This window comes from Xyrauchen texanus, chromosome 44, assembly GCF_025860055.1.
Source record: "Xyrauchen texanus isolate HMW12.3.18 chromosome 44, RBS_HiC_50CHRs, whole genome shotgun sequence".
NCBI classification, from domain to species: domain Eukaryota; kingdom Metazoa; phylum Chordata; class Actinopteri; order Cypriniformes; family Catostomidae; genus Xyrauchen; species Xyrauchen texanus.
The window spans coordinates 4,681,121-4,825,299 of NC_068319.1; the positions used below are offsets into that span (position 1 = coordinate 4,681,121).

Genomic DNA, 144,179 nt, shown 5'->3' on the forward strand with positions numbered 1-144,179 from the left:
AAGATATAAATAACCATCTTTAGACAAATTTTTTTGTGAAACATCATATGTGCCAAAGACGTGTGCACTGTACTGTATATATATATATATATATATATATATATATATATATATATATAAAAATAATCTGCCAATTATTAGTTTTTGGCCTTTTCCACCACCTTAGTTATCGGTATCGGCAAAATCCACTATCGGTCGACTTCTATTTGTCACTGTAATACAGTAAAAAATTATTAGGTTACAGTAATGAGAATTATCATTAAAAATCATGGAAATAGTAAAAGCAAAAAACTCTGAAAATAATGTCACAATGCAAGTGAAATATGACCGGGATATTTTCTGGACAGGTTTTGTGAGAATGAACCTTTCACATCAAATGGTTTAGTTTCAATAGATGCTATGGCAGCCAATTTGTGCACATCAAAAATCATTTGAGAAATCAATTAATTAATTGAGACGGAGATAAAACAATTATGCAAACAAATATGAAATGTCTAAACATGTGGATAAACAGAAAACATCACTTTTTTATCAATGTGTTATTTAACAATTAAATAAAAATGCAATTCTCAATCACTTTGTAATCACTTATTAAAAATGTCTATTTCCATCATTTTAATGACGTCTCAAGTAATTGCATCATCATTTATCAGCAGTTCTTTTTTGTTGTGATTTTCTTCTGCTAAAGGAATATTTCATTTTAAATGTATCAATGATTTTATCTAATCTAAAATTAATTTTATTAAACAGCCAATTACCCAAATGATTATCAAGTGGCAGCCATGAGCCTCCATACTATAAACATACAGTAATGACATACCTAGGAGCTGGACTTCAACGGCAGTGAGCTCTTTCTTCAGCAGCTGGTTTTCCTGTTTTAAGCGGATGGCTTCTTCTCTCTGACTGTTATTCTCAATGGTTTTCTCCTGAAGCTCAGCTGCAAAAACAGAAACACGCCTGTTATCATTTCTTTATTCTATTTATCTAGTAAAGCTTTATAGAAAGCATTTAGTAAAATCTTTCAAATGAGACATCACATGATAGGATTTCCAATCATGATGTTAAAAAATGTATTGCAAACCTCTGAGTTGTGTATTCTCATGTCGGCTCTCTCTGAAATGGTGCTTGTGTTCCTCTGTATCTCGCAGAGTTTTGCTCTCACGTGTTCGCAGTTCTTCTAGCGATTTCTCAAGTTCACAAAGTCGACCAGACAGCTCTAAAATGTGATTGGTGGCCTCAATCACATCTTTGTCCTGATAGATATACAAATATACAATTACATGCATGTGTAGGTGATGGTAAAATATCAATTAAAATGATATAGGAGAAAGGACATGTCTGTAAACATGTATGTGTTTTGGTACTCCACTACCTTCAGTCTTAGCATTGAGCTGAGCTCCTCCTCTCGTACCTGCAGCTGCCCCACCTGTGTTGACAGCCTCATGACGGTGGAGTTCAGACTCTGATTCTTCTCCTACGTATGAACATAAATGATTATTAACATGCAATTACTCATAAAGAGGCTACAGAATAGACATGGTAGAAATGGTAGAAGATTAAATGAAAAATTGGCAGATTAATATTAATTAACATTGACTTGACCTCCAGTTCCTGCTGATATCTGGTGGTGTTCAACTCTCTCTGGCTCAGCTCGTGCAGCTGTCGTTGAGTGCAGTTGAGTTCTATGTGAATGTCTTTCTCTTTCACTTCCATGACCTTCGTCCGCTTTCTGAGAGCTCTGATCACATCATTACGCTTCTGCAGCTCATCTGGAGACAAATGATTCATTCTCAACTTCATCATGTTTCAGTATATAAACACATTAAAGGGATCCAATTTCATTTAATCTTTTAAAAATAAAAGAGTTTGTTGTACAATATTGACATGCTTTAAAATGTTCAAAGTCAAATTCTCTTTCCAATTTATTAATGGCAGATTAATGCACACTTGTGGCCTGAGAAAATTTTTTATTTTGTTAATGGGCATAATTATAGATCACTATCTCTGATGGAAAATTGTATTGAAATAAAGGAATATTCAATACTAGTTACACTTAATCAACAGCATTTGTGGCATTAGCTACCACAAAAAAATTATTGACATCACTTGTTTATTTAAAAATACAATTTATGTTACAGTAAGGCACTTACAATGGAAGTCAATGGGCCCAGTCCGTAAACATTAACATTATCACAGCCACAAGATATTTACATTTACATTTATGCATTTGGCAGATGCTTTTATCCAAAGTGACTTACAGTGCACTTATTACAGGGACAATCCCCCCGGAGCAACCTGGAGTTAAGTGTCTTGCTCAAGGACACAATGGTGGTGGCCGTGGGGATCAAACCAACAACCTTCTGATTAACAGATTACCAGTAATGTGGTTTAGACCACTACACCACCACCACTCCAGATATAATGAGTTTTTTTGTCATGTTAAGTTATTTTAAAGAAATTCTTTCCACAAACACTGGCAATTAAGATTAATTTGGATTTAACCCAGAATATTGCTTTAACCTCCCATATGAAGAAGTGAATTTTAGTGATTTCTGAAGCTTCTACATTCTAGAGGACGACAGATAGTTGATTTTGCCGATACGATATCTAAGGTGGTGGAAAAGGCCGGTAACCGATTATTTGGGCGATTGTTTTTTTTATTTACTGTATTTTTTAACCGTAGTCTTTCCTTGCTATGACAGGTACAGACATAGGAGCAACAAGAGTCCAAAATTAGTCAAATTCCAGGTGACGTTTATTTTTCAACCAAAATCCCAATAATAACCAGAAAGAAATTGAAGATTATAACGCAGGACTTTTAATTATAAACAATCCCGAAAAACACACCAAGGACACTGTTACAATGCAGATATCAATATCAATACAGATATTTAAGTATTTGTCAAATTAAGCCTTTTATAGCCTCCATGTATATTCATCAAATGAAGGTTTTTGTTTATATATATATATATATATATATATATATATATATATATCACCAGATGAGGTTTAATGAGGAATAACTTCAATTTAGAAAACTTGATTATCTAATCAAAATGTGCAATGAATTGAGGATAAAAATATGGATGAATATTGTCAATGATGAAAGATTTAGATAAAAAAAAATAAAGAAGGGATTTGCTGTATTTCACATCTAAAGCAACTATTGGCACCGATTAATCTGTACTATATCGGTCTACCTCTACTACAGTCTGATACATTTTCAGAGAGAGGTTAGAATATTGATTTGATAAACTAAATTATGTTTTTGGAAGACACCTTGACTAATATTATCAGTGAACTTTTAAAAGTGTAGAATATTGCCCCTTTAATAATAACAGAACTTCAGGAACACCCATAAGCTATAGTTTCAGACTCAGTCTTACCCTCCAGTCGGGCACATCTCTGTTCCAGGATCAGCACTCTCTGTCGGTCTTGTTCCCAGGACAGCAGCTGTCTGTGATGGGCTGCAGCCATGCTGTTGAGCTCTTGGTCACGGTCCTTCAGTTCTGCTATCAGAAGCTGCAGTTCCACACGCTGCCTATGGATGGTGCTGCTCTCCAGTCCACTAGCTGATGTCTATATGAGAAAGTATTTTAATATGAAGAAAAAAATACACACTTCTTCTTTAAGGAAATAAAAATAATCTGAATAAAAAATTCTAAAAGCTTTTTACATTGTTAAAAGGCACACCCACATTAATCTACTACGATACTGAGTAAGTAACTAATTTGGCAGAAATGTGGTTTACCATGGTACATTTTTATAAGGGACACTACATTGAGGTGGCAAACAATAATATCAATGTTACAAAATGAATATAGCCCTATTTCAAATAACTATAGACCAATCTCAAAATGATCTTTCACCTAAAACTTATAGAGGAAGCAGTAGCCAAACAAATGTTGGAGGTAGTGAAGGATATCAATATTTTTGAGAAATTTCAGTCAGATTTTAGAGAAAATCACACAGAAACTGCTCTTCTTTGGGAGACCAATGATTTATTGATGGCGGAGGATGCTGGAGAGTGTGCCATTTTAGTGTTGCTTGATTTAACTACAGCATCTGATCCAGTTGATAATTCAGTATTAATTGATACATTAAAGAGATTGGTGGAAATATCTGGGGTGGATTTACATTGGTTTATTTCCTACTTGACGAATAGGAAATATGTAATGTCTATTGGAGATAAGATGTCCTCCTCTTCACAAATAAATTGTGGTGTCCCGCAAGGATCCCTGTTAGGGCCAATATGGTTTTCACTATATATGCTACTGCTTAGTTCGTGATTTGAAAATAATATTTTAAATATTTTCATTGCTATCCAGATGACCTACAGTTATATTTATCATTGAATCCCAATGATCTGTCTAGTATAAATGTTCTTCAAGGGTGTACAGCAGATATAAAAGAAATTGGATGTAATTTCCTTCTGTTCAATACTGATAAAACAGAGGATGTTATAATCGGTCATGGTTTAAAAACAAATCAGATTGAGTCAGCACTTAATCAGGTTGTCCAGTACATTCAGCAGGTGATGAGACATTTGGGTGTCTATTTTGATACAAATTTAAATTTGTTCAGTCTAGTTTTTATCAGTTATGGGACATTTCCAAGGTGAGAAATGTCTTGCGTATTAGGGACACAGAGAAGCTTATTCATGCTTTTATTTTGTCTCGCCTAGATTATTGTAGTTAGGGTTGTGCCGATGGACGATATCATCGTCCATCGTGATGGCTGACCAACATCACGATGTCGAGCCACCATCGTGATGCCACGCCCCCTTTTGCGAGTCTTGCTAGTGTGACTCACTAATCCAAGTCTCTTCTATAGTTAACCTAAAAACTTTGCAGGGATTGTTCTGTAAATTAAATTGAGAATATAACTAATGCATATATGCTATTTTAAATACTGTAGTATATGCCAGAGACGTGACGTGTTAGTCTGTGAAAATACCGTGTCAGGCAGGCTGCACAAATACTGATCTTGACATTGTTAGCTTCTTGTCTTTTTTTTTACATGTCTTACACTGTACATTTAGATTAAAATATTTTATGTTGTAGGCTACAAGAAAATAGCCTTTATTAATTAATTATTAGTAGTTGTAGTGTCTCAGAAAATCTTGCTCATTGTCACATAGCTCTTGTATACACTGAAGCGGCAGTAAGATAAACCCAGACCAGCGAACGTCAAATCACTTTTGTCTGGTTAATACTTTTAAAGAAACATTTCCTTAGCCATAAATCCATAATGTCAAATCAAATGAAAGAAACAAGGTGAATATGAATAACACACATTTATTAAAACATAGAAGAACAACAAATGAAACGGGAACAACACTCAGACCGAAACTCGGCATTAACATTTCACTTATAATTAGCAGCACAATTAACTTCAGCACAGGCTACAAAATAAATTATGTTATTGAAATATTGTAAAGTGGTCATATGAACTACACAAATGAACGTTTAAAAAATAATATGCAAAATCGAATAGCTCCAGAACGGATGGCTAAAAATGCGTAAAGAAGTCTAATATCTTTCACCATAGACCATGTTTAAATTTCGATGTTTCTGGCCAGAAATACCAACATATTAACTTAATCTGGTTTTAATAAGCTGCGGATTGGAGTAACTACACTACCCGCTGTGCTAAAGACAAATTATAGTTTTTAAGTGGAAAATAGTATTTATGTAAAGAGATATATTAAAATAAAAAGTTCACAACTCTTAAGTGAAAGCTAAAAAAAAAAAAATGCTTCACGTGTCGTGCAACCTACTGATAAAGTGCCGAGTCATTAGTTGGGTTAGTAAAATAACGAAATTATAATTTTTCATATCATTTTTGAAAATTATATGAAATTATATTAAACCGCCCCCCACCCCCACCCCCACCCCCACCGACGATATCATCGTCCATCGCGATGTTTTACTGTCAACATCGTCAACAGCCAATTTAGGGGACATCGCCCAACCCTAATTGTAATGCCCTGTTTTCAACTTTAAATCAACGTATTTTAACACAGTTACAATCAGTACAAAATGCTGCAGCTATACTTTTAACACAAGCTAGGTCTTTTAATCACATTACTCCAGTTTTAGCTCCTTTCCATAGGTAACCAATTCATTTTAGTATTGATTTTAAGATTGTATTAATTACATATAAAGCATTACATCATGGGTTGGTGTCAGATTATTTAGCAGCTACTTTTAAGATCTTATGAACAGATTGACCTCTTAGATCTTCTTGTCATGGACTATTTGCTGTTCCAAAATCCAGATGCAAAACTAAAGGTGATAGTGTTTGTAGTGAAAGCCCCACGATTATGGAATAGCCTGCCCTGGGATATTATTTTATTATTATTTATTATACTTTACTTTTATTGCTAAGTGAAAATGTTGGGTTTTACTGCGTGTGTTTTTTTGCTATTAGCCATATATTCTCTTTAGTCTAACATGGAAACTTTAAATTCAAGAAAAGTGGAAATTCTAATGCAATAAATCAGTTTAAATTTATATAATCTGTTACCTGTAAATCTTGTGATAAGGAGGAGGGCATTGTTTTTGAGAGGTCTCGAAGACTCAGGGCTGCTGGTTTTGTTGTGTTTCCATCTCTGAGCTTGGATGAAGAAACATCTGTGGTCTCATCAGCAGCAAAAATGTTCTGATGGATTGATTATCAGAATCAAAATCTTTCTTAATTCCACATTGTCCAGTAAGAATTTACTTTGATTACATTCAACTGCTCAACATGAAAACGTTAAACACAGATAAAATAAATACAGTGTAATTTGCTGGTACATATATTACAATATGCAATGTACAATGTGCAATAACGTACAGTAAGAAAAAAAAGAATTGAATTGAAGGCATTCCCATGCATGCTAGACACCTCTTGGCTGCTTTTCCTGCACTATCCAATCTAACTCATATATTGAATAATTTACATATCTTAAATGACAGATACGCCTTTAGATAAACATGTTTTAAAGTTGCACTATGTAATTATTTCCTCATAAAAAAAATGTGTTAACTATCACTTTGAAACATATTTATAAAATCCAGAACACTCCAGTCATATTAGTAACCTTATAAAAGCTGTTTTATTCTACATGGTGAGGGTCCCCTCATGGGGGCTGCCATGTTAGAATCACATGACCAGCCGAATATTATTGCTCTGTAACTGAAATATATTGTGTTTGAATGATGCTGCATCCACACTCTAGGTTCAAGTCCAAGATGACAACATATTCAAAAACAAATATTGAGTGCCACTTTAAGATGATTAAAAAAACACTAATGTATTCAAGTACGGCCAAACCTTTAACCAACAATGTACATAAATACATCAACCAACCTTTTTCACAGGAGTACTGTGCCAGGGGTCCCCTGTATATCCTGAAAAATCATTAAATTCATCATTGATCATGATTTTCTTAACTTGATAACATTTTATTGACACATCTAATATGAAAGACTTTTTGCAAAGCGTACATTACCTCTTGAAATCGAGAGGTTTCCACTCATTTTAAAGTTTCTTCTATCTTGTTCTCCCTCCATCACATCTCACATTGGACAAACTCTAATAATAACACTAACAAATAATGTCTTAACTGCGTTGCAAGACTTCATATTACATCGAAGTTCACTTCAAATAATCAAAAAGACAATATCTACATCATCCCCGCGCACAATATTCCTGCTGTCAGGCTTGTTGTTATTGTAGAATGATCATGGCACACATTTAGTTTGTTTTTAAAATTCCAACAGAATTTAAGCGTAAATAACACCTTCAGGATAAGAAATTATAAAACTAATATAATCTCGAACCCCTACATTCGTCATAAAAATCCCGAATAGTTAATACAAATGCACAAAAATAAATAATAAAGAAGTGAGCGATTATTCTCTGAATTTTAAAACGGGCATGTTTTGCTGAACGTTGAGCGGGGCGGTCCGTTAAAATGCCTGATTTAAAGTATACACTCCAAAATAATTGAGCAAATATCAGTTTTATTAATTTATCCCAAAACACTTTATTTGGAACATTTATGAACATATTTAGACTATCTATCCAATATTATGTGAATATATTTTATTTCGAAGTTTGCAAACCAGCAGGCACACATTTACTCCACCGTTGTTGCGGCGTCAGAGAAGCGCTGTCAGGACCCCAAATCAGACAGTGAAGGTGTGCTGAGCAATAGTGAAACTCTTTCTCACTTAAAACAACATCCACACGAGTTTAAGTAATAATGATCAAGGTTTTGCTTAAAAGCAAATTATACTGAGATCATATCGACGGGGTATGTATTAGTTTGAGCGCCTGCTTGCTTTAGAAGCGCTGTGATTAGCGGTGATGGCTAATGAATGGTGCGGTGGCGGCATGACTCAAGTCTAGTAAACATTGTCAGTGCTCTTAAAATGTTTAAAAAGTATACATGATCGCATATATATTTGTGTAAGTCTTGATCAGACCCATTGAATCTGGTCTAGACAAACCAGCCAACAGTCTAAGGTTTTTCCTGGCACTGGCTATTTTACATATGAATTAAGCACTTAGAAGTCATCTTTTTGTAATTTTAGGTGACAGTGTAATATGATTTGAGAATGTGATTAAAATTATTCAAGATTTTTTATTAGTAGGCTGTTAAATATTACAGGAGTGACATGAAAGTTTCAGCTGTCAAATGGGCCTGTTTGTTATTAAAATGATTGATTGATTGGTTTTGCACCAACATTGCTTTGTTTTTATAATGTAAAGGACCATCGTTGTCTGATGCACCATGTCTGATGCATTAAAAAAAATGTATATGGAGTATAAACATCTTCATATAGACCACAAGGTCTATATGAAGACATAATGTTTCTTTAGAATTGCAGGATTGCTGTCTTTGGAAGCTAAACTTTTTTTGCTCAGGAGTATGTGATGTATTTATTTTGTTTTCCATGTGAATGTTTTTTCTGTATTTAGGCAAATGTTTGTGCCAGTGACTGTGCACTTTTTTTTTTTAGTAACATCTGGTCCATTTATGAAAACGTTTAACTCAGTGAAATAGAATTGGGGCAAAGAAGCTGTCAATCTAAAATAACAGATCAGAGTATATTATGTAAAAATATCATGATCATTGCTCATGTACTTAATAAAAATTATTCTATAGATTCCTGTAATATGGCTACTACTGAGAATGCAGAATCGGGTTCACCAGAAAATAAAGTGGATCGGGGCATCCCAGATGCCAAGTACCCGCTGAAGGTGCTCTACTGTGGAGGTTTGGGCATTTTATAATATAATAATATAATTGTTTCATCTAATCTGGGTAATACATTGAAAATAGCAAATAGCTTTTCTTCATGAACTGCAATAAGATATTATCATAATAATAAATTTTATATAAATATATTTTTTTGATAAATATTGAGAGGCATCTAGAATGTTTAGATAAACATAACTAATTGCGGGATCACATATATGAGCATAGGTAGTTTTCTGTGTACACACATTATGTAACAAGCAGATTGAAATTTGCAGTGTAGAGAATTTTACTTGATTTTGTACTTAGAAAAAAATGTTTTATCACTGAAGACCTGTTTGTGTCTTATTTTACTTTCAGTGTGTTCCTTGCCAGTAGAGGTAAATATGCATTCCAGTACATTTCCCATATTGACTGATTCTAGACTTTATAGCTTTATTTTGTAAAGCAAAAGGTTGCATATGTGATTTGATAACTATGTGTACATTGATAGATCTGAATTAATTAAATGTTTCTGTATTGCTCTAGTACTGTGAGTACATGCCTGAGCCAGCCAAATGTAAACAGTGGCTTGAGAAGAACTTTCCTGATGTGTTTGCTAAACTGACTCTTGGTAAGTTTACTTATCGAGATAATAATCAAGATAGTTCACCCAAAAATGGAAATTCTCTCATCATTTATTTACCCTCATGACATCCCAGATGTGACTGACTATATTTCTTCAGCAGAACACAAACAAAGCGTTTGTAAAAAATATTTAAGCTCGGTAGATCCGTAAAATGCAAGTCAACATGGTCCAACACTCGGAAGCTCCAAAAAAACAACAAATGCAGCATAAAAGTTATCCATACGACTCCAGTGGTTTAATCCATGTCCTTAGAAGTGATATGGTAGGTGTGGGTGAGTATTTAAGTCCTTTTTTACTATCAGATTTTCACTTCCTCATTCTATTTTTGCTTTGGACTATTCGCATTCATCATGTATATCACCACCTACTGGGCAGGAAGGATAATTTATAGTAAAAAGGACTTAAATATTTATCTGTTTTTCCACCCACATCTATCATATCGCTTCTGAAGACACAAATTAAACTTATGGATTACTTTTATGTTGCATTTATATAATTGTTTGGAGCTTCGCAGTTTTGGACTCTGTTGACTTGCATTGTAAGGACCAACAGAGCTGAGATATTCTTCTAAAAATCTTTATTTGTGTTCTGCTGAAGAAAGTAAGTCATACACATCTGGGATGGCATGAGGGTGAGTAAATGAAGAGAGAATTGCACATTTTGGGTGAACTATCCCTTTAAGTTGGTTATTTTCTTTATCAACCTCTTTTTAATTACCCCTTCTACTAACCCCTTTTTACAAATTTATCAAATAAAGTTACAAAATTGCCCGATCTTTTTTTGTTCATGCTAAAATTGTTGAAAAGATAAATGTTTTGATTTCTGTAGGAATGTTTGATCTTTGATATCGAAGTCTTCAGACAAAGACTAACCTTAGTCAACACCTGTATAACATGCACCTTTTACCAGTTTTTGTGTGATAATATGAAAATGACTGAAATCAGCACTGTTGTGTAGGTACAGCACCCAAACGGGAAACAGGAGGGGGAGGTGGAGGAGGAGTTGAGCTGCCCCCTGCAGGAGAGGAAGAGGAGAAGAAGAAACAGAAGAGAGGTGACAATCTAGCTGTCTTAATTACATGCATTAAAAAAATGACAATTCTGCCTTCTCTTTCCACAGTGTTATTAATTAAAAGTCATAAAAATACAACATTTTTAATTTAGCGAAGCATGCTTTTTTTTTTCAACGTTCTTGATTATTAATATAATAACAACTGGCTTCATTTATCTGAGTTATATTGAGTCTGTCTGTGTATTAAATCATTAAGAGGATATTTTGTCCTTGCAGGTGGAAGAGGTCAGATCAAACAGAAAAAGAAGACCGTCCCTCAGAAAGTTACGATAGCAAAAATCCCAAGAGCTAAAAAGAAATACGTCACAAGGGTGTGTGGCATGGCCACTTTCGGTAAGCCTGATTTAAGTTCTAGGAGTCTATTTTTGATTTATGTTCTGTATTTCCTCCCTGCGTTAACATTATAATTTGTTCCCCCATCAGATATAGATCTAAAAGAGGCTCAAAGGTTCTTTGCCCAGAAATTCTCCTGCGGTGCGTCAGTGTCAGCAGAGGATGAAATCATCATTCAGGGAGATTTTACAGATGACATCATCGATGTTATCCAGGAGAAGTGGCCTGAGGTAAACAAACATGCCATTTTACCATAGTTAAAGAGTGCAGTTAGGATAGGACTAGGGCTGTCACGATTATGAAATTAATAGTCTCTTTTAGGGCTTTCACAATTAATTCTCATATTTTTTTTAAGGTGCCTGTGTGCTTCATACACCTTAAGAAGTCATTCAATCATTTTATCACTCAGAAATAGAGTAAGCATGCATCTCCTCCAATGTGTCATTGAATGAACCTGCTTTGGCCAGAAACAGTTGCCAGTACACGATCATTAAATTAAAGTGAAACTGGAGCGCCTTGCGTTTACTATCTTTTTGCTGGAGTTTAGCACAAGCCTAGCGTTTGAGAAGCGCTTTACGTGGTTTTCCGGACAGGAGCTGCTCTCGTTGACACCCGCGGTGCGGCTCAGTGACGATCAGAGTTTAAATGAATGACACACAAACACGCCGTTCATGGCATTTATATATAAGCTTAAATTTCCCTTGTTTGGGCATTTAAATGTGACTGGAATTTGAAGTGCACAAAAAGGCCTAGATAGGACAGTACTTTATTATGATTATTATTTATTATTGTTAGACATGATACAGTAGGCTTTTGAATAGCCACTTTTGAATTCATTGTAAAATGTAAATATAATGCAATTAGCCCAAATATTGCTGCTTTAATGTTGCTCACAGGAATTATTTTCAGGAATTATGTTATCTATCTCCACAGGTGGATGACGACAGCATCGAGGATCTTGGAGAGGTCAAAAAGTGAAGCCCAATATGCACTTTTACTGAAACGGATGCGATGTGACACAGCAAACCTGGCCAGATGTACACATCGACCTACAGCCCTTTTATATCTATTTTATTTACTGTATAGGATTCTGTGGACATGGCTAAATCCTTGGGGTTTTTCAGTTCTTGATAGCTGCTTTCTCTTTTGGTTGCCAAAGGTCTGGAATGATGTGACTCCTTAAAGCATTTCACACATGCATACAATAGACTAATAAAGTTTCGGTCTCATTCGCTTGTTGGTTGTGCAATATTTCTTTCATTGAATCCTTCAATGCCTTCCCCAAATTCTCAGTAGCCTACTGGAGTGTGAAAAATTTCAATCTAATTACTGTAATGCAAAAGAAAGATCGGTTTAATGTTAATGTAATGTTTGCTGATTGTAATAGAAAAAAAAACCCCATTGTGTTTGGATTGGATTTCTATTAGCGGTCGACCGATATATCGGTTTTGCCGATTAATCCGTGCCGATAGGTACTTTTAAAACTTGGTATTGGCAGAAACGTGCGCTGAGTTCACGGTAGATCAATTATTTTGATTTTTATAGACAATGTCCCTAGAGAGAAGGAAAAAAGTCATTTTTGAATGATCTACTGATGATGAATTACGTCTCATATATGTTGCTTGCGTTATAGTGTTTATATTGCAATATGTTATATTTGATTGTAAGTGTGTATTTTATTTCCCTTGTGTTTGTATGAGCAGCTGGGATCACAGGCATTTAAAAATAGGAGACCCCACTTAATTGTGCTCATTTATAATTAACAACCACATGTAATAAACCAAATCTGAGGGGTTTTTTTTCTTTCTGGGTTGTTATTGGGATTCTGGTTGCATAAACTGCATCTGGGATTTCATTCAGTTTGGACTCTTGTCACAGTAAGAAACACTTAAGAACATTTTCTTACAAAGAAAACCGATTTTTAAAACTATCGGAGGATTTATCGGTTTTCTGCTTTTTTCCACCAACTTAGTTATCGGTATCTGTAAAATCCAATAACGGTCGACCTCTAATTACCATTACTGTATAATAATAATAATAATAATAATTTTTGTTACATTAGGGTGTATAGTGAGAACTTGGGAGGACATTTTGCTTACTGGTAATATCATGAAAATGATGTCACAGTGCATAAAATCATAATGGTCCAAAAAAAAAAAATGTATATAATTTCTTATCTTTTTTTTTTCTTGATATTGCATAAAAATATGACTCGGGCCAGGGTCAGAAATTAAGGAGGGCTTGGGGCAAAAATGCTGCTGAACTTCAAAATGTGGGAGAAAAAAAAATCCCCTTGTAACAAAATTATTTTTTTTATCTGTAACATCTGATATAGTTCCCAATATTCTATTTTATCCCTATAGTTATACATATTATGACAGAGTTTATGTTGATTAAATCTTAGGATAAGAGGTAGGGCTGCAAAATTAATCAAATAAATCATCAAGATTATAATTACAGCTGCCACAATTAACTAATCGTTATAAGTGTCAATAGCAGTCCATGTAGGTCTACTCATGTTGCCTACAAATTTTCCATTTAATTTTCTATTTGACATATTTTTGCAGTGGTTGATCATTTTAACCAATCAGAGACATGTCTATTGCCTGTTTGTGTACAATTTATAAAAAATTAAAGGTACATTCAGTCATTTTTTTCTTCTTTAAAAAGGTTTAACTCCTTAAGACATGAATTGTTATTTTGCAATATATGTAGGAAATCATGATCACTCACATTAAAATGAACTGCAGTCATATCAGTAACCTTATAAAAGCTGTTTTATTCTACATGGAGAGGGTCCGCACATGGGAGCGGCCATGTTAGAATCACATGACCAGCCGAATACTACTCGCTTAATCTTATTAACCATCCTGTTATGGGACACTTTCACTCATGGATTAAAATAATCATGGCTGACTGTAAATACAAATGATCTAAAATGGCATCTGTAACTGAAAACTATTGATTTGAAATGATGCTTCATCCAAGCCACTAGGTGTCAGTGTCCGAGAGGTGTCAAGTCCAAGATTACACAAAGACAAAAGTACTGAGTGCACCTTTACATAACTTCTATAGAGGCCCAATGTAAAACGTTGACGTTAAGGTAACTAGTCTTGATTTACTTATGTATAAAACAGCAATAAAGTCATTCAGGAAGACAGTTTTCGGCTTGTTTTGGATGTGTAGCCAGCATAAAGAATACAGCATGCAGTTGATCCACCACAAATAAGTATTTTAATGTAAATTCTATTCTTCTAAATTAATCGCAATTACAATATCAAGGGAAATAATCAACAATTATACAATTATTTTTGTCATAATCGTGCAGCCATACTAAGACATTCTCAATCTTGAGATTAGGGTTAGGGTCAGTAAATTGACGTTTTTGACATAAATGGACGAGACACAGTTTGTTAAAAATGGTTAGAAACACAATATGCCCTAATAAAGCTGAAACATGAAATCCAGGGGCAAATATTGGCCCTTAATGTAAAAGTTAACTTCTGACTCTGACCCAGACGTCTGTTGGTGAGATTCACCTGAACTAAACATGCAAAATCATGCTAATGGAAACAAAAGGCTTTTAGTTAATTGTATTATTGGCTTGTGAAAAGTGAAAAGTATCTTGTGTGTAATAATTTTTAATGGGGCTGTTTGAGAGTCCTAAGTTAAATTAAGAAGGTATTCCGGAGATAATTTCCCAACCACACCTGGGTTTGTGTTGTCCATATATGCTTACAGCTACTGTACATTATTTGCATGTGAGCAAAAATTAAGTCCACTCTTGGGAGAATCTTGCAATATGCAAAGATCTGAAATCATCCAAGTCTTGCTTAGTTTACTGCTTCATCAATATCATGGACAACTTCACAAAGTGCTGCACTTTCAATGCACCCATTTTGGACCAAGTCCTACTGTTCACGATATTCCTTTTTGGCCTAATGGGAAACTTCCTCACCCTCTGGATGTTTTTCTTCCATATGGACAGCTGGAAGCCCAACTCTATTTACCATGCTAACCTGGCTGAGGAAGACCCGGTGGTCCTTTTCTGCCTACCGTTCAGGGCTGACTACTACCGTAGGGGCAAGGGTGGGGTCTATGGAGATGCTTTTTGACACATTTTACTATTACTCTTGGCCGTTAACAGGGCTGCGGGCATTTTCTTCCCAACTGCCATCACCGTGGACCATTACTTGAAGATCGTACACCCCCTCAACTGCATCAACCGAACTGGTCTGCGATACGTCCTCTGGGTCTCTCCTGGTCTATGGGGTCTTATCATAGCCATGACCATCTACTCACTAATAGACTAACATTTCTTTCAAAACAACCACATGCAGTGTGAGTTTTAATATTTCATGGGGCACAGTTTACTGTCAGACTGGCACAATGCATTCTACGTAATCCAGTTCTTTGTGCCAACAGGCATTGTTATATATTGCACTTGTATTACGTGGGAGTTGAAGAATAAGACTGTGGACACTCAGGGTAAAATCAGAATCAGAATCAGAATCAGAAAAAGCTTTATTGCCAAGTACATTTTTTACGCATACAAGGAATTTGTTGTGGTGTTGTAGGTGCGTTCACACAATCTCTAAATATATGAACAAGAATTAAAATATAAGCAATATAAATATAAATATGTCCACGCAGTATCAATTAAAAATAAGTATAAAATAAAAGAGAACAGAGTAGTGCAGTGCAATGTAGAGCCAGAGGTGGAGTGTGGAGAGTGTCAGGGTGGGTACCGGGCATTGTTGATAAGGCAAATGGCGGATGGGAAAAAACTGTTCTTGTGGCGTGAGGTTTTTGTCCTGATGGACCTCAGCCTTCTGCCGGAGGGGAGTGATTCAAAGAGATTGTGGCCAGGGTGGGGGAGATCAGCCACAATCTTTCCAGCACGCTTCAGGGTCCTGGAGTCGTACAGGTCCTGGAGCGGCGGCAGATTGCAGCCAATCACCTTCTCTGCAGACCGGATGACACGCTGCAGTCTACCCTTGTCCTTGGCAGTAGTAGCAGCGTACCAGATAGTGATGGAGGAAGTGAGGATGGACTCGATGATGGCTGTGTAGAAGTGCACCATCATTGACTTTGGCAGGTTGAATTTCTTCAGCTGCCGCAGGAAGTACATCCTCTGTTGTGCTTTCTTGATGAGGGCGCTGATGTTCAGCTCCCACTTGAGGTCCTGGAAGATGACTCCACAGTGTCAATTGTGGAGTCGCAGAGGGTGATGGGGGCAGGTGCAGGTGGGGCTGAGTTCTTCCTGAAGTCCACAACCATCTCCACTGTCTTTAGAGCATTGAGCTCTAGGTTGATTTGGTTGCACCAGGTCACCAGGTGGTCAAACTCCCACCTGTAGGCGGACTCGTCACCATCAGAGATGAGTCCGATGAGGGAGGTGTCGTCCGCAAACTTCAGAAGCTTGACGGATGGTGACTGGAGGTGCAACTGTTAGTGTACAGGGAGAAGAGCAGAGGAGAAAGAAGGCAGCCCTGGGGGGATCCAGTGCTGATGGTCTGTGAGTCGGAGACGTGTTTCCCCAGCCTCACATGCTGCTTCCTGTCAGACAGGAAGTCAATGATCCACCTGCAGGTGGAGTCAGGCACACTTAGCTGGGAGAGCTTCTCCTGGAGCAGAGCCGGAATGATGGTGTTAAAGGCAGAGCTGAAATCGACAAACAGAATCCTGGCGTAGGTTCCTGTGGAGTCCAGGTGCTGGAGGATGTAGTGAAGGGCCAAGTTGACTGCATCGTCTACAGACCTGCTCTGTATGCAAACTCCAGGGGGTCCAGGAGGGGGTCGGTGATGACTTTGAGGTGAGAAAGCACAAGATGCTCAAAGGACTTCATCACCACAGAGGTCAGGGCAATGGGTCTGAAGTCGTTAAGTCCTGTGGTCCTTGACTTCTTGGGAACAGGGATGATAGTTGAAGACTTGAAGCAGGCTGGCACCTGACATGTCTCCAGTGAGGTGTTGAAAATGTCTGTGAACACTGGAGACAGCTGATCAGCGCAGTGCTTCAAGCTGGATGGGGTTCTGTCTCCTGAAGAGTTTGTTGATGTCCCTCTAATGGATGGAAAGAGTCATCACTGGGGTGGGTGGGGGGGTGGAGGGGGTACCTTTAAGGTGGGCATTGGTGGGGTGCCCAGGCCCCTGCTGGGGTGGGGAGGTGCTGGTGATGCACTGTGGCTGGAGCTGTTGGGAGGTGTCATGGGGGATGGTTTCAGGACTGTCCCTTTGTCTTTCAAAGCGGCAGTAGAACTCGTTCAGGTCGTTGGCTAGGCGTCGGTCGTTGATGGCCTGGGGGGATTTAGGCCATCCAGTTTGTCTTAGCAGTGGCATTGGTTTCATTGTTTCTTCCCCAGTAATGTCTCATGAATTGCTTTGTGAATTGCTTTGCGGGTCCTGAAGGCCTAAATGTGGCTTTTTACACTACATTTACATTTATGCATTTGGCAGACGCTTTTATCCAAAGCGACTTACAGAGCCCTTATTACAGGGACAACCTGGAGCAACCTGGAGTTAAGTGCCTTGCTCAAGGACACAATGGTGGTGGCTGTGGGGCTCGAACCAGCAACCTTCTGATTACCAGATTACCAGTTATGTGCTTAGACCACTACACCACCACACTACCATTTGCTTACTTCAACAGTGTGCTAAACCCCCTTGTTTTGTGGGAGGCTGTGGCTCAGTTGCGGGTCGGCCACTAATCGCAGGGTCGGTGGTTCGAATCCCGGCCCACATGACTCCACATGCCGAAGTGTCCTTGGGCAAGACACTGAACCCCAAGTTGCTCCCAATGGCAGGCTAGCACCTTACATAGCAGCTCTGCTGCCATTGGTGTATGAATGTGTGTGTATGGGTGAATGAGATGCAGTGTAAATTGTTTTGAGTACCGTTAAGGTTTAATGTTTTAAGTATCTTTCTAGAAGAGACAATGTATTTTAATAGCTGTTACTGCATATTTGTACTGCATGTTAATACATTAGGATTTTTTATAAATTAAAATAAGTAAATGTACCTTCACCTTTATTTATCAAATACTATGTATTAAGTGTTAAATGTATTTAGCTATATAGCAGTCTTTTTTTGTGTCTGTTTTTACTTTTTCTAATTTATTATAAATTATTTTACAATTTATGTATTTAAAAATGTGCATTTATTAGGCTAAATATATTTTATTGTTCTTATTTTTTAACAGAATATTATTTTATACATGTTATTTATTAAACCTATTCTATGTATTTAGTATTAAATATATTTAACAATAGCAGTCTTTTTTGAGACTGTTTATACTTTTTCTAATTTATTATACATTATTTTCCAATTTATTTATTTTCACATTTACAGTTATTAGGTTAAATATATTTAATTGTTCTTATTTTTTACGTAATATAATTTTTAAACACAGTATTTATTAAACCTATTCTATGTATTTAATATAAAATATATTTAGTATAAAAATATTCAGCTAGCAGTATTTGTTTAGTGCCATTGATTGCTTTTTCTCATTTATTACGCATTCTTTTTTTAATCTAATTTAGGCTATTTTAAAATGTATTTTATATATATATATTTTTTTTTTTTTTTTTTTTTAAGTTTGAGAAAATATATATTGGCAATAATATTGAGCTTATTGGCAAATAACGTGTGACGAATTAGGCCTATCATAAAAATATATAACTTTTACAAGATTCCGATTATTATTCCACACCAATGACATACAGTGAAGGCGAGATAATCGCAAAGACAAAAGAACAAAAGAGAGAATCCAGTCTAGCAGGACTCGCTCGTTAGTTTGCCGTGTATTTGGCGCAGGCGCGCTCCCGGCTCAGCGTTCACTGTAAATGAGTGTGTGCGCGCATTGTGTATGCGAGTGTGAGCTGCCGGCGACGAGCTTAAAAATATAATCGAGCGGCGGGAATGTCTGGCAGGTCAGTGCGCGCGGAGACCCGGAGCAGAGCCAAAGATGACATCAAACGGGTTATGGCCGCTGTCGAGAAAGTACGAAAATGGTAAGATCGCAGAAAAAAAGCCCCGTGTTTGTTCTACCAGAGAGAAAAAAAAAAGCCGCTTGTGGGGGGAGGAGAGACACAGAACAAACGAGAAGGACAGAGAGAGAAATTATAAAGGGTCATTTTTGAGCGCGATATCCAAGTGAACGACGCGCGCGCAGCAGACACCAAACGCAAAAAAAATTTTTATATATTATTTTGGAAATGATTAAAAGGGTTTCTGGGGATTAAGTGGGTTGAACCGAGGAGCCATTACGTTGCAGTCACGCGAAGCCATTTTTCGTTGCAGTTTGGCGCAATGCAATGTGTGATATCGGAGTGATCAAGAGATGAAATGTTAGAACAAGACTCACATGTGCGCGCGCGAGAGTCTCTGTAACATTGAGAAGTTTAAATGCAGCGCGTGAGTGTCTTTACATCAAAATAAAGCTGAACACATGGAGCGCTGTGGGTGCTGCTGGGATAGGACAGGGAACTGGGCGATTGCACGCCTGAAATTTCATTAACGACATTAAACACAATAGTTTAAAGGATTTGTGCCTGGCAAGCACAAAAAAAAAAGTTATTTTTGTAATTGCAATAATTTTAATGAGTAAATACATATTTTGGCTTTTTTCTTTCTTTGGTACAGCACACATACAAACACTGACAAATAAGGTTGTCCGAGGTGATACAAATTCTAGTTTTAAAAAACGTGTGAAGTTGGTAGAAATGTAATCTTTTTGTCCATGTTGATTTAATACATTTTTGAAAACCGCTTTCTACAAATTACAGTTGAAGTCATTAAAAAAAATGATTAACCACTCCACAGATTTAATATTAGCAAACTATAGTTTTGGCAAATATAGTTTTTAGGACATCTACTTTTCGCATGACAAGTATTTTTTACAAGAATTGTTTACAGACAGATTGTTTCACTTTTAATTGACTATATCACAAATCCAGTGGGTCAGAAGTTTACATACACTTGTTAACAGTGCCTTTAAGCAGCTTGGAAAAATCCTTGTGACAACAAGCCTTTAGACAATTAGCTTCTGATAGGAGGTGTACATGTGGATGAATTTTAAGGCTTACCTTCAAACTCAGTGCCTTTTTGCTTGACATCATGGAAAACTCAAAATAAATCAGCCAAGCACTCAGAAAAAAAATCGTGGACCTCCACAAGTCTGGTTCATCCTTGTATGCAATTTCCAAATGCCTGAAGGTACCACGTTCATCTGTACAAACAATAGTACGCAAGTATAAACACCATGGGACCACACAGCCATCATACCGCTCAGGAAGGAGATGCATTCTGTCTTAGAGATGAACGTAGTTTGGTGTGAAAAGTGCAGATCAATCCCAGAACAACAGAAAAGGACCTTGTGAAGATGCTGGAGGAAACAGGTTGACAAGTATCTATATCCACAGTGAAACAAGTCCTATATTGACATAACCTGAAAGGCTTCTCAGCAAGGAAGAAGCCACTGCTCCAAAACCACCATATAAAGCCCGACTACAGTTTGCAAGTGCACATGGGGGACAAAGATCTTACTTTCTGGAGAAATGTCCTTTGGTCTAATGAAACAAAAATTTAACTGTTTGGCCATAATGACCATCGTTATGTTTGGAGGGAAAAGGGTGAGGCTTACAAGCCAAAGTACACCATCCTAACTGTGAAGCATGGGGGTGTCAACATCATGTTGTGGGGGTGCTTTGCTGCAGGGGGGGACTGGTGCACTTCACAAAATAAATGGCATCACGAGGAAGGAAAATTGTGTGGATATATTGAAGCAACATCTCAAGACATCAGCCAGGAAGTTAAAGCTCGGTCATAAATGGGTCTTCCAAATGGACAATGACCCCAAGCATACCTCCAAAGTTGTGTTAAAATGGCTTAAGGACAACAAAGTCAAGGTATTGGAGTGGCCATCACAAAGCCCTGACCTCAATCCGATATAAAATTTGTTGGCAGAACTGAAAAAGTGTGTGTGAGGAAGGAGGCCTATAAACCTGACTCAGTTACACCAGTTCTGTCTGGTGAAATGGGACAAAACTTCAGCAACTTATGGTGAGAAGCTTGTGGAGGGCAACCCAAAACAATTGACCCAAGTTAAACAATTTACAGGCAATGCTACCAAATACTAACAAAGTGTATGTAAACTTCTGACCCACTGGGAATGTGATGAAAGAAATAAAAGCTGAAAGAATTTATTCTCTCTGCTATTATTCTGACATTTCACATTCTTAAAATAAAGTAGTGATCCTAACTGACCTAAAACAAAATGTCAATAAAAAGGTATTAAAATACTTTCCTTGCACCTGAAGTACATGAGTTTACACAACTTATAAATTTATAAAAATATATGTTCATGGTACATGTATATAAATATATTACAAAGATAATTATTTTTGTGTCAAGAATATTACATTTCTCAGGGTTACTCCGTTGAGCTAAATAAAATGTGCCTTTATAGTGAAAAGGTCAATTACTTTTTCACAGCCTTGTTATATTTTTTTTACTTTAAGCACCTATATATGACTTTGAACTCAGTAATTTGAAAAAAATTAATCATAGAAGAGGTTATATTCGAATAACTTAAAAAATGAGCATCACGTCATTGAACCTAATTAAATATATTTCCTCATTATTTAAATCATTCCCTTTGGATAATAGGTTATTTTGCATTATATGCCCATTGCCCATTTATTTTAGCATATATTATGATTTTTCTTTTCATAATTGAGCTGCCCTTGCAAAAAATGTCTCATGTGATTTAACTATATTGTTAAATTCAATACATTTAATAAATATGTTAGATCCATTTCCTTTGAGAAAATATGTGTTACACCTGTAAGATGTAGACAACAGTGAATGTGACAACATTTTAAGTACTTCGGTTTCTACTTAGCTCATTGTTTTCATTTTTCACAGGGAGAAAAAATGGGTGACGGTTGGAGACACTTCACTGCGAATCTTCAAATGGGTTCCAGTGACTGAACCAAAGTCAGACAATGTTAGTTTTACAAGTTTGTACCACTGTGCAGTGCTTCATTGATTTTGTACAAGGTGTAGATCATTGATATTTTGTCTGGACTCTTTTTTTTCTTCTTTTTTTGCTGTACAGAATAATAAAAAGAAGAAGGGCAGAGAGGAGAAATATGGATCAGAGGCCACGACTCCAGAGAACAGCTCCTCTCCTGGAATGATGGACATGAACGGTCATTCATTTAGTGTTTTTTTTTTTTTTACTTGAAATTTTAGTCTACAATCGTGATCGGAAAAGGGTGTTTATAACTCAACTGTGCCATACACACTCTTAAATGTTATCTGTATTTATTTTTCTTAGATGAGAACAGCAATCAGAGCTCCATAGCTGACTCCTCTCCGGTGAAGATGGAGAACAGCTGTAGCACGAGCCCGACACCAGATGTCACTGCTGCCTCTAACAGTGATGGAAACGAGTGCAAGACAGAACAGACGCCATCCGCTGATAAAGGTAACAAAGAAAAAACATGAACAGATCACATCCTTTTACAAATATACCATAGTTCAACTACATAAACCACATTTTAACCTTGATATTTATAGTGAAACCATAGTGATAATACAGGAAAACAAAAATTATAATTTTGTGGTTATTATTGTTTACTATACAAATACCATAGTTTAATTATACTGTAGTAAAACCAAGGCTTTACTATAGTACCATGACAGTTCCATGTTGTTTTTTTTGTTGTTTTTGGCAAAACTCATGGTTTTGCTGTGGCAATATTTTTCAGATTGAAGTAACCATAGTGTTTGGCGTATATCGTGGTTTTACTATGGTAATATCGTAGATTGAAGTGACCATAGTTTTTGGCAGAAACCATGGTTTTACTATGGTAATATTGTAGATATACACTCACCTAAAGGATTATTAGGAACACCTGTTCAATTTCTCATTAATGCAATTATCTAATCAACCAATCACATGGCAGTTGCTTCAATGCATTTAGGGGTGTGGTCCTGGTCAAGACAATCTCCTGAACTCCAAACTGAATGTCAGAGTGGGAAAGAAAGGTGATTTAAGCAATTTTGAGCGTGGCATGGTTGTTGGTGCCAGACGGGCCGGTCTGAGTATTTCACAATCTGCTCAGTTACTGGGATTTTCATGCACAACCATTTCTAGGGTTTACAAAGAATGGTGTGAAAAGGGAAAAATATCCAGTATGCGGCAGTCCTGTGGGCTGAAAATGCCTTGTTGATGCTAGAGGTCAGAGGAGAATGGGCCGACTGATTCAAGCTGATAGAAGAGCAACTTTGCCTGAAATAACCACTCGCTACAACCGAGGTATACAGCAAAGCATTTGTGAAGCCACAACACGCACAACCTTGAGGCGGATGGGCTATAACAGCAGAAGACCCCACCGGGTACCACTCATCTCCACTACAAATAGGAAAAAGAGGCTACAATTTGCAAGAGCTCACCAAAATTGGACAGTTGAAGACTGGAAAAATGTTGCCTGGTCTGATGAGTCTCGATTTCTGTTGAGACATTCAGATGGTAGAGTCAGAATTTGGCGTAAACAGAATGAGAACATGGATCCATCATGCCTTGTTACCACTGTGCAGGCTGGTGGTGGTGGTGTAATGGTGTGGGGGATGTTTTCTTGGCACACTTTAGGCCCCTTAGTGCCAATTGGGCATCGTTTAAATGCCACGGCCTACCTGAGCATTGTTTCTGACCATGTCCATCCCTTTATGGCCACCATGTACCCATCCTCTGATGGCTACTTCCAGCAGGATAATGCACCATGTCACAAAGCTCGAATCATTTCAAATTGGTTTCTTGAACATGACAATGAGTTCACTGTACTAAAATGGCCCCCACAGTCACCAGATCTCAACCCAATAGAGCATCTTTGGGATGTGGTGGAACGGGAGCTTTGTGCCCTGGATGTGCATCCCACAAATCTCCATCAACTGCAAGATGCTATCCTATCAATATGGGCCAACATTTCTAAAGAATGCTTTCAGCACCTTGTTGAATCAATGCCACGTAGAATTAAGGCAGTTCTGAAGGCGAAAGGGGGTCAAACACAGTATTAGTATGGTGTTCCTAATAATCCTTTAGGTGAGGGACCATAGTTTTTGGCAGAAATCATGGATTTACTATGGTAATACTGTAGAACGTGGTAACCATCATTTTTGTGGGAAATTGGGGTTTTACTATGGTAAAATTGTCATTGAAGTAACCTTAATTTTTGGCCGAAATCATTGTTTTACTATGATAATATTGTAGATTGAAGTAACCTTAGTTCCCTTTAGATTCTGTTCACTCGATATTGCTGTAAGCAGTATGGGGAAATACTTTCCTCCACAACCTAGTTGAAACACTTGTACAATGATGCCAATCTTCTGATTGGCAATGGTTATTTGAGCTCTGCCCCTTTAGGTGCACAATCGGCCTATATAAGCAAGGGTTATTGTACAAGGGTTTCAACTAGGTTGTCGAGGAAAGTATTTCCCCATACTGCTTACAGCAATGTCTTGTTCCCTTCATCTCATATGTAGTAGGTTATATTGTAGTAACCATGGTTTTAATACAATGTACTGTAGCCATATAGTAACCATGATTTTACTATAGATTAACCATGGTTAATCTTGTGGTTACTATGATTGTACTACAATAATCATGGTATTGTAGTAAAACCATAACCAAAAAAACTATTTTTTTTTTATTACCATAATTTTCATTTTCCTGTATCACTATGGTTGCACTACAAATATCAAGGTAAAAATATGGTTACTGTAGTAAAACCATGGTCAATTTCTTTTGAGGAAATGCTAAACTAATTCAGAAAAACAAAAATCCTTCCTTTTTCTTTAAGGGGCTCTGTAGAAATGTAATGAGATTGAATTGGACGACTCATAGTTGTATTTTGATTTGATAGGCAATTGTAACTCCACCCCTTTAGAGACCTCAACAAGCAAAAAAGATACTCGGTCATCAGGGGAGAAGGAATCTCCATCAGACGCCTCTAAAAACACTCAGGTAAAATGTTGCAAAATACACTCACGGCTACACAACTGGTCAAAACGTTTAACACGCATGACTGAATTTATGCTCCTCATGAACACCTTTTTATTTACTTATTCATTTTAATGGGTGAGTTGGACCCGATAGTGAAGGAAAAGTACAGATTTCACTGATTACTTAATTTAGTTTGATTAACTCTTTGTGTGTTTTCTTAGGAAAGTGAAGATGGCTCCCCACCCACAAAGAAAAGCAAAGTGGAATCACCTTCTCAGGACTAACTGACTAGTTTGATCCCACACATTTTAAACAAGTCACTGTCACAAACCAATAAGGAAAAGCATCCCTACTCACCAAACGATTCTTGTTCACACACCGTTCGCCAAGTAGAACATAACTTCTTCATCCTGTTCTCCATCTTCCCACCTTTGGAATTCAGCAAACGCTGACCTGATCAATAGAGATGTTCGGCTTCCGTCTGTTAAATTCCTGTACGATATACACCGTTAGTTTAAAAGTAATGTGGGTGAATGCACTGTATAAGTCAAGATAAGAGATGGATTTGCTGCTTTAGTCCTTATTTTATTTATTTAATGACTCAACTACTTTTAGAAAATCGCAGAGGTTGTTGTACTGTTATAGTGAGGGGTTTGGTCTGCTACATGGATTATCTACTGGACTGTGTGCCTTCTGGCTCCATGATGTGTCTTTTATAACTTTGTTTTCCAAGTTGTCTTAGTTCAAACTCTTTCCGTGTCTCCCAAAATGGCGCAGTACTCGGACAAGAAATGGTTACCATGAAACTGAAAACATATTTTTTACTTTAAGAGGAGAAAACTTTTGAAAGAGTTTGTTACATGTCAAAATAATTGAAAATATACCTCATTTCCAGAACAGCTGAGCTGGAATTTAATTCATGACTGATGAAAGAAAAATCCAATTCGTTGAACACAATCTGGTAGTTTTTATGATGTCATTTTAAACAAATGCATTGTGGGTTCATGTCTGTTGTAGCAGTGTCAAAGGAACTTATTAGGGGGAAAAAATACATTTGGACCATGTTTTCTTGATTTTATCTTGTACAGTTGATTAATTTGGTTTTATTTATTCCATCATTAGTGCTTGTTTTTAGCATGTTTCATTTGTTTTAATAAAAAATTAATAACACATTGAAGGCTATTGTTGTATTTATTAATGTTTTTTTAGCCTGTTTTCTATTTAGTTTAATGTTTGGATTCATTTTCAGGGATATAATAGTAGTTATGAAGTTTAATACATGTAATGTTATCCATTAAAATGTGGTATTCTGAATTTGAATGGATAAAATTACATTTTAAGAATGACTGAGCAGGCACGTTGAACAACTGGTGACCACTTTTTGGCTAAAAACTTTGAACTATACATTCAGATGCCATCTTTACACTGAAAAATAAGTCAATGAATACAAGTGTTTTACTGGTTTTATGATGTAATAATAATGGTTTGTGGTGTTCCTTGACTACCAGTTACCAAAACATTGTTGGAATAAACATTCAGAAAACAAGTTGTTCAACATTTCTATTGAGTTCATGTGAATATACAGTACATGAAAACAGTACAATAGTTAAAGATGGTCACAATATTTTGGTAAAAACACCACATATTTGCAGTTAGTGCAATTAAATTGATTTTATCAAAAGGGGAATATGAATATTATACATATTTATGTGCACCATTTCAGTGCAGGTCACAAATTCAAACACTTGCCGTTCATTAGGTTGCTAAATAAACTTTGTCGTATATTATTACATCAATAATAAGAGATTTTATATTATGTTGTGCTTTAAAGTTGTGCAATTAGTAAAAGTCTGTTCACACAAAGTCCGATATGATGACACAATTCAAATCTAAAATATATATAAAAAAAAAAAAAAAAATCAGAATTTTCTTTATTTTCTAAAAAAGTCTGGAAACCTGAAAAAATGGTTTGCATACCAACAAATTAAATAAATGGACCTAGAAAAAAGGCCACAACCACACTAATAGAAATGCATTTGCATCCACTGAAATGGAACATTTTTAAAATGCTCTCAATAATTTGTTGTACAATATTGTTACAAAATTAAAACGGATTAGCATGGATGTGACCTTAAAGGGACAGTACCATTTGACTTTCTTTTCCATACAAAAAAGCGAAATCACCATTAACTTTCATTGTATAGAAAAAAGATGCAATGAAAATGAATGGTGACTGAGGCTACCTCAAATGGTGCAACTTCCTCTTTAAAATCTTGCTGTGCATATTTTTCATGCCGAAAATTTGGACTTGGAGTGAACAGGCCTGTAATTTACCAGAAATAACATAAAAATTCACAAAAAGCCATTCATATTACAATATCATGATAACATGTTCAATATTTAACAGTAAGAAGTATAACTTAGTTCCCAAGAATGGCAGTTAAACTTGTGTGCTGTATGTATTTAAAGTGAAAAGTGCAATATGTTAGTAGGGGTTAGCTTAATATTTATTTGGTGCACTGGTTTTACTGTTCTTTTAAACAGTAAAAGTATGTTATGAGTTCTTAAAGGGTTAGTTCACCCAAAAATTCAAACTATCCCATAATTCACTCACCCTCAAGCCATTCTAGGTGTATATGACTTTCTTCTTTCAGCCAAACACAATCAGAGTTATATTTAAAAATATCCTCGCTCTTCCAAACTTTATAATGGGAGTGAATGGTACCTTAGATTTTGAAGCCCAAACATGAGCATCCATCCATCAAAAAAGTAATTCATACGGCTAAACGGGGTTAATAAAGGCGTTCTGAAGCAAAGCGATGCGTTTTTGTTTGAAAAATATCCATATTTATAACTTTATAAACTATAATCACTGGCTTCCGGTAACGGCCCTCCGCGCGTTCTCGAGACAAGTTCCGGCGTATGACGTAAGCGTAGCGTAAGCTCCGGTGAGAGTGACGAACGCAGAAGCTCAGAGGATAGAGCAAAACAAAATGCTGGTCACGAATTAGAAGACAACAACGAGGATTTTTATAGAAAAATATCGGAGGATTTCGATATAAGAGCAGAGGAGAATTAGTTTTTTGCCCAGCCTTATTTGTTTTGAATCCGGAACTCGACTCTCTTGTGAATGCGTGGACGGCTGTTACTGGAAGCCAGTGATTATAGTTTATAAAGTTATAAATATGAATATTTTTCAAACAAAAATGCATCGCTTCGATTCAGAAGGCCTTTATTAACCCCCTGGTGCCGTATGGATTAAGTTTATGATGGATGGATGTGCTTTTTGGGCTTCAAAATCTAAGGTACCATTCACTCCCATTATAAAGCTTGGAAGAGCGAGGATATTTTTTAATATAACTTTGATTGTGTTTGGCTGAAAGAAGAAAGTCATATACACCTAGAATGGCTTGAGGGTGAGTGAATTATGGGATAATTTTCATTTTTGGGTGAACTAACCCAAATTTAAATTTAAATATCACAGTTTAATGTGAATAGAAAACCATAAGTAAGCCATTCACAGGTTGACTTCCCAAAGATTGTAAACACTGTGTCAATGTTCGGAATAGCATACTTCCATACTAATATGTCTGCAGTATATGTACTTTTTGTTAACTGGACACCAATCACTGAATTAAATATGCCTATAATGAGGTCACAAATATTGCCTTCATTCATTAACATTAAAGGGAATGTAAAAGAGGTTTGAATGTATATACGCAGTATACAAAAATAGCAAAATATCTGGTTGAAAGCGATCTGTGCATTGCCTGATCTCAGGTGGAGATTTGAGGGGACGTTCAGAAGGTTTGGTCATCGTTGCAAGAATCTGTCCAGTGACCGAACGCCTCGCAGATGTCGCAGTACGGTCGCTCATCTCCACGGCTGCCATGATAGGTAGTGTGAGGAGGGGAATCTGGCGACTGCATCTGCGTGGGACAGTCCTCTGTGTCGTGCAGGTCAAAGCAGTCGCAGATGTCGCAGAAGACACGCGGCGGTGCTTTCTTCTTCTTTTTCCCCTCACTGAGAGTTCAGCGACAAGGAAAAATATATATTTTATTGATTGTATATTTAAACATAAGTAGCAATTAGTAGAATAGGTACTTCTTACAAGCTAAGAAGCCGTTCAGTGAACCCATTCTTGCTAAAAAATAAAATGCATAAAACTAAAAAAAAATTTAACTTCTTTTATATTGACAAAGCGTCTCGAAAAAGTGGCACTCCAGCGCGAGGTGCTTCAAAAACAGTGTGATGCGACACAACGGTCAAAGACGTCCGTCTAGCACATGTTGACATTGAAATCTAATCTTTTTTCACTTTACCAAGACTTTAGCGAAAGGGGAACAGAAAATATTTTTATTTAAAATTTGTACGCAAGTAGCTACATATCAAAGCTAAGAAGCTAACACCAAATTCATTCTTGCACAAAAAAGGTAGATGCAGTGCAACTAAGATAACAGAACGCAAAAAAAGTTGAAATTCATTAAACTTGACACGGTCTCTAAAAAACGTGGCATTAAAAAAAGTGGCCAATTTCATGTCTTGTCGCTTTATTATGGCTGGTAAGAACAAAAATCCAGATTATTGGAAAAGAGATGCCATTTATCATTTGTTTGCATCAAGTCTAGTTAGACTAAACTTTAAGGTTCAAAACAATCTACGCAAGTACGGTACCACAAACGCAAGCTTGATTTTGCAATCGAGAACACAATTCACAAGCGTGCCTGTGCAAAGATCAGCCAGACTGATCAGAAGGTCAAGATATTAAAGCTGAATTGGACTCACCCGTCATTCTCACAATTTCCGTTGAACTCTGTCAACGCCATTTTCTTCAGTTTCACCTTCAGTTCTTCATTCTTCTTCTGGAGATCCACAATAACCGAGTTCAGGAAGTTGATCTGATCCATTTAAAAAACAGTGGCGTATTTTAGACATTTACACACAACATATCCCATAACCATTAACCAATACAGAATAGATGAGTTGTACCTGTCCCTCTGCAAACACTTTCTCTTCTCGAAGTTGGTCAATAGCAGCATCCCCTGAAGTGGAGACACACAAACAAATAAGTTACATTTTGCACTACATGTGACAGGAAGATTTTAGTGTCAAGCAATTGATCTGTCCTCATGGAACTTGAAATACTGCATTGAAAGTTTATATTGTGAAAATGACCGTCTGACTGCACATTACCCAGCTTATTACATGTTATGTTAATGGAATTAGGTGAGAAGAAAGAGACAGCTGAATTCAACTTTTGGTTTGCGCTAGAGTTCTGCTGGTGTATATATATTGGTGAAAATGACCATTTGACAGCTCGTTATACCACCTCTTACACAACTACTTGTCAAATAAATAATAAATGCCCATGAAATATTGACATAAGTTAAAATTATGTTATTATGGGAGAAGAAAGAGATATCAGAGTCTCCAGAAACAGCTGAATTACACCTCTGGCTTTTAGTCAGAGTTCTGTTGGTGTATATTTTGGTGAAAATGACCGTCTGATAGGGCTGAGCGATATGGCTAAAGAAATTATACCTCGATATTTTTCAGCCTATTGAAAAATATTTATCTCTCTAATTATGTATTTGTTCTGAAATGGCTCAAAGTTCTGAAATGGCTTTTTTTTTTTTTTTTTAATCAGAGGAACCATCATTTCATCCAAACCATTCAAGCTATTGTAGCAAAGTAGATTCAATTTATTAAAAGTATTAAATAAAAATCTATTAAAAATAATAAAGTAACGTTTCCTCAAGGGACACGAGGGAGAATGTGATCTAATATTTGTCAGTGATATGCAAATTTATATTTTATATTCAATGAGACATAGTAGCTTAATAAAAAGCATTATTTACCTTGATATATTTTTTTATTAAAAATGTTCAGTGAATGAAGAAGGTAGAGCTTTTATTTTGACAGTCACTTTCACCTGGAGCTTTTATTTTGACAGTCACGTTCACTTGGAGCTTTTATTTTGACACGTCACTTTGACCTGGAGCTTTTATTTTGACACGTCACTTTGACCTGGAGCTTTTATTTTGACACGTCACTTTGACCTGGAGCTTTTATTTTGACAGTCACTTTGACCTGGCGCTTTTATTTTGACAGTCACTTTGACCTGGCGCTTTTATATTGACACACCACTTTCACTTGGAGCTTTTATTTTGACACGTCACTTTGACCTGGTGCTTTTATTTTGACACGTCACTTTCACCTGGAGCTTTTATTTTGACACGTCACTTTCACCTGGTGCTTTTATTTTGACACGTCACTTTCACCTGGAGCTTTTAATTTGACACATCACTTTCACCTGGAGCTTTTATTTTGACACGTCACTTTGACCTGGAGCTTTTATTTTGACACGTCACTTTGACCTGGAGCTTTTATTTTGACACGTCACTTCCACCTGGAGCTTTTATTTTGACAGTCACGTTCACTTGGAGCTTTTATTTTGACACGTCACTTTGACCTGGAGCTTTTATTTTGACACGTCACTTTGACCTGGAGCTTTTATTTTGACACGTCACTTTGACCTGGAGCTTTTATTTTGACACGTCACTTCCACCTGGAGCTTTTATTTTGACATCACTTTGACCTGAAGCTTTTATTTTGACAGTCACTTTGACCTGGCGCTTTTATTTTGACAGTCACTTTGACCTGGCGCTTTTATATTGACACACCACTTTCACTTGGAGCTTTTATTTTGACACGTCACTTTGACCTGGTGCTTTTATTTTGACACGTCACTTTCACCTGGAGCTTTTATTTTGACACGTCACTTTCACCTGGTGCTTTTATTTTGACACGTCACTTTCACCTGGAGCTTTTAATTTGACACGTCACTTTCACCTGGAGCTTTTATTTTGACACGTCACTTTGACCTGGAGCTTTTATTTTGACACGTCACTTTGACCTGGAGCTTTTATTTTGACACGTCACTTTCACTTGGAGCTTTTATTTTGACACGTCACTTTCACTTGGAGCTTTTATTTTGACACGTCACTTTGACCTGGAGCTTTTATTTTGACACGTCACTTTCACTTGGAGCTTTTATTTTGACACGTCACTTTCACTTGGAGCTTTTATTTTGACACGTCACTTTGACCTGGAGCTTTTATTTTGACACGTCACTTTCACTTAGAACTTTTATTTTGACACGTCACTTTGACCTGGAGCTTTTATTTTGACATCACTTTCACCTGGAGCTTTTATTTTGACATCACTTTCACCTGGAGCTTTTATTTTGACACCACTTTCACCTGGAGCTTTTATTTTGACACGTCACTTTGACATGCCACTTTCACTTGGAGCTTTTATTTTGACACGTCACTTTCACAAAGTTTCTATATATCGCCCAGCCCTACTGTCTGACTGCTCATTACCCTGCTTATTACACAACTACTTGCCATATAAATAAATAAATGGCCATAAAATAGTAATCTGAGATTAAATTATTTTATTCAGAGTGATATGATACAAGTAGTTAAGATGATAACTGTCGCAATACCTGATTGACCGTGGTCCTTGTTCAGACATATCAGACTGCTGGAGGCACGATTGCCCATTTAGGACCGGGTTTTCCAGAGAACCGTGTGAGCACGGTAAAACGCGCTGACTGACCTGACATAACTCCGTCTCCATTCCCCATCTGCCGTCCCTCCAGATTCTGCTCCAGGCTGTTCACTCGGCTCTGCAGCAGAGCTTTGTCCCTCTCCAGAGACTTCACAGCCGATTGGAGCGTTTTGGCCATGGCATTCTCTCCACGCAAAACGGCGATCTGGTGATCACAACAACCTGTCTTTATATCATTAATAATCATTTATTCATGCCTAGATATGCCTAAAAACTAGGATAAAGGAATGACAAATTACTTTATAGGTCTTTATAGAGTCCTAAGCCTAAATTTCATTAAGTATTTTAGTTTAACAAAAACACTGGATACAATTTAACATGAAACTAATCTACAAACAGCATTTAATTGTACATAGAATTTACTTAATTCAAAATCCACAGCGGCCAAAACATGCTTTGAAAAAAATTATCCAGTGGTTTAGTTAGACTTATGAAACCCATCAGTCAAAGCTCTTACCTCATTTCGTAGTCTCTCGAGCTCTTTGTCTTTATCAGACATCAGTGCATTGGAGTTCACCCTGTGAGAACAGACAACCCTGTTTAAAAGCTTACTACGACCATTGTTGGATTTATAGTCCAACAAAGCCATATGCACTCTGAGAACATGCGTTAACACCATCTTCCAATGGTGCTCCAAAGATTAAACGCTTATGGAAAAACATGAAATAGCATTGAATGAGACAGTGAACTATTTTAAGGGAGAGGAACATATGAGTACCATCCTATGAGCTCATTTATCATAAAACTAAACAGCAATCCTCACTTCTAGATGTGCTAATCTTGGTACATCATAAAACATGTTTAACTGATGCCTGAAGAACATGTATAGACAAATACATTTCCCTGCGGATAAAATCCCATTTGAAGCTTCCAGCTTGCATGTGTCCTCAAACATAGCTCTTTTTAGAGTCACTACTAATATTGAGCTGCTCTTAATCTCTGATGACAGACAATACTGATGTAAAATACTGAGTCCTGATGCTTTCTATGCAGTAAAAGAAATAGGACTCCCCACAGAAACAAACTGTACATTTGATCTTTTCATAATGCAACAATCTTTCCAGATTTTACTTAGTGGAAATAAAAGAATATCAAGCATGCGCTATTCATTACATTTGGTTGAATGAAATTGAAGTATTGTTCCAGGTTCAATCCAAATAATTTAGATTTTTCAACTCTGGTCACGACCATGTAAAGCCGGTAAACTCTCTCATTTTTGCACAATATGATGTAACATGACATAACTATCCCAAAATACTGTAACATGGAGCGGACTGAAAATGAAAGGCAGTACCAAGGAAGTACAACTATGATGTATTAATATCAATTTAGGGGGCCTGGGTTGCTCAGCGAGTATTGACACTGACTACCATCTCTAGAGTCGCGAGTTTGAATCCAGGGTGTGCTGAGTGACTCCAGCCAGGTCTCCTAAGCAACCAAATTGGCCCGGTTGCTAGGGAGGGTAGAGTCACATGGGGTAACCTGCTGGTGGTCACGATTAGTGGTTCTCGCTCTCAATGGGGCATGTGGTGAATTGTGCGTGGATCGCGGAGAGTAGCATGAGCCTCCACATGCCGTGAGTCTCCGCGGTGTCATGCACAACGAGTCACGTGATAAGATGCGCGGATTGACGGTCTCAGAAGCGAAGGCAACTGAGACTTGTCCTCCACCACCCGGATTGAAGTGAGCAACCGTGCCACCACGAGGACATAATAAGTAGTGGATATTGGGCATTCCAAATTGGGAGAAAAGGGGAAATAAATAAATACAAATATTTTACAATTTAAATAATATATCAGTTCGTTTCATATTGCGGTAATGAGAATATCATAAAACCATCTTTTTTGCATTATGGTAAGGATAATTGTGCGGTAACTGCCATGTTACATATTGTCACAATGTAAAAGACCTTAATGGTACTTAAAATAGCTATCATTCATAATTTTTTGTATTTTTTTCCTTTTGATTTTGGAGTAAAGTGGGACCAGGACATTTTCTTCACAGGTTTGTCAATTTATGTTTTTAATCTTCCAGAATGCCCTGTCCCATAGATTTCCATTATAAGTGCATTACTGTAAATCTGGTTGAAAACGCCAATCAGAAATCAACTGTAATTTGAATCTCCTCATAAGTATATGAAGATCTTTCTAGATTGTAGTCAGTGGAAGTTAAAAAATGTATTAATCTTGTTAGTGTTATTTAGAGAATTAAGTAAAAAAACAAACAAAAAAAAGCATCAGAGATATGTTATAGCTACTTACCTCTCTGTAATCTCCAGCTGGCTGGTGAGTGTCTCGTCCTTAAGATGATAAAAATAAAAACATTAATCCTACATTAGTCTTAATCCTTCAAACCATTAGTAAATGTCACAGAATGTCACATTTTAGAAGATCTGTCAGAAAAACAAGCAGATCTAACACAGCTGTAAGCAGGACACAGAAAAATAAACACCTTCTGCTGCGTGTGGACGTCCTGCCGACAGACATCCAGGTCCTGAGCCAATGTCCCTTTATCATCCTGAAGCGACACCTGCCTCTGAGACTTCTGACTGGCTGCCAGCTGTAGCTCTTTACTGCAGAGAGAGAGAAAGAGACACTGAGTTCGGAATTGCATACTGCCCTTACTATTTATGCCATAAACAGACATGGCAGAAGTTGTAGGAGTAGTATGGATAGTATGCCATTCCAAACTGACCGGGAGATATCATGAGCTGTGCTCAAGACATTATAGTGCTGATGCATCGCAGATGACCTGAGTTCGAGGTCCTTTCCTGATCCCATTCCCACTCTTCTCCCCCTCTCATTTCCTGTCACCTCTCTACTTACCCTATCCCATTAAATCATGGACGATCACAATGTACTATTTATTAGGCAATTAAAACCATATAAACCTATTTTGATAAGACATTTGACAATTGTACTGTATTAAAATGGCTGATTTGATGATGCAGTATAAATCATCCAAATATATATATATGTCGTTTCAATAACCAACATATAATTTGTATGATAAAAGCAACATCTGACAAAAAAAAAAAAGTATGTCATGAGTATTTCATTACTAAAAGCACCAAAACAATCATAAGCAAGAAAGGTCAGCGTCACCTTCCTCATGTGTAACGAATGAGCCAATCTGTTTTTACCCAGAGTGCATTATGATGCAGGAATAAATCAAATCACACATGCTCAAAAGCAGCAGCCAGTGTCAGGCCATAGTCGGAACACAAGCGGAAACTCAAGCTGAAGTCTCCGTATAACAGATCGCAACCAACAAATGTGGCATCGTAAAACTAAGACATTAAAAATGAAGATGCAATATTAAATAAAGCATAACATGATCAATTTAAAGAAACAAAAAGACCATAGCATCTTTAAAATGATGGCATTATACAACGATACATATTTATGAGCATCAGAAGATCAGCAGAGCGTAGAGTTTATGAAAGGAGCTCTGTGGGATCTCACATGGAGGGGAGAACATTAGACAGGCGGAGAACAGCAGTTGAAGCTGGAGAGACGCGGTTACATAAAACTCCCTGGAGGAGAGATTTTCACTTCTGAAGCTTTCTGCTCTGAGTATCTCCAGCTCAAGAGTTCCAGAGAGGCTTCACGCAGATACCTCCTCGCATCACTGGAGACGTCTAGAGGTCGACAGATAGTAGATTTTGCTGATACCGATAACTAAGGTACTGGGAAAGGCTGATAACAAATTTGTATGAATAAAATATCAGATGCAGTATAAATCATCCAAATAATTTTTTTTCAAATAATTGGTGCATAATGCCAATTATTTTAAATATAAGCCCAAAACACACCGGGGACTCTTATTTTGAAATTACAGTGACTTGGCCCAGTTACAATGCTCTATATTAAGTACTAAGTAAATTAGGCAAATGAGATTTAATGAGGAACAAGGTTTAATATTATTCACAAGATATAAAAGGGCATGTTTCAATATAGTCGCATTTTTTATTTTTTTTTGCATGCCCTCGCTTCAATTTAGAACACTTTTCTTCTTCATTATCTAATAAAAATAACAAAATATGAACTGACGTGAGGATACTACTATGGATGACTGTTATGCCAGCCATAGAGGAACTTGAATTAATAAAAAAATAAATAAAAAAAGACTAGACTAAAACAAATATGTGTTGCAGAGTTTCGTTTCAGAATAAAAAGTAAACGCAAATGAGAAAAACAATGTGGAGTAGATAAAATAAATAATAAATAAAACAATTGTATTGATAAAATGCACTCCCATATTGTGATATATATATCATAATCGGCCAATTTTGACAATATTGCACGATACATTTTTGCTTAAGTTGCCCACCCATAGTTGCGAATGCCATTTATTTGAAGGGGGGGGGTCATTATCAGAAAACGCTTTCGATCATGCCAAATTGGTCCATATTAGATAACTGCTAGGCCACAACACTTTTTCCTTCTGTTTTATGGCTATGTGCAAGACTCATATTTGTGATGCCTAAACAAGTTTTTGACCAAGTGTGCTGACCAACAGGCCACAACAGCATATGTCTATTCTTACACAGAAATCTAAGCATTAATGAGCATCTAAACTTGTGATGTTTTCTCTGCTCATACTCTCACAGATCAAGTTTAATCACCACAATGATGAAATCATGGTATTCAACCAACTAATCAAGTCAAGATCCTTTAATAGGCATGAAACGTAATTTAATGAGATGCAGTTAAATCACTTTAAATGGTGTTTAATCACTGCAGCTGTGGGCCATTGGGTCATTTTTACTGTTCATTCTCTACTATTAATAACGATAAAAGGCCTGCATAAATATGAAAAAACCAAAAACTGTTTAGTCAATAAACAGAAAATGCTTTGGTTGACGTCAAAAGTACATGAGGACGGTTACTCACGTTTCTTTGCGAAGGCTTCCGATGTGCTGCATTTCTGAACTCAACTGTTCCTGATACTTCGAGTTCTGCTGCTTCAGGGCTTCAAGCTGGTGAAGGGGATGAAAACAAATAAAACAAAAGACAAAAGGATGGGGTAAAGAAGAAAAAGAGAGGGATTTTAGGAAAAACATCTTAAAATGGGCAAAGCATGTTCAAGTGTTTGCTTCTACAGCCACTCAGAGAGCAAAACATTGAGTCGTCCTGTTGATATACAAAGTGTTCCACATTGACAATTTATTTAACTTCCCTCTAGTTTGACAGATCAATAAATGACCTCATGTGCGTAGGGTGGCTAAATCTAGCTTCCAAATGAACCTGGAAATGAACAGAGAGTTTTAGGATTTCACAAGGTATAAAGAAAGAAATGTTAGAACATAAAATAAAGAAGAACGGCTTCAGATTCTGTAATAATTCTAGGACACTAATTAAACAAGCAAATTTGTGACATTAACCATTTGATGCTTCCATTGATGGTACTCTTTTAGGCATTGAAGTGAAATCAGGCATTTAAACAAAAAAAAGAAAAGGAAAAAAAAATTATGAGGTTCCCTCGCAATAGTTTGTGTTCCCTCGCAATAGTTTGGGTTCTCTCGCAACAGTTTGGGTTCTCTGCCAACAGTTTGGGTTCTCTGCCAACAGTTTGGGTTCTCTCGCAACAGTTTGGGTTCCCTTGAAACAGTTTGGGTTCCCTCGCAACAGTTTGGGTTCCCTCGCAACAGTTTGGGTTCTCTGCCAACAGTTTGGATTCTCTCTCAATAGTTTGGGTTCTCTGCCAACAGTTTGGATTCTCTCGCAATAGTTTGGGTTCTCTGCCAACAGTTTGGATTCTCTCGCAACAGTTTGGGTTCCCTCGCAACAGTTTGGGTTCCCTCGCAACAGTTTGGGTTCCCTCGCAACAGTTTGGGTTCTCTCGCAACAGTTTGGGTTCTCTCGCAACAGTTTGGGTTCTCTCGCAACAGTTTGGGTTCTCTCGCAACAGTTTGGGTTCCCTCGCAACAGTTTGGGTTCCCTCGCAACAGTTTGCGTTCCCTCGCAACAGTTTGGGTTCCCTCGCAACAGTTTGGGTTCCCTCGCAATACGTTTGCGTTCCCTAGCAATACGTTTGCGTTCCCTCTCAATAGTTACCGTTCCTTCGCAACAGTTTCCGTTCCTCGCAACAGTTTGGGTTCCCTCGCAACAGTTTGCTTTCCCTCGCAACAGTTTCCGTTCCCTCGCAACAGTTTCCGTTCCCTCGCAACAGTTTGCGTTCCCTCGCAACAGTTTGCGTTCCCTCGCAATAGTTTCTGTTCCCTCGCAATACGTTTGCGTTCCCTCGCAATAGTTTGTTCCCTCGCAATACGTTTTGCGTTCCCTCGCAATAAATTGACCATGGTTTTACTACAGTAACCATATTTTACCCATTACAGTTTTAGTGAAACCATAGTGATAATACAGGAAAATGAAAACTATGGTCATAAAAATAATAATTTTGTAGTTATTATAGTTTTATTATACAAATACCATAGTTTAACAATGGTTTTACTATATTACTATTGTAATAGATAGATAGATAGCAGTTTTTTGTTCAAATACAATTTTTTTATTTTCATTACCATAGTTTTTGTTTTTATATATTATTACTATGGTTTTACTATATCAAGGTTACAATATGGTTACTATAGTAAAACCATGGTAAATGTATTGTGAGGAAACACAAACTATTGCGAAGGAACACAAAACTATTACAGAAAAACAATTCTAACCCTGTCCTCTAAGAGGCTCCATTCCAAAACCAACCAAAATACCTTGCATAACCCCCCCAAAAAATGTATACATGACAAACATCTTATCAAATATATATTTTATGTGATTTTTGTCATGTAACGCATGTAATGATCTGTATTCTCAATAAGAAATGTTTAATTTGGCTTTCATGTTTTTTTTTTTCATAATACACATCATACCCTATCACATAGTACAATCAAAAAGAGTTTGTGCTCTCGTTTAAGTCAGAGTAAAAAGTAACATAAAACAGATTTAGGATAAATGTATGCATGCATACAAATATTTAGAAATATTGCATGTCAAACATTCAACCGTCACATCTGGCAAAGTCAGACTGATCTCCCTGGAGACCCATAATTCAATCCATCAAGCTGGTGTTGGCCCACTTTAACCAACTAGTCTTCATCAGACACAAGCGTTAATTACACTCTACAGCACAAATGCCTACAACTGGCCAAGCGGTTAATTAATTTAATCTAAATGTCAAGAAAAAACATCAATGTTTTATTATGAACCAGCAGAGATTTGCCAGCACACATCTCTCTGAGGGAAACTGTGTTTACATTGAGAAAGCCTGAGAGAATCCATGATGCTGGGGGAATGATGTCATCAATGATATCATCAAACAACTGTTTCATACAGAAACACCGAGGTGAAAGCATTCTTCACCCCATTTTCGTGGCTTAAAGTCTCTGTTACTTACAGAAATACCATGCAAAATATGCACACAAAAAAAACAATTGCAAAAAAAATCTATATGATGCTACACATTCAAAGTAAACACAAAATATCAGGCTTTTCATCACAGCCTAGTATAAACCTAAAACATAAGGATGGACCAGAGTTAAAAGTTTGACGCTATTGACAGCCTATAATTATTTTTATGACCGATAAGCAATATGATGACCAATCAGGTTTAAGGCAAAAATGGCATCAAAGTTCAATTTAATGTCTTAATAAACCTTAATAAAAAAAAATCAATACGGTTTGCCTTTGACGGTTGTTTTTGTCTGGATTTGATTAGATTCGGAGTTCACAAGCTCTTGCTTTGATTTGATTTCGGTATTTGATTCTGTTCTGATTCATTTGGGTCCATTTCAATAATAATGTCCATTTTGCCTAAAAATTCTCTCTCATCTAATGCTTTTAATTACACAGGAAATCTTCTAACTTTGTACATTAGGAAATAATAATTAAAAAAATTAACAACAGCACCAAAACTATGCAGTTCAATTGCTATTTACTTAACAGATATAATAAATCAACAAAACAAAAACTGAAGTAAACTTAAAAGTAAATATAAAAGGTCAATCTTGGGATGGAATATCAGCTTTTAGTGTAAAAACAATAACAGTAAAAGGCAAAACAGTATTACACTAAAGCTAAATCTATCAATTTAAATGCTTCAAGTGAAATCAGGCATTACAACATTACAATCTACAGTACAATCTTGAAAAAACAAAACCATAATATTGGCCAATACTACAGCATAGAGATAATTACCTGAAAGCAAGGAGTATAAACACTGCTTGTGTAGTTTTGATGGAGTGCTGTCACATCCATGCTGCTGTGTCCTTCCTGTTCTTTCCAAACAAATGTGTCCTATCAATAATACAGCCCCTTCGGCCCCCAGCAGACAGAGCGATGCTCACAGAGCGTGCACAAGCAGCCAATCCTGAACACGCTCACGTTTGCGCAAAAACACACTCTGAACAGCTTAACACAGGGCAGCTTTATTATGTAAGGATGACAAGCCCCGCCCCTCTCAGACCCACCCGCTTCTGTCCCCGCCTACCACCTTCTGCTATTCTCCATCATAAGTCCATTCTCATCCTCAATGTTCATTCATCCTTATAAGCTAACAGATGTGTCTCTCTCTGTCTCTGTGGTGTGAGGATCCGTGTTTGTCTCTTTGATGACATCAGCTAGAGTGGAAACCCTTTGAGCAAAGCCTTGCATATTTTTCTAATTTCTTGAAATTTGTTTGTAAAGCTGCAGTGAAGAATGTGTTAGAGACTTAATAGAGAGTGTGTGAGAGAAAAAAGCTTTTTGTATTTAAGCTGACCTAAATTAATTATTTTTTAAAAACCTTGGTACAAATGTCTATTTGTAAGAGGTTGCAAAAGGGTTGTTGTAACAGTTTTTTTTTTTTTTTTTACCCAAAAAACAGGAATAGTTCACACAAAAATGCTAATTCTGTCAACATTTACACACCCTCATGTCATAACAAACCCAACTGACTTGCTTTTTCTTGTTCATGCTGCCCTTTCCCATACAGTGAAAGTGAATGGGGACTGAGAATTTAATTAAAAGTAGTTTTTCACAGAAAATCGTCAAACATTCAAGAACCAGTGGGAGTCACTGATGTAAAAATATGGTACAAATATGAAATATGAGCTAAAATGGATTTCAGAAAACAATTACTTAGATGTAATTTTTCTCCACACAAAAGGTTATCATATGGCTTCTAAAGACTTGGAATAGAGCACATATGGACTATTTTTATGGTACTAACTAGGGTTGGGGGCCGTGCATTCTTCTGCCGCTGTAGACAGGACGCTGTGCTAAAATACTTGGCAAATGACAGTATATCTTGTGACCATTCAGCTGCAACAGCAGCACAAAACATTGAGCACGACCGGTGTAGTCTAATTCCCAAGCAAATAACTCTTATGACTCGATTCTTTTGAATCTACAGCACGAAACATACAGTGCGACCAGTTGAGTCCGATTCCTGAGCAAATAAATGTAAGCGCAGCGTAGATCTAGCGGGAAGTACATCAGCTGTACATCATCTGACCATTAGCTGGGTAATTCCTAGCCAATCACATGTCAGCCATTGTTTTATATGTCTGCTCACAATCGATCACATTGCTGTTTCAGTGTGCTAACACGGCAACCTCCACCACCCCACCACCACCAGTTGAGTCCCGCCCTGCACAGGGGTAGGCTCCTCGCCCCTGCCTCCGGCAGGATATAGCGGTTCAGAGTACAACTTCTTCAAACCAGCAGACGGGGCCTACGCCAAAGAAAGACATTACATTTCTGTTTTATATTCATCAAATAATTGTCATCTTAAATTTCACTCAAGTCTGCGAGTCTTCCTGATAGAACTCTTATTCACACTAGCGACAACGAGGCTGTGAGTGATAGACTTACAGTCTCTTCAATGGGCTGTACAGCAGTTTGAAGTGTTTTTGGATCGTTCCGAGGAAAACATTGATTAAATATCTGTCCAAGAACATTCAGAAGACAAAGAACTTTAGACAACATGAGTTGTGGAAAATCTGGTGAAATCTAGGAGCTTTATAAAGTCTATCCCTCACAGTCTCGTTGTCATTCCCATTAAAAATCAAAGATGGCCCTAGCGTGAATAAGGTCTATAACTCTTATAATTCTACAGCATTTAACAAACAGTGACGACTCCAGAACAAATGTCTCATGAGTCAGTTCTTTTGAATCAACATTTATTCATTTAGCAGATGCTTTTATCCAACAGATAATGACGACTCCCGACGAATGACTCATGAGTTGGTTCTTTTGAATTTACAGTGTAAAACATAAAGCACAACCAGATTAGGCTGATTAGAAAGAATGACTCTTATGAGCCAGTTCTTTTGAAACTAAAACAGCGCTACCTTATAAACGAATTACTCTAATCAGCCAATTCTTTTTAGTTCATGAAAAACAGTGAACCTAAAGTCATTAATTTCGTCACGTCCAGTTCGAAATGAACCAAGAATAGTCAGGCTCGTGAGATTTAAATAAGAGAAATGACTGGAAAGTTGTTAATGTGACAACGTGTAGATAACGATACACATTATGACAGCTTTTACAATCAAAGTCAATTAAAAAGTCTGTGTATACACTTTCTGCAAGAATCGGTTTTGTTAAAACATGAAATAATCTCATCATTTGGTCTCATCACAACAGACTGCTTACAGCAATAAATCCCAATAAGAAATGCAAATGGAATTCCAGAGTTTAAAAAGACAATAGCAAACCAAAATAATCCTTGTTTTATAAATGAATTTGTATTAACTGTGTGCAGATGGTTAATAGAGCAAGCTTGGCAGGGTTTATCCATCCTAATTACCTCAAATCAAGACCATCAGGTTATTGTTTCTATAAAAAAACAGCAACAGCAAAGCCTAAACCAACAACACCATCTCGACCATTACAGGTGAAACTCTGTCCTAAAAGATAAATGACTAAAGACGCCCGGATTCGCTCGAGAACCAATGACATCAGAGGTGCGGAAACTCTTTTACATAGACCTGCAGTATGTGAAAAGTACAAACCCAGGGGGCAAAGTCTCCTCTGATGAGCACTGGCCATTTGTGTGATTACGTAAGGCCATGTATGAGCACACAGAACATGTTTGCATGAAGCCTGCAGGCGGTCAGCTGTAGTGGATTCATGCATTAATTATCAGTTGTTTTTATTTTACTGTTGTATAGTGAGAAATCTATTATTGCCACTTTAACTACACATGCAGAACTGTTTACAACCCAAAGCTAAACTAAACAGTTTGAATCATAACAGGCGGTTTCATACAACCAAACACAATGTTATATTATGAACTTACCTTTAGCATTTTTCATAACTTTTTTGCAATTTGCAATTATATATTTTACTGTATTGAAAGTGAGGAATTTGTTGGAGGACAGTGAAATCAAATTGTGCTTTATGACAATCATAATTTCACTTTGACAAATATTTGCAATCTCTCAGCAAGCAGATGTTACCCATGAAACAATATATGACAATCAAATTACATCATAAAAAGATTCCAAAGTATCAAGCAGTGATATTAATCATGATGTATCTTTGGCTAGCTTTTTAACCCTTTAAGATCTGAAGGTGTTTTTAAAGATTTCCTGTTTCAGTGGTATACAAAAAAGGCTTATAACTGGACAAAAAAAAAGGGTTTAGTATCATTGTAAAGAAAACTTTTCACATTTTTCATTATATAGATTATGATACATTCTGAGACTCTCAGCATAAGAAACTGCAGAGAAATCACCCACAAATGAGCAATAAATGTCCTTTTTATCTTATTTTTGCTGATTTCACATTATATATCTCTGAAAATATGTGGTGGCTCTGAAAAACTGGACTTGTACCCTGTTTTGCTCCCAATCATGTCAACTGTATCTGAGGAAAAATTCTGTGTTGATATGACAAAGCTATCAAAAGTTATAGCATTACAAACTTATTTATCATAGTGTCCAAAAACGTCTCGTGTGTCCAAAAGCCTCTCCAAACAAATAAAACATTATAACTGTACATAAGAACTAATTACACATGCAAACACAACAATGACTGAAGGTTTGCATAGAATGCACACATGAGTTTAGTAATGAGATTTCACAGAATCAGTGTCTTTTGACTCAACGAGTCTGCATCGAGTCGTGGCGCCATCTCCTGGTGGCCATTTGTAATTTTGTGCTTCATGTGGATTATCTAATGATCTGTGCATCTGATTACATTGTGTGTGTGTGTGTTCGTGTGAAAGATAATCACCTCCTCTAAGGAATGGTCTGTGATATTTTTCGTGAAGTTATAAGTGAAAATGTGGCATATAAATAACACCAACATAATTGTCAAAGAAATATATTTAGCTATTACTGTCTGTGAGTAAAACTTATATTCTACTCCATAGCTATTTGATGAGATTTCCATTTTTACTGACTGCAATAATATGTACAGTGCAATTATTTTTATAAATTATCAAAATGGATCACTTCTGATTTGTCTGGAAATGTCAAAGCATTTGTTCAGTTTTGGTCATAATGCCTGCATGCATTGGAAAGTAGCGCTTCTAAGCTTTCAAACGATACCTATTTTGTGTTGGTCAAGGCCGAGCTTAAAGGGTTAAAGATATATTCCAATGTCTATGGCTGGACCACTATGGCTTATGGTTGATATTGCCATCTGTGGCATGCTGTTGATTACCGCTGACAATAATTATGACCTGTCACTCATTTTGTATAAATGAATAGTAAACACATTTGCATTAATACATTTACAATAGAAGTCTATATGGGGCACCATTTGGGATGGTTCAAAAGCAGAAATGTAAAGTTTGTATTTTCTTTAAAGCACTTATATTAATACTTCAATAAAAGATGTTGCTTATTTGAGGTGTAAAGATGCATAAATCAGGTTGAGGAGGGACAACTTTCAAGGTGGAGGAACACGTTTCTGTTTATGAGTCCAAATTATTGTCTGTGGTAATGCACATCATGCCAGAGATCTGGTACATATACAATAATAATCTTACTTTAATTGCATCAAAGAGAAAAGCTATCGTGTTTGTCATAACATACGAGACATAAATCATGTTTACCTCCTCCTGCAACTCCTTGTTTCTCTGTGTCAGTTGCTCCAGCTTCTCTGCAGACTGTGAATTCTGTGTGTGTGAAAAAACCTTGTTTTACACTCTTGCTTTCTGACCAATAAACATCAATCTAAAACACATTGTGATTTATCAGTTGGTTCAATGACGAGGCTAATTATTCTGAAATTTGTCTGGCTTTTGGAAATTATCAGCATCAATTGATATCCATGACTGTGGACAATTTAAAAAAGTTTTAGCTCAATCTTATGTCACTTGTTACATGTTTCTTGTTAAATTACATAATTGTAACTATTTATCAGTATTTACATCGATTTGTTGAGCACGTTCTAAAACCAGTACTGTCTCTTTAAATAAAACGGCATTTCTTTTAGAGCGTCTGTGAATGAGCGCATGTTAACGAGAGACTCTTTATCTCATTTGTGACTTGCATGTCTAGAATTATTTTAGTTGTTTTTGATCAACAACTGACTGTAGGGGGACCTGGGTAGCTTGTAAGTCCTGAGTTTGAATCCAGAACATTCTAAGTGACTACAATCAGGTCTCCTAAGCAACCAAATTGGCCCTGTTGCTAGGGAGGGTAGAGTCACATGGGGTAACCTCCTCGTGGTCACTATAATGTGGCTCGCTCTCAGTGGGGCGCATGTTGAGTTGTGCGTGGAGGCCGCGGAGTATAGTGTGAAGCCTCCACACACGCTACGTCTCCGCGATAACGCGCTCAACAAGCCATGTGATAAGATGTGCGGATTGACAGTCTCAAACGTGGAAGCAACTGAGATTCGTCCTCCACCACCCGGATTGAGGCGAGTCACTACGCCACCACGAGGACTTAGAGCGCATTGGGAATTGGCCATTCCAAATAGGGAGAAAAGGTGAGAAAATTAAAAAACTGACTGTAGAGAACAGAAAGGGTATTAAGCAACATTATTCAATGACAAATGGGTCTTGAGCATCTCGTCTTTGGACACACATTACTCTCAACACACTGTAAAAGGATCTTGCTGTTGAATACTACACCACTATACTACACATTTACTGGTGAGTGAAATCTAAACATTTACCAGCAAGTTTCCAAATATATTCACTTTAGTCGCATAGCACGAAATTTGGTTGCAAATGCAAGTGACTTCCTCTCATTGTTGTAGAGGGTTGCGCATAGAGTAAAAGATCGACCTTGGGATTTAAAATGAAGATCACGATGCATCAAAAAAATCAATATTTTTACCCACTCCTACTTAAAATGTAAATGAATGTATAATAGAACATGCATAACTTAAATCATGTGACTGGTCACCATTTCTTTCACGATTTTAATAAACCTTTTGCCTAGTTAAGTGCTGGTATTGATACAGATTTCCAGATTCGATTACATTAAGATTCAATTCAATTCTAATTGGATTCTGATTCATTTCTGCACACTTCAGCTATAAAGTCCATTTTGCATACATATGAAAGCAAATTTGACGATTCTCAACACCAATTTCAATACCACAACAAAAAAATTTACTAACTTGAGTAAACATTGTTTCAAGTTCTCAAGTAATTGAGCGCATTTACATGAACGTTCTTACACCGTTTATGCAGCCGACAACGTGTGTGCTCATGTAAACGCATTAAAAGGCTTTGCTTTATTGGTGTAAGGTCGACACGTGTAGATTTTTGCCCATTACCTCAAATTTTCGTTGCATGTAAACATCTTTACCAGCATTCTTACCAGCTTATCCAATGTGCGTATGTGTTGTGTGTATGCCTCTTCATGGTTTGATGTCAAAAGCAGAAAATTACTTATTTCAAATCTCATGTAAATGTGCTTTTCTTTTCTAATAAGCAGATTTTTGGGAGTATCAGTGTATTGGTGTGCATGTAAACAACCTCATTATTCAAGATAAGTAAACAGTCAGTAATACAATAAGAACAAAAAAATTAATTACAAGCAATACAGCGAATAAAAACAATAGAACAAAGATATAAATGAAGAAAACCATGCTCAAAGCTTTTATAGCAGTATCAAGTAGAGGTAGAACGATATATATATATATCAGTTATATATATATATATATACACAACTGTAAATATATCAGTTTTACTGCTTAATCGATGCCGATAGTTGCTTTTTGAAGCTATCGGTTATCAACAAAAATCAATACCGATAGTTTTTTTATTCCTCTGAGTTCCTTTGATAATTATGTTTCTTAAATTGAAGCAAGGGCATGCAAAGAAAAATACATAAGTGTCTACAACATATTGTGAATAATAATTATAATAAAAATATATAGGCCATATAAACTTAATTTGATAAATATTAAATATAGAGCATTGTGACGGAGCCAAGTCTTCGTTCATTTCAAAATAAGAATCTCTGGTGTGTTTTATTGTTAAAAGTCACATGTTATATGCCAAATAGTATTTTTGTTTCTGATTATTCAAGGATTTTGGTTGAAAAATGAACTACATCTGGGATTTTATTCATTTTGGACTCTGGCCTCTATGTCTGTGCTTGTTAACCTTCTCTCTATATATCCGGATCAGCTTTTGAAAAACACTTTGGTCAACCACTACACAGAATATATGCTTGCAGTGGCTTCTGGGCTGATTTTCTACAAGGGAAAGAATCAGTCACCTGCATTTGGTCCTTGTAGGCCTGCAGTTCCACATGCTGCCGTTCCAGTTCGCCGTTCCTCTCTGCTGTTCTACTCAACTTCTCTTTCAACTCCTTTATTTGAAGCTCTCTCTCCTCACCCTCCAACTGATCCTGCTTCTGTCGGGCAGCTACCTCCCTCTCCAGGTCCTCCTTCTCTCTGGAAACCGTATTCAGCTTTTCTCTGTCCATTTTCTTGTTTTTCTCCATCTCTGCCGTCACATACAGAGAGGAGGGAAGGTAATAAAGCAGCTCATGCAGCAATATTTGTGCTAATATGATCATTTTACCCCAAAAAGGAAGTCACTGAAATTGAGTTACTGAGCGTGCAAAATTGTCCCGTTGTGAATGATGGCACTGCTAGCAATGGCTGTTTTATCTCATGAGCATGCAAAAATCATTCTGTTTGCTCTGGTCCACACGGTCAGGGATGCAAATATACAATGGATCAGATGTTCAATGGTAGTTACTTGAGCATATAAATGCATCTGATGAGTCATACTTTTAGTTACCTTGCATGGCTAGATTTGTTTTCTTATATTCCTCTGATACACTGTCAAACTTCTGTTTCTAAAGTAAAAAACACAAAGAAAATATTATATTAACATATACATTAGTGAAACAATTCTATTGATGTAACTCCATTGAACTGTAAATAATTCAATAATGTATAAAGCAGTTTTCAGATCACCATATTGGCTGGAGTCTAGAAACTAAAAATCAGGAAGGCATATACATGCCCCAAGAATCAAAAACCTTTTCATGAATAGGGAACTAGGGCTGTCAACAGACTGTCAAAAAGTCAGTTCTCAAATATTAAGTAAATGCTTCAATAGACACGTCTACGTTAACTTGGTATTGCACAGTAGCCTGTACCGGTGCCATAGTACAACCACAGACTCAAGCTTCATAATACCAGTGGTACTACAGTGTTTTTCATTAAATACAGTTGTATGTAAGTACTTAATGCTTAGTTAATGCTGATAGAGAGCAAGGCACAGTCAAGACAGAACCGCCTCTGGGGGTCGTTCACTCTGAACAAAACTGCTTTTTTTCTACACAATCATGCGCTAAACGGACATCTTTGACCGTTGCAACATGTCTCGCTGTTTTTTCAGCATCTTGTGCAGTAACGATGCATCTTCATCTTGCATGCATCCAAAATTCAAATTCTTATTTTAGCATTCAAATGTGCATTTTTATCTTTAATAAAATCTAACTGATATTAGATTTCAAATTTGACAGCATTATAGGGAACGTTATTGTGTCTCAGTAGTTTTTTATAAGCATAAGAGGCACAAATCCCATGTGAGAGACATTAAGAGATGGTATATTGTATAAACTATTTTCTAACATAAAAATCACATAGCAAATATATATTTTTTTTAACTTCTACATTCCTTAAAATTGTGATACCCAAGAAGTATAATCATTTGGACGCTTTCTACAGCATGGCTAAAAGACAAGTAAATAATCTTATTCCATTTTCCCAATTTTAACACAGATTGTAGCATTGACTGCATTCATCAAGCTCGACTATTCAACCTTGTTACCCAAATACTAACTGTAAGAAAAATTTATTAATTTATGGGAAATAAGTTTATCAATACCAACAAATCAACATTTGATCCCAAACTTGCTAGCCCCAATGGATTAATTTAATTAAATGAGGTTGTTTTTGGTATAATAAGTCATTTTTAACTTTATATTTGCTTGTGACTCCAGACAGGTCTAATAAGCAACCAAATTGGCCTGGTTGCTAGGGAGGGTAGAGTCACACGGGGTAACATGGTGAGATGTGCGTAGATGCCGCGGTGGACTGCGTGGGCCTCCACACGTGCTATGTCTCCATGGTAACACGCTCAATGAGTCACGTGATAAGATGCGCAGGTTGACGGTCTCAGACGTGGAGGCAGCTGAGATTCGTCCTCCACCAACCGGATTGAGGTGAGTCACTATGCCACCATGAGGATTTAGAGCAAATTGGGAATTTTACATTCCAAATTGGGAGAAAAAAATAAATAAATTATATTAGCTTTTTTATGTTTACAAACTACATATCAGGGGTTTAAATTGTATTCAGTCATCAAAATTTGGTTACACTTTCAGGCCCTACTTTGTACCCTATTTGTGCTTTCTTGGCATTACAGTGTGAAATAAAACCACGCTTTCTCAGGCTAGTAAATGAGCAGTGTTGAGTACCAGGTCTTCAAGCTGTTGTTGGAAAGAGGACTTCTCCTGCTCAGAAGAGGTGAGTTTCTGCTGGAACAGAAGAACCTCTTTTTGTTTGCTCTCCAGCTCAAAGTTCAGCTCCTTGATCTATAAGAAAACACAGAACACAATTACAAATTTCAGGATTAATCATAATAATGCCTATTGTGTAATTATCTCCTAATGTAATGAAATATGCATGAAATATAAGGTAACACAAAATGCTCTATGACTGGAGGGGGATGAACCGACCTTCTTATCTTGTAATGGAGGTGAGGATGATCCGGTGCTCTCGGCTCGTAGAGTTCTGAGCTGAAGCTGCAGATCAGCCACTTCTCTTTCAAGCTCCATGATCCTGGAGCGCTCGGATACCGTAGCGACCTACAGCGGGACACAAAACGGCAAAAAGTGTTCAATGTGACCGGACAAGATGTTCACAGATACACACTCTAGGGCATTACACATAAAAACATCTACTGCTTTCTCCTTAATTTGTTTAATTTCATCACTAAGCATGCTTATGTTTCATTACTTGGGTCAGCTTATGTCTTCTTCAAACGAAATATCTGAAAGAAATGGAAGCAATGAAGAGACTTGCAAACTTTAAAGGGATAGTTCTCCCAAGAATGTAAGTTCTCTCATCATTTACTCACCCTCATGCCATCCCAGATGTGTATGAATTTCTTTCTTCTGCAGAACACAAACAAAGATTTTTAGAAGAATATTTCAGCTCTGTAGTTTCATACAATGCAAGTGAATAGTGGTCAGAACTTTGAAGCTTCACAAATCACAAAGGCAGCATAAAAGTAATCCATGACTCCAGTGGTTTAATCTATGTCTTCTGAAGTGATATGATAGGTGTGGGTGAGAAACAGACCAATATTTATGTCTTCGTTTACTATGAATCTCCACTTTCACTTTTGCATTCTTTCACACTTTGAAAGTGAAATTAGAAATGTATGGTAAAAAAGGACTTTAGTCTTGATCTGTTTCTCACCCATACCTTTCATATCGCTTCTGAAAATATGGATTATACCACTGGAGTCACACTGATTAATTTTATGCTGCCTTTTGGAGCTCCAAAGTTCTGGCCACTATTCACTTTCATTGTATGGACCTACAGAGTTGAGATATTCTTCTAAAAAACTTTTTTGGTGTCCTGCAGAAGAAAGAAAGAAAGTCATACACATCTGAGATGGCATGAGGGTGAGTAAATGATGAGAGAACCTCTTGTGTTCCCTCCATTTCGCCTTAATTTATAACATAAATTTGCTCATTATAAATCATATTATCAGCATAACAATTTGAGAGACAAATTGAAAAAAGCTTCAGGCTTTCGGACCCCAGTGTATGCGAAAACCTTTTGGTATGCCAAAGGTTTCTTGAGCATTCCTCATTTTTCTAGAGGCGCTTACAAAAAGAACCCAAAAGAAAAACTTCAGACCTACCTCAATCCATAACAGAATAAAAAAATTACTTCCCCAAAACAAGTAAAACCTCTTCCACTCATGGGAAACTGTCAATAACCCCAAGAGACATTCAGACCCTCATCTGACAGATTGATTTACCCTAGTGTCCTCTAACTGTCTCTGGAGTTTATCTGCTTTGGTCTTTTCAAACAGAAGACTCTGTTCAAGCTCCTTAATGTGGGCATGCTCCAGTTTGTTCTGCGTCTGTTAGTAGACAGAAGAGGAAAAAGAAGAGAACACCAACAGCGCGGTCACGTGCAAGCCAAAAGCCAAGTACCGAGAGCTTCATGCAGTTCCTGACATCATTCTCCTCTCTGAATAAGGACAAAGACAGCAGTGAAACAGAGGCAGAGCATCCCAAAGATGGAAAATCCCAAAAAACAACAACAGCACAAAGACATGAAATGAATGCGATTGGCTAAAAGAGCAGGCCAATGAAACAGACATGGAGGGTGTTGATAATGAAAGAATGAACGAGTGAAGATGACCAAAGAAAGAGTAAATGAATGAACCAATAGGAGAAAGATGTGAATGAAGTGTAAAAGAATCTCTAAGAACATGTTAATGAAACGAATGCTTCAATAGATCAACTTTAGGAAGAAGTGTTGCATTGATTCGTGTACAGTTTGTAAGAAGGAAAAATAACTGAATACATCTAAGAAGTGTCAGAACTAGTCAGTGAAAATCAGGTCCCGGTTGCAAGAAATCCCGTAGTGAAAACAGACTTCCAAAAATAACTAGGGGTTTTCTTAACTTTAGGTGTTTCTTGAAACCGGGCCCAATTCCTCAGTTCATAAGACTAAGAAACAACATTGTATATAAATCAATCTAAGAAAGATATAAACAATTATAAATAGAGATCAGGGGCCGTATGTATAAAGCAGTTTGCTCTTATTTCTAGAATTAAGAATAAGTGTTCATATACCAAACCTGGGGTTCGCTAGTTCGAATCCCAGGGTGTGCTGAGTAATTCCAGCCAGGTCTCCTAAGCAACCAAATTGTCCCGGTTGCTAGGGATGGTTGAATCACATGGGGTAACCTCCTCGTGGTCACTATAATGTGTTCTCGCTCTAGGTGGGGCGCGTGGTGAGTTGAGCGTGGATGCATTGGTAGAAGGCGTGAAGTCTCCGTGGTGACGCGCCACGCAGGTTGTGCAGGTTGACGGTCTCAGACGCGGAGGCAACTGGGATTCGTCCTCCGCAAACCCGGATTGAGGCAAATCACTACGTGACCACGAGGACTTAAAAAAACAAAAAGCACATTGGGAATTGGGCATTCCAAATTGTTCCAAAAGTGTTCATATGTGATAATAATTGGTCCAAGCTCCTAAATTGTTTAAGGGCACTGGAGATGTATCCTAACAGCAGCATGAAAATGTTTTGTGGCGATTAGAGGTCGACCAATAGCGGATTTTGGCGATACCGATAACTAAGACTCTTATGTTGGAATGATGGAGACTTAGCTCCATTAAAATGCTGTATATGCAAGTACATACCAAATTAAGCTTTTTAAAGTCTATATAACACACTATATAACTAACAAAATATGCACTGAAGTGAGAATAAATATATGAATGAATATTGTCAATGATGAAATCTTTAGATACAGCAAATCCCCATGAGGTGTTAGTGATCATTTTGTTTTATCTCTTAGAGGCCGCTGTTATAACGTAGAACTAAGCCGTTCTAACTGTAGAATCCTCCAGCGCTGACCACAGGGGAACAGAGAGGAATTTAAATAAAACAAATATATAGGCAGAAGACAAAATTTAATTATCGTACCGATTAATCGTAAATACGATATATCAGTCTACCTCTAGGGGAGGTAACACACTCTCCAACAACAAAGGATGTGTTGGACTTGGGCAAATGCAATTCGTGGTTGACCCAACAAGTGAAATGCATTGACATTTATTGAATTGCATCACAGTTTTTCAATTCATGATTACACTGAACTCATTGTGGATGTACAGCAATATTAAGCATTTGAAAAATGTAATGCGCTTTATGCATCATAAAAAAAAAAATGTGTTTCTATGGAAAAAATACATTTGAAAAATGGTACAGAGCTGCATCTACAAAACGAGCCCAACAAAAGCACTTGACATAAACGTTTTATAGAAGCGCATAGTTTCGTGTCATTTTGGGCGGCTGCTTGCAATTTTTCACACTCACTATTCAAACAAAACTTTGGACTAATTGCATAAAATTGGTCTAATTTTTGAGAAGCCCCCAAATACATAAAAAAGACACTTATTCATAAACTATGATCTTATGATAAAGTAAAAAAATTTAAGCATGTAATTCTGTGTCTGTTCACAATATCGCACATTCAAAAGTCTTATTTTATTCCACTATACGGCAGCAAGTATTAGAAAATAATTTTTCCTCAATCACCTTCCTTCACAAAATGCAGATCAAAATGTAAGTGGCGCTCTAACGCATTTTACCCTTCACAGATGTGCTTGTCCATAGACATTAAGTCAAATTTTTAGTTCATGTACAACCCTCATTTTTTAATTGAATATTTTGGCCTCTGAGTGGACTAGAAGCTTAGTCTATTCTCTCATTTGCAAAGATGTATAACATTTTATCATCAATAGTCGAAAACCTATTTTCCCGATGACTTGTTTAGCATGCTTTTCCTGCTGGATGGCATATTTTGTTCTGGACATCTAAGATATAACACTGGATTATTCAGCCAAGCAAGCTCACAGACAAGTATAAATGGCTCATTTTTTAGAAAACTGCCTAAGGCAAGAGCATATAGATTTGAATTTCATATTAGCAAACTATAGTTTTGGCAAGTCGTTCAAGACATCTACTTTGTGCATGACATGAGTAATTTTTCCAACAATTGTTTACAGACAGATTGTTTCACTCTTAATTGATTATATCACAATTCCAGTGGGTCAGAAGTTTACATACACTAAATGAACTGTGCCTTTAAGCAGCTTCGAAAATTCTTTCAGGCCTTATTTTGTTATTTTATGTAACATAAATGCAAACGTGATCTCTGAAAAGTTCAGATTCAAAGCTTTATAGCCTGACTAATGTTTTCGGAGACTTGAACACTGTAAAGTGTACAAAGTGTAAACTTTTTTGCGATATTGCCCCCCTTCACCTTTGGACGTCCATAGAGTTTAAGGGGTTAAAAGTTTCCTTCTGCTGCTTAATGAGCTTGAGAGATGTTGAATTACTAATATTTAACTGATTTATTCTTACCTGTAAATATTATAAACTCAAAGCCATGCTAGTTTCCATTTCCAATTTGCAATAAAACTTGTACTAAAAGCAAGTTAACTGTTGTCATTTCATAAAGACCTACTTCACGAATAGAGAACGTGTCAAACAAACAGAGCGCAAAGTACAGAGAAAACGATCGCGATCGTTTTGACAATAACACAGATTTCAAAGAAAGAATGAGATGGACTAATATGGTCGTGAAATTTGGGGAAATGCGATTCGTTGTTTAGCCAACAAGAGATATCTATCGACATTTTCATTTAGTTGCATTCATTTAATTTATACATTGGAACTCATTGTGGATGCACAGCAACATTTGATGCATAAATTGCATGTATAAGCTTTCAGAGGGTTGCAACAACAGATCAAATCTAAATATCACTAAAATGATAAAAAAATCAATGATGAAAATCATCTCCAATGACTTTCATAATGACTAGTTGGATATCTGTGCTTTGGCACGGAGAACCTCCGTCAGTGACATCACTTTACTGTAGAGAGAACGTGTTTCTATGGGAAAAAAAGACATTTAAAAGATTGTACAGAGCTACTTCTGAAAAGAGCCCGATCTAAGCCCGACCCAAGCACTTATAAAACGTTTTATAGAAGATCAGTTTTGTGTGGGTTGTTGGGTGCTTTGGGAGATTACTTCTGCTGCTTAATGTGCTTGAGAGATGCTTTTCCCCAGCACATAACATACATTGATTCTTGATGGTGGCAAAGAGGAGAGCGGGTCTGGGCCGCGTTGACACACGCCCGGCCCCTAATCAGGCTAATTAAGCCGACGGGAGGGATAAAGGCCGCCGGAGGTGGCGGTTATGGAGAGAGAGAGCTACAGGCAGCTGCCCTGTATGTGTTTGTTTTATGTTTTAATTTATCATTAAATTATTATTTATATTGTCAAGATGGTTTTCAGCTCCTCCTTTCCCTTTTACCCTGTTACACTGACTTAAAATATTGATTTGATAAAATGGTGTTTATATGTTAAACGTCAAATTTATCTCTAAATTAAACCTTGTTTAACTGAAATCTTACATGTAATGCAAGTAATAATTTAAGAACATTAACTATAATGGGATTATAGCAAAGCGTTCGTTTTATCATTTATCTTAATGATTTCAATAGTACTTCTGCATTATTTTGCTTTGATAATTTGAGAAAAATATGCAATTTATATTGCAATATTGTTGCTTTTTGCAGGAAGTGCATAGAGAACATTTATACATTTATATTTTTTGTAGCTTCAATTTGCGTATTTATTGGATTTATTGCGTATATATACACATACAGTACAGTGCACACGTCTTAGGCACATAAGATGTTTCACAAACAAATGTGTCTTGGGATGGTTATTTATATCTTCAGCTTTAGTGTGTGAATAGGAAACATAAATGTAAGAGTCCCAAACTTTACTTTTGTAAATAGAAAAGATTAGAATATAACAACATGGAGCCCTGCAACAGATGTCATGCCCCCCCCCAAAAAAAACCCCCACTGAACATCGTCAGTCTGAGATTACATACAGAGACATAAGCAATTGAGACAGGCTGAATATATAGAAGAACTGTGTTGAATTCTCCAAGAAGCTTTAAAATCCTGTCTGCCAACATCCAAGAAAAACTGTGTCCAGGTGAACATAGGAGAATTGGTGCTGTTTTAAAGGCAAAGGTGGTCACACCAAATATTGATTTTGCTTTTTTGTTTACTGGACTTTGTATGACGTTAAGTGATAAATGAAACTATTTATGTCATTGTTTTTGAAGACATCCTCACTATGCAACATTTTTCACATGCCTAAAACTTTTGCACTGTACTCTATATATACTCTGGCGGCCAAAGGTTTGGAATAATGTTCAGATTTTGCTGTTTCTGAAGGAAATTGGTACTTTAATTCACCAAAGTGTCATTCAACTGATCACACAGTATAGTCAGGACTTTACTGATGTAAAAAACAACACCATCACTATTTGAAAAAAAGCCATTTTTTATCAAATCTAGACAGCAGCATCACTCCAACACCTTATCCTTGAGTAATCTTGCTAAATTGATCATTTGATACTAGAAAATCACTTGCCATTATATCAAACATGGCTGAAAGCTATTTGGTTCATTAAATGAAGCTTAACATTGTCTTAGTTTTTGAGTTGCCACAGTGTGCAATAGACATATCTTATGTTAATAAGATATTATTATTAGGCCAAGGATAATATTAGGTCAAAAATGGCAAAAAAATAAACCGCTTTCTCTAGAAACTCATCAGTCCAGTCAAATATTGTTTTGAGGAATGAAGGTGATACAATGCTTGAAATTGCCAAACAACTGAAGATTTCACACAAAGGTGTCACTACAGTCTTCAAAGACAAGGAACAACTGTCTCTAACAAGGACAGAAAGAGATGTGGAAGACCAGATGTGCAACTGAACAAGAGGATAAGTACATCAGAGTCTCTAGTTTGATGTTTCAGTTTCATGTACAGCAGTAAAGAGAAGACTCAGGAGGCCTTATGGGAAGAATTGCAAAGAAAATGACACTTTTGAAACAGAAATACAAAAAGAAAAGGTTTGAGTGGGCAAAGGAACAGACATTGGACAACAGATAATTGGAAAAGAGTGTTATTATGGATCTTAACCCCATTGAGCTTTTGTGGTATAAGCTAGACTATAATGTGCATGAGAAGAACCCAACAAGACGAAATGTCACCCGAGTATCTGGACAAACTGACCGCTAGAATAACAAAGATCTGCAAAGCTGTCATTGCTGCACATGGAGGATATTTTGATGAGAACTCTTTGAAGTAATTTAATTTCATTCAAATTGTAATAGTAATTTTTCACATTATTAATGTCCTGATTATACATTGTGATCAGTTGAATGCCACTTTGGTGAATAAATGTAACAAATTCTTTCCATAAGATCAAAATCTGTACATCATTCAAAACTTTTGGCAGCCAGTGTATGTTTCAAAATTCCCTGATATTTCAAGGTTATCCGTGTCCGTAGGAACCTCTTTAACCTTTTTATTTTTCAGATATCTACAGCGTTTATGAAAATTACAAAGTATAAAAGCCAATCATTATTTGTGCATTAATGCACAAACTGTTCTGCATAAAGACTATGACTACATAGGTCCACTAATATCCGATTTCTCTTGGTGTAAATGTATGTGGTTGGATAATTTTACCTCTAGGTCACCTTTGGTAATGCAAGCTTCTTCCACACGAAACTGCAGGTCCTCCACTTTTCTGTATGACACATTAGAGATATTGTTTTAGCTATTTTAATGTTTCAAAACACGCAAACAGTTTAGAGAGTGCAATACAAGCTCTCAAATGTTTAATCTTACAAATTAATCGCTTGAATTCAAACCATTCATTTTACTAATGCTGTAATCAAGCAAATTGTTAAGCTAACATGTACATTTGTCTTATTATCAGGATTACCTTTTTTCCTCTTCTAGTTGATTCATCAGCTCCACTTTGTCTCTGTCTGCAGTCTCAACAAGTCTGCGCAACTGGTCCAACTTAGCTTCCATCTCGTGAGAATACTTGGAGAAAAAAAATCAACATAAAAATTGCATTTGCACAGGAATTAACTTAATTCCGAGATATAAAGAATAATCATGTTCACTTGAATTTTTATGTCCACACTAGTACGTATTCGGTTGAAAATGCATCAAACATTTATGCCTCTAATCCACACTGACATTTTCTTCCACTGAAAATGGAGCCTTTTGAAAACATTCTCTAGTACCAAATGCATTGAAAAACAAAGACATTGGGAAACTGAAAATGGCTTTTATCTATTGGGATTTGATTGGATTGTAAAATGAAGGGAGCAGTGAAGCATGTTACATTATTTTACTTTTACAATAGTGCATTGATGAATTGTGCACAGTAAGACCATGGACATTTATTAAGAAAACAACTATGTTGATTTCAAACCACACAGTTGAGGCACATTTGCTCAATGCAAACTGCAATATTTGTGTGTTGTCTTGGAAGTTTTTGAAAAGCAGGGGCTTCTGACCTGTTCTTGGCCCTGTCTGAGCAGAACCAGCTCCTGCTGCACCTCTCCAGCATGGCTGGTGGCTCGGGCCACCTCCGTCCTCTCCAAATCTCGCTCAGCTAGGAGCTGCTCAATGTGCTGCTGTTTCTCCTTTAAGGCCTCTTGCAGGGCCGTGGTCCCTGAGATCTTCCGTGCGTAACGTGCAGACGTCTCTGTGAGCTGAGAGATAATTTACAGGTATTATGTCAAACAGTAGTCAAATTCTTGGAGAAAACGGGATGCTGTGAATTGGATGTTACCAGGCCTGCACGGCTGGGTTGGCCCCCGACTGAGGAGGCGACGGAGCTGAGGGAGCTGACGGAAGAGGCGCTGTGACTGTTCTTTAGCGTTGATCTGCGCCTTGATATTTTGGATTTGGCTGCCGTGGTGGATGGGAAACCAATGCGAGTCACTTTATGCGTTGGAGCAAATAGTCCGTACTTTGGGAGACACTGAAAATACCTATTGGAGAGTGAAACATTGCATTGTGAGGGGGGGCATGGAAGACCTTAGATCTCAAATCTCATTCCCTTCACCACATTCAAATCTGGCACATATCTCTAAATTATTGCTTCTGAAGACATGGAATACAGCACATGATTCATATGGACTACTTTTATATGCTTTTTGAAGCTTGACAGTATTATTTACATTTATGTATTTGGCAGAGGCTTTTATCCAAAGCGACTTACAGTGCCTTATTACAGGGACAATCCCCCCGGAGCAACCTGGAGTTAAGTGCCTTGCTCAAGGACACAATGGTGGTGGCTGTGGGGATCGAACCTACAAACCTTATGCTTATCAGTTCAGTGCTTTAGCCCACTACGCCACCACCACTCCACATTATCCATCGTACAATCCTTCAATATATACATATACTGTATAGAGGCTGTTTATCATTATATTTCAATTTGGATATATAAAACAGGGTGTTTTCTAGTTTATTTGCGTTTATTAAGTATAAATGTATGTTCTCGCCCTATTTTTAACCCTCACAAAAAATAACCATGGTCTTATCTTACAATATATTACTGTAGTAACCATGGCTGTAGTAACCACGGTTAATTTAGTTGTTACTATGGTTTTACTACAAATACATTGGTTAAACTATGGTTACTGTAGACAAACCATGGTTAGGCTTTTTTCATATCAATCATATTATTTAATATAGACATTTTTTGTATCATTTTGTTTAGTATACAGCTTTCACTGTGGCTCTTTTTTAAATTTTGGCTTGTCATGTGTTCAACCGATACAATTTTCAATGGAAATTATTTATTTATTGTTACAAAAGTGAAAAAGCTTTTGTACCTCTTTGTACATTTTTTTAGCGTTCCTAAGTAAAACAGTGATCTGATGACAAAATAAGGTAAGTTGTCAAATACCGGTATCGTTATCGGCTTATAGTTTGTTGTTGAATCGGTATCGGACAAATATTTTCATATCGGTGCATCCCAAGAATTTCTCCCTAATTAAATATATCAGCTACGGGTGGGTGGGTGATATGGCCAAAATCTTTTATCACGATAGGAGTCATTTTATATCACGATAACGATATATATCACGATAGAGTAAATGTTTTTGAAAAATCAATAAAAATGTATTAAAATATTAAATAAATTTAATAATCAAGTCAGTGAATTAAATACTTTCAAATACTTCCTCTTCTATAATTTTCTCTTTATTTGGACCTTGACAATAGTTCAAATAAAAAAAGAAAAATGTAGAAAAATCATTCTTACCATAAAGCACATTATGCCAAATTTCATTGGATTTTCTTTAACATATGCATTATTTTACATATGCAAATTTCATAAACAAAATTATGACAGAATTAACAGAACAACGTAATTTGCTTTATGACATTTTTTGGTCCCGCTTTATATTAGGTGTCTTTAACTAATTTTTACTTAAGTATTTAAAAACATTTAGTTTTACGTGTTGTTGCATTGTATTGCATCATTTGTTGTTGCATCCATGTGTAATTATGACATAACATGGCCTTACCTCACGCCAGCCACTGCCCCATCATTCTTGCCAAGTGGCTCATCCAGTTCAACTCCACACCATTCCCCTTTCGCAAAGTCTGTTTCACCCAGAAACCGCACAACACCTGCCTTGGTCCCACCCACCTGATGAATAATAAAAAAAATAATAAAAAATAAAAAAGTAGAATAAACATTTAATAATCACAACCTTTATGTACAAACAGACCAATGATGGGCATTACCAGCACACGATCACCCATCTTAAGTTCCCGTTGTAGCTTCTTGGCCGAATCTGTCTCAGACAGATTAGAGGCAGACTCGCTGGCAGTTCTAGTCAAGTTTGAGGACTTGGTGGTTGCAGTTGCATTGGTGGTTTGAGTGTCCGAACGGCATCTTTGGCAGGAGAAGCCTGATTGGCCGAGGTCTGGCTGGCGGGTGTAATTGCACCATTGGACTTATGCTCTGCCACCGGACTGCGGAATAGTTTGGATGGCCGAGTGAATATGCCACGCATGTCCTCGCACTGAAAGTAGCGGATCCCAGACACAGATCCGTCATTTTTCCCAATGGGTTCATCTAGAACTATGCCCGCCCATTGACCCGGAGCAAACTGTGTCCCACCAATGAACTGCACGCAGCCTTGTTTATTTCCACTGACCCAAACTCGTTCACCAACAGAGAAGTCTGATGCTGCATCTTGGGCACTATTGGAGGTCGGGGAGGTTACAGCTTTGGGGCCAGCTGCGGTCATGAAACATATAAGTATTTAAATCACCCCTGAATCAATGTGTGCCATATGTAACATACTGTACAGGTGGAGATCAGTAACTCACCTGCAGTGGGTGAGGTCTTGGTAGCCCCTGTCGATGGTTTACCAATCTTAGTGGGTGGTTTGATACCACTTGGCTTCCCCGTACTCATTTTCCCTGGTTTATGCACTTAAATGTGCTGTTCCTGCAGGGCATGAAAACAAATTTAATTGGATTGAATTTTCTGACAGGTAAGGACAAATATGTTACATTTCATTATAACTATTGTTATTTATGACATTTGAATCAGTTCCAACTTTAGGACAACAAACTATCAAATGCCTTATGTAAATGTACTGTATGAAGGCTACGAAAATATTCTAAATCCAACAAACTAAACATTAGTGTCACGGTCCTGTCACAATGTCAGTCAGAGTTTTGGTCTGACAGGGCCATGGCATTATCTGCCCATGTCTGTCTTTGTGTGAGAGCGCAGTTTCGGTTATATTCCCAGCCGCACGCTCTTCAGTTGGTTGTGTTTCATGTCTGGAGAGTGATGTCTGGGTCATGAATTCTGTGTAGGGACCCAGATATTCATACTCCTTGTCTGTCTGTTATTGACGTGGGTTCATTGCGCATGTGTCATCTTGGCTGCGTGCAATCGTGCTGATAATCTATGTCCGTCTTTGTGTCTGTCTCTCGCATACGCATGTTTCGCTTGCTGTCTTCATGTTTGTGCTGAGGTTTGGTCACTTCAGTAAGGTGTCGGATGTGTGTGGCCAAACTCTCACAAAAGTGTCTCCTCTCATCTTGTTTGTTGATTGGCATAAGTGTAAATTGCCTCATTGTCTTGGCAATGTGCGCTCATACCAATCGGATGTTTTACCTTTCGGTATCGCCGAAAGGCCCAGGCCCAGTTCGTCTTGTTTTCTAGTTGCTTTTGTCAATCCTGTTCCCCAGCCTGGCTTGGTTTGGTCCCAGTCGCTGCCAGCGCTCCCGGCCACGGAGCCACAAGGGCTGTTACCCCGTCAATTCCGGTGTCAACGACCACGGAGGTTGTTCACCTCTCGCTGCCTGAACTCACAGCCATGAAGGCTATTCCCCCATCAAAGCCAGTGCCCATGACCACGGAGGTCATTCCCCTTCACTGCCTATACTCACAGCTACGAAGACTGTTTCCCCGTCATTCCAGTGCCCATGACCACAGAGGTCACTCCCCCATCACTGTCTGAGCTCACAGCCAATGAGAAGACTCCCCTGTCACTGCAAGTACTCACGACCAAGGAGACTGTTACCCTGTCACTGCTGGTGCTCACAGCAACAGATGCTGCCCCCCTGCCTCTGCCAATGTCCGAGCCTTCCAAGGCTTTGCCCCCTGAGCCACTCCCTCCTGAACCCTGTCCTGCAGCCGCTGTACAGTTCCATGCCCCCATCCAGCGGCCAAAATCCAGTCTCACCTCCCAGGCTTCCTGACCCTGCCCTGTGGCTGCCTCCCAGGCCTCCAGACCCTGTCCCTGTCCCTGTGGCCACCTCCCAGGCCTCCAGACCCTGTCCCTGCCCTGTGGCCGTCTCCCAGGTCTCCAGACCTTACCTCTGCAACCCTGTGAAAGCTGGTGGAGGATCGGTGATGATCTAGGGGTGCTTCAGCAAGGCTGGCCTCAGGCAGATTTGTCTTTGTGAAGGACACATGAATCAAGCCACGTACTAGGTTATCCTGGAAGTAAACAAGCCATCAAACAAAGCCGAGCTGCTTAAATTTTTGCATCAGGAGTGGCATAAAGTCACCCAACAGCAATGTGCATGAAAGCGGTGATTGAAAATCAGGGTTATTCCACCAACTATTGATTTCTGAACTCTTCCAAATTTTAAACATTAGCATTTTGTTGTTTAAAAAAATTATATGAACTTCTTTGCATTATACGAGGTCTGAAAACACTGCATCTTTATTTATTTATTTTGACCAATAGTCAATAAATGCTCTAAATGACAAAACTTTTATTTGGAATTTGGGAGAAATGTTGTCAGTACTTTATAGAATCAAACAAAAATGTTCATTTTACTCAAACACATACCTATAAATAGTCATTCCAGAGAAACTAATTATAAATAATTTTGCAGTAGTCTCTTGTTCAAGAGCTGTACACACTGAACGAGTACATGACACTCGGTACAGCTCAACACGTGAATTAAGCTGTACTTACACACTAAGGCCCGTCGATATAATCAGCTTCGTCAAAGGATTTCGACTTGACTGTTTGTATTACAATATGTACTATTTTAGCGAGCTGACGACAACTAGCCAATCCCATATATAAAAAAACATCTTTTGTGATTATATCTCATTGCTATAAGTGAATATGATATCATATCCGTCCAAATAAACATCAAATAGCCTGTTTTGAGTGATAAATTGAGTATTGTTGTGTTTACATGCGGCTGTAACTTCACATCATAACAAACGTTCTGCTAGTCGACATTAGCCGGAGAGGCTAAATCCTCAAAACACATCACAAATTAGATAAATGTAATGATCTTTAGAGGGAACAAAATTATCACATTTTCTTACCTGAATTTTTATAATCTCAAGCATTCCTCCGTGATTAGGGAAATGAAGGGATTAAGTGTTTGTCTGGATGAGCTCACAGGGAAGATGATGTTGTCGGGTGAGGCAATTCAACACAAAGCAGCCCACAAACACTTTTAAGACAGTGATATTTAACAGGGTAGCTAAATAATTTGTTTAATCTGGTGACATATGATGTGTGTCGAGCTGGCATTTAAGATAGTGGGGGGAAATAACTGTTTTTGGTACAATGCATAAGAGACTTTTGTTATATAATACAGAATAAACATCAAAACACTTGTTTGTTTTTGACAAATAACAATATCTAGTTGGATATATGCGTAAAACACAAATAAATACATAGCTATTGAGGTTTAGTTCTGTAGTGTACTTTAAAGTATAATGTGTGCGTGGGTGGGGGTGGGGTGGGGGTGAACAACACTGCACTGGAATGTCTGAATTGACTATTTGAGAATGAATGCGACCTGAAGGTGTCAGTGGACTTTGGCGGCCACTAGTGGTCAGACCTGGAAAGTGACGGGAATTAGCCATATTAAAAGATTATCAAGTACTCATTAATATGAGAAATCTGAGCTAGCTATTTAATTTGTGCCTTATTATTTCTGCTTATTATTTCTGAATTATAAAGATATTTAAACTGCCAAAACTCTTTAAATATATAAATAACAAAACTGTCAATGAGAATGGCCTGTTGAATTGCGATCATTTCAGGTGCATATGCACAAATCCCATCATACTCTCGGGAAGCATCGAAATGTTCTTCATACATAAAGCTGTGCAATTGTGTGCAACATCTGCACGGCTGTCTACTGGTGGTGCATCATCGGTGCATGCTCTACTCAGCATGCATTTGACATGGACTGCCCTATTCCAATGTCAATAACATTGTGATATCTGCAATATTGCATTGAGCCCAGTTGCAAGAAAGCAAGATAGCTACTGCAGTATGCATCACATGGATGTTGCAGTCTGAACGCAGCGCTGGTGTTACATACTAAATTACATGCATCTGTGTGTCTGCGACAATGTTCCTCACGCCCACAAATACGGGCTTCTGAAATGTACGGGAATACATGTCAGGAAACAAAACGATTCAACAAAGGATTTGAGTCACTTCTAAAACCGCTAACCAAGGTAAGACGCACACACTTCGTATTCTGTTTGTTATCATTCAGTCTCGATTTGAATTAAAACAAAAATGATTATAAGCCTGATATATAGTAAGTGTGTTGTTTTCGATGTAATACGTTTTATTGTATGATTTTAGTCATAGATGAATCAGATTGATGTGCAGATGTGGACTTGTGGATGGAGTATGTTTTTACATTCCAGTTGCCATTGTGTGTCCTGTGTTTTGCATCCTATTTACGCTTCAAATGATTCCTGTGATGTCTAATGCAATATATGTTCGTAGATTAAACACCGGTTTCAACGTTATAACAATTTCCATATTTATTCCACATCAATCCAGATTTATAAATATGATATATGGTATTAAGTGTGATGTTACCTCCTTGACAACAACTAAGTCATTTTCTGTTTTATCTTATTCATGTAAGATTCATAAATGTTTTTTGTAATTGTATTACATTTATATTCTTGTAATTGATTCAAATGTTTGTTTATTCAATGTAAACATTTTATGTAACTAAATATTATACTTTTTAAGGTTTTTATTTCTTACGTATGTACGTATGTATAAATGAAAATAATAATACAAATTTAAATAAAATCTAATAAATATACATATATTTTTGTTGTTGCAGTTTTCAATTTTATTTTGTATTATTTGCTTTATAAAAGCCATCTAGACTGGCCCTCAGTCGAGACACACACACGCACACACACACACACACACACACACACACACACACACACACACGTTTGCTTACGCTTACACTTAAGCAACATTTTTAACTACTCCACAGATTTCATATTAGCAATCTATAGTTTTTGCAAGTCGTTTAGGACATCTACTTTCTGCACGACATGAGTAATTTTTCCAACAATTGTTTACAGACCGATTGTTTCACTTTTTATTGAGTATATCACAATTCCAGTTGGTCAGAAGTTTACATACACTAAGTTAACTGTGCCTTTAAGCAGCTTGCAAAATTCCAGAAAATGATGTCAAGCCTTTAGCCAATTAGCTTCTGATAGGAGGTGTACTGAATTATGGTTGTATTTTAAGGCCTACCTTCAAACTCAGTGCCTCTTTGCTTGACATCATGGGAAAATCAAAAGAAATCAGCCAAGACCTCTTTATTTGTGGACCTCCTCAAGTCTGGTTCATCCTTGTAAGCAATTTCCAAATGTGTGAAGGTACCACATTCATCTGTACAAACAATAGTACGCAAGTATAAACCCCATGGGACCACACAACCATCATACCACTCAGGACGGAGACCCATTCTGTGATTAACTTAGTTTGGGGCGAAAAGTGCATCAGTCTCAGAACAACAGCAAATGACCTTGTGAAGATACTGGAGGAAGCAGGTAGACGAGTATCTATATCCACAGTAAAACGAGTCCTATATCGACATAACCTGAAAGGCTGCTCAGCAAGGAAGAAGTCACTGCTCCAAAACCACCATAAAAAAGCCAGACTACAATTTGCAAGTGCACATGGGTGACAAAGATTTTACTTTTTGGAGAAATGCCCTCTCGTCTAATGAAACAAAAATTTGATTGTTTGGCCATAATGACCATCGTTATGTTTGGAGGAAAAAGGGTGAGGCTTGCAAGCTGAAGAACACCATCCCAACCATGAAGCTTGGGGGGTGGCAGAATCATGTAGTGAGGGTGTTTTGCTGCAGGGAGGGACTGGTGCACTTCACAAAACATGAAGGAAAATGATGTTGATATATTGAAGCAACATCTCAAGACATCAGCCAGGAAGTTAAAGTACGGTCGTAAATGGGTCTTCCAAATGGACAATGACCCCAAGCGTACCTCCAAAGTTGTGTTAAAATGGCTTAAGGACTTAAAGTCAAGGTATTGGAGTGGCCATCACAAAGCCCTGACCTCAATCAAATAGAAAATTTGTGGGCAGAACTGAAAAAGCATGTGCGAGAAAGGAGGCCTAAAACCCTGATTCGGTTACACCAGTTCTGTCTGGAGGAATGGGACAAAATTCCAGCAACTTATTCTGAGAAGCTTGTGACCCAAGTTAAACACTTTAAAGGCAATGCCACCAAATACTAACAAAGTGTATGTAAACTTCTGACCCACTGGGAATATGATGAAAGAATTAAAGCTGAAATAAATAATTATCTCTATTATTATTCTGACATTTCACATTCTTAAAATAAAGTAGTGATCCTAACAGACAGGGAGTGTTTTCGAGATTAAATGTCAGGAATTGTGAAAAGTGGAGTTTAAATATATTTGGCTATGGTGTATATAAACTTCTGACTTCAACTGTCTAATATATATATATATAGAGTTATGCTCAAAAGTTTGCATACCCTTGGATAATTTGTAATACAAGTACCATGTTTAAAGAAAACATGAGTGAGCAGACAAAACACATTTCTTATGGGATTCATATTAAACTGTAGGTTATAACAGAATGGCACAATCATAAAACAAAACATGGCAACAAAGAAAAAAATTAAATATACATAAGTCTGCATACCCTTAGTCCTTAATACTGTGTATTGCCACCTTTAGCATCAATGACAGCATGCAGTCTTTTGTAATAGTTGTCTATGAGGCCCCAAAATCTTGCAGGTGGTATAGCTGCCCATTCCTCTTGGCAAAATGCCTCCACGTTTGAGATCTCCCCAGAGTGGCTCAATGATATTAAGATCAGGAGACTGTGATGGCCACTCCAGATCCTTCACCTTTTTCTGCTTTAACCACTGGAGGGTCAACTTGGCCTTGTGCTTAGGGTCATTGTTGAGCTGGAATGTCAGAGAGCGTCCCATGCGCAGCTTTCATGCAGAAGAATGCAAATTGTCTTCCAGTATTTTCTGATAACATGCTGCTTTCATCTTGCCATAAATTTCCACAAGATTCCCGTGCCTTTAGAGCTCAAAGCCCTAAAACATCAGTGAGCCACCAACATGTTTCACAGTGGGGATGGTATTCTTTTCACTATAGGCCTTGTTGACCCCTCTCCAAACATAGCGCTTATGGTTCTGACCATAAAACTCTATTTTGGTCTCGTCACTCCAAATTACAGTGTGCCAGAAGCTGCGAGGCATTTCAAGGTGTTGTCAGGCATATTGTAACCAGGCTTTTTTGTGGGATTGGTGCAGTAAAGGCTTCTTTCTGGCAACTCGACCATGCAGCTCATTTTTGTTTTAAGTATCGTCGTATTGTGCGCCTTGAAACAACCACTCTGTCTTTTTCCAGAGCAGCCTGTATTTCTCCTGAGGTTACCTGTGGGTTTTTCCTTTGTATCCCGAACCATTCTTCTCGCAGTTGTGGCTGAAATCTTTCTTGGTCTACTTGACCTTGGCTTGGTATCAAGAGATCCCTGAATTTTCCACTGCATAATAAGTGATTGAACAGTACTTACTGCCATTTTCAAGGCTTTGAATATCTTTTTATCTCCATTTCCATCTTTATAATGTTCCATTACCATGTTACGCAGGTCTTTTGAGAGCTCAGTATCTAGCCTGCTCAGTGCATCCATGTAAGAGCTAACAAACTCATTGACTATTTATACACAGACACGAATTGCAATTTAAAAAGCCACAGGTGTGGGAAATTAACCTTTAATTGCCATTTAAACCTGTGTGCGCCACCTGGTGCGTCTGTAACAAGACCAAACATTCAAGGGTATGTAAACTTTTGATCAGAGACATTTGGGTGATTTCTGTTATCATTATGATTTAAAAAGGAGCAAAACAACTGTGTGATAATAAATGGCTTTATATGATCACTATCCTTAAATATATATATATATATATATATATATATATATATTGTTTTTGCATGATTAGTAATATTTTCATTATCAATGCCAAAATTTCACAATTTCTGCCAAGGTATGCAAACATTTGAGCACAACTGTATACGTACGTACACACATATACACTCACCTAAAGGATTATTAGGAACACCTGTTCAATTTCTCATTAATGCAATTATCTAATCAACCAATCACATGGCAGTTGCTTCAATGCATTTAGGGGTGTGGTCCTGGTCAAGACAATCTCCTGAACTCCAAACTGAATGTCAGAATGGGAAAGAAAGGTGATTTAAGCAATTTTGAGCGTGGCATGGTTGTTGGTGCCAGACGGGTCGGTCTGAGTATTTCACAATCTGCTCAGTTACTGGGATTTTCACGCACAACCATTTCTAGGGTTTACAAAGAATGGTGTGAAAAGGGAAAAACATCCAGTATGCGGCAGTCCTGTGGGCTGAAAATGCCTTGTTGATGCTAGAGGTCAGAGGAGAATGGGCCGACTGATTCAAGCTGATAGAAGAGCAACTTTGCCTGAAATAACCACTCGTTACAACCGAGGTATGCAGCAAAGCATTTGTGAAGCCACAACACGCACAACCTTGAGGCGGATGGGCTACAACAGCAGAAGACCCCACCGGGTACCACTCATCTCCACTACAAATAGGAAAAAGAGGCTACAATTTGCAAGAGCTCACCAAAATTGGACAGTTGAAGACTGGAAAAATGTTGCCTGGTCTGATGAGTCTCGATTTCTGTTGAGACATTCAGATGGTAGAGTCAGAATTTGGCGTAAACAGAATGAGAACATGGATCCATCATGCCTTGTTACCACTGTGCAGGCTGGTGGTGGTGGTGTAATGGTGTGGGGGATGTTTTCTTGGCACACTTTAGGCCCCTTAGTGCCAATTGGGTATCGTTTAAATGCCACGGCCTACCTGAGCATTGTTTCTGACCATGTCCATCCCTTTATGGCCACCATGTACCCATCCTCTGATGGCTACTTCCAACAGGATAATGCACAATGTCACAAAGCTCGAATCATTTCAAATTGGTTTCTTGAACATGACAATGAGTTCACTGTACTAAAATGGCCCCCACAGTCACCAGATCTCAACCCAATAGAGCATCTTTGGGATGTAGTGGAACGGGAGCTTCGTGCCCTGGATGTGCATCCCACAAATCTCCATCAACTGCAAGATGCTATCCTATCAATATGGGCCAACATTTCTAAAGAATGCTTTCAGCACCTTGTTGAATCAATGCCACGTAGCATTAAGGCAGTTCTGAAGGCGAAAGGGGGGTCAAACACAGTATTAGTACGGTGTTCCTAATAATCCTTTAGGTGAGTGTGTATATATATATATATAAATACACACACACACAATCTTTATTATTTTCTATTATTTTTTTTAGCTCTAGTGAAGGCCAGTCCAGATGGCTTTCATGTCCAGACTGTCTCGGTCGAGGAGTAATTCTAGGTCTCCAAGCAGAAGGGACACAGAGAAGGGATGTCCTGTACTAACTGTTGCTGAACTCGAGCGTCTGCTGTACACTGGAAAAACAGCCTGTAATCACGCAGATGAAGTATGGCCAAGACTCTACATAGGGGACCAGTGAGTAGCCCATATCTGTGGTTTGGACCATGTATGCTGAACAAGAGTCTAGTTTTATGTATAATACCTTATCCAAACATCATAATCCAACACATTGCTAAATGTGTCAAAATCAGCAACAATAGTGTAAATATATGTGACATATTCCCTGTTTTTTGTCTTGACTTTTATGCTGAAATTCTTGTTTAGTTCCTGTTTCCTGTTTATTCCTCTGTAGTTTAATTTTATGATTGGTTTTCCCCTGATTGTTTCCACAGGTGCTCCTCGTTCCCTTGTTAGCCATCTGTGTATTTAAGCCCTTGTTTTATCCATTTCCTTTGTTAGTCTTTGCATGTTTTGTTTGATGCCCTGTGCTTGGTTCCCTGTGTTTTGGTTTTCTTTATATTCTGAGTTTTTTTTTTCTGTTTATAAAGCTTTATTTAGATCCTCATTCCTCCTGGCTCGTCACAATAACACTGCAAAACTGTCAAACAATGGAATCATATTAATTATTCATACCCTAATGCATGCTGGGTACCCCAACACCCTGAGAAACTAGTTGTATTTCAATACAATCAATACAAAATGCAATCCAGTTACTGATTAAAAATATATAAAACAGGTTGTTTCTGTCGGGGCCTGGGTCGCTCACCGAGTACTGACGCTGACTACCACCCCTGGAGTCGCAAGTTTGAATCCAGGGTGTACTGAGTGACTCCAGTCAGGTCTCCTAAGCAACCAAATTGGCCCAGTTGCTAGGGAGGGTAGAGTCACATGGGGTAACCTCCTTGTGGTTCTTGCTCTCAATGGGGTACGTGGTAAGTTGTGTGTGGATCGCGGAGAGTAGCACGAGTCTCCACATGCTAGGAGTCTCTGCGGTGTCATGCACAATGAGCCGCGTGATTGACGGTCTCAGAAGCGGAGGCAACTGAGACTTGTTCTCCGTCACCCGGATTGAGGTGAGTAACAGTGCCACCACAAGGACCTACTAAGTAGTGGGTATTGGGCATTCTAAATTGGGCTAAATATATTAATGATCTGGTTGTGTATATATAATGGTTGTAATGGAACTGTTAACAAAATGAACATAAGAGTGAGCTGTCCAGGGAGTACAACCTGAAATATATATGTGTCACACTACCACCAAAGTAACTTTAGAAGCTCCTCTTATATTCAAACCATATCTATATTTTATCATCTAAACTTGAAATACTCCTTTCAGAGAAATCGCCTCTAACCGCAAAGAGCTTGTAAAGCTCAGGATCACGCACATCCTGAACTGTGCACAGAGCAAATGGAGAGGAGGTGCAGAGAATTATGTTGGCATGAACATCACATATCATGGCATTGAAGCACACGACTCGCCCTCTTTTGACATGAGTGTCAACTTCTACCCAGCGGCCGAGTTCATACATAGAGCACTCAGCACGGGAGGTCAGTTCATATGGAGGATCCTGTGGTTTCTGTAAACATTTCAAAGCTCGACTACTAAAACAAAATATATAAAGCTTCTACTATATAACAGTTCTAAATTGAACAAAACTTTTGTTTACATCCGGGTGCTATAGGAGAACCTTTTTAAGTTCCACAAAGAACTTTTTATTTAGAAAACTATGTGCTTTAAAGAAAATGTAAGAATGTATATCAGGCATTATGTCCCAGGGGTTGATTTTTTATTAAGAATAACAGATTTCAACTTATTTATTTTTGTTATATGAAGGCCACAGTAAAAGTGACTTGGAAAATTCTTGCCAGACTTTCACTAGTTATTTTTGGTACTTTTGGTACCATCGCAAGACAAAGGAGACATTTTATATTAAGTTTCACTTTCTAAATGTCTACAGTGCTAAAACAGTAATTTCATGTGAATATTTTGACAGTGTCTTTTATTTTTTAGGAACGGTGCTTGTGCACTGTGCAGTTGGTGTGAGCCGATCTGCCACACTTGTGCTGGCCTACCTCATGATCCGCCAGAAAATGACTTTAGTGGAGGCCATCAAGACTGTGAAGGATCACAGAGGCGTCACTCCAAACCGTGGTTTCCTACGGCAGCTTAGCGGTCTGGACAGTGTACTGCGCACCAGCCGCAATGCAACATAAAGCCACCAGTAGCGCTAGAAGAACTTTTCTCCAACATTCCTGGCAGGGGCGGTGCCAGAAGGGTGGCACGGGGTGGGAGTTGCCACCCTAAAAATGAGCTTTGCCACCCCAACTCGGACCAACGAAAATTACTGGTTGCTACCACTTACTCGACTCTGGCCACCCCTTTTCCACCCCTGGCAAAAAATCCTGGACATGCCCCTGGTTCTTGGCCCAGGCCTTGGCCTAATGCGTGTCGAATGCTGGAGTGTATCTTCACATACAGTGTTCTTCTATGGTCAGTAGAAATGCCTTATTACATCAGGACCTCTACAAAAGTGCATAATGCCTTATTCACATCTGTTCACGTTACCTCTTAAATGTTACTGTAGCTTCTTTTTTTTTACAATGTTGTTCTGAGTTGACCACCACAAAGAAGTGAATCGCACATTTTGTTGAACAGAACAGGAGTACCTTTTAAGAAGGGTAATTTGGAGAAGTGATCTCATTATTAATGCCAGGTGTGGCAATAGCATGGTACAATGATTGTATCAGATGATACCATGGTACTGCAATTCATGAACCATGGTATTTAGACAGTACTCTAAAGTAGTACCACCAATTTTGGTACTTTTTTGTAAGTGTCAGTAGATGATTAGGGTTTGATGGGGATTTTAAAAAATAACAAACATTGGAAACAAGTAATGGAATAAAATAATTTACGTTAATGGTACATAAAGACCTATTCACACCAAGCCAGAATGTTCAGTGCTTTTGAATGGGAACAATGGACTACTATGGTGCTATTCACATCGGGTCTGTCAAATTGTCTGCTGAAAATTGTAAGGATTTTTATTTTTTGAAGAGCAGTCCATTTGTTTTTTCTTCGGACTGTGAAGAAAACCGACTGACCAATGAGATAAGTGCTTTAAGTAACATGTCCCGACCTGCTGCAGCTACAAAATCCAACGTGTTGGTGGTGCCCACACACCAAAAGTTACTTAAGGTAGTTCTTTCGCTTTTTTCTTCTCTGCCTCTTCTGTGAAAGAATGCTGTTGCATCACCTAGTGTACTGGAATAAAATGTTTGAGAGGGAATTTCCTTTTTTTATATAGTCAGAGAAAAAAGTTGTCTCGGTCCTGGTGTGAATAGACCTTTCGTTGGTAGTTTGTCTCTCAAATTTGTCTTGGATTTGGTGTAAAAGGGATAGTTCACCCAAAATAGAAAATTCTCTCATCATTCACTCACCCTCATGCCATCTCAGATGAATATGACTTACTTTCTTCTGCAGAACACAAACAAAGATTTTTTGAAGATGATGTCAGTTCTGTAGGTCCAAACAATGCAAGTGAATGGTGGCCAGAACTTATCAAATTAATACGTACAACTTCTGTGGTTTAATCCATGTCTTCAGAAGCTATATGATAGGTGTGGGTGAGAAACAGATCAATATTTCAGTCCTTTTTACCTATAAATTCTCCTCCCTGTCCAGTAGGTTGCGATATGCACAAAGAATGTGAATCGCCAAAAACAAAAGAATGTGAAAGTGGAGATTTATTGGTTGTTGGTTATTGTATTTAGTTTCCCGTGTCTTTGCCCCCCGCTAGTCTCGTCTAGTTTTGCTCTCCTCTTGTTTACCCCTTAGCTTGCCAGCCCCCCTTGTTCCCCTGTCTTTACCTCTCGCTTGTCTTGCTTGTATATTGATTCCCCGGCTTCGACCTCACGCTCCCTTTGACTACTCTCTCCCGGATTTGCCCCCTTGTTTATATCTTGATTCCCCGGCTTTTGACCTAACGCTCACCCTGACCATTCTTCTCTGGACTTGCCCTTGTTTTGTACTGTTGCCTGCTTTTATTTTAATAAAGCAGTTTTTACACCGACATTGTGACTGTCTCAACTTGTATTCGCTACATTTATAATAAAATAGGATTTAAATATTGATCTGTTTCTCACCCACACCTATCATATAATTTCTGAAGACATGGATTAAACCACTGGATTCAGATTGATTACTTTTATGCTGCCTTTATGTGCATTTTGGAACTTGAAAGTTCTGGTCACCCTTCACTTGGATTGTATGGACCAACATCGTTGAGATATTCTAATAAAAATCTGTTGTGTTCAGCAAAACAAAGAAAGTCATACAGATTAGGGATGGCTTGTGGGAGAGTACATGATGAGATGATTGAGGATTGAGTGAACTATCCCTTTAATAGGCATTAAACTGCCACTTAGTAATGCCCTAGCAACCAGCTAGAAACCCTAGCAACATCTTAGCAACTTCCCAGAACAATTTAGCATTGTGGCAGTGTTTTGTACAGCCACTGACTACTCACGCTTTCTTACGAAAATGTAAAAATCGACTTGTTTTTTAGATTTCCCCAGAGTAGAAAGCTTTTTCCTCTCTAACATTGGAGCAGTGTTAGTGATAATCTTTGACATGATTATAAAGTATAACATTTTGCATTTAAATGTTTGTGTGTTGGGCGTTTTTCTATTAAGATAATGTAGCTGTGCTCATACAACACAGTAAAGAGAACATTTGATGTTAGGGACAAAATATACTCTATGCAAGTATGTGAATGTAGACATTTCTAGAGCCGAAAGCTTGATTTCATGCTCACATTCTCACCGTTGCCACAAGTGGTGCTATCGACATTATTCACGCTAGCGCCATCTTTGATTTTTAACGGGAATGACAACGAAGCTGTGAGGGATAGACTTACCATCTCTTAAGTGGCACAAACGGTAAAAAGCTCCTAGATTTCATCTGATTTTACACAACTTATGTTGTCGGGAGTTATGATATTTGGACAGATATTTAATCAATGTTTTGTCCGCGGAACGATCCGAAAACATTTTAAACTGCAGAAGAGACCTTAAGTATATCTTTCACAGCCTCATTGTCATTGCCATTAAATATCAAAGATGGCGCTAGCGTGAATAAGGTCTAGTAGACATTAGCATTAACTTCTTCTATCATATGGTCAGTTTTCTCTTTCAGGTCATCTACTGTCATAGTGGAGAAACAGATCATTTTGAGAAGTATTAAAATGGTAGTAATAAAAGGATTGAAAAATATATATTTTTAAGAATATCTTGTAGCTAGCTAATTAAATAACGTACGCCTATCCATTTTAATGACAGACATTTGAAGGTAACTACACTCAGATGTTTGCTACCACCACAGTAAGGCAATAACTCACGTTATGTATGTTTAAAGGGACGGTGCACTAACCAAACTTTACCAAACATTCGCATCTACGTTTGCATACTTGCGTAAAGTATGTTTTTGGCTTAAACTCTCTGACCTGAACTCCAGTGTACATGAAACTATATGCAAAATGCAGTCAGTGTTGTCAGCACATTTATCTGTTTGGTTTATCCTTGACATGTGTGCTTTACTTTGTCTATATGACTAATATATATATATATATATATATATATATATATATATATATATATATATATATATATATAGGTTTTATGTGAAATATTATACGTCACAAATTACAGGTTGTTTTGTATGGTATTGTATTATATGGTAGCTACTTAGTAAGTACATAAAAAGTGAAACCTTGTATACTTACAAATCCTTTGAATCCTCAAGTGCAGTTTAATGTAACAATCTGTAGCTGTATTAATTACAAGTGTACACATATTATTGTCATTTCTGTACATTTGTATTGGGGACAGATATTTATTGTGTTTATGTATCTATTGTCACTCTTTATCATAAAATATAACTACTCTGCCACAGCTTAGACTTAAGCTAACTACTGCCAGAACTGCAAATCCCTTCCACAATATGTGGAACTAAACTACACTTGTGTCTTACAAATATTGATCGCTCAGACTTCTGTGGCACTGGACCAAATTTCTGAGTTATGTCAGAAAGTAGCCAATGACAAAACGGTGTGTTATGTTTTTATTTGATTAAAAATGCACACAAAATCTAATAAATACTTCTTAATTTCACAAGAAGCTTCTTTTGTGCTAAATCTGAAAAGCATTTAGTGTTTGAGGGTCTGATATTACTGTCTGTGGCAAAACCTTTATCAAGGAATTACATGTATTCAGGGTTGGGGAGTACCGGAATACATGTAATGGGATTACGTATTTTAAATACTAAATATTAATAACTGTATTCCACTGCAATTACAGTTTAAATCGTTGGTAATCATAATAGAGTGACATTCTATTCATGTGGAAAACATTTATCTATATAAATAATGCAACCTGAGGAGCTTATGAACAGTGGTGAAACACTTATTATTTGTTTCATTCATACGAGTGCTTTCACACTGTTTTAAGTAAAACGGTGCTTAAAAACCCCCAGTTTGAAACGCTTTGACAGATGAAACATAAATCTAATAAATACACGATTTCACGCCTTGTCCATGTTTTTTATGCGATTAGGATATTTAACTGCATGCTAACCAATGTAGCATTTAACATTGAAAAGAAAGCTAGAAGTAATATATTTTCTGCCTTATTCTACGAACAGAATCCACATACAATCAGAAAAGGATTTGGTTGTGTACAGTCTGTGGGGTTTTGAAGTTTGTAGCACCAAAAATAGTTAAAATAAAAAAATTAAGAGCATAATAATTTTTGTCTAGTAAAACCTTTGATATTATGGCAAAGATGTACTGCAAAAAAAAAAATATTCTTAATGAGAATTTAAATATTATTTTCCAGTAAATATATGTAAAAATCATTAAAACAATATAAATGAGTAACAAAAATGCATAAGTTTTTACATTTTTTTTTATCCCCTTTTTTATCCCAATTTGGAATGCTCAATTCCCACTACTAAGTAGGTCCTCTCAGTGGCGCAGTTACTCACCTCAATCCAGGTGGTGGAGGACAAGTCTCAGCTGCCTCCTCTTCTGAGACCGTCAATCCGCGCATCTTATCATGTGGCTGATTGTGCATGATACTGCAGAGACTCACAGCATGTGGAGACTGATGCAACTTTCCACGATCCACACACAACTCACCACATTGAGAGCGAGAACCACTAATCACGACCACAAGGAGGTTACCCCATGTGACTCTCCCCTCCCTAGCAACTGGGCCAATTTGGTTGCTTAGGAGACCCAGCTGGAGTCACTCAGCATGCCCTGTATTTGACCTCGCGACTCCAGGGGTGACAGTCAGCGTCAATACTCGCTGAGCAACCCAGGCCCCCACAACTGCATTAGATATTTCTGTTTTTTTTTTTTCTTCAGAGAATGTATTTTTACAGTGAAGTGTATTATCTTACTTTATTTACTTGTAGTCAAAACAAGTTAAAAAATCTGGCAATGCTGAAGAAGTAATCCAAAGTATTTAGATTATGTTACTGACCTTGAGTAATCTAATGGAATATGTTACAAATGACATTTTACAGCATGTAACCTGTAGCGGATTACTTTTTTTGTTTTTTAAGTAAACTTCCCAACCTTGCATGTATTGTTAAGACATAGATGTGTAAAATAGTTGAATTTTACAGCAATACAGTTTTTGCCAACTTCAACCTGAACAACAAAAACAACTTTGGACTTTACTATAAACATGAAAAGGACCCATATATGTATAGGTGATTTAATTTGGCACTTAAAGACAAAAATGTCTAAAATCACTTCAATTTTGCATATCATTGCATGCATTTACATGAAGTTATAACAGTGTTTCTGTTGTGTGACCATTATTTTTGCTATTTGCACCTGCAAACACACCAAGGAATGTCGACTCTAAGTATTAGTGACGTTTTTGATTTCTGAGGCCACATTATCTGAATGTAGCACTGTGGTGTCAAAGTCCACTTCATCACAGCCTCGTTTGTCAGGTAGAGCTGAGTATTTATAGCCAGTGAATTGTTAGTACTGTTTATGAATATGGAGGTTGGCGAGGGAATATTGAGGGCTAAAATTGGCACTTTTAACAATTAGGGACTCAATTATGAATGTGTTGTTTAAAAACAATTGTAGATGAATATTTAGAATTATACAATATTTATACACTTTATAAAGTGAATAATAAAAAAAAAAACATTTACATTTTTTTTTTATGAATTATTTATTCAAATGTGGTTAAATATAGCAAGACACGTAGAGGCCTATACATTTGTTTTTCTAAATTAAAAGATATAATCTATAGAACTGATGAAACAATCTTCTAAACAAGTTTCTGTAAAAACATTTCTTCAACAAAGTTCTTTTTACCTGGGTGGGGGTTTGGTAATAAGTCTATTGTATTTAAGTCTATTTGATGTTACGTTTACATACATTAGAAAGTGTGGCTAAACAACAGCTTAGCGGGGGAATCAAAAAGAGCACAGCAAGGTAATATTTGATTGTTCAGATAGTTGTAAATAATAGTGCAGTGCATTTATTAGGCTGTTGTTAGGGCAGTGGTGGCTCAGTGGTTAAGGCTCAGGGTTACTGACCAGAAGGTTGGGGGTTCAAGCCCCAGCACCACTAAGATTGCCACTGTTGGGCCCTTGAGCAAGGCCCTTAACTCCAGGTTGCTCTGGGGGGATTGTACCTGTAATAAGTGCACTGTAAGTTGCTTTGGATAAAAGCATCTGCCAAATGCATAAATGTATTTAAACGTTTTATTTTGTACTGATTTTATGACCTTTTTCAAAAATATTTTATGCAAGATATGGAACAAAGAGAAGCGTTATTGAATACATCACCTCAGATTCATTAGAAGGATAATGTTAGCAGTACTGGTTGTTCTCTATAAACACACCTGACATCAGTCAATATTAAAAAAAATGTTTTATTTAATTCAGCATGATTGATTTATTTGTCTGCACTGAATAGGAACGCTGTATTAGTTTGTCTCAAATCTTTTTCAATACATTCACTTTGGCTGAAATGGTCAGACACTGGAATTCTGTTTAATGCCAGACTTGTTAGCAGCAGGGTGTGAACAAATAACCATCTGAGTCAGCAAAACCAGTGGTCAGGATACAATGGCACGCGTGGTATTGCCCCACATTTTTTGTCTAAACATGCCCTTCATTTTAAAATTACTTAGATTCAGGAAACCTGTTAAATGCAGTTACTGCATGTAAAAAACAAACAAACCAAAAAAAGTAAAAACCTATAATACATTACAAAAAAAATATATAGTCTATTTTAATGCATATTTACACATTGAAAGCTTGGATTGGATAACACTGAAAATAAATTAAATATGTATATAAGTAAAAAAAAAATAAAAAAAAAAACACAATAGGACAACCTGAAATCTTGGTGATAGTTGTGGGTGTGTTTACATGTTTCACTGAACAGACCTTTTTCACTCTCCGTGTTTTGGAACACTGAAGTAAACGTTTGCAGTTTAAACTTCCACAGCGGTGAATGGGAGATCACAGCTAATATTATTTTCACTTACCTATTTGCTCCAACACCAAAAGAAAAACAATTCACTATTACGTTTGAATTACTTTCCAAAAGAGTACAAACATAGAGAGCGGTGGATTAAAACGATTAGATTAAGACGATCTCTCAACAGCTGTAATCGAAACCCCCTCGCAGCTGTGGTAATTCGTTTTTTAAAACTAATTCAAGGGTAATATAACACAAAGCATAATGTTTTAAATGTATACTCAATATATAAAAAAATATATAATATAAAATTGCGCGATTTACGCTGATAAATAAAGCGGAAACGCGTCATCACAGTCTGTGAAAAAGGTCTATTATCAGTGGACCGTCTGATGATGTCGGCCCCGCCCCTTGATGTGTGGGCGGGGCTTATCGAAATCTCTAATGCTTTGAAAATATTTGCTATTGTCTGTCTGTGGTCCCTTCATTTTATCTCCATGATCAAGACGGGATTTTATTAACATTTTACTTATATACGTTGTCGATATAAGTCATAGGTTAACAGTCGGTGATTTTAAGTAATTGGAAAGTTGTGCTGTGAGTGATATTGATCGAGTCATATTGTGATAAAAAGAAGTAACACCTTTTAGTGAATGATCATTTTTGCACGTGAACTGCCAGAATTCCGTTAATCAGCGACTCATTGCTGCAACAAACACTTTGAAAATACGTTTCGGTGGAAAACAAAACCAAACGAAGCATTATTTAGACGCAATAACAAATAAATAATCTGATCATGAATAATAAACTCTGAGCCTATCAACAAGCCGTTGACAATGGTGAGATTATCTAATTTAATCGTTGTTTCATTCTGAATATTTGTGTTTTTATCTTTCAGATATCTCATTATGTTTCTTTATTGTTTTATATTTATTATTTTTATTATTGTTCGAAAGAAATGTTATCTGCTCTGTGTTGGAAAAATTACTAATTAATTACTGACTGCTAATTACATCTTCTACAGTGTAATTATATTTCTGTACTAATTAATCATTGCATTACTTACTTCTAATTACTCTCTAAAACCCTCATCAACCTCGACCAGATGAAAAACACAAGGATAGACATGACATTTTTCTTTTAATTCTTTCAAATAAATCATTATTAATGAATTGGCCAAATATATATTGTTTTATATAGAATCATTCTATAGTCTATACAGTATTTAACACAATTACATCAGAAGTAACTCATTAAGTTACTGGGAAAATAAGAGCAATCCCTTGCTTTACTATTTTTAAATGAAAAAGTAATTTGATTACAGTAATTCATTACTTAGTAATGCATTACACCCCAACACTCTCTGCTCTTAAAGTTTATATTTTCTTCGGGAGTTAACTCAGAGTTTCCAATGAGTTTGTAAAAGTGCGTTTTGTAAAACTAGGTTAACCTCATTAAAAATAATCACTTGAATCATCCATACACTGTAATAAAATGGCCGTAATTTCAACAGAAAAATTAAAAAATATGCGACAGTAAAAAAAACAACTTCATTTTATACTGAAATATTGTACAAAAATATTCAATTTGATGGTAAACAATATTTTAACACATTTATAACTAATAAAAAATAATATTGTATTTTACATGTACTTTTATGGTAAACTATTGTTAAAATTATATTTTAAATTTTTCCTTAAAAATCCATCATATTTCAGTATGTTTTATGGAAATATAATTTTTTATATCAGTTATGTACATTGGGTTGTTCTGTGTTATATTTTATGTAGTTTAGTTCATGTTTATAGCATTACTTTAGCGTCACATGTTACCCTGATGGTGTTTTGTGTTTTTGTCTCTACATGTGTATTATTTATTGTCTGGAAGGGCCAGTCTTGATCAACTTGAAGTCATTATTTGGCCTTCTGTTGTTATTACAGTGTACAAATATACATTTACAGCGGAAGCAGATTTTTACAGTCGCAGAAAGTTGGTATATTAAGTTTTCATTATTTAATAAAATAAACGGTACTGAACTGTAAAATATATAGCCATCAAATATTGAAATAACATCCCATAATGGCTGAAACATGGTCACTGTATTATTTTCGGTATATTTCTTTCTTATTGTTATACAGAGTATTTATGACCAGTCCTTCGGTTTCATGTGTCTCTTTCAGGGCACCTTCATTTTGAGATGATTCATATTTAAAGCACTATGTTTCCAGTGACCTCTCAAGAACTGCCACTGAACATTTATGTCGTCATCTTTGGCACTGGGATATTTGTGTTCATCTTAAGTCTCATATTCTGCTGCTTCTTTATAAGGTAAGTGAATGTCTTATTAACTTGATTAACTGAATGCTGTGACCATGTCATTAGCGGTTTAACCGAACAGCAATTTGGATCAATGTGAGGGGGAATAAATGCCAAGCCCTTGCTTGTCAAAATCACAAATAATACTAACTCTGTCAGACTGACAGACGCGGAGCAAAAAGGACTTCCCCTGACCTCATGCATTTCCTAACTCAAACAATTCAGGTCTAGATTTTATCTCTGCGCTTCTTGTTCACAATGCTATTTCTGACTAAAGGCTTTCGGCTAATGTTTTCTCAAAGGTCGAGTGCTACAAATCCTCACTCTCCATGTTTTGTTTAGAGACATACTACACAGCACAGTTATTGTCTATTTTTGAGATATAAAGATCTGTTTTGTTTTCAAAGGAGATGCCAATCCAGTGAATGCAAAGATAATATGTACAATCTATACTAAATATTAGTTGCTATTTAACAGTTTTTGTATTGCAATGACAACCAGACAATAAATTAAAGACATAGTTCACCCAAAACTGAAAATTCTCTCATCATTTACTCACCCTCAAGCCATCGATGTGTATGACTGTCTTTCTTCTGCTGACACACCAACAACGATTATTAGAAGAATATTTCAGCTCTGTCGGTCCTCACAATGCAAGTGAATGGTGACCAGAACTTTGAAGGTCCATCAAGGCAACATAAAAGTAATCCATACGACTCAAGTGGTTTAATCCATGTCTTCAGAAGTGATATGAAAGGTGTAGGTGAGAAACAGTTAAATATTCAATATTTCTTTTACTATAAATTCTCCTCCCTGCCCAGTAGGGAGGAGAATGTGAATGTGAAAGTGGAATGTGAAAGTGAAAGTGGAGATTTATGGTAAAAAAGGACTTGAATATTGATCTGTTTCTCACCCACACTTATCATATCACTTCAGAAGACTGGATTAAACCACTGGAATCATATTGATTACTTATGTGCTGCCTTCATGTGCTTTATGGACCTTCAAAGTTCTGGACACCATTCACTTGTATTGTAAGGACCTACAGAGCTGAAATATTCTTCTAAAAACAAATGTGTGTTCTGTAGAAGAACAAACGTCATACACATCTGGGGATGGCATTGAGGGGGAATAAATGAAAAAAGATACATCCTTTGTTTTATAGATGTCCATGGGTCTAACTATTAGGTTATTAATTAAATAATAGGATATTAAGATCAAATAATGTTCACAGACAATAAAAATGCAAGAAACCAAACTTAGAGATGATTATTAGTTGTTATTGATTAAGGCAAGTATCACTATTACAATGGAAGTGAATGGGAGCCAGTTTTTAATATACTGTAAAAATACTCACTTTTTCAAAAGAAAAGGCACAAGACATAAATGACATGTGTGTTAACATGATTTTAGTGTGATAAAATCACTTAATAAACCTTTTCTGTGTAAAGTTATAGACAAATTTACAACTTAGTTTCCATGACGTAGTCAGCAAACCCTAAAACAACTGTAAAAATGACAATTTTAACAACTTTACAGCTCAAAAAATACACAAGTTTGAACACAAGAATTAATTTAAGTGCTTTTATAAAATTATAAGCTTCACATTTCTGTTTAAACCCTCCAAAAATTGGCCCCACAACAAGTCTAAATTAATTTTTGTGATAATCAACATTGTGTCAAATGCTGTCGATTGAGCTCAACTTGTATTGAACCCTGAAGATTATTTGAACAAACCTTTTTACCCAATATATTAAACTTTGGGGCGTAATTTGTCCCACACAGTTTGTACTATCATGTGCACTATTATGTCATATCTAGGGACCAAATTATAATAGAGCCAGTAAGCAATAACACCCTAGAAACCACATAGCAACATGCTGAAAACCACCCAAAGCTCCTTAGCAAACACTTAGCATCACCTTGGCAGGCACCCAAGCATTGTGGCAACAACTTCTGCGCTGAAATTGTCTTCGGAAAATGTAAAAACCTTGTTCTGACTACTATTTGGAATATTTTACCCACATTACACCAAATAATCACAACTAACAATGCAGTTTTTAATTTGTTGCTGTTTTCTCATTGCAGTAAACTGAGACATCAGGCTCGAAATGAGAGAGCTGGTTACACAATGGTATGTTTGTTTATATGTCAATAACAAGAGATTGTTGCATAAATAGACTGTATCTTATCATTAAGGCTGAAACATACTCAACGCAAGTATTTCAATGCAGACGCTTCTAGCTACACAAGCTCAAATAGTGTTTTTGCGCACCAAATCAGTCAGAGCACAATTCATAATGTGACGCAAGTACGCGTTGCATTCTCAACGTGGCCACAAGGGGTGCTGTAGGCCTATTGGACATTAGTGTGAACTGTCCGCTTCTACGGTGAGTTTTCTCTTTCAAGTCAACTACTGTCATGACAAAGCAACAGTTTAAATAGAATATTGCAGAGCAAGTAAGGAAAACTCGTAAAAAATGTATAGCAGCTTACCTGAATAATAACACACCCAGTTAAATTGCGCTGCTAACTCTATATCGCCCCATTGAGTTCTGAGGTTTATTACGTCACAGTAATGCAAGAACGCGCGTTAAGCATGTTCAACCTCGCATCTGCGTACGCGCAATTGTGTAAATTATGTTTCTGGCCTTATAACCAGGACATTTTTAATGTATGTTTACATTACAGGTTCTATTCAAAGATGAAACACAGTTGCATGGGGTAAACATATATATTTTTTCGGCAGTGCTTACTGTTTTTATTACATTTGTAATAGTTTCAAAAAGGCCATAAAACATTCTCTCTTTCAGCTAACATGTGCAGTTTGCTTAGAGGATTTCAGGACAAAAGACGAGCTTGGGGTGTTGCCATGCCAACATACATTCCACAGAAGGTAATTCCCCCATTATCATGCTAACACCACTGAAGAAAAGACCATTCAGCATTATATGCATTTAGAACACTGTCCAATTGTGCTTTGTAAGAGATCTTTTTGAATGTAACACCAAGACTACTTTTAGGTTACCAGGTAAATGTTTCTAGGTTCACAGTGTAACATACTGGTTCTACAGGTGTCTGGTGAAGTGGCTTGAAGTGAGACGTGCTTGTCCCATGTGTAACATTCCCATCAGTGCCGCTCAGGGTCAAACACAGAGACCTGGAAACCTGCTAGATGAATTGCTTTAAGTTCAATTTGACAAACCACGTGTTTCAGGACACATACAATTGTGGTTCTCATATGGAGGACATTATTTCAAGATTTTGTACAAGCCAAACAAATGGCTTTTATTTGAAAACAGTATTGTTGTAAATGATCATGTTTGCAGTGTTTTATAAGTCTGGTTTAAAATCTGAATGTTTACATACCCTTTGAGTCTTTCAATTTTCTAGTATTAAAGTGGGTAGGGTCTGAGGCTGCCCGGTCACCAATTCTCCCTATTCATTTGCATAATGCATAGATTGTTTAGTTGTTACTTGATCCTATCAGATTGGTTTAATCTGTGTATGACTTCTACTGAACTCAAATGAAGATTAAGAATATTTCAGCTCCGTTTGTTCATTTAATGCAAGTGAATGGTGACTAAAATGAAGGTCCAAAAAGCATATGAAGGCAGCAAAAAGTAATCCATATGACTCCAGTGGATAAATCCATGTCTTCAGAAGCAATACAAGTGTGTGAGAAACAGATACATTTAGAAGTCAACCTCTTTCACATCCTCCTTTTGTTTTTAGCAAGTCACGTTATGCATATCGCCACCTACTGGTGGAGGAGAATTCATAGTAAAAAAGGATTTAAATGTTTCTTGCATGGTGGCGAGTAAACAAGTCATTTACATTTTGGGTGAACTATCCCTTTAATCTACAACTATACTATTTGGAAACAGGTTGTTCACTTGAGGGGGCAGATCTATTATTTTTGGCTGTGTTCGAACAGCATCCCAACATATTTCTACAATATGTAGCATGTAAACCATATACAGTATGCACATGGTCTACATGCACAGAATAACCTACTAGGTTTGCCAGTAAGTGCAGTATGCAACAGATCACACTATACAGAGTACTGTATGATTTCCAATGTGAATGAAATCGCAAGTATCAAAGTGGAAGTCTCTTTTTGGCTCCCTTGACCGGACTGTCAAAATGTATAGCTTGTTATAAAAATACTGAACTCAGGTGCAATAAGATGGTCATGTAGCAATTACATTTTTTTTAAATGTGTGAAAAATAAAGTAGGTCGTATAACAATTATACAAGCTCATTTTCGCTTCTGAAAGTAGACCATTTCTTTTTTAGTACACTATACTTAAATGAGGGTATAGGGCACAACCTGCTGGTCATTAGAAAGAATTGCAGCAAAACGCTGCCATTTTAGATCCAAATCAGACTTTAATGGCCTACTTGTGAACGTTTTATAGGTTACAAAAACATAATAGCTCCAATAAATTAAAACCAAAATATTACTTTAACAAATTAACCAAGCTAGCCTTTCCAAGGTGAAGAAAGAACACAAAAACATATTGAAAGGAATCTTAATCCATCTTTAATCCACGTTTTAACACATTAAGAGTCCTGGGGACCATCATCAGAATACATAAAACCGGACAAAAAGTTACATGGAATAAGCACATCATTCAGGATAAGAATGGCAATTAAAAAAAAGAAAAAAAGGAATCTCTCTATTAAGGAATGTGCATGACTGGGGCAGGGGACGTGAGGGCAAGAATTAAAGTTGGCCGCAATCACTAATCAGGATCTTAGCAGAGCACTTGCCACTCGCGTTGCCTTTGCGCTCCATGGCACTGACCACATCTATTCCTTCTACAACTTTGCCGAACACAACGTGTTTCCCATCAAGCCTGTAAATTGAGACAGCATAAAGAACTTGATGAAATCTGAACACCACTTTAAAAGTTGAACGGTGTAATAAAAACTGCATCAATGATATTCTTTCAAACAAGCTTCTGGTCAGGATGCTCAAAGTAATGTGGAACAATGTTTACCCCCTTGACCCTGTAGGTCAAGGGGAATTGACCTACAAATGTCTTGTTTAGAGTCATCTCTGTATATTATACACATTTCGCCAATGAAATATTTAAGAGTGAAACTTCTATATAACTTTTACAGATCTTTTAATACAAGGAATTCTGATATTCCCTGATATTTCCAGACCACCCTCTGACTACTCTATTCAAGTCGTCCCTTCACATTACTCAAATGTAAGTCACAAAGCCCATTACCAAGCGGTATCAGCGGTACAGATGAAGAACTGGGAGCCGTTGGTGTTGGGTCCAGCGTTGGCCATAGAAAGGGTCCCCATCCCTTGATGCTTCAGGGTGAAGTTCTCATCCGCAAACTTGTTCCCATAGATGGACTTTCCACCAGTTCCATTGTGGTTGGTGAAGTCACCACCCTACATCACAAGAGAAAGAAACATTGTGTGAAATTTTAAATCCTTGCATTATAAAGTCTATACAAAACAGCATTCGTGATCCATATTTTAACTGTAAAGTGACATTTCCTAGTGAAACTGATTCTATGAGAGAAGGTTGGGTCTTGATTTAATCCTTTGGAAATTAATTGGATTGTGGACACCACCACTCAATTATGAATTAAGAACGATGACTAGTTATTGAACTGCGTTCATTTAAAATTCTAAACATGTAAATTAACAATTTAAGATTTTGTAGAATACTTTATAAAATGTAAAATTTAAAAAAAAAAAAAAGGGGTCATGACATGCATTTTATTTCAATATTTTCCTTAGGTTCACTTATAATATTAGTTAAGTGTCTTGCGCACAAAAAAAAAAAAAAAAAAAAAAGTAATTTGTAAAACATGATCAATTTCAACCCTCATTCTGAGCCTCTGTCAGAAACGCTGAGTTTTGGTGCTGCTTCTCCTTTAAGACTTGACAGTACACACCCACTGTTCTGATTGGCTCTCTGAACTTGATTGACCTGCTCTCTACTTGCCATCTCACTGCTCACCTCTACTGGGCGGGCCACGGAAGTGATTAAAAGGTAAAGTAGTCGTCGATGTGTTGTTGTGGAGGCAATCAGATGCAAATGTCTACCACAGTGTGACATCACAATGTGAAGGAAGTAGAGAATGAGTCGTTTTGGCAACTTGGTTTCAACAAATGCGCTTTTTGGAGTGAGGAAGTTGAGTTCTGGAACTTACAGTATTTTATAGTACAATGACCTCTTCTATGTAAAAACATCAAGGAGCATTAATTTTCATGTCATGACTCCTCAAAACAGCAGATTGCTTCGTTTTGAATTATTATTATTTTTTTTTTTTTTAAATAGGTATTAATTAATTCAAATTTCCAGATTAAGAAATGTAACACTCCAAAGACAAATTGGAAAAAGGACCTAGGCCAAAGGTCAAGTTTTTCTCTGTTCCATAGGGAAATGTAGAGGTTATTGGAGTAGTCAAACATGGCATTCTGGCCAATCACAGAGCTACATCAACTCCTTGATGTGGTCCAATGTACAGGAGGACAACATTAAGTAATTATTTACCCGTGGTCATTCATAAATATTATTGTTCATGATTAATTCACAATACATTAACTAATGTTAAGTGTATACAACTTTTAATGTTCAAATGTATTAATTAACATTGGACAAGATTAATTAATGCTGTAAAGGTTTTGTTAATTGTGGTTCATGTTAATGTCTAATTGTATAATGTGGATATTTACAGCCAATTTCACATCTAAAACAAACTACACCAAAAAAAAATAAATCTGCCATTTAAAATACAAATTTATAAAATATGCCACAAATCTTTAAATTTTGCTAATTGTCACGTCTAGAATTAAAAATGAACAAAACTCTGATTCAAATACTTGATTCATTGTTCTAGCTCCATACTTCATTTAGTTGGAGGGGTTACAAAAATAAAAATAATAGGGCGTGGAGACAAAAACCAATAAGGAATGTAGTTGAAGCGATGCAAGTTATTACATGTTGGTTAAAGATTACAAAAAAATAAATAATTCTTTGGAATAATGTGCACAGATGAATAATTTACAACAAGACCAGATCAAGTATTAAGGAAGTACATTTTGGTTTAAAGTTGACCCCCCCAAAAAAGAGAATAACCTGTACAGCGCTCACCTGGCACATGAATTGTGGAATGACGCGGTGGAAGCCAGACCCCTTGTATCCAAAGCCTTTCTCTCCAGTGCACAGAGCACGGAAGTTCTCTGTTTAGACAAAGCCATTTATTAATGCTGAAGATAGTCAAAACATTTGTATTAATAGGAAAACCTAATTAAATGAGGAAGGAAATTATCCCTACCAGCAGTCTTGGGTACAACATCAGCTCTCAGCTGGGGGACAAGAAATGAGAATTATGCTGATAAACTAATAAAAACCAAATGGCTTGTATATAAACTAATGACAGACTAATATGTCAGCCAGAACAATTAACCAGCTAATATTTGGTCATTTGAGGAGTAGTGCAACTCCCAACTTTGTCAGTGTACATTTTCATTTCTCAACTATTTTAAGTGAAGTTTGAGAACCAATATCGCCTAAGCCGATACTTTGCAATTTGGAGATCTTCATTTGCTAATTACTACGCCCAATTAACTGTGGTAGCGTTTCCCTTGTATCAGCTCCAAATGATACCTACGGTGTATAAATGAATAAAACTGTGTTTTTGATAAGTCTTATTGAATCAAGTAATAGTAGTGTAAAATATATTTGTGCACATTAGCGATCATTATATAGCATATACACATCAAAATTCTCTCACCTATAGGAGAGTTAAAACAAGATGTCGAACGATAGTGGATTTTGCCGATATCAATAACGAATCGGTGGATGGTTTTAAAAATCAAGTCTCAACTTACTATGACATAGTGGCTACAGGAGTACAAAAATGAATAAAAACCCAGATGCAGTATATTGATCAACCAAATCCCAATAATATCCAGAAAAATAAAAAATAAATAAGATTGTGCATAAGGTGGGACTTTTAACTTACCTAAACAAACAAACAAGGGACTCTTATTTTGAAATGACAGACTAAGCTCCATTACACAGCTCAAATTATTTAGCAAATAAAGACTTTTCTAGCGCATACATATATTTTCACTAGATTAAGTGTTTTGCATATTTCACAAGGTTATTTATTATTATTATTATTATTATTATTATTATATAATTTTTAAGTTGTAAAAATGAGGAACGAAGCATGCTCATTTCCATAGTCACTCTTTAATTTGCATCCCCTCACTTCAATTTAGAACAATTGATTATCCAATCAAATTTATTGGCACTGAAGTGGACAATAAAAGAATATTGTCAACAACAAAAGATTTAGATATAGCAAATCCCCCCCCATGATTAAAAGAAAAAGGCAACTATATGTAGAGATTGTGATGACCCATAATTAAAAATAAAAAAATAAAATCTTCTGTCGTATTTTCAACAGACGAACGAATGTCACGCGAGAGTTCGGCCATTTCAAACAGCATCAGAGCCCTGGATGGAGGCACCGATTTAAAGTTAAAAACATTGAATTATTGATTAATTCAATTGATTAATTATTGACTTTTGGAAACTCACTTTAGGCAAAGTGCTGGCACCCATGGATCTGCCAGAGCTCTACTAAAAATCTTAACTTGTGTTCTGCTGAGAGAAAAAAACACATCTGGGATGGCATCAGGGTAAGTGAATAATTAGATACATTTTCTTTTTTGGGTGAACTATACCTTTAAGCTCAATTTACAGCATTTGTGGCATAACATTGATGACCACAAAAATAAATCAAATATTCGACTCATTAAATTCACAGTGAGGCACTTGCAATAGAAGTGAACGGGACAAATATTTGGAAGGTTAACAAGGCAGAAATGTGAAGCTTTTCGTTTTATAAAAGCATCTGACAATACTGAAGTTAAAAACGTGTATTATTTGAGCTGTAAAGTCGTTTTATGTCGTAGTCATGGCTAGCAAAAAAGGTTAGCAAGCCATGTGTGATTTTATCACATAAAAATCATGTTAACAAGCATACTGTTTAGGTCTTGTGACTATACTTATAAAACGGTGAGTATTTTAATGTTTACGGATTGGCTCCATTCACTTCCATTGTAAGTGCCTCATTGTAAGTGCCTCACTGCAAATTTCTTTTAGAAAAGGAACAATCTATACAATTTGTGGTAAATCAACATTATGCCACAAATTCGGTTGATTGAGCTTAATTTGAACCTGGAATATTCCTTTAAAAGTGTGTTATATATATATATATATATATATATATATATATATACACACACACACACACACACACACACACACACACACACACACACACACACACATACACACAAAATTGTTTTTATTTTGTATTATTTAATTTTTTTTGGAGGGATGAAGTACCGATAAGACCACCAATAATTAAAAAAACAACCCTGCCAGTGTTTTTCCACTGTGTAATTGTGCATTTATCCACGCATCTGCAATTTAAGATATTACAATTCTCTCGAAGACTCCAACTACCTTCTAAAATGCTAAAAATACATGAAGCAGTTTCGGCTATTAATACTTTTAAATACAACTGAAGTGGGTAAGATTTCAACGAGTTCCGCATTTCTCTGCTAACATCGATATGCACGTGTGGAACAAGAGCCGAAGGTCAAAACTGCCGCGTCAGATGCCAGACTCCGGAAAGATGTTGCTTTTAACGCCCTAAAAATGTATGTACTGTCCAAAATTATTGTGTTTTTAAGCATTTGATTAAAATAAAAACGTGTGCAGATCACTCATTTGAATGCAGTGATGAAATCTGGCCTAAAAGCGCATATTAAGGTGTTATTTTGAATAAAGAGCTACACCACAAACAAGAGATAAATACGAAATTCTGATGTACAAGTTTCGATGGTCATCTAAACTCCAGTTTACACCCCTCCCTTTTCAAAATGGCATCTTGGGATATGAAAAAAAAAAAAGTTAAAATGGCGTCTGTTTTAGAAGAAGTGTGCAGCTAAACACGCAGCCTGCGCCTTCCCGGAAGTAAAACTCTGCTATGTGTCACCAGCCATCTCCAGTAAATGATGGCACAACGCGGCGAGATGTTGTTTATAAAGATTGACAGAAAGCGGCTGTCAATCACAACCGGCAACATTATAACACCCGAGCATTGTTTAAATGTCAATAACTGTCAGTGTTGCAGCTCCGCGCGGGAATAACTAGTTAGCATCAACCTCAGTGATTCAAATGACACTTTATTTAAAACTGCATGCAGTGGAGGTTTTAAAGGTTTCAAATTCACATCAATACTTTTAAAGATATTTTACGCTTTATATTGATCACACAAATAATGCATCGCAAATTAGTCACGCTATGTAGCCTACCTCCATAACAATCCTCCCCGCATTCCTCCCATCAATGGTGATGTCAAAAAAAACTTTGGGGTTAACCATGATGAAAAATATTTGAATTATCGCAACCGGTCACCGAATGATTCCAAAATGTCGCAGCTCACCGGGAAGCAGGATATGCGCGAAAACGAGATATATAGAAGCAAGCAGGTTACGAGCCTCTGACTGACGTGTGCGTTAACCAATTAGATGCGGAGATGGATAAATTACCACAGGGTTCCGAAGCCCCCTCAGAGCTGCAGAGGGAGCGCGTTTGATTCACACTCTGATTGGCCAATTGGAGTAGGTAGATATGGCGTCACTGCACCTCATCCAATGAGCAACGAGGAAGTTGAATAGGCGTGTACACTGGGGTCCAGCGCGGAGTGCCGCCTGTCATGGCACGAGGGCGGTGGTCAGACATAATTCGCCATTATTAGACAACTCAGTGAGCGTGACGGATAAAGAATGTTAGTAGGGTGACACTTAGGATTTACAATTTTTCTAAACTGTGCAGAGTTAAAATATATTACACCGTAATAAACGTATTCGAGTGGCAAAATACCTTATTTTTAAACCTCAGAACGCCGATCTTTCCGTGGCCACACCCCCCGGAGCAGTTTTCCCGCGTTTCGACACAATGCGGACGCGGGTGGTGCTGCCATCTTCAAATAAAGCCAATGAAACGCACTGTGGCTTAAGTCTTTACTTAGAAAACAATGGAAATATTTCACATATTTAGAAAAACAAATCGATTTCAATTGTACATGTTTAATTCAATTGATAGAACTTAAAGATCCACCAACACATGACAGTCAAAAATTCTTTTTTTTTTTTACAATTTGATCAACAAGTGTGACGTGACATGATGCTGGTCTCAAGAGTTTCTCATGATCATGGTCACAGATTTTGATGGTTTATTCATTTTCTCTTTCTAACAAATTCATAAACTCTTGCTAGTTAACACAGAAGAGAGAGAGAGAGATGCATACAGGCCCAACAATTATCTTTATAATTATAATTACAATTATTATATCATTAAAGATAAAATTGTATAATACACAAATTACTTCAAACGAAAAAAAGAACAAAAGCACATCCAACAACTCTTGATGCTCCCTGTATTGTTAATACACAAACTGCACTTTGCTAACAGTGCCCAAAGAACGATGATAAATAATAAAATCAGACAAGACAGGAAACGACAGTAGACTCATCTCCCCTCTGCGCCTTCTCTGCCGAGAAAACGACTGTTAAATGGAAAAATGGGGAATGAAGAGCATATCTGACACAAGCTTTTGCCATAGTGTTTAAAATTATCTTTTTTTCCCCTCCATATTATGGGGTTAAGAGAAAGTTCACATCTGCAACAATAATACTATATCTGTACATATTTCACATGAATCCCAAAGTTTTCATTCTCAATTATGAGTGCAGGTATAAACATTAGTCTATTTTGTGTTGTGACACCCGCTTGCAACTTGCTAACTACCCAGATTTGTCCAAGCAAAACTCAAATGTCACTGTGGGAAGGTTTCTGTATGAAAAAACGCCCTAGTTTGGACCACCTCGTGTGCGTTTGTGTGTTTTTTTTTTACCTGTTTACAAGGTGCTACTGGGCTGCTTGTGCTCTGTCAGGTTTTAAAGTTTTTGCGAACACATTTTCATGACAAAAACTAATTTCCTACCATTTAACAGCCCTCTCACTTGCATATTTAAGGGAAACTGAAATGCATCTACAAGTGATGGTGTGCTTTGCACCAACACTGATCAGGGAAACTAGTCCTTCCTTATGGCATCATAGAAGTCCACAGACCATGTAAATTGAAATCCACAGTGGAGGAAGACAGTTTTTAAAAAAAAAGAACATTGAGGGGGAAAAAATAACAGACAAAACAAACAAGATTTTGAGAGCAGGGTGTGGTATAAAATTTGTTTGAATTTGTGCCAAAATACACAAGTGTGGTGCGCATGTGTGGGTGCTACATAAAATAACTGATTCATTGCCTTCATCTTCTTTTGTATGCAGCTGTAGGCAAATCGCAACATGTGCATCTAACTGACCGCCTCTTGGCAAGGTAAAAAAAAAAAAAAAGGATTTAATAGTGCGCTTTTTTAATGCTACTCTTTAAGGTCTGACTAACTGTGATTGCTTCAGTTGTCATATTTAAAAAGGCAACACTTGAGGTGTTTTGCAAGTAACCATGTTACATCACATGGCGCTTGCTTTGTGGTCATCTTTGGGCACAAAAAACAAACATAAAAAGTCTTCCTGTTTATTAAGAAAATTAGGTTTAAACTCTTGAGGTAAGCCGAGTTTGTGATTTACAGCATACCTTAGAAAGTTTACCCGGTTTTTCAATTGTATTTAGTACAAGTTACAACAAAAGTGAGACACTTTAGCTTCCCCCATGTTGTTTTTGATACATCCTAAAGTTCATTACCCATCTCATTTAGATTTAAAACAGGACCTGCAATGAGAAACAAACAATATCGGGACCCCGTCCCACCCGCCCCCCCACACAATGCAATTTACACCACGAGTCAGATGTGAAATGAAGCGTCTTTCTACAAATGATTTGAGAGAAAGGATCTCTTACAAACTGAAATTCACAATACAATCTTGACAGTTCAGAGAAGCAGACAAACAATAACATTGTCACAAGAAAAAATGATCTTTGTTGCACCTTCCCATGAGGCACTGCATTCCAGTCTCAGAAGGAAACAGTGCAAATACGCAACCAGATATCTGTTACACTTCCCAAATCTCCCTAAGATGAGCTGAGAGTGTGCGGGGTTAGGGAAGCTGTCTGTTGGACGGCTGCTGTAGGCTGACGAATGAGTGGGATCGGGCTCAGTTGCTCTCAAACAGGGAGAGCAGGTCATCGTTACTGTTGTTGGGGAGGTCGGGTGGTCCCAAGTAGGACAGTAGCTCATCTGGGTTTGTCAGCTCTGGGAGAAGCTGAAAAACAGAGGATTTGGAATGTGAGATTTGGAAGTCAAAATTCAGAGGTTAAGCATGATGCATGGAGAGAGACACTGCTAACATCACAAAAAACCCTCAGTTAATAAAAAGTATAAATGTTGAAAGTGGGTGTACACACAGCAAAATACTGCAGGAGCATTTGTCCAAATGTCTCATTCAAAGTGACATCAATATCATCTTGACCAAAGTTTCTGACTGTTTTAATCTGAAACAGATTATTAATTGTGATTTACATCAAGGGCTGGCTCTGGAACATCTCCGGGCCCCCCGGGGCCACCCAGCCCAAAGCTGTCTGTGTGCAGCCGTGGATTCTGGCCGGAGTTGCGGGAGTGCATGGGTCCACCGGGTCCACCCATGTTTGAGTTGCCATGGAGAGCTATATGCTGTGGTTGCTGCAGCGGTTGTAGGGAATTGTGGGAAGGGTCCATACGACTAGAGTGGGACATCTTTATTTGAGGAGAGAAAGTGTAAACACAGAAAAATACAGATGGTCATGAAACGGTAAAACTGGAATATACTGAGCAGTGCTTGGAGTGACTCATGTTGTGCTTGGTTTTAGAGTAGATGAGACATGGTGGGAAATTCAGCAACTGCGACTGACAGACAGAGACACTGGGCCATGCTGTCACCTCCAGAGCCTTTTAAATAGCTCCGACATGCAATGGACATATGGGGACGACAGAATCCAAAATCACTTTTGGGTATGAAAAATGCAGCCAACCTACATCACTAATTCAAATAATTAGTTTCCCATAAAAAAAGCTGTGTGTGTGTGTGTGTGTGTGTGTGTGTGTGTGTGTATGTGTATGTATGTATCTATCTATCTATATTTAATTAAATTGACATTTTAAAGGCATTTTGCCACAGTACAGAGAAAAAAGGACATTAAGGGGATGCCTCATAAGCGCCATTGTACAATGTATCGTGTATGTGCTAACCGCTATGACAGATATGTAAACTCACATCTTTTAAAAAATATTTTGCCATTTTCAGAATTTTACAGATAGATAGAATGATAGATAGAACATTACAGTGGTGATAGATTGATATATAGATAAAGATAGACAGAACAATAGATAGATAGATAGAACGATAGATAGTTCGAACAAAAGATTGATAGATAGATAGAATGAAAGAATAGATGGACAGAACTAAAGAAAGAACAATAGATGGATAGAACAATAGATGGATAGAACTAAAGAAAGAACAATAGAGAGATAGATAGACAGATACATAAATAGATATATAGTATCAATCAAAAGAAAAATAAACTGTAAAGATGGGGAAAAACCACCTGTCCAGACATTGGATGTCCCACAGGTTTTTCCGGGGTGAGGAGTCCACTAGGCAGGTCTGACTGGTAAGAGAGAGGGGGTGGCCCAGAAGCAAACTCCCCCAGGTTCGGGGTGCCAGGGGCATTAGGAAAGTCCGAAAAGCCTGATTGGTTTGAGTATCCTGAGCCACCTGAGACATGGAACAACAACATCAACGAAGTTCCAAACACATTTCAACCTGTCATTTACTATGACTACAAAATAGAGCATTTTCCAATGAAGCATTAGTGAAAAAGTTTCATGATCCTTTAAATTAAAATATTCTGTGGTCATTATGAGGCCTCAAAAATGTGACATGACACCCACCTTGGCTGGGATAATCAGGCGTGTTACTGTTTCCACCTTGTGGTAGAGACTGGTAGGGCGAGGAGGCCGGTCCCAGGGCTGCAATCATCTCCATGACGCTGGGCAAGATCATGTGACTAGGGCTCAGGGTGCGACAGCGTTTCAGGGCAGGACCATCTGGGTCTTCTTTAATGTGCAGGTCTGGTTTCACCGGGACTGGCTTCCAGCTGCATACCGGATCAATGGTGATCTCTTCGTAGTCTGAACTAAGTGAGAGATGGATAGAGCAAAGAACATGAAGAATGTCCCAGGACATTTTTTGACATTATTGGAATAAAGCCTGGTCTACATTGCAGAGTAGAACTAGGACTGTCAGCTCTTGCCAATTTATTGAAAACAAACTTACTTTTGGATGTAAATAAGAATTCCCAACATGTACTGGTCCACTTCTAGCCCCTCCAAAAGAGCCGTCTTACTGCAAAAAACAAAGGATGAAAGCAATTAAACTTAGTAAAGTTTGTGAATTTGTCTTTTAAAATAGAAAACAGGACTCTTTTTTACATTTTCATAGTTTCAAGACAGCAAACAGCAAAAAGGAGCTAAAATCAAACAGAAATGAGGTACTAAGAGTTGATAGATTGATTAATTGGCCGTTGCCAATAATATAAAAAATGACCACATTTTGGCAGATAAATCGCTCCAGCATTTACTGTATCTGTGCCTGATTGGCTGATTAACAGAACTTGTCTTTTAGCTTATGGTAAATGGTCTGCACTTATATAGCGCCTTTTTTAACCTTAGAGGTTACCAAAGCGCTTTACACTGTGTCCCACACACTCACACACACCAATGGTGGCAGAGCCGCCATGCAAGGCGCTAGCCTGCCATTGGGAGCAACTTGGGGTTCAGTGTCTTGCCCAAGGACACTTCGGCATGTGGAGTCGTGTGGGCCAGAAATCGAACAGCCAACCTGCTCTACAAGCCTGAGGCACAACCGCCCCAGTGTCAGCTCCAAAATCTGCTCAAAATATTGTGTTAATTTGAATTCAGCAATTTTGCAAACATCTTATTTTCTATCATTAAATTATAAAATACATGGGTGTTACTTCAACTTCAGGCCATTTCAAGTCACAGGGGTTGATGTATTTATTTATTTTTTTCCAAATTGAACAGATTTAAACTTTTTTTTCTTTTTGATATTTGAGGGTCTCGTTAAATCTGACTTGGAAACTTTTTACCAGACCGACATTATTAGTTTGGGTTCTTTTCAATTGCTTACTATGTATAGATTTGACTGTTTTGGCCTTGTCCCTGACCTAGACTTTCAATACTAAACTATGAAAATCCATTATAAAAATACAAATTATTACATTTTTAAAACTATAATAATCTAACCAAATAGTGGAAAAAAATAACAAGTCTAATAAAACAGTAATTTTGAAAATTATTTAAGAAGTGTGAAACTATGATTTGATTGTATTAAGGACACTTAAAATGTTAGCTATAAAATTAGCCATAGCAAGACAAAGAAAGTGTTAAAAATAATGAGATGTGCTGGACATTTTTATGACTTTCAGAAAAAATGTATAATATCCTATGATGCATGTACATACAGTTGTTAGTAGACAAATACAAAAATTAAATATTGAGTATTAAAAATATTGTAACAAGACTTTCCTTTCTAGAAGTCCATAATGCTAAAAGAGGTGAAGAAACAGCCACATTATTATAACGCCATTATATCTGTCACTGGCTTCCCTTTTCTCTAGATACCAGTATCAGCCGTCAAAAACCCCCATATTGGTCGACAACTAGAACTAAGGTTCTTACTTGCACACAGGACAACGCCAAGTTCCTCTCTCACAGTTGAGCTGCAGGTAGGACTCCAAGTCAAAGCACTGCGCAAAAACAGACAGCATTAGAGATGTGTATAACAGGGAAACATGGTGTATACTGTGATATATTCAATCCAATTTAAGTTAACAAGCTTCCTAACCTGTATGTGTCTGCAGTCATGGCCCCTGGCAGGCAGCTGAATGCGCCGGAAGGTGATTGGACACTTGAGCGACACCTTGATGGCTGTCTGCTCCACGCCGTCCTCGCCATTAAGACCGGGAGTTCCGGGGATGGTACCGCTACTGAAGTTCCTCTTAACTGAGGAAAAGAAAGGGATGAGTTGTCATGGAGATGACCCAACCAATGAGAATGAGTTTTATTGCCAAGTATGATTACACACACAATTAATTTGCACACAATGAGAACTGCTTCTTTCCAAAGAAATGGCGTTCCTACTCACTCTTAGTGACACAGTGCTCTGCTGGCAGGAGTCTCTTCTTCATGAGACCCTGAAGTACAGAGCGCACAGACGGTCTGTGAACCAGCTGCAGCACGAAGAGATGAGACTGTAGAGAGAAACAGAGACAGGGATATAAAGTCTGACTCATATTAAGCATTATTTATTAGTAGAAACAAAAAGTTTAGAGTGTTTATTGCATCAAAAAGGGACATTGTTCTCTATTTCAAGCTGTTTTTAACACAAAATCACATCCTGTGTTAAGGGTTCGAGTTATCTGATATATCGAATATTCACAATTATCTTGTTAGCGATATAAAATGTAGCAACATTGAGCATGCACCATCTTACACCAGTTATGATTAATAAGCTGTGTAAGGTCATGTAAATGTTTTTCCTTAATCTTGGTAAGGTAAAAAACTAAAAACGATCGGCACGCTTACATTTTAGCAGAGTACCGATTTTGAGTTGCATGTAAAAACCTTTACCGGCATTCTTACTGGCTTATCAAATGTACACAGTGTTGTGCACATTACTGTTTACGTTTTTAGTCAAAAGCTGAGAATAACCTGAGGATATATTATTATTCTTGGTCTGACATTTTGAATGATTTTTGGTCATTATCAGCATATTGGTGTGCATGTAAAAACACTCATTGTGAAAAGCACAATGCACTTTTTATTTGACCGTTTGACCATGCAAGTGAATGGTGACCAGACCTTTCAAGCTCCAAAAAGCACATAAAGGCAACATAATAGCAATCCATAAGACTCCAGTGGTTTAATCCATGTCTTCTGAAGCAATTTGATAGGTGTGGGTGAGGAAAAAGATCAATATTTCAATAATCTTTTACCCACACCTATCAAATCACTTCAGAAGACATGGATTAAACCACTTGAGTCTTATGTTGCCTTTATGTGCTTTTTGGAGCTTGAAAGGTCTGGTCACCATTCACTTGCATTGTATGGACCTACAGAGCTGAAATATTCTTTTAAATATCTTTGTTTGTGTTCAGCAGAAGAAAAAAATCAAACATGACAAACATGGCGTTAAGTTGTTGAGTTCAGTACAATTTCGTGAATGAGTTCAAACTGTCACTTTCTGTCAATCAATTTAAAACTCAAGATCCATTTAGACGAAAATACATAGATATGGAGTTAAACATCCTCAAAAGTCTGAATAATACTAGCTATTAGCTATTTTGTCTAGACTTATTTAGGGGTTATTAAAAATCCTTAAATCTATATACGAGCAACAGTTCAGGTGCAATCACATTTACATTCATGTGGCGAAATTCTGTGTGCAAAATATAATATAGTCATCTCAATTGAAATCTGCATGATCGTGAATTTCTCACAATCAACTTCCAGTGGCAACTACTTTCCCCTTGCGGATTTTGCATTGAGTTCAAGTTTGGTGAACTTTGATAGGCAAATTTGCAGCGTTGACCAAAAGGAAGTTGCTTGGGTTGAAACTGACCTCTGTGTGGGCGGTGCTTCATACACAGCTACACAGAATACTCACAATGGACAAGCGGCGAGTTTCTTTTTTTTACTTTCCCAGTGTATAAAGTGCAGCATTAAAAAGATGCTGCTTGGCAATTAGTTTTATTCTGGTTTCATAGATGCTCACATCTGCATATCCCTTCTTAGTCCACAGAATTTCGCTGTGCAAAGGTTAATCGTAATGGTTAAGTTAGTGCAAGTGCAGTTTCTCATAGCATGCAAACATTTTAGAAATCTGTCTCTCTGTACTTACACAGCAACAGGCCGTGACTGTGATCTGGATGGTGTTGCGTCCCGGCTGGCACACTTGCTTTAGGTACAGGGGTTTGTGGGATGTCTTGTTGTCCCCGCGCTCGATGGTGAGAGGTGTGGCATTAACGCTCACCTGCACCGATGCCGGCCAGTTGGTGTTCATCTGCCGGTCTTCATGGTGATAGCACTTAAACTGCAGCTCCAGGTCTGGCCTGTTAAACACACATACGACACGTTAACATGCCAGCTATTGCAGCAGTGAGCACCATGAGCACTTAAAGGGACAGTTCACTCAAAAATATACATTCTGTCATCATTTACTCACTCTTCTTCTTAGGGTTGTTCCAAAAACCGGTATGACATTTTATGAATATTTATTTTTTGGAGGAAAATCTCTTTAAGGAAAATGCTTAAACATTTAACACAACATTTCTACTGTTAAATATTGACAAATGCACAGAATTCCTGAGCTGTATGTGAAGTATAGATGCTGACCTCATCATGAGGGTCTTATAGACGGAGTCTCGCAGCTGGAAGACGTGGTTGCTGACGGCCAGGTTGTGCTCCAGTCTGAAGGGTTCTAACACCACACCATCCCTTACTGGGAACGTCAGGCGCAGGTCATCACTGGGGTTCCCTAAAGACAGAAGAGAAGAACTTCAGGCTACTGAGGTGCCCAACATCAGTTTATAGCTGTAAATCTCTCATCCAAGAAAGAAATGAGTGAACTTGAAGAGAGACATGAAACATTAAGCATGCAAATAGAGATTGAGGAGATGAAATTGAATTAGTGGTATAACTCTGCAGCTGTTTATCAAGCATTCAAAAGTAACAACAAAGCCTGAATGATTTCTTAGTAAACATACAGATCTGTCAATGTTAGCATGTATCTAAACTATCATTATCTGTCTGAATTGTCTGATATTGAAAGTCTTATTTTTCCTTAAACAGTAAACTCTTTTTTTATGTCATGTTGTATCAGTACTAAACACTTATTTGTCTTTGCAATAGTCAGGGTCCCCCCGCACAATAGTTTCTGGTTGCACATGATTTATTGGATAATAGAGATTGCACTCACTAAGAGCAATTCTAACCTTTGAACGTTTTGAGAGCTGGACAACAACAACACAATTTACTCCAGAAATGTTCATAACTTTTACAAATGTTAAAAATATAAAATAAAGATTTTCTGATGTATAGCGATCATCATTTGAACGATCTCAATATCGATTCTTAAATCACAAGATCGATCTTTTGCTCTATGCGCAACCCTCTAATACAATGAGAGGAAGTCACTCGCATTTGCAACCAAATTTCCTGCTATGCGAAGAAGATTTATATATTTGGTAACTGGCTGGTAAATGTTTAGATTTCACTCACCAGTAAATGTGTAGTATAGTGGTGGAGTATTCAGCAGCGAGATCCTTTTACGGTGTGTTGACAGTAAAAGTTGTTCCGTGTAATGTGTGTCCAAAGACGAAATCCATTGAATAATGTCTCTTAATATCATTTCTGTTCTTTACTCTCAGTGGTTGATAAAAATGATTATTCTTTTTTTTTATTCTAATCATGCATAGCACAGAATAAATAAAGCAATTCGAGTCATCTCTCATTAACAATGCGCTCATTTACAGACACTGTTTGCGGAACAGCCGGTTTTCTTAAAGAGACAGTACTGGTTTTTAGCACGTGTTCAACAAATCGATGTAAATACCTGTAAATAGTACAAATTACACATGTAAACAATTAACATGTAACAAAATATAATATATGCAATATATTATCATATTTATTGATTGAATACATTGATTTTTTAATTTTTAAAAAGCTAAAATGTGACCAAAATTTTGAAAAACTAATAAAATCTAATTAGTAAAATTAATATTCCAATAATGTACCTCGTTAGAGGTCCCCTGTATAATTAACCGCATAAGCCAGGAGAGCATTTCTTTAATATGCAAGCAAAAGGGACATTATAACTAAAATATAACGATATTGATATCGAATCTCATTTTACACAGTTTGTTTTTTGTTTAAAACTATTTTGTCTTTTGATGAAAATGTCATTTAAAAATAGTCAATATTTCGTCATGTCACATTCATTCATTTCATACAATTTTAGTCAATGAAAATAACATCTTATAGTTGATGATAATGTGCAAAATGATACAAACGTGTCAAACTGTAAGGCTTTGTTTAAAATATGATTCTTTAGGCTGACTGTTCTAACTGCAGGTTATATGTGGACAGATCCGATTTTTTGCTTTTGCTAGCATGGCTATGCTAGTTGTCATAGTAACGATGCAAACTTGCGAATGTTCACAATGCACGAGTCTTTATCAATGGATGCTTTTCATGAGGGCATCCAAATATGAACACATTCTTCACAGAAAATGGCTTAAAAACAGGAGAGGTGGCAAATGCAATGTTTATTGCTGCTGGGGTTCACAACTGTCCTGTTTTTGCCAGACGTCCTGTATTTTATCCCAAACGGGACGCACCACTTATTTTAGCGGGTAGCGAAACGTCCCATATTGAAGGTTTTGTGTTGCATATTGAAGCATAAAAGAGTCACACAGCGAGACTTTTGAAGAGGACTCCAGTCTTGTATTAAAGGGCTCAAAATGCTCAAGCATCCTGAATTCGCTTGAGACATTCAACCTCATTGTGTTGTGGTGGCTCGCAGCCGGTGTGAGATACCGCACCTTATGCAGAGTTTACACTACACGATTTTAAGCCCAATTTTCGCTCACCGACAGTTTTGTGGAGATCGCAGACAAAAGCCTGAAATCGTGGGCAAATCGGAGCTCGCTCACGTAAGCAACGATCGCAATGTATGAACTGTCAAATATGCGATTTGAGAGAAACGCAGACGCAGACCAATGCAAGCGAGATATCTAGAATGTTAAATATCTGGAGCTGTCTGCAACTCCAAATCGTGCAATGTGAAATATGTTTTGACTGAATACAACAGTAGCGTTGACCTACAGCCAATGAGAGACCAAGAAACGGGGCACTGGAATTTCAGTGGGAGGAGTCCTGATGTACCTGCAACAGAACATCAACTAGCATGGCTGCGGTATCAAGAAAGTCTCATTGGACTGAAGAAATGGAGGAAAAATTTGAGGAACATAGGCAGGAGCATCAGTGCATATTTGATGTTTCCTCTGAACTGTACCACAACCGGGTGGAGAAAGAGAAGAGTTGGAGAGAAATGGCCAATTCTCTTGGACCGTCAGGTTTTTCATATTGTAACCAATAAAGTATATGATGCCTTTAGGTGATTAAAAACACACATCATATTCTGAAATGCATAACATATGATCATGCATTTGTTTTGTATCTCGGATCACTTCTCGCGTGCACTCCAGGCAGAGTAGTCGGGGATTCATCAATAGTGAAATGTCTTGTAATGTGTTCACCCTTGTCACAGATTTGTCGTGTAATTTGAAAATGCTACGACTTCAGTGACAAGACAGACAGTTGTGTAATATAAACGGTACCACGATCCGAAGTCATGTAGTGTGTAGGAGGCATTAGCACACCTCTTTTCTAGAAAGTGTCCCGTGATGGCATCGCTTATGCTGTTTGGAATGCAGTACATGTCTTCTCATCGCAAAACCAGACCAAAAAAAAAACAATCACGCACAACGAACGACGGAAAAAACACATGACATCTGATCTGACCATTCAGACTGTGACGCATTAAGAAAAATCTGATTTGAATCGGATTTCAAACAACCTACGAACGTAGTTTGTATTAATTGTTTCCTGCCTGTGTGAACATAGCCAAACAGATCAAACTTTAAAAAAAATGTCAACCATTTACAACAAAAGTCTAAATATTTTCTTAATTTAAAACATGTATGAAACATATGAAAGATAGGCAACATTCAAAATACTGAACAGCATTCCCGAGCTCCTGAAATAATAATATAATAAATATACTGAAGTATTAAATAGTCTTTAGAAGTTAGTCTACTGTATTTTGAATTCTTCATGCTTTAGAGACTTTTTTTTAAAATTTCCATGTTTAGCCAGTTTAGGAAATTGCATTTACGGAAACAGCGTATTCACAACGCAAGTTACGCAGCGCAATTTAGGTATATTATGACTTATGCGTAACTTACTCCAAATTCAACTGTTCATTCACTTCATTGGCTATGTAGACATAAGTTGTAATATTACATGTCATGGATATAGTGATTAATCTCATAAATAAAAACATAAAACAGATGAATCCATATCTAAAATCTTTTTCTATAAATTATAATTTATGTCTTGCATTGTTAATTCTGTATCTTGCAGTATCATTTTTATCTCATCATATTTTCGTCAACAGAATGCTTTAACAAAATCGTTTAATTATCGTCATGTTGAGTATTTTTAGTTTTGTATTCGTTATCGTTAACTAAATCCAAAAACCCTTCGTCAATGGACGTTTTCATCAGTGATTTCGTTTTTACGAAAATTAGAGATTAACATTAAAATAACTATTCTAATATCAGCTCAAATTTTTGTTTTGATGCATCCTTAGTGGGAGCAATATATTTTTACTAACATTTACATCACACAGGATTACCCACAAAGATCCCAGAAAGTAGAGTAGGGGTGTTGGCTTAGATGCAGTACCACATTTTACCTGTAGGGGGCTGCAGAGAGTTGATGTTGGGCTTGACGTCATGGAGGAAGGGCGATTTGACGTCTTGGCCGGGGGACATATACGGGGGCATTGAACTGCCAGGGGTCATAGGAGGAGTGGGGTTTCCTGGGAGAGGAGAGCTGGGATATCCTGGCATCGCACGTCCAGGCTGTGAAAACCAGATGCAAGCAGGCATTAATATCTGCACCAAGATTATCTTTACAAGATTCAGCTCTGTGGAGTTTGGACCCTGACTGCCGAATCATGGCACTCATGAAATGGTGGAATATTAACAAGCAGTTCATTTCAAAACACAGACTCACATTTCAGCACACGGGTCAATGACATAAGGATGTCCGAGATGACAAAAAGGTTTAAAAGACATGTGGCAAGGACTTACGAATGTATTCTTTGTACAAACGATGGTTTCATTGATTTTTTTTTAATTATTTTTTTATTTATTTTTCACCCCTTTCTCACCAATTTGGAATGCCCAATTCCCAATGAGCTCCAAGTCCTCGTGGAGGTGTAGTGACTCGCCTCAATCCGGGTGGCGGAGGACAAATCTCAGTTGCCCCCGTGTCTGAGACCGTCAATCTGTACATCTTATCATGTGACTTGTTGAGCGCGTTTCCGCCGAGTCATAGCGTGTGTGGAGGCTTCACGCTATTCTCCGCTGCATCCACGCACAACTCACCATGTGCCCCGCTGAGAGTGAACCATATTATAGCGACCACAAGGAGGTTACCCTATGTGACTCAACCCTCCCTAGCAACCGGGCCAATTTGGTTGCTTAGGAGACCTGATGGGAGTTACTCAGCATGCCCTGGATTCGAACTCGTGACTCCAGGTGTGGTAGTCAGCATCTTTTTCTGAGCTACCCAGGCCCCTGGTTTCAATGACTTTTAAAAAACTATTATCCTATTTTCTACCAAAAATGTATTTAATGACTTGTAAAATATCAAGTAGTGTATCCATCAATAAAAAGTATTAAAAAAACTTTCCTGGCGCTTTGAATTCATGTGAGTGTACACATTGTAGGTGTATTCGTGTGATCTTTTGTATGAATTTAATGAGCAGCGTGTGAGAAAGGAAACTAACCCCGTTGACAGAGGCCTGGTTAAAGGTGTTGTATCCAGCTCCCGTCACTCCAGAGGACAGGCTGTTGTGGCTGTTGCCCTGTCCGTTAAACTGGTCCTGGTAAACAAACAAAATGTCATCATCAGGCTTAAAACAAAGAGTTGACCCAAACTCTATTAAATGTGATAATAGAGCTGGATGGTGACTAAGGCTCTGTTGCAAGACCTTAGTCAGCTGCCTTCCAAGGTAGCATCCTAACTGTAGTAGATCCTCATAAGTAGCATCAACTCTCAGCTTTCTGCATGACATTTGGTATTTATATGATGCACAGTGAAACTCCGAAACGCACCTATGATACCTTAACCTCGTGCAACCCCACATCCACATGTGTGGACATTGTATTTTGGCTTAGCTATACACAATGCATAATTTTATTTAATTTAAACTGACTGAAAAATGGTTGCTGTCAGTAAAGGGTTAAACACATTAACAACACAGCTTAAAATATAATTGTACATTGCCAATGCATTATTAGATACTATTCACAATATAAACCAAATTGAATGCTGAAGTTTAATTTACTGAAGTTTAAAATCTCAAAACTATTATTTTCTCTGTCTCACGCAGTTTCGTTTTTGACACTTTGGCATTTTCGGTGATGCGAAGAGATACAGCATCTGTATCTCTCCCACACCTGGCTCACCGCTTGCGGATAAATCTCCATTCAGCAGGGTCATTTTTAGCTACAAGCACTACACTGCAGTGATATAACTAAAGTGATAATCCTAATGCTGTAATTCCAAACCTAGCATGAATTTAAATTGCCGGGGTGGACTCGTCTTTCACTTGTACTTCCAAATATCTTTTCACGTCTAGTTACCTCTTTAAAGTTCACTCCAGTGTTTGTATCATATACCAGTGTTTTTTAAAAGCAGCATTTTGTTTGTCACTAATACTGATGAAAGAACCAGTTCTTTGGGAAACATGATACCGCTCGCAGCATGTGACGTGTTGCAATTTGCAAGAAAAAGGTTTCCAACCTTCTAACAGAAGAATATGAGTTTCAGAAAGTACCTAACTTACATGATTAAAGCAATAGTTGACCCAAAAATATAGATTTTGTTTTCTTCCATGGAACACAAAGGAAGTTTTCTAAAGCAGCTGTTTTTCATACAATGAAAGCGGAACATGGACTGTCTGGTCTGTACCTTAAAAATGTGTTTTGTTCCTCACACAAAACTATGGTATGACTTCAGAAGAAGGTGTATAAAGTCCATAGAGTCCTATGGACAAGTTATTGTGCTTTTTTGGCTGGTCACTGCATGCTTTCAATGTATGGCGAATAGCAGTGTGAATATTCTTCAAAACATGTCCTATGGGTTTTATAGGAGTTTGGAAAGACATCAGAGTGAGTCAATTATGACAGAGATTTCGTTTTTGGATCAACTATTCTATTAAAACATATTAATTTGGTTTCACTGAAAATGAATAATCTTACCTTGTAGTATTGACCAGGGTTTCCTGGTCCTGCAGGATACTGGCCCATACTGGGTTGCTGGAGGGGCATTCGATGGGTTGGGTAAGATGGGGAAGGGGCAGACCGCTGTGGTCCAGGGCCATGGTACTGCATAGGCTGGCCTTGGTATGGGCCCCCAGCTCCCATTCCAGGACCGTACTGCTGCCCCGGAAATCCCTGTACGCAACAAAGTAAAAACTGTCATTCCAGGAACAAACGCCATGCTGACACATCCAAATGAGTTTTGATCATGTTGTAAAGATGCAAAGTATAGTTGAACCCTACATGAAAAGCCAGTTTGGGTCAAGAGTAAGTCACAACTCACGTCAGAGTTGTAGGGGCGTTTCAGTCCCTGCTGGTGTCGCAGAGGACCCTGTTGGCCTCCCTGGTAGATGGGATGCTGTGGCAACCTCTGGCCCTGCTGTGCGTACATGGGTCCCATGGAAGGGGGTCTGGAGCCAACCATTCCGGACGGGGCCATGCCGGGAGGGCCTCGGGGCCCAGAGTGCGACAGGAACTGGGTGTTGTAAGAGGAAGCGCCACCCATCTGCAGAGCAAAATAACACAGATCCACACCCATCAGAACCAGTGTCGTATAACAATGGCTGGAGACAAGCCTGCTGCTGTGACTTACGGCTGACAAGCTCCGGGCACGAAAGGGAAACGCAACTAGGTCACCACAATCAAGTCAGTAAACAATCAAGTCCCGTCTCGCCCCTGAAGTCTGCCGTATAAAGCTGGACAGACAGGCAGAATGTGAAATCCACTTTTTGAGACAGAAGTGCTGGAAAATTTAGGAAGAAAATGCTTTTTTTTTGTTGTTGCAATAATTAAAGCCATGTTTTTGGAATGAGGTATTGTTCTTCTGCGTTCGACCAGCAGGGGTGAATTCTTATTGTCTTCTTTACCCATAATGGGTGTCTATGGCAGCTCTATGATCAGTTCATAGGAAAACGCTGAAACTTGGCACACTGACAGGGATTGGTATGAATAGGTATGAAAATTTGGGGTCTCAAATAAATATTTGCACAAAAATGGCTCAAAATAATCTCCAGACTGAGCCACACAGAAACAATTTGTTATTTTCCAACTTTGTTGAAAAGTTAATTCTACACAAAGTTAACGAGGTTGACATGAAACAGAAAGTGAGGCTATATTTTGGCAACGCTTTGTTGTATCGAAACAAAACTTGCTATGCTTTGTTAAGACCATGAGCTAAGGGTACATGAAAAGTTTTGTGAAAATTGCTCTTTTGCCCGAAAATTTGAACCGTATGTCCTAAAATCATGAAGTTTTCAACTATACCAATTTTTCTAACATCAGCTATACTGCCTCCGCTATTTTGAATTTTATGAAAAAGTTATGTATCTTTTGAACGCTTTGTCGGATTTAAAAGAGAATTGGTTTACATCCTCTACTCGTGTCCTGAGTGTACCCCAGCAATCTTTAGATAGCACCATCTATAGTTTGAAAGATAACCAACACTTTTGTGTGCCAACTCTAACCTTGGCATGTCTCTTTGGTGTCTGTCAACCTTGTGGCAGTATGGTGCATTGGATACTGCGCAAAAATGTGGAACGGTAAGGTACAGGTTCGATCTTGCCCTGGGATTACAAATTCAGTCTATGTGTTCTTGGTGTCATGCATAGTGTGATGCAATGCTTGCCATTTTGGTGCTTGGCCCAGTAATTGCTGCTACAGCTATTTTCTTATTTTGGATATGAAACAATGAGGGTGAATAATGACAGAATAAATTTTTTTGTGTGAACTATCACTCTGCAAGTTGAAAACACTAGTAAACAACATCCAATTTGGTGACCGTCCCTTTAGTGCCATTTAGCGCAGTCACTGCAACAAAGGTCAAGTGCACATAACAATGTGCACACAAACAAACAATGACTCTTACAGGCCCGTAGTTCAGTTCTTGGTTTTGCTTCTCCTGTATCGCGGCAACTGTTGCCGTGGCAGTGGCTGTCGCCGTGGCGGCGGCTGCAGCCACGGCTGCTGCAGCGGCTGCTTGGGTGAAGTCAGTGGGCGGGCGAACTCCATGAGGCGGCATCCCCATGGATCCCCCTCCATTATTGGGGTAGCTGAAGAGGAAAGAGAGAAGGCAAATATCTTATGAATTGTGCGAAGTCGCATCCCATTTGAGTCATAAAATAAGATTAGAATCACTGCTGAATAATATGACCTGAGGTGGCATGGCATATTTGTAGAACATGGCATAAATTAAGCTGATTATTCATGCTGTTGTGGCAGCAAGGTGTTGTGTGAGTGGTCCAACGAGCCAAGGGAGACGTTGAGTGCTTCGAGTCAGTGATTCAAAAGATTTATTGCGATGCAAATTGATCTTAAGGGACGCAAGTGTGTGCGTGTGTTTGAGTGAGTCAGCGCAGGGGTGGGACACACAGCTGGTGACGTCTGCTAGCTGCCTGACATCACACGACTCCCACGAGGGAGAGTCTAAACCTGGGGTGTCAAACTCATTTTGGGCTGCGGGCCTGATTGGACCAAGCAACATTTCTTGGGGGCCGAAGTTTATATTAATACATTATATATACTGTGTGGGTGTAAAAATATACTGATATATATATATATATATATACACACACACACACACACACACACACACACACACGCGCGCACACTAGCCACAACATTAAAACCACCTGCCTAACATTGTGTAGGTCCCTCTTGTGCCGCCAAAACAGCGCCAACCCGCATCTCAGAACAGCATTCTGACACACTATTCTTCTCACCACAATTGTACAGAGCGGTTATCTGAGTTAGTGTAGACTTAGTCAGTTCAAACCAGTCTGGCCATTCTCCGATGATCTCTCTCATCAACAAGGATTTCAGTGCACAAAACTGCCACTCACTGGATGTTTTTGTCACCATTCGGAGTAAACTCTAGAGACTGTTGGGTGTGAAAATCCCAGGAGATCAGCAGTTACAGAAATACTCAAACCAGCCCGTCTGGCACCGACAATAATCCATGCGATTATCTAATCAGCCAATTGTATGGCAGAAATGCAGTGCATAAAATCATGCAGATATGGGTCAGGATCTACATTTAATGTTCACATCAACCATCAGAAAGGGCAACATTTTTGATCTCAGTGATTTTGACCATGGCATGATTGTCGGTGCCAGACGGGCTGGTTTGAGTATTTCTGTAACTGCTGATCTCCTGGGATTTTCACACAGAACAGTCTCTAGAATTTACTCCGAATGGTGACAAAAACATCCAGTGAGTGGCAGTTCTGTGGATGGAAATGTCTTGTTGATGAGAGAGGTCAACAGAGAATGGTCAGACTGGTTTGAACTGATAAAGTCTACGGTAACTCCGATAACCGCTCTGTACTATTGTGGTGAGAAGAATAGTGTGTCAGAATGCTGTTCTGAGATGCGGGTTGGCGCTGTTTTGGCGGCACAAGGGGGACCTACACAATATTAGGCAGGTGGCTGATCTGTGTATATATATATATAGATATATATAAACCACACATTTAAATGTGTATCTGTTAAATGTTCTGCTGTTGCTAATAAAATAATAGTGTGAATACATCTTACTCAAGTTACAGGATAAATCATTTCTTATTCATTTTTTTCCTCAATTCATCCCACAGGCCACATGTTTGACACCCCTGGTCTAAACACAGACACACCATCACACAGTTTGATTGTTTTGTGCTATTTTAAATACATTTCATCTTTAAACTATGTCGGTATGACCAAGACAAAAATCATAATTGTTTCTCTCTATATTGTAATTGCGATAAATTTTGATTTATATGTGGAGCATCTGAAAGCCATATTCTTTAAGGTGGGTGCAGATCTGAAATGAGCAGAGAATTGTGTTCCTGGATTACTTTAATGTTGTTTTAAAATAGTCCAAATCGCAAAAAGCTCACTGTAGGTGCTCAGACACATTTTTTTTAATTTGGGGTGCTTAACTGTCTTTTCTGGTCTGATGAAGAGCCGTTATCAAGGTGGGATTACATTAAATGTTTTATTCCTTGGAGCTGTGGTGTGCCGATGTTTTCTTTAAAAAATGTATTGTTGTTGAATACATCATAAAATCAACATCGGCCCACTAATCAGCATGACAAACAAAACTATTAGTAAAAATTGTGTAATTTTAATAAATGACACATAGTAAGCCAATAACGGACATGTCTGTGATAAAATACTATGCTCTGCTAAAACAAATGCAGAAACAAAACACAAATAGAACAATTTGACGTGGGAGTGAAAGTAAATTGATTGCTTTTCATGGTTGACTTAGCATGATTAGCTAATTGTAGCAGCTGTAATTGTAATCTTGATTATTTATTCAATGAATTATGCATTACATTTCAAACGATGTCAATGTTAACACAAAATGTAATCTTTTTGTGATGTGACAAATTGTAGCCAGCTGGCTTATTTCACAAACACATTAATGAACGTTATGTTGTTTAAAATGGAGACCATTTTCTGAATAACAAGAATTCATGATGGCAAACATTTACATGATTATGTCTTGGCAACTGTTTGGTTAGTAAGTTAGGGATTTTACGCCATGCCAGATTCCCAAGGCTATTTTCGTGGCGAAAAATACGTTTAAATATATTAAAAGGTAGAGTGATTAAAAAAACACTATATATTAACATTTATTTTCGATAAGAACTCTAATGGTGCGTTCACATACAATGCAAATAAAATGTTTGCCTTGCTTTGCTCGTGTGATTTTGACCGCTGGAGTTGTTCACATACAACGCGAAGCTCGCACGAGACAGGAGGAGGGGCTTCTACGACAACTTCACTTTCCGCCATCAACAATGGCCGATATCACAAGACTGCTGCTCCGTATCTGTTGTGGAAGTCCCAGATACATCAGAAAACCAAACAGTGTCATGTTTGGGTGCATGATATTATCCAAATATCCAGATTATTTCCTCCGCTACTACGTCAGTGACATCCGGACAGTCTCAATGCTGATAGGCTTTCGCGACAATGTGTCATGCGGATTTCTCGCTCGAGTTAAAAAATGTAAACTTGCGTGAATGAAGCGATTTCACATTTTCGCGCCATTCGCCACGAATTCGCGTCAACTTTGTATATAATCACGCCGTGCGAAACACTTGATTCGCGTTGTATGTGAACGCACCATAAAACTGATTCAGGGTTCACTTTGTTAAAAATCTCTTTGAAAGTGTTTGCGAAGTAAAACATTTTCCAAAAATAAATAAATCCAATAGTTTCAATGAAAGTGGATTCTGGCATGCGGTGCATAATTGTGGAACTTAGTCCGATATTAAAAATGTACGTGAGAGTCTGGAATGTCCTATTTGGCAACGGGTGTAAATGATCCGATCCCAGCGATGCCTGAAATTAAAGATGTGTCTTTTGTCCACAACAGGGTTGATTCCATTCAATTTGTTTGTAATGCATCAATTCCATTCAGTTTGCCATTTGTTGATGAATTAAGAGATTATGGTAGGTTTCAGATCTGAGATTGGCATGGAGCATTTTTTAAGATCTGTAGAAAGGGCTTCTTTAGCAGCTGAGTCTGCTTATTCATTTCCTCGGATTCCACAATGGCCATGCACACAGCAAAAGTAAATATTAAAAATCTGTGCCTCCAGAGCTGATAATTTGACTGAAATTTTTACAAGGGCTAGGTGGTCAGCAACTGTTTGAAGTGTTTGAGTAGAAACCTGATAATTATATCATTAGCAAGCTGAGATTTTCTTTTTTATTTTAGTTCTTAAACTTAATGTGTCAAAGGGACTCATAGTGATGGAGGAGGTCTCAATTTGCTTTCCTTTTCAAGAGTTTCTCACCTGCCCCCATATCCAGGCCCGGCTGGGTATCCTCCGCTGGGCCGCCCGTACATGCCTTGCTGCATGTAGCCCTTGTTGGGCTCAGGGTAGCCCTGCTGGCCCATAAACTGAGGGGAGTTCATGCCTGGGCTGTTGCCAGGCATCATGTGACCACCGGCTGAGTTTCCGCCTGGACCCATGGGAGTGCCAAAAACCTGCCAAGAACAAGAGGAATTTTTAAACTATGAACTGAGAGATTTTTGACAGAGCGAGAAAGGCAACCAGAAAAGGATATTTATTTATTCTGCTCTGCACTCTCTTTTAAAGTGGTGATTATTTTGTAAGCGTCACTGTTGCCAGAGCATCAAGAAATGCTGTGAAAGTGTCAATTTCCTTCCTTTTGACTGCAATCGCGTGAAAGGGCAATCTAGGGAAAAACACTCTAGACAAGTTTCTTCCAAGCACTCTTTTCAAAACTTTGCCATGTGAATATGACATCAATATTTTGTTACTATTTGGCTATTATAGTATATTTTTTTCATCTCATTAGTCAAATATGTGCTAATAGTCAATAGTTTTATATTCTCCCATCGTCTTTAAACTCTATTTCATCAATCTCAGCACTTCGTTGGACTGTAGTTCTTTCTCTAATAAAACACAGTTTTGTGCCTTTGTCCTTCTATTTTCTTTTTTGCTTCAGATAACAGTTATTAATGTTGCAATTCACCTCGGAGCTGGTTGGTTTGGTTTATGGCTTAATTATTTTATGAAAGATTTTATGAAATCCCTATGCAATAAATGCGTAGTAAAAATACTTATCCGGACAAAGACCGAAAAATGTTAATTAATATATATTTCTTGAGGAACTTTTATTTTGACACCATAAAAACTATTACACGGCTTGTGGACGATAAATGGAATTTTGGTAAAATACAAGCTATTTTTAAAGTGGTTGCTGATATTATACACATAAATTAATATGACCTAAACGGTAAGCTGTGTTTAGAAAAATTAATAAAACCTGCATTCACTACAGAAACATACGTTTAGGACCTCTCCCATCTCGGAAACTCGGGTATCAAAATTTTCTCAAGCGTTTCCCAGTAGTAATTACGACTTGAGGGGTCGTTCATGTGCAACTTCCGAGTGGGAAACTCGTATTTACGATAATTCTGATAGCATGTGAAGGCAGCACAAGAGTGTTACACCTGGTCGTCTCTTTTGACCACTTGTGTTCGGATTTCGAGGAGAGAGTCTCTGTTTTCCAGATGACATACTTCAATCATTACATCTATGTTTTACTGAATGATAAAAAAGCGCTAAAATGAAAAAGGTGCTAAAAACCATTATTTACAAACATGACGTTTAGAGCAGAGTTATTTTATCACAGTACCTGTGGGTACTGTGATAATGCTGCGCATTTCATTTATGTTCACGCAAGCGCTTTTTTACATTTTCAGATCATACGCTTATTTCCCTTTAAATCAGAAGGTAATCAGCAAAAAGGGAAGCAAAAAAATATGTAAAAACAATCAAAAAAGCAGGTAGGAAGATGTGGATATCTAATATTCTGTATCTCCTTTTGTGTTCCATGGAACAAGAAAGTCAATTGAGGGTGAGTATTGGATGACAGAATTTTAATTTTTGGGTGAACTACCCCTTTAAGAGAATGAGTCGTTAACTTAAAAACCACTCCAATCGATTCCGTGAGTCAAAGAGCGATTTGTGAAACAGATCTGATGATTAATTGACAACAATGACTTAAAAAAAAAATTGGTTCACAACTAGGTTGTCACTAGTTCCCAGGAACATAAAGTGCCTTCTTTGCTTTGAGGTTTGCACACTGGTGATTTCATTACCTGGCTGACTGAAGGATTGGTTACCCCCCACACTGTGGTTACCACAGAGAGGGAGCCTGCAGGCTGATTGGGGCCTTGCTGCCAGGGGACAGGATCATATGGGTAAGAGGCGTCACTGTGGGGCGAGAGAAAGCAGACACTGGGGTTATAACCAGTTTGTAATTCACTTGTTACTGATCCGACTTGCATAATCCAGAGCCAGCTCAAAATATTATTGCATTCAATATCTTTTGTCCTGGTATGATATCAGCATATGGTGTGAAGTGTGAGTGAGAGCGAGACAATCTTTGTGTGACTTCAGACGTGTCATAGCCACATGCTCTGGAGGTACTCGGCAATGTTTCCATGGCGACTCCACAGTCACTTAGAGACAGGAAAGAGTATCGATGCCAAAAGAGAGGGGGGTGAGAGAGTAAGTGTCTGTGTGTGTACCTACTGTTTTCTGTGTAACTGGATCAAACCAGATCACACTCAATTATCTGGCCCCATTTTTCCATAATTAGCTAAACTACATCACACACCGATTTGAACAGGGAAGGACCTTACTGGGTAGATACAATATTTAATTTGACTTGAATGAAAACAATGCTATGAGAGATAATACAGTCAGTTCAATAGGGTAGCATGCCTTCAACAGAACAACAATAGGAGGAACTTCAGGTAACCATTAAAACTTGGTGAGGGAAAAAGTAGTTCCTTTGTCAAAACATCAAATGTATTAGGGCTGTTACGATACAATTATATATAGATTATTTTTAATCACAATATTGCATCGATCAACACATATCAATATTTTTATGTATGCATTCATTAAAAAAATACAAATAAATAAAATGATCCCCTTTTCTCCCCAACTTGGAATGCCCAATTCCCACTACATGGTATGTTCTCATGGTGGTGCGGTAACTCACCTCAATCCGGGTGGTGGAGGACAAGTCTCAGTTGCCTCCGCTCCTGAGACCGTCAATCCGCGCATTTTATCACGTGGCTCATCGCGCATGACACCACAGAGACTCCTAGCATGTGGAGGCTCATGCTAATCTCCGTGATCCACGCACAACTTACCACAAGACCCAATGAGAGCGAGAACCACTAATTGTGACCATGAGGAGGTTACCCCATGTGACTCTACCCTCCCTAGCAACCGGGACAATTTGGATGCTTAGGAGACCTGGCTGGAGTCACTCAGCACACCCTGGATTCAAACGTGTGACTCCAGGCGTGGTAGTCAGCGTCAATACTCGCTGAGCTATCGAGGCCCCCTTATGTACGCATTAATAACACTCTACAGTTCCGTTAAAAAAAGACGCAGGTCGTCTAAGTAAACAGAAATTCTCAAATGGGCATTTCTCAGTGCAGTCAGATCCACCACATCTACTTGGCTACAAACCAGTCAATCGTGACTCATTCAGTCACGCATGTTTGGCACTGTTTCAATCTCAATCTTATGATACACTGCATTACATTTGTGCATCTCAACGTAAGGTCTTTGGCAAAAAAACAAAACCCATAAAATATTTGGGTGTGTTTTCAACTTGGGTTGATTTTTATTCAAACAAACAGATTTCAACTTTCATCTTTTTGTTATATGAATAACACATTTAAACTGAATAGAAACTTTTTACCTTACCTTCAATGAATATTTTTGGTAATTTTCAAAATGGCATTTATGTCTAGAGTAAACTGTTTTAGCCTTGTCCCTGACTTTTAATATTAAACCACAAAAACCCATTATAAAAACACAAATTATTACATGTTTAAAACTATCATAATTTAAACATATAGTGAAATAAACCATTTCAATATTTATTGTGTGAAAACTATTTCCTTAAATTCTTCAACAATTATGACAAATTTTCCCCACACCACATAATTTTGTACATAATAATTTTTTTTTCAATAATTAGTGTACTAAGATTGAAGCCCAAAATATACCTTGAGCAATGTGTGTGAGCACTGAACGCTGGCAGTCTGATTTTTCTAACCACGTGTCTTTGAAAGCGCATGCACCTGGAGTTATTTGCACTAATTATAGGGTCCGCAAGGTGGCAACACTTACATTTTGAGCCATTGCTGTCACAAGGAAGTGCTAGAAGATGTAATCGCCACTGAAGGTAAAAACAACAACAGTGGATGTGCAATACAAGAGTGCATGTGTGAGGAGGTACCTGAATTTGTAGAACTTATGTGTGAAGGAATATAAAGACATCTTTATAGGTCTAAACTCTGAAGAGAAAGTCCAGTGTCTCATAGCAATGATAGCCCGCATGCGCCAACCGCCTGTGTATGCGAGCATAATTATATGGGTATACTTTGACAGGCTTGCGTTCGACTGTACGCAGATGCTGAGCACTGAAAATGTTGCAGTGCCAAAAGTGCCCAAAGTTGAAGAAACCCCTGTATGTTATTTTAAATGAAATAATGCAATGAAATAAGTACCGTTTCATGGCTGAACAATTTTCCTATTTGCCCATGTACCCACTTGCAGGTGTGGTATAAAGCTCATTTTGAACCCTGGATTGAGTCAATCCAGGTAAATTCTCGACTCATCCAAGTGGCAACAGTCTGACTGCATCTGCAAAGGCTTATTGAGTGATAGCAGCATATCACCCTGACTGGCCTTAGACACCTCAACCCTACTCCCGCATGAAAACCTCTTCTCTACAAAGAACTTGAAGAAAACTACGATCCCTTTCTTGACACATTCCCCCTTGACCTACGGCAAAGTATCCACTGACCTTCCAAAAAAACTCAATGCGAGCATTGCACTGCTGAGGCAAATAAACAAAGTGAACTATCAGCAGCTTAGAGGAATTCCATCAGAGGCAGAGGTTTTTCTTTAGTTCCTCTGCAGGAAAACCACCAGATACCCCCTTTCTGAAACAGGAAACTGTGGTTGCAGAGCCAAACCCTCCAGCAGCCAATCAGTAGTGAAGGGACAAGAGCAGCCAATTAAACATAAAAAAACAACACTCTAGCAGATTCAATGCTCTGTAAATTATAGCAGAGGTGTGGGCGTTGGGATTGAGTTTGGGCCCCAATGCCTGCTCCGCTGCAAGAGATTTATCTTTGGCATACTGCGGTGAGAGTAAAATGCCAACTTCCACTTTTTCTAAGTGTTCAGACAGTTTGATTCATTATATCCTCTCAAGCAACATAATTCCCTTTATTTACTCAAATATCAGTGAAACCTATAATCTGCCAAATACATCCTACCTATGGAAGCCTGTCACACACTTGCTAATTACTTATAAAACCAAATTACACTGCAAGCTCAAAATCATCTCAAAATATCCAGAAAATAATATTTGGTTCTTTGAATACTGTAAAAAGACCAGTACGTCTTTGCTGCTGGCTTACTGAATTATTAATGCTTCCAATTAGAATCCAAAAGGGTTCAAGAGTGTGATGCCATATCTGGCTTTTTAAGTTCTAGGTTTGAGTTGGGGTATCACAAACTACCACAAAATATGATAAACATTGCTATACATAAAAGTGTGTAATAACTCAATACATTGTGATGCATTACAATATCACAGTTGGATTGCGATTGAAACTTTAGAAAACATCAATGCAGAAATAAATACCAAAACCAAGATCTGAACGATTGATACAATATTGTGAGGACAGGAATTGCAATATATTGATATCTGATTGTATCAGCACAGCCGATATTGAGTTCCATTTAAAAATTTAAACTTTTTATTCTCCATTTCTTTACGTAACCATCTACATACTGGTGCTTTAAAGATCCCTAAAAAACAAATACACATATCTGAAGTGGGGATGGACTGATACAAAGTTTGTGTGGCGATACCGATATGTGATTATTTAGAACGAATCGAGTTCTTTGCTGAACCTTCAATGAGCCATTGATTAACATTTTTTTTAATGCGCTAAAAACATATCTAACTCGCAGAGAGAAGAAAATTCATATAAACTGCATGCAGAGCTTAATCTCATCCATACGACTGCAAAAAAATGTGTACATTTCTTCCCTTTGGCTATTAACAAATACTAACAAATATGCAAATGTTCTGAGAATCAACAATGAAAACATGAGCAGTAGGTTTTAGACAGTTCGGTGCAGCTCTCAAGGAAGCAGGTGTTAGTTCAAGGGGGGTTGTAGAGTTCAGAATGTCGTTGAAGAGGAAACAGTTGGTGCGAGTCACACTTTGACGTGCAGCTGCACCAACCCGACGTGCTGGAGCTACAGCAATGTTTCTTGCACTGACCTGTGTGGCGTTGGAGGCAGGGCAGGTTTCATGGAGTTGATGGGGTTCATCGGAGGAATCTAGGGGTCTACGGGGCACCCCAAATCTCCTCAACCTAGCAGGCAGTCTGGGAAATAATGAAAGAGAAAGACATGTTAAAGTGACGGCACTCAATCAGAACAAAGGTTCTTTTCCACTATGACACAGAGGCAGAGATGTAAGGCGACTGGTGGCACAATAAGCTGTAGTGACTTTAACCAATTTCAATTGGAGGGTTTTTGGATGGCTGCAGTTCTGCCCGATGGCATGAGGGGTTAATCAACAACTGACTGCGGCAGAACATCTTTCTCTCCTCGCCCCCGCGTTTCCTCGAGTTGGAGCCCTTCCACCAATCACAGTTTAAAAAAGCAGGCAGCGCTGCACACAAAGGAGCTACATTTGACAGCATGTGGCATCTCTCGGGCTGCAGTCAGGGTACAAGAGAATTTTGGGAAAGACTGCGGCACTGAAGACAAAAGCCAGTGTGAAACATATGCTTTAAAATGGAGCAAAGGCTGCAACCTGTACGTTTGATGTTGTTGTGGACGAGCATACGGCCTGAACACTACTTCTACTGCAGGATTCTTACACCCTGCATCGTCGGGAGAAGATGAGAGGGAGGGAGTGAGGGGCTATTTATAGCTCTTAGATTTCAAAAGGAAAAGAAAAATGAGATGTGGAAAGCAACGGTTCTCATGGCCACCGTGTTGAGATCCGAGCCCTCGGCGAAGATAACGCCTTCAACCTCACTCAATTATTTAAGTGATCAGGGAGCTCGTAGCGACCAAAGAGGGGTCGCCCTCCTTGCTGCTTTGTGTGCGTGTGTGTAGGTTTAGGCGATTGTGCACGTTAATAATGACAACAAGACCCCAACCCACCCCCCAACAACCCACCCCACTGCCTCTCCGTCTGTCTCCACTCTCAGGGGTGAAGCTCGATTAGCACACATGCTAAATTGCTACCAACATCAGTTGCTTTCAGCCCCCCACCCCTAAAAACCTCTTTACTCACCACCCCCAAACACATCCCTCTCTGCTTCCGTTTTCTTCTCCTTCCAAAAAGATTTAGGTCAGACACCCTACAGCTTGAAAGAGAGGTGGATGAGTGCTGTTGGGGTGGGGTGGCTTGAAGAAGAGTCACTCAGAGAAGTGACAGAGTTGATGAGAGAAAGGATCACCTGCAGGGATAATGAGATGATAGAGCAGAGGATGAGAGAAAGGGAGGGGACGGTAGAGACAAAACAGCAAAACGTTGCTAGGGCTTTCTGGGTGGCCGTTCATTGGCCAAAAGTGTCCACCCCCAAGTCTCTGAGATATCCTGGTCCCCAGATAAAGCATGTGTCTTTCCTTTCAATGTAAAGGCTAGGGTAAAAGTATTTTTTTTCACGTGCCATTCCATCTCACGAAAGGTCATCACTTCTGCCTTTCAAACTATACTCTTTAGGCCGCAAGCCCATACAGACACGCTCAAGACATGCACTACGACTTCTTTGTGATACTCCAGTAGCAGAGTCAAGAGGTTGAGGCGTCTAAGGCCAGTCAGTGAGACATACCAGCACATGGAAAATCGTCAAAATTGCTATAAAAAAAAATAATAGCACACCTCTCCTCAATAAGGTGCATGATTTTAGGTAGTACAAATGGTGCAGGTTGTGTTCCGCTCTGAAGCTTCATACTTTAGGTTAGGATTTGTTAAAAAACCCTACGTATGACAATTCGATATTAGTGCATGCCTACTTACTACTTCTGATTGTTGTATATTGCACCTATCTGATTACCTTAAAGCTCTCCAGCTTAATCAACAGCCGACTGACGGACATTAATGACATTTAATTAGCCCAATGCTGCTCAGCCCATCGCTGTGATCATTAAGCTCTCATATCGTAACAATCCTTCACTGAAGGAGCATCTATTCAAACTGTGGACGACAGTAATCCATCCGCTCTGGGAACACGATATGTCAGAACTCTCCTGCCCCCCTGTGAGAACACACACACTTAAAAACATAATGCTGAACACAGATCTTATCAGCCATACAAAGACCCCATGAAATCAAAAATTGAAGTTTGTGGTTTTAAGTCCTTGTCCAATAGCTTTCAAATTACCTATATGCTAGTGTACTCCAAAACGTTGATGAAAATAACATTAGTAGATACAATCTTCAGGGGAAACAGACCCAAAATATCTACGACTCAACCTGCACTTTTGGTGTATGCAAATTTCTCTCCAACCAAATTCACTCTAGAATAAGAATGCCCAAATACCACCTGCACTCAAGCACACATGCACTCTTGAAACACTAGGTCTTATTTCTATGTGGTAAAAATAACAGTTCAGCATCTTTTTCTATTGCTTTCCCTTCACCGTGTGATGAATATCAGCACAAACAGTTCTTGCACTAGAATGAACAGAACACACTGTTCTTTACTGCTGGGCTCCATCTAACCCCTCCTGTCTTTTCCTCTAGTTCCACCCCTGGCCTGCAGTAACCTGTTCCTGCTGGACTTCCCACCCTCTCGAGTTCCTCCAACATGCGGACCATCCTTTCTTTCTCTACCCCCCATTTATTTCGCTCTTGTACTACTTGCCTCACATTAACATTCTCTAACCCACTTCTATGCCTCTACACTTTCTCGTGGCACGACAAAGATTTTCGGGTTTGTCCACATCTCATCCTGCACCCACTGGACAGGACAGTTCAGTCCAGGACAGGAGGGCAGGACGGAACTGCAAGGGTGTGAGCATTGAGGGTACGAAACTCCTTGGCTTTCTTGCCAAGCAGCACAAAAAAAAGCTTGCAGTCCTTTGATTTCTGATAGGCCAGAGAAATGCCTGTATGTCAGCGCTCTTGAATTGAAGTGCAGATTCAGCTCTCCATGGGAAACTGCATTTTTCAGAGGACAGAACCATTTTCAGAGACCTGAAATGCAGCACAGGTTGAGACAGTATGCTTTAGGGACAATAGAGACGTGGACAAAGGGGTATCACCACTCACCTGAATTCACTTTTCAAGATTTAAAATAAAAATGGACCCCATTTACTTTCTTAATAGCCTATACATTCCTGGTCATATTGTAAACAATACTTTGCTGCACATAGTTAAAAAAAAGGTTTATAATGAAAATGTAATTAACTTGCTCCACCTCTAAAGCAACTTTCCTCTTTGGCTGATGTCACGAAGCCCTCCTTTTTTTTAGCTCCTCCCATCCAACTACCCGTCAAGGTCCTACCAGGTCTGCTGCCCGACAGGACATGACAAACCGTCAGGTCAGTTTTTCAAATATAACTTCGTTTTCAGGTCAGGTTCAAAATTATTGAAAGAATATATATATATATATATTGTTAGTGTTATATTTTGATGATATGTATTAATATAGTTTTTGTGTGCATTTGTACTGTTGTAAAAATTTAAAAACACACTAGACGGACGTCTTTAAACATTGTGCAATGTCTCACCTTTTTTCAGTGTCTTGTGCAGAACTCTCGAATATCTTAGACACTGTGTCAAGTTAAAAAGAGCTTGAATTTTTACAAAAGCATCTCGAGAATTCCATTTCATTATTCTAGATTCTTTTAGCACAAGTGTTATAAAAAATTTGATGTTCTGAAGAAGTTCAGGTTGCAAAAAATCTTCGAAGAACTGACAACGTTTACATGGACACCAGAAAGCAGGTTATTGCGAGAAAGCAGCGTTCTGGTTTACATGCACTCTATAAGCAGCATAATCTTTACCCCTGTGTACATGCAGCTCTGTCAGTAAGCAGCATGTGTAAATAACAAACATGGTATCAGAGGAAGACTTCATTTTCATTTCTCGATATTCCTGAGTAGTTGCAGTGTTTGTTTCCTCATGGAATTGCGCTTCAAAAGTGGGGTTTCCCTTTACGTAAAACTCCGGGATTCCCTCCACAAGTGCAAATACACAAAGTGAGGGGCCGTTGATATTTTACAGTGGTGTTTATAAATGTGTATAGTTTATAGTGTATGTGCTTTTCCCACTGTACTCCCAGAAATGTTTTGTTGACTTGCTGTTGGGCTCCATCCTATGATATTTGTTATTCGGTCTGTAACGCACACTCCCCAAAAACCTGTTAGAATGCCACTTATGTGTTTACATAGCCACATAAGCAGTTTTCTCTGGAAGAAACCTAGGTGTGTTAAACTGCTTTCTCTTATTCTCTTAAATGGCGTAAGGAAATCAACGTTCTCAAAAAACCCGGAATAAACAGTTTTCTTAAGTGCATGTAAATGTGGCCACTGCTGGGTTTGGGCAAACCGTCTCGGGTACAGGCCAGGCTCAGGCTTCAACATAATGACAATGCAGACCTCTACCATCCAATACATTTCCATTCCCCATCCACATTGTTTCCTCTTTTGATATACCGTTACCATAATAAGTCACATTATGGGAGTAAAATGGGTTGTAAATGTAGACTTTAAATGTATGCCCAATATTTCAGATTCCAAGTGATAGGAAATTACAAATACTGTCAAATTAAGAAACGACTAACTAAATGCCTTTTTTCGGGCTGATATAATCAACGGCCAGTAACTTTAAACAAGTCCCAGTGCATCAGTGAAGAACAATGGTCGCTTAAGCCTCGCTATAGACCTGCCTGTCCAGAAATCTACGACTGTCTGCCTGCCAAATGGGGAGCGCCTTGGGTCACATGGTTAGGCTTCCCCTCCCCCATGTAGCCAAGGCAGAGCAGAGAAGCTGCTGCCAGAGAGAGAGAGAGAGAGAGAGAGAGAGAGAGAGAAAGAGGCTGGGGGCAGGGGATGCAGGATTAGGAACCACAGGAAGGCTAGGCCTGATAACACATTCCTCCACACATGTGCACACAAACAGACAGGAACACACACACTTGCAGCTCCCTGGCTAAAAGTGTCTCAACACCAGCTAGGGAGCTGCAGCAATGAATGCGGAGTTAAAACTGTAAGCTAGAAGAGAGTAATGAAGATCATTGTGAATATAAAATGAGAGAAAGACAACAGAACGCCTGCAAGCAAATCAAGGAAAATGGGAAACTGCAATAAATTGTACGCCTACAGATTCTGAGCTGTGAAGAACACAATCGTATCTCTTACCTGAGAGATCAGGAAGATAAAAAACAAATAACAACCTTGCAATTTATTAATAGCTGAAAGAATATTAGGTGTTTAAGAGTGCAAGTGCAATAAATGCTTCAAAGGATGCGGATTTGCTGTTTTTGAGAGCACCATTTCTGTGCCACTGCACTCCGGCAAAAAGCATGTAAATACGTTCGCCGTTAAGTATTGTGACTTTTCAATTAAAGCTGGAGTTCTGGGTCAGTTTTAAGCAGAGATAAACTGATAATACATTCAATGCGTTACCCTCAGGGCAGCAAACAACCACCAAGAGATAAAAACATTTGAGTGAGCACAACACTATTTTGAAAATCAAAATTGTATTACTTCTAGAGACATAGAGCCAGACAGAAAAGCAAATTCCATTACATTCTTCAGAGCTCCCTCATTCTCTAATAATCTCGCTTTGCCTTTAGGCCTTGGTGCAGATTGAGTGACGCAGGTTGAGCACGCCACAAAGACTCTGGGATTCAAGTTACGTTTGCATATTTTTCCATGTCAGTGTTGGTACATAGATATAGATGAGTTGTTTTTGGGAGAGGGAAGCTTGGTGGCTCAGAATAGCCACGAGGCGAGGGTAATCACGCTTGTGTTTGTGTGTGCAGTTGATGCCACCTTGTAGGTCAGCTTTATTTGTTCAGTGTCCAGGCCCATGTTTGGTGCTGTTTGAATTTCTTAAACACACACAGGCCTTGAGAGCGCATGTAGGAGCCGGTCCGACACCTCCCTTTAAATAAATTAATCTAAAACAAAGAGAAAGTACAGCACAACCGGTTTTGCAGGCAGCCTTGTTCTGGTCTATACACCTACTAGCCGACTAAAACCAGATGTTGGATATTCAGTAGTTTTTTAACATTCGTCACCATTTCAGCATCCAATTAATCAGACAATTTGAGTTAAAGGTCAAGTAGGCTACTTCAAGAGTTTACTAAAAGGTAGAGGCAGTTGATTTTCTGGCAAAACAAGGTACAAAGAAAAGTAGATTTTGTAAATGTAACAAGCAGTAGAATAAATTCCAAAAGTTACTATGACATCATCAGCGTGGAACGTAAGGAGTATCCATGTTTCATAAGACATCTGAGAGCAGTTTGTGCATTTGTTTGTGTCTGGCGGTGTGGCAGGGTGCCACGCCAGAGTAGGTATGTAGCCATGCAATGGAACAGCCCATCAGGGTTCTCTCTAGGTCAAACTACACAGTGCTCCTCCCTTCTTTTTATACCATCGTCTCTTTGGGTCTAAAGCTGGAGGGAAAAGCTTGTCGCCACAGAGTTGTCTTGGAGCATGGTAGAGGCTTACCTCTTAACCATAAAACTATCATGCAAGCCTCTGCTTTCTCTCCTGCCCTAAGTTTGCATATGTGTGAGTGTCTTGGGGGTTCTCCAATGCCAATCAAACCTCTCGTAAAGACTTTCCTTGTGGAAACACTTGCACTCGAGAGTTAGTGTTTATTCCAACAAGACATTCCTTGCGAATAATGACTAGGCAAGCTAACAATTAGCCTAATAAGCACATCAATAAACCTCTACACTTTTTACAATGAGCACGTTTAACATTTTTACACTAAATATACTTCATAAGCGAGCAATGTGTCGCCTTTAGTCCTTGTAAGGTCATAAACGGTTTATGCATAAACTGTTCGGAATTTCGCAAATTTCCCTGATTTTGCACTGCTTGTAAACACCTTTACCTGCATTTTTACCTGCTTACTCAAAGTGTGCAAGTGTTGAGTTACGTTTTGACGTCAAAATCCATTTCATTATTTCAAACCTCACTTAAACGTGGGTTTCTTACGCAGTCAGATTTTTTAAAACAAGCTAAATCTTTTAGAGTAATCAGTGTATTGCTGTGCAGATAAAACAATGATCATTTTCACAGTGTATTTTAGTCGTAATTTCTGTCTTTTGACGAAAATGGCCTATAAATTTACTCAATATTTAATAGTCACATTCATTAATTTTAGTCGGAGTATAATGGCATATCATTTTAGTTGACAAAATTGTTACTTTGTATTTTAGTTGAGGATAATCTTCAAAATGACATATTGATGTTACATTGTAACAGACCAAGCTTTAAGAACAGATGATTCAATGATTTTGAAAAGTTTATAAACTGCTTAAAATTATTTAAACATGTATCAAACATATTAAAGATTTTTAAAAAACTTTAATTTACTTTAATAAACTGCACTTAAAACCTGAGGTACTGAAATAATAACATTTAATGAATATATTGAAATGTTACTCTGTTGTTGCTTGACGTTTAACACGTTTTTAAGGTAACTGTATATTTACATTCTGGCTAGCCCGTGAATTAATTCAGGTACAGAGCGCAACAGTCTGGTTCCGAAAGTAAAAATCCCATTAATTTATTCCATAGACTATTTAATTTTTTAATGATAACTTAGAAACATTTAAAAGATAGACCTACCATGAGCTCCGAGGTTGTTCATTGATGGTTTATGCTCCTTTTGAAGCCATCAGTCTGTGTTATTTCAACATTATTGTTAAAAAATCATGTTTGATAGCAGAATTTACATGGCAAACAACTACAATACCCATGGTACAGCAGAAAAAACTTCACCAATCAGAGAACCGTGGCCAACGAAGCCCACAAAACCTTTGTCGTCTTGTACGACTTTCAAATACTTTTCCTTTTCCTGTTATTTTGATTTACCTCGGAGCTGGTTGGTTTGGTTCATGGCTTACAAATCTTTTATGAAATGTCTATGGGAAAACAATAATAATGGGAAATATACTCCCGGAACACAGACGGCAGAAAAATTGGGCGGGCACTGTTCCGCTTTATAATTTCTTTCTTTACATTTTCGTCAACAGTATGTTGTAAGTAGAACCGTTTGATTATTGTCATAATGCGTCTTTTTCACCTCGTCCTCGTTATCTTTGACAAAGTAAAAAAAAAACTTTAATCAATGAATATTTTCATCAGTACTTTCCTTGATGAAATTAACACTGGTAAATGCGCATTCCTAAGCAAACTTGAGTAATGGAAGAACTTGGCTGAAATGTACCAGTCTTTATAGATTATAAGCTGAGCAATCAAGTTGTATTGCCATTCTTGGAGGCAAGAAACTGCTGAGTGGAAGAGCACAATGGAGCACATTCATTTGGCTGATATCAGATTCCTTCATGGGCATCAGTGAATGGTCTATAAGAGCAAGAGCCTCATTGCTCCAAAACCCATTTCCCCCAGTCGAGCTTGTTTGAATTGAGCAGTGGCCACTGCAAATGGCGTCATATTGTATTGATTTTTCTTTATTGACTTACGCTTCTGACTGTCCTTTACAAAGGCAGAGCTGGCTGGTTCGTTCAAGGGCCTCCGCTAGATAAACTTGTCTGACTTCAATACTCAGCTGCTCCATGTCTCTCTCTCTCTCTCTCTCTCCACTGCAACATGACTCATTTTGCACACAGCAGTGTCTTTCTCTCACTGGTGTAAAAGGAAAAACAAGTTGACTGACTGATGGTTTGGATGATGAATGGTGACAGAGCCACTCCATGGAGGCTTGCACAGAGACAGCTCTCTGCCGACCAACAGCAGCCCCACTTCTCCGTTATCAGAAAGACATGCCTGCCGTGTGGCTTCTGCAGGGCAGTAAAAGAGCTTCTGCGATCATAGTGGAGATATTACTCTATTGGCAGTGTTTTCACTGCCTGTGCTTCCAGCACTCAAATCTTCTCATAATGTAAGACTTCCTATGGATGAGTGGGTGGCCTCTCGATATGAGACAATGGAATAGAAAACGAGCAAGGTTTGTGTGTGTTTTTATTTCAAAGAACGTGATGAACCCTACTCACGCTCAAGGCAGCAAACACGCTTGCATAAAGACGCTCCCTAGCTGATGACTAGCTGCAATCACGACAAGACTCTTCAAATAGACAGCTCATGGCACCAGGGCTGAGTGTACACATAAGACTTTGTCAGTACTGTTGTGAAACTAACTCAACACCACAAAGAACCATCACACCCACGATCAGAAAAAAAAAAAAAAAGTCAGAAAAGTTGTAAAGCTGTTATGCTTGTCCACACCTTTAAGATATTTGTGGCTCATTGCACAATTCTCCTTTAAACTCATTTAGTTGTTTCATTCACTGCGATGTTCAGCAACAAACAGAAAAAACAACATCTGTCCCCTGACAACTCAACCGAACCCTTTACTCACCCTCATGTTGTGTCAAGCTCATATGACATATTCAACATATATCTTGATAGTTATGTATTTGCTCTGAAATGACATGTGATTTTTATTTATCAGAGGAACCAGATTTCAACCACACAGCCATTTTAGCAAAGTTGATTCAAAATGTTTAATGCAAGACATGTTTTCCAATTTTTCACTAGATGAACAAAAGAAAGAATGATATTTCAGCCTTCTACATTGAGAAAAATCACTCAAATATGTGACCGCATTTGGCGCCAAGCATTAAAAAAAAAAGTCTGTTATTAGCTACTATCTAGTAAACATTCAGATTTCACTCGCCAGTGATTAAGTTGTGTAGTAGAGAAGTACTTTAGCATTGAGATACTTTCACTGCATGTTGTGTCTCAAGGAAATTGACCTTATTTGGCTCCAGTGGGTCCTGAGGTGTCTCGATCACGGTGTCACCATCATGATATGCCAGATTTACACTTTACATTGCATTTAACAACGTCAATTATGATATTGCTTGAACTCTACCGCGGGCCGCTTTCACACCATTCTCCATTTTACAGCATGGCTACAGACGAGTGAAACTAGTGAAAGTGAAATTGATGCAATCTCGAGAGCTTGTAGATTTGAATTTGAGAACTTGTACAATAAATATTTGTACATGTAAATCAGTCCACATTATGCTAGTTCACTTTTCTTTGACACGTTCCATGGAATGTGTGTCCACATAGAGGTGATCTAAAAGATACATTTTAATTTCATAACGCAGGGCTCTAAAGTGCGAGTTTTTGCGAGTGAATATTCCTGCGTTCGAATGTGGAAAATTATTTTAACTTCTAAAGTACCATCAGAATAAAAACCTCCTAATGCATTTATTATATAGAAAATACTTTTAAAAGTGTTTATACTAGTATTTTTGCATCAAAAGTGCTGTTTTCTCAATCTAATATACCTGAGACAGCGCTCGTGCAGACAAGCCATCTCTTTCGACCTTTCTTTCTCATGTGACCGCAGAGGCAGAAAGATAGTGAAGCAGCATAGGCAGATATACCATGTGAAATTGGTTTAATCTGAGTTTCTTGCTTGTTTTTTATGTCAAAATGACAGACAGCGTTTCAATTATCCGTCAATGTTTTAAAAATATGGCACTCACGTGAGAGTCACTGAAAAAGTACACTCTTAGAAAAAAAAAGGTTCTTTGGGGTTCTATTTAGAACCCTAGTGTTCTATACTCCACTCCAAAGAACCCTTTATGCCAAAAAGGTTCTATTTACAAAGATTTACACATTAGAACAAAAGCACAACAAGGTTCTTTGGGTTGACAATTGCCTAATGTGAGTATGCATTCTATTTCTGTATGTATATGCATAAATTACATTATTGAAAGTTTTGTTTATAAAACGTTTTGAACACTACATTACTTTTGCAATTCATACTGCAGAAAAATCTACTTCTACAGCTTTGGGTTTCATTAGAAAAGGATAAATGACAAGATCCAATGTCCTTTCTCTTTTAGAAGACATGTTTATCTTAGTATTAATATACAGTCTATTTATATATATATATATATATATATAGTATAGTCTATTCTTTATTCATAATTCAACAAGAGATTCACAAAATTGTGTTCATCATAAACAGCAAACAACTTGAGCGTGTGGTGTTGTTTTTCCCGTCTACATAGAGCAAAGGCACATTTAAGCCACAAGCTTAAACTGATCAAAACGCATCAGCGTCCCGTTTCAAATTTTAATGGTCACGGAAAGTCAGTTGAGCTGAAAGCTTGAGGGCATCATTACCCTGGTAACTAAGAAATATAAATTAATTTGACAAATTTTATGTTATTTTCTAAATCTTTGTTATTTATGACATTTATTTTTATGTTTATTTCAGCAAGCACAAAGAATACATATCCACAATTCTGTTTCGTGCAGGTCTGCGATATTCTCTGCCAGGAGGTTAGTAATTTCACACTTGAATCATTAAAATCACTGTTGTGGATTGACTAGTAATCCTGATACCAGATTATGTTATAATAAAATTTCTTTGCATCCAGAAAACATGGGGAAAAACTAAACAAATTTCCAAAAGCACATCACTGCATCGAATTAAGCCAACTGCAACTTAATTAAGAGATTAATCAAGCTCTATTCAAGTGTGTGAATATGTCAAATGTCCAAAGTCAAAGAGAGGAAGTGATGGAAATGTTTCAATTTGTCATTTAACATGAGTTTTAGCAAAGGCCTTCACCGAACTCAGAGATCACGTCTGAAGTTCTGGCCATCGACTTCATCACACCCATGAGATGTGGAAGTCAAAGGGGACATCTGACTTTAAAACAATGGCATAAAAGTTTCATATTTTTCTATTATTTCTCATTATTTTATATTGCATCAAGGTTTTTATGATACTAAATAATGGTGAATTTCTGTTTGCAGTGGCTCTTACAGCATTGCTAGTTTGACCAACACAACACAAGATGTAAATTAGAGCGATAACAATTTCTTTGTTTTTAATTACTCTGCGTACTCACAGCAGGTATATTAAATGTTTCCCAAACTTACAAGTATCAGCACATCCATCCTCAACCTAATCTTGCATATGATGTCCAGACCCCTCAGAGTCGGCATCAAACTGATGACATGGAGATGGCTGAAGTGAAGTTTTGTTTAATTTGTTGTATCCAAAAGACCTCTCTCAGTTTGCCCAGTGCTAAAACAGTTTAACAGCTTTTCATAGGTCATTTTTTACTTGTTTATTATTCTTACTTATGACTATAATGTTAACTTTTTACTTATTTTTACAAACATGTGGATTTATAAGTCAATTCTCATAACCATTGCATTATGAAATTATTGTTGTAAATACAAACTATTAAAAATGCTTACCTTAATACATAAATGTCTTTTTATGTGGTTATTTCACTTTCTTAGTGATATAGTATATGAACTATTCAATTTGCAAATCCATTAAACATTCTTCTGGCAATAAAACGAATACAAATTAAAAAAATATTTTAAAACAAAACAAAAAAGGTTCTATAAATAACATTTCCACTTGGCTCAAAGAACCCTTTAGGGTTAAAAAGGTTCCATATAGAATTTTTGGGTTATATATTGTTTAACAGATTATTAGTTCAAACTACAGTACATTCAAAAGTTATGAAAGTTGATTAATATGCTGTTGGTCAACTGAAAAAAAAAATTCCTTTGTTTCTGAATTCTTTAGTAATTCTTAATGCCTGCTTGTGCATATATATATGAATATATGTATTTGAAAAAATATATTTTTTTAAAGATCTCAAACTAATCACACATTGCACTGATGAGGTAAAACTGCGCAACTACACTGCCATTAATATTCACCCAGCCGTAAACACTGTCTCGCTGAACTGCCGTTACTCTTAAAGACACAGTAACATTATTGCACCCGTTATATGATCAATGTAAAAACGTATGCGTACAAATTATGCATATAAACAAACATGTAACAAAATGCTGTAAAGTAGTATGCGTAACAAATGTGTAAATATATAAATATTGAAAGGGGCAATCATACATTATGAAATATTTTACTTCAACAAAGACTGTAAATGTTGAAGAATTTAACAAATAGGCTCTTGCAGCATCTATGCGGGGGTTTGGTAAAAACCTGTGCAAAGACCTGCCCCATAAATCAAATGCTTTTTAAATAGTAGCACTTACTGTATAGAAGTGAAGTCTATATTTATTGTTAGGTTCCAAACTTGATTTTTGCTTTTTTTTAGGTAGAAAAGGAGATTCAAATCAAAATAGTTTTTTGGGGGATCAACATTATGCCACAAATGCTGTCGATTGAGCCCAACTAGCATTGAACCTGGAATATTCCTTTAACTTGTTGTCCATTTATCTAGCCTAGCAATGACAGTAAATGTCCAGCTGAACAGGCTTTATTTGGAAGGTATGCTGGTCCATGCGGTGGCAGGTGCGTGACTCCAGTGCAGGGTCATATGTCCAACCCACTAATCAGATTATAGTGGAAGAAGGGGAACCCATTTCTCAGAAGACAGGAAGAACATCCCACTACCATTTCAAGAATAACATGCATGGAATAACACAAAACAATGACAAACCGTTAGTCAGAGAGGTCATTTGACGACAGCACTGTACCTCTGTTTTCTCAGGTCGTGGGTGTGTTGTGGTCAAGTCTTGCATTGCTTTGATGACTGCATGAGCCTGCAAGAGGAGCAAGGGACTGTTTGTGTATGTGGTAAGACAACATCAGATGAACAGGTCAGTTGCAATGCTGCTAGGGTTTGTGTCAGTGTGTCCCACCCCTGCACTGACTCACCATTTCAGTCTGACAAACAAGCCCACACCCCCTTAAGCTACATACAAATTCTGCGGTCTGTCTACCTCTCTTACAGATCTACGATGCTGCACATTCAAGTTGTCTACAAACACAGTGTGATCTGAGATTAGAGGTGAAAGGGAACCCAGCGGACTCAAAGCAGTTCACATGCATTGTGAAAGCAAAGTTCTACAGGTTCGCACATTCGCAGAAAAACATATGTACAGTTGAAGTCAGAAATGTTACATCCACTTAGGTTGAAGCCATTAAAACTCATTTTTTAACCACTCCACAGATTTAATAATAGCAAACTATAGTTTTGGCAAGTCGTTTAGAACATCTACTTTGTGCATGACACGAGTAATTTCTCCAACAATTGTTTGACAGACATATTTTTACTATTCGAATAATTATTGCAGAATGAATACTCAAGTATTCGACTACTCCTGCACATCCCTACTTCAAACTCAGTGAATCTTTGCTGGACATCATGGAAAATCAAAAGAAATCAGCCAAGACCTCAGAAAAAAAATTATGGACCTCCACAAGATCGATTCATCCTTAGGAGATATTTCCAAACGCCTGAAGTACGCAAGTATAAACACCATGGGACCACGCAGCCGTCATACCGCTCAGGAAGGAGATTCATTCTGTCTCCTAGAGATTAACATAATTTGGTGTGAAAAGAGCAAATCAATCCCAGAACAACAGCAAAGGACCTTGTGAAGATGCTGGAGGAAACAGGTAGACAAGTATCTATATCCACAGTAAAACGAGTCCTATATTGACATAACCTGAAAGGCTGCTCAGCAAGGAAGAAGCCGCTGCTCCAGAACCACCATAAAAAAGCCAGACTACAGTTTGCAAGTGCACATGGGGACAAAGACCTTTCTTTTTGGAGAAATGTCCTCTGGTCTGATGAAACAAAAATTTAACTCTTTGGCCATAATGACCATCGTTATGTTTGGAGGAAAAAGGGTGAGGCTTACAACCCGATGAACACCATCCCAACCGTGAAGCATGGGGGTGTCAGCATCATGTTGTTGGGGTGCTTTGCTGCAGGGGGGACTGGTGCACTTCACAAAATAGATGGCATCATGAGGAAGGAAATGTATGTGGATATATTGAAGCAACATCTCAAGACATCAGCCATGAAGTTAAAGCTTGGTCACAAATGGGTCTTCCAAATGGACAACTACCCCAAGCATATTGTGAAAAACGGAGTTTAAATGTATTTGGCTAAGGTGTAAAAGTTAGTATTCAAATCTAAAAACACGCCAAAGTATTAAAGAAAAGGAGATGACAGCGTTTCTCCAGAAAACCTGTGGAAACTTGTCAATTACTACTAATAAAGTGTCAATAACACACACACTGCACTTTCAAATTGTCCGACAAAATAAAGGATCCAGATGAAGGAGAAGTAAATACGATATAAATATGTCACTATTGTATAAAACTAAAAATCTAATCCTCAAAAAAATAATAATTCAGTTTAAGTACAATATTATAATAATAAACTTGAATAAATGTGATTTATCCCACAATAATAATTAAATATTCTAATAAACATTCAAAAGTTTTCCAAAAAATTAATTGCAGATTTGCACACCCTGTTTCATAAAATAAAACATTTTAGTAAATGTATATGTATAGGTAAAAAAAGCATTTTATTTTCAGGTATTGTTGTATATTCATGCATCTAAATGAAAATGAATAAATATCATTCTTCATTGTGTTAAATAGTGAAAACTGGAAAAAACACCGTACTTATTTTAACAAAATTTTTACGACATGCAGTAAACATTATGCATAAAAAAAAAGCATATGGTCTACAAGGACTGTTTGGTTGGCGCGATGGTGACTCTGAATTAAAAATAAATCACTTTTAAAGGAATATGCCGGGTTCAATACAAGTTGAACTTAATCGACAGAAATTTAGTTTGAATCCAGGGGGGGAGTGACTCCAGCCAGGTCACCTAAGCAACCAAATTGGCCCGGTTGCTAGGGAGGGTAGAATCACATCGGGTGGTAACATCCTAGTTGTCACTGTTAGTTGTTTTCGCTCTCAATGGGGCATGTGGTGAGTTGTGCGTGGATCGCGGAGAGTAGCATGAGCCTCCACATGCTGCGAGTCTCCGCGGTGTCATGCACAACGAGTCACATGATAAGATGTGTGGATTGACGGTCTCAGAAGCGGAGGCAACTGAGACTTGTGTTCCGCCACCTGGATTGAGGTGAGTAACGGCCACCATGAGGACCTACTAAGTAGTGGGAATTGGGCATTCCATATTGGGGAGAAAAAGGGGATTAAAAAAGCAAAAATCGATGTGGCACTTACAACTGAACTTCTGTTCAAACTTGTGTATTATTTGAGCTGTAAAGTTGTTTAAACCGTTGTTTTAAAAGTCATTTTAGGGTTTACGCTATTATGTAGTTTTAAAATTGGATATCACTTTGCACAGAAAAGGTTAGTACGTGATTTTATCACACTAAAATAATGTTAACAGTTAACACATATTGTTTATGTCTTGTGACTATACTTTTGAAACCGTGAGTATTTTTACGTTTACAGATTGGCCCCATTCACTTCCATTGTAAGTGCTCACTTTAACCTAGATTGCTTCTTTTTTTTTTAAGAAAAGTGGGAAATGTAAAATATTTTTTGGTGGTAATCAACATTATGCCACAAATTGTGTTGGTTTATAACTTGTATTGAACCTGGAATATTCCATTAGGCCATTTAAAAAGCAAGACTTTCCTCTGTGGAGCAGAAATACATGATGTTCAGCAGAATGATAGTCTCAGTCACCATTCACTTTCATTGTATGGAAAAGATGCCATGAAAGTGAATGAGACTAACATACTGCCTATCACCTTTAGTTTTCCACAGAAGACAGACAGACATGCACATTTGGAACAACATGATGACAGGATTTTCACTTTTAAAGCCCAGATCTGCTTTCTTTTTCTGTGAAAACACAAGGAATGGTTATGGATTGGGCAACAGCTTTAGCATCAGCGCAGACTAGGAGGAAAAAGGAGTATGATAAGTCAGCAAGCTGGCCATGCGGTTAGCTTTTCAGTAGCTTGTCAGATGGGACGACTGTGTGTGACACCGTTTGACGGTCTCTACACCTCTCGGATTATACAGTAGACAGTTCGCGATGAAGGCCGGGGGGTGAAGGGTCAGACAAACCCGACACCCTGTTGGCTCTCTTGTCCGTGACGGGCAGACAGAGAGGTGGCGCTGGCTTAGCCTTTCTAGTCCACTGGAGAGCCGCTTTCCCTCATGACACAAGTCACTGTCCCTGCGCTCCCTCTGTCATCAAGCCAGCCAGGGCTAAGGGGCAACATGGATCCTGAACTGGAGTCACCTTTGTTCTCACCCAGAAAATTCAAAGTGCTAAAAGCATTAGTGTGACAAATCTGTCTTGGTTCAGCCTGGATGGGCTTGATTTTGTCAGGGATACTTAGAAAGCACTTGAGAATGCAAGTTAATGCAGGTCCCTTTTCTGGGGTGGTGCTATTGTCGAGAAATACTGCACTTTTATCCAGGTGAGAAATTAATTTCACAAAGTTTCAAAAAAATGTTTGGCTTTCATTGGCTTCATTTCAAAGGGGTGCTTTTTATGTCAATTGTGAAACAAAACAAGCTAAAACTCATACATGCCCAGCTCTATGATGCCATGTGAACTATTTGCAAAGGTGTATGTATGTCTTCATCAACAATAAGCAAGAACGAACAAGCCATTTGAACCAATGTCAATCAGTAAATTAGTTGATTATTATGAAAAATCCTGGAGACACACAGTCTGTGTCTGCTGCTTTTTAAGTCTCGGTTGCACAACATGGCAACAAACAGATTCTTTCACTTCACAATCTGCTTTGTTCACTCACACAAGGTGGTCAGAGAGGCAGGATAAAGACGCAGAGCTAATGAGGCATCTATCAGGGCCCACAGTGTTTCTGTCACTGAGAACACAGAATCCATTAACCCGAGTGACCTTGCTCAGTTGTGTCCACTCCACACTAACCAGCCAACACTGGCACAGCCTAAGGAGAAACCTGAGGAACAGCTCATTACTGCAAAAAGTGCTTCTTGCAATCCTACATCCAGTATTGGCGCTCCAAAACGTAGCAACTCACCAGACCAGGGTCGGTTTAGCTTGATGGGGGAAGGTTAAGGAAAAGGACTAAATACACTTGCGGTTTTATCTAAAGCAGAATTGAGTTGTCGTAGATCGATTTGCCTTTGATTCAAATCAGACTCAAAAGCTGTGGCGTACTACTAAGCAAATTAACAACTGAACAACAAAAGAAGCCCAAGTGTCAAAAATAGGGTAGCTCAACAAGTATTGACCGGTTGCTAGGGAGGGTAGAGTCACACGGGGTAACCTCCTCGTGGTCGCTATAATGTGGTTCGCTCTCGGTGGGGTACATGGGAAATTGTGCGTGGATGCCGCGAAGATGGGGCACATGGGAAGTTGTGCGTGGATGCCGCGAAGAATAGCGTGAAACCTCCACACGTGCTATGACTCCGAGGTAACGCGCTCAACAAGGCACATGATAAGATGCGCAGATTGACTGTCTCAGATGCGGAGGCAACTGAGTTTCATCCTCCGCCACCCTGATTGAGAACTTTGAGGAATTGGGCATTCTAAATTGGGGGGAAAAAAAGGGGGGAGGGAAAAAAATTGGGTTGGGAGCCGAGAACCCAACAAATGACTCTTATGAGTCAGTTCTTTTGAGTCTACAGCGTGAAACAAACAGTGCAACCAGTGTAGTCTGATTCCTGAATGAATGGCTCGGAGTCTGTTCTTTTGAATGTCTCTTATCAAACTGATCTTTTTTAGTAGGGATGCACTGATGTATTTGCTGATGATATTTCTCTGCCAATAATTGACCAAATTAAAACCATTGGCATATCGGTAATAAGCATAAAAATGGCAATATGAAATAAATGATGGCTTAATTATAATTTATAAGTAACACTTTGTAAAAACTCATTAGGTATATTAGGTGGCCTTTACTATGTAGCCAAGCATTTACTCCAGCTAACTCTAACTCTCGGTGAATGAAAAACATATTTAACCGCAACTCATTCATTCCGTCATGTCCAAGAACTGTTTTATTATTATTATTATTATTATGTGTAATTAAGACTTGTGATATATAGGCTAAATTGGAGAAATTACTGGATGTTTTTTTACATGACAATTTGTAGTTAAACACATTGACACATTTGTTGTAATTAGTCATTTTTTAATTATTTAACTAAACTAAAAAGTTTGTTTACACACAAGAATCGGTTCTGGTTGTCAAATGTACTAAAAATATTCGTTAATGGAAGCATTAAGGAACAGTAATTGTGTTAAGGAGTCCTTCTTAAAACTATTAATAGTTACATTTCTTACGATTCCCATCTGATTTACATCCCAGGGTTTTGATACCAACACTTAAGCAAATCAACAAACGCTAATACCCATTTTACAAAAACAGGAACTCCTAAGCAGATAACAGCAACACAACTCATTTACCCATCACGATCTTGTCGAATTCTGTTGTTCAGTCAACAAGATTGCCATTAAGCACATTATAGAGATTTCACACATACATGCTTTCTTCCTCACCAACCCCCCTCTTGCCCTCTTTTTGTCCTTATATTGATAAACTGTGCCTTCACATCCTCACATGTAGAGGTGCGCCATATGGAGGGTGTGAATGATGACCTAGAGCGCTTTTCTCTCGTGGCCAGCTTCGATGGAAACAAGCCTGTTTGGAGAGTTGCCTTGTGGCAGGGCAGAACGGTGGAAGACCTGCGTCAGAGCCAGGCGCTTCACTGATGGAAAGATTAGACGGCAACTGACATGGCAGATGAGACCACAGGAAAGATTCATTTTGACAACATGTCCGGTTTTCCTGCATCTACAATGACTCAAGGCAGCACAACCTTGTCGTTGTATCCGGTTCTAGTTTTTGTTATTGTAGGGTTGTACATGTTTTACTGTCCATATCTCATTCCATTAGATATTTGTATTTCATTTTACTGAGGGTGAGATGATGATAGACTTATAATGTTTGGTTAAACTAACACTTTAAGCTACCATGAGTCTCTCCATAATGCTTGACAAGCTTGTTTACTATCAAGAGTGAACCGCAAATCTTTGAAAATGGCATTTAGATTCCATTGAGAGGTCAGAAAACTCCATTGATGGCAAGATTTATCAAAAGAAGGATGGATGGCAAAGTTTATGCACCGTTAGATTAGAAATATTCAGAGCTGTCAATACAAATATATTTCTTTTTGTGAGTGCCGTCTGAGCCTGATAAAAAAAAAAGTTGAAACTCCTTTTATAAAAAAAAGACACTGTGCAGACTGATGTTTGAACTGCCATAGTGTGTCTAAGCTTTTTTCAGGTGGCCAAACGCCAACACAGTAGTGTATTTGAGAGTGTGTATTACAAGACATTGAACAGCATCTAATCCTCTTTATCTATACCAGCTGTCAACACAGTCAACCAAAAATAAGAGGTGGATTGGGGTGGGGGAACTACACCTCACACCTTCATTTATTAAAACACAGTCAAGTCCCTGTGCTTAACTAGTGAACTGGAGTAAATAAACAAAAATGTCCATAATGCCCCAAAAAAAATTGCATCAGGAAAAATGAGAGGAAACTGGGAAGAAAAACCGGGTTGCATCGCTGGCCCAAAAAGGGGTGTCGCGGTCCGTTTGAGCATATCATTACCCGTTCGGCCCCGTTTTGTGGTCTGCCCACTGAGAAAAGTCCTGGTTCTCCCAATGGTTCTCAGTCCTGTTAATAACCACAAAAATAATTACAACTTATCCCTCATTTTCTTAAAAAGTTGACGTTAGAGTGAGGCACTTATAATGGAAGTGAACGTTACGGCAACAAAGTTGTAAAAACATTTGCCTAAGAAAATGTTCAGAAGTGATTTTATCACATTAAAATCATACTTTTTAAAATCATGAGGCTATAATCTTGAAACGGTGAGTATGAATACGTTTAGGATTGCCCCATTCACTGCCTCAATCTAACCCAGATCTTTGCTTTTTTTAAAGAAAAGGAGGGACAGGTCAAAATGTATTTATTTTGGTATGCAAAATTAGTCTACAAATAATACGTGAGTCGCAAGTTCGAGTCGCTGAGTGACTCCAGCCAGGTCTCCTAACAACCAATTTAGCCCAGTTGCTAGGGTGGGAAGAGTCACATGGGGTAATCTCTTTGTGTTCTCTATAATGTGGTTCTCGCTCTCGGTGGGGCACGTAGTGAGTTGTGCGTGGATGCCGCGGAGAATAGCGTGAAGCCTCCACACGTGCTATGTTTCCGCCCTAACGCTCAACAAGCCACGTGATAAGGTGTGCAGATTGACGGTCTCAGACGCAGAGGCAACTGATATTCGTCCTCCGCCACCCGGATTGAGGCAAGTCACTACGCCACCACGAGGACTTAGAGCGCATTGGAATTGGGCATTCCAAATTAGGGAGAAAAGGGGAGAAATAAAAATGAACAAATTGCCACTATTGATTAACCACATAAACAGAGTTACCCCGATTCATTTCGGTAAGCCTATAAAAATTATTTATATTTTGAGCTGTCGGGTCAGATTTGGCACGAAATCGCTGGCTTATGTCGTTCCTCTTTGCGTCATGTTCACAGATCGCGATCCGTTGTCAGGGGAATTACTGTGCATGTTTACTAATACGTATGACTTCTGAAATTGACTTCTTGTACATATTATTTTCATGTTTAATAGTATTAAACAGGTGGAAAGTTAACAACACACTTTCACGGCGAAATCGTCAGGATTCATACGACTTTTCTACATTTGGCTAATTCGTATGATATTGTGCGACTGCACTCTACGACTTTCAGTACAGCCAATGACGTCGCTGGACATCGTTTCCATCTAATACGCGACAATCACTTGCTTCTGTAACACACAACCGCTTCCTATCATGTTACACACTCTACTGATTGGTTAGGTTTAGATAAGGGGTTTGGGAATGGGTATAATATTAATAAGTTTGTCCTTAACACCTCGTGTGCGGAACTTGCGCTAACTTCCGCATTGGACATACGAGATACATACAAGATACATACGCGTGTTCCACAAGACTGCACGCCTCCAAACAAACAGCGTTTCCTTTAACCTTTAATGAGGACATATACTACAATCCAATAAAGATTTGTGAATTATGTTATTTAATTAAAAACTGTAAAAAAAAATATATATATATATTATATATATATATATATATATATATATATATATATATATATATATATATATATATATATATATATATATATATATTATATATATAAAATACATTTATAAAAGCAATACATTTGGATTATGGACATAGCCAGTCGCTACAGAGTTCATTTAGTGCACTTTGTTAGCCGTGATACCCTGATTTGCAGATCTTTCTCTGCTGGATCATGGGTAGTGTAGTTGCTGACCAGAAATTCCACTAAAAACGATTTGGTAAAAATTAAGTTGAAATAAACTGAAGGCTTCCAGATATACCATTGATTAACAACCCCGGAGCTCATGGTAGGCCTGTCTTTAAAGGTTCATAAGTTAATGTTAACAACCGTATTTTTACTTCAGGAACCAGAATGTTCCGCTCTATAGCTGAGCTACGTGATTGGACAAAAAAGAGAAACCATTAGCTGCTCATCATCTAAATGAGCACCCCTTTAACTTGCAATCCCATGATTCCTAGCAGCTGGTGGAAAGGTACTACGGGGTAACCCCTGCAACCCTTGCACGTTGATATCAAAGACAAAGAGCCTTTACCTTTCTCTGTGTTACAGCCGAATAAACAATCCTCGGACCAAAGTCCCTATAGAAGCAATTTGGCGTGAGTGGTCAAAAAAAGCCCAGCCGTCCCAAATAGATCAAAGCTATTCCTATGTATCCAAACATACAGGGTGAACGCAGAACATCAATTTTCAGTGCAAACGGCAGATGCTCTTAAAAGAGAGAGCTACCTGACCCCACAGTTGAGTGCTCCCTTCCACCCCAACTCTCCTAGTGCAGTAGTCCATCTCCCGACGTCCATTACCACCCCCTATACACCTCTGAAAGTGGAATTTACTACTCACACAGAGTCTTTGAAATGATGGGCTGCAAAATCATCTTTCCTCCTTTAATCCTGTTAGATGTGCTTTTGCGAGTCGTCTCTTTTATTAACAAAGCCTTT

The 144,179-nt window shown here is 37.9% G+C and overlaps 7 protein-coding genes, 1 long non-coding RNA gene and 1 pseudogene across 13 annotated transcripts in view; 5 read left to right on the forward strand and 4 right to left on the reverse strand.

Moving 5' to 3' along the window:
• The first annotated feature begins 8,157 nt into the window (after positions 1 to 8,157).
• Positions 8,158 to 12,521, forward strand: LOC127636537 (density-regulated protein). Of its 2 annotated transcripts, none has more exons than XM_052117130.1 (8): positions 8,158 to 8,190; positions 9,161 to 9,271; positions 9,614 to 9,633; positions 9,782 to 9,866; positions 10,839 to 10,934; positions 11,169 to 11,285; positions 11,376 to 11,515; positions 12,219 to 12,521. In XM_052117130.1, the coding sequence occupies exons 2-8, from the start codon at positions 9,172 to 9,174 to the stop codon at positions 12,261 to 12,263; spliced, it is 603 nt and encodes a 200-aa protein (XP_051973090.1). In that variant the 5' UTR covers positions 8,158 to 8,190; positions 9,161 to 9,171; the 3' UTR covers positions 12,264 to 12,521. The 2 variants fall into 2 exon arrangements, with proteins under 2 accessions (XP_051973090.1, XP_051973089.1); XM_052117129.1 differs by having other exon boundaries at positions 8,160 to 8,305.
• A 2,621-nt stretch (positions 12,522 to 15,142) lies between these two features.
• On the forward strand, positions 15,143 to 17,674 carry LOC127636335 (hydroxycarboxylic acid receptor 2-like; annotated as a pseudogene).
• A 1,474-nt stretch (positions 17,675 to 19,148) lies between these two features.
• LOC127636538 (B-cell CLL/lymphoma 7 protein family member A-like) lies at positions 19,149 to 26,467 on the forward strand. 2 transcript variants are annotated; one of them, XM_052117131.1, is made up of 6 exons: positions 19,149 to 19,299; positions 22,214 to 22,295; positions 22,407 to 22,500; positions 22,629 to 22,778; positions 25,216 to 25,316; positions 25,517 to 26,467. In XM_052117131.1, the coding sequence occupies exons 1-6, from the start codon at positions 19,208 to 19,210 to the stop codon at positions 25,577 to 25,579; spliced, it is 582 nt and encodes a 193-aa protein (XP_051973091.1). In that variant the 5' UTR covers positions 19,149 to 19,207; the 3' UTR covers positions 25,580 to 26,467. The 2 variants fall into 2 exon arrangements, with proteins under 2 accessions (XP_051973091.1, XP_051973092.1); XM_052117132.1 differs by having other exon boundaries at positions 25,240 to 25,316.
• Positions 26,468 to 28,704: 2,237 nt separating this feature from the next.
• On the reverse strand, positions 28,705 to 65,115 carry LOC127636536 (CAP-Gly domain-containing linker protein 1-like). The gene is given in 23 exon segments (XM_052117128.1): positions 28,705 to 29,318; positions 30,081 to 30,193; positions 30,285 to 30,337; positions 32,919 to 33,075; positions 33,388 to 33,448; positions 35,192 to 35,229; positions 35,382 to 35,502; positions 37,826 to 37,911; positions 45,981 to 46,043; positions 48,610 to 48,839; positions 49,140 to 49,197; positions 50,830 to 50,946; positions 51,091 to 51,219; positions 52,407 to 52,511; positions 58,734 to 58,794; positions 58,993 to 59,096; positions 59,579 to 59,776; positions 59,857 to 60,058; positions 61,604 to 61,728; positions 61,827 to 61,954; positions 61,957 to 62,325; positions 62,418 to 62,538; positions 64,900 to 65,115. Coding segments are annotated over 22 exon segments (2,829 nt in total). The 5' UTR covers positions 62,506 to 62,538; positions 64,900 to 65,115; the 3' UTR covers positions 28,705 to 29,095.
• LOC127636539 (uncharacterized) lies at positions 31,877 to 32,645 on the reverse strand. Its single transcript, XR_007969616.1, has 3 exons — positions 32,148 to 32,645; positions 32,020 to 32,083; positions 31,877 to 31,924 (listed from the first exon to the last, which is right to left on the reverse strand). It is a non-coding gene; the product is annotated as an uncharacterized LOC127636539 (long non-coding RNA).
• An 879-nt stretch (positions 65,116 to 65,994) lies between the features above and the next one.
• On the forward strand, positions 65,995 to 73,822 carry LOC127637042 (dual specificity protein phosphatase 26-like). Its single transcript, XM_052117890.1, has 4 exons — positions 65,995 to 66,051; positions 71,249 to 71,448; positions 72,650 to 72,861; positions 73,325 to 73,822. Exons 2-4 carry the CDS (start codon positions 71,270 to 71,272, stop codon positions 73,525 to 73,527), a joined length of 594 nt encoding a protein of 197 aa, XP_051973850.1. The 5' UTR covers positions 65,995 to 66,051; positions 71,249 to 71,269; the 3' UTR covers positions 73,528 to 73,822.
• A 7,447-nt stretch (positions 73,823 to 81,269) lies between these two features.
• Positions 81,270 to 87,532, forward strand: LOC127636627 (RING finger protein 122-like). Of its 2 annotated transcripts, XM_052117280.1 has the most exons (6): positions 81,270 to 81,670; positions 83,012 to 83,159; positions 85,236 to 85,281; positions 85,839 to 85,871; positions 85,961 to 86,043; positions 86,222 to 87,532. In XM_052117280.1, exons 2-6 carry the CDS (start codon positions 83,050 to 83,052, stop codon positions 86,334 to 86,336), a joined length of 387 nt encoding a protein of 128 aa, XP_051973240.1. In that variant the 5' UTR covers positions 81,270 to 81,670; positions 83,012 to 83,049; the 3' UTR covers positions 86,337 to 87,532. The 2 variants fall into 2 exon arrangements, with proteins under 2 accessions (XP_051973240.1, XP_051973242.1); XM_052117282.1 differs by lacking the exon at positions 85,839 to 85,871.
• A 138-nt stretch (positions 87,533 to 87,670) lies between these two features.
• Positions 87,671 to 93,721, reverse strand: LOC127636626 (peptidyl-prolyl cis-trans isomerase-like). Its single transcript, XM_052117279.1, has 5 exons — positions 93,523 to 93,721; positions 90,462 to 90,492; positions 90,278 to 90,366; positions 88,391 to 88,563; positions 87,671 to 88,009 (listed from the first exon to the last, which is right to left on the reverse strand). Exons 1-5 carry the CDS (start codon positions 93,589 to 93,591, stop codon positions 87,877 to 87,879), a joined length of 495 nt encoding a protein of 164 aa, XP_051973239.1. The 5' UTR covers positions 93,592 to 93,721; the 3' UTR covers positions 87,671 to 87,876.
• A 504-nt stretch (positions 93,722 to 94,225) lies between these two features.
• The window catches only part of LOC127636619 (zinc finger MIZ domain-containing protein 2-like), a 61,580-nt gene continuing 11,626 nt past the window's right edge, over positions 94,226 to 144,179 (reverse strand). The window contains exons 2-20 of one of the 3 annotated variants that reach the window (XM_052117266.1): positions 134,765 to 134,830; positions 121,323 to 121,428; positions 117,088 to 117,202; positions 115,250 to 115,443; positions 111,328 to 111,511; positions 109,747 to 109,968; positions 109,404 to 109,598; positions 107,927 to 108,022; positions 106,826 to 106,994; positions 102,679 to 102,820; positions 102,185 to 102,395; positions 100,430 to 100,535; positions 100,130 to 100,287; positions 99,964 to 100,031; positions 98,540 to 98,608; positions 98,155 to 98,399; positions 97,809 to 97,978; positions 96,748 to 96,960; positions 94,226 to 96,490 (exon numbers count right to left, since the gene is read on the reverse strand). In XM_052117266.1, coding sequence (XP_051973226.1) covers positions 96,383 to 96,490; positions 96,748 to 96,960; positions 97,809 to 97,978; positions 98,155 to 98,399; positions 98,540 to 98,608; positions 99,964 to 100,031; positions 100,130 to 100,287; positions 100,430 to 100,535; positions 102,185 to 102,395; positions 102,679 to 102,820; positions 106,826 to 106,994; positions 107,927 to 108,022; positions 109,404 to 109,598; positions 109,747 to 109,968; positions 111,328 to 111,511; positions 115,250 to 115,443; positions 117,088 to 117,202; positions 121,323 to 121,372 — 2,715 coding nt within the window. In that variant the 5' untranslated portion in view covers positions 121,373 to 121,428; positions 134,765 to 134,830 and the 3' untranslated portion in view covers positions 94,226 to 96,382. The other 2 variants (XM_052117267.1, XM_052117265.1) reach the window with 2 other exon arrangements.

Excerpts from the sequence above, each read along its gene's own strand:
- LOC127637042 (XM_052117890.1), top strand. The coding sequence starts at position 71,270 with ATGGCTTTCATGTCCAGACTGTCTCGGTCGAGGAGTAATTCTAGGTCT. Across the intron at positions 71,449-72,649 it reads AGACTCTACATAGGGGACCA|AGAAATCGCCTCTAACCGCA; the intron begins GTGAGTAGCCCA and ends TACTCCTTTCAG. Across the intron at positions 72,862-73,324 it reads TAGAGCACTCAGCACGGGAG|GAACGGTGCTTGTGCACTGT; the intron begins GTCAGTTCATAT and ends TTTATTTTTTAG.
- LOC127636537 (XM_052117130.1), top strand. The coding sequence starts at position 9,172 with ATGGCTACTACTGAGAATGCAGAATCGGGTTCACCAGAAAATAAAGTG. Across the intron at positions 9,272-9,613 it reads GAAGGTGCTCTACTGTGGAG|TGTGTTCCTTGCCAGTAGAG; the intron begins GTTTGGGCATTT and ends TTTTACTTTCAG. Across the intron at positions 11,286-11,375 it reads GTGTGGCATGGCCACTTTCG|ATATAGATCTAAAAGAGGCT; the intron begins GTAAGCCTGATT and ends TTCCCCCATCAG.
- LOC127636538 (XM_052117131.1), top strand. The coding sequence starts at position 19,208 with ATGTCTGGCAGGTCAGTGCGCGCGGAGACCCGGAGCAGAGCCAAAGAT. Across the intron at positions 22,501-22,628 it reads TGGAATGATGGACATGAACG|ATGAGAACAGCAATCAGAGC; the intron begins GTCATTCATTTA and ends TATTTTTCTTAG. Across the intron at positions 25,317-25,516 it reads ACGCCTCTAAAAACACTCAG|GAAAGTGAAGATGGCTCCCC; the intron begins GTAAAATGTTGC and ends GTGTTTTCTTAG.
- LOC127636627 (XM_052117280.1), top strand. The coding sequence starts at position 83,050 with ATGTTTCCAGTGACCTCTCAAGAACTGCCACTGAACATTTATGTCGTC. Across the intron at positions 85,282-85,838 it reads AGAGAGCTGGTTACACAATG|GTTCTATTCAAAGATGAAAC; the intron begins GTATGTTTGTTT and ends TTTACATTACAG. Across the intron at positions 86,044-86,221 it reads CAACATACATTCCACAGAAG|GTGTCTGGTGAAGTGGCTTG; the intron begins GTAATTCCCCCA and ends CTGGTTCTACAG.
- LOC127636626 (XM_052117279.1), bottom strand. The coding sequence starts at position 93,591 with ATGGTTAACCCCAAAGTTTTTTTTGACATCACCATTGATGGGAGGAAT. Across the intron at positions 90,493-93,522 it reads CGGGGAGGATTGTTATGGAG|CTGAGAGCTGATGTTGTACC; the intron begins GTAGGCTACATA and ends CTTGTCCCCCAG. Across the intron at positions 90,367-90,461 it reads TGTTGTACCCAAGACTGCTG|AGAACTTCCGTGCTCTGTGC; the intron begins GTAGGGATAATT and ends TTGTCTAAACAG.